Source organism: Thermobia domestica, chromosome 1 (genome assembly GCF_964235325.1).
Source record: "Thermobia domestica chromosome 1, izTheDome1.hap1.1, whole genome shotgun sequence".
Lineage (NCBI taxonomy): Eukaryota > Metazoa > Arthropoda > Insecta > Zygentoma > Lepismatidae > Thermobia > Thermobia domestica.
Genome location: NC_137454.1, coordinates 320,887,238 through 321,031,416, shown reverse-complemented (window position 1 = coordinate 321,031,416; position 144,179 = coordinate 320,887,238). Strand labels below are relative to the sequence as shown.

General features: G+C 36.2%; 1 protein-coding gene across 1 annotated transcript; it reads right to left on the bottom strand.

Moving 5' to 3' along the window:
- Positions 1–39,801: 39,801 nt before the first annotated feature.
- On the bottom strand, positions 39,802–141,121 carry LOC145662815 (uncharacterized). The gene is made up of 9 exons (XM_081728711.1): positions 140,994–141,121; positions 128,818–129,031; positions 126,999–127,236; positions 90,859–91,347; positions 77,912–78,186; positions 68,286–68,423; positions 61,697–62,118; positions 50,207–50,385; positions 39,802–40,623 (listed from the first exon to the last, which is right to left on the bottom strand). Exons 2-9 carry the CDS (start codon positions 129,010–129,012, stop codon positions 40,421–40,423), a joined length of 2,139 nt encoding a protein of 712 aa, XP_081584837.1. The 5' UTR covers positions 129,013–129,031; positions 140,994–141,121; the 3' UTR covers positions 39,802–40,420.
- Between the last annotated feature and the right edge of the window lie 3,058 nt (positions 141,122–144,179).

Below are 144,179 nucleotides of genomic sequence, written 5' to 3'. Positions count from 1 at the left end.
ACGTGTAGTATTACACATTTTTCCCACCTATGGTTTCGGTCAATTCATGACGTAATGACCATTTATTTTCAGGAATGTTTGGATGAATGAGTCAACTTCCTTGATTCAGACCTTTGAAAAACTTGGATCAATATTGAATAGTTTTCAACGCTTTATTAACAAGTTGTTTTGCAGATAGTAGCCACCTATTCTGGTAACCCTACAATGTTTACGTTTTTGGAAATGAACAACAACCATTATTCTAGGCCGAAGCTAATAATAACTTTGTTTCAGAATGTACCATTTGTTACACTGAACATTATCGAACTAAAGTCTCGATTTTTTCATGACGAGCAGTCATTTTGACCTTATGGCGTGCCAAATTTTGTTCATACATGTCAGCGAAATCACGATCTTTTCTTTGATAGGCAGAATCATGCTTATTTCTTGGAATCACTATGAACGTCATCTTTGACACTTAAGTTTATTTTTTTTATTTTGGAAAAACGATTTTTCGTTCTTTTCTGCCAAACAACACGAGGCACAGTTAAAAAAAAAGGACATACAGGCGAAAATCTTATTTTGTTTGTATATTGTTAGTTTATCATGTGTTTACATTTCCATTCATTTTACTTTTTCAATGATTTTCATATTATTTCGAATATATCACCGTAATATTGAAACTTTGACAATACTTATAATATTTTTAGTACATTTACATGTTTGCTATTTGCTTATTTATTCATATTTTGATATTTTAAATACAGATATCAGTACATTTACTAATTTTTATTGAGATATTTGATAATTCTTTAAGTCGATGTTTTCTTGAATAGTTATTGAGTGTGCAGATTTACTTCATATTACACAAAATAAAGTGATCGAAACGGAACACTTAAACATTTTACGAAAAGTATTTATGTGTAAAAAAAAATTAAATAGCCCTATAATATATTTACTCCATATTACACAAAATATAGTGATCGAAACGGAACACTTAAAACATTTTACGAAAAGTATTTACAAGTGTTTAAAAAAATACTGTTTTTTTTTTTTTAAAAGGTAAGAATTTTAGTAGCCCTACAAACGCTTTTTGCGCATTTTTAGTAAAGTTATCATACAGGTGTTTAAACCATATCTTGATTCACACACCAGTGTTAAAAAAAATCTCCCCTTCTCCCCTCATCAACTCATCGTTGGAGAACCATGGAGGATACTCACACAGGAAGACAGCATGGTTTCAATATGTGAAGAAACGGAAGATAAGGAAACCCAACTGCACCAATTGTTCAAGAGGATCTTATTACCTTATGAAACACTTGGATTGGACATTGCTCATTCAGGAACCTCATCATGTTGTAGTGAGTGGACAAGTTATTTCACTATTTTAAATACCCGTTTTTCAGGTGAAAAACCATTCATCGTTTATGCACGTAAGTCTCACACCATATGACAGTGTTGCCAACTAACTAATTTTAAATTTTTGGTGAAAAACCTAATTTTATTCATACTTCATCATACGGCCAAGGATTCTCAACCTGTCTACGTGTGCACTTGACAGGTCGTTGCACGTTTCAGACGCCATATATAACCGCTACCAGGTTATAGAAGGATTTTTTGTGGAGACACTGTATATTTTGTAAAGACAGTAATCATTATTTTCGATTTGTACTTTATTCTGCAACGCATATAAGTTCTTTCTTCGGTGGAATTGCTTCTTTCCCACACAATTGGACAAAGAAGTCTTTAATCGTTTTCTCATATATATATATTTAAAACATTGCTTTTAGTGAGAACGTTTCAGTTGGTGACGAACCATTTCAGTGTTTCTCCCTGACTCATTATATACACAGTATATATTCTATAGTTATTGGGAACTGAATTAAGTGCTTTCTTTAATCGTTTATGGAAACATTACAATAGATTAGAGAAATACGGGCTGACCAGATGTTCCAGTGACCAAAGTGGCACCAACTGCGTTGTTTCGTAGCTCGTTATCTGTACTTTCTCACGCCAAAGTTATCGTCGTGTCTAGTGCATTATGGGCAGTTGACTAAAATTAACATACATTGTTTTCCATATTCTGTTTGTATGTGCATACAGGTGAGTTAATTGAGTGATTTTTGAAATGAACTGCCAACCCTTTTTAGTTGACCATTGCAACCCGTACCTTGAGCTTCGGTGCTCAGGGAGTTTGACTCCAGGTCTGGAAGCCGTAACCACGCATCTCGCGTCGAGCTTCAAGTCTGACTTTTTGTTAAGGGGCACAAGCTATTTAGCAGGTGAAGGACGTTTTCTTACGGCTAGCCCCAACTAGTGAAGTCCCAGGTCCGCAGACCTTGTGCGTACACGTAAGTTATACACGCGCCCTCCAACATCAGCATTCTACTTTTTTCTAATTTGCTGAAGACTCATCTTTACGCTGCAGGATCGTTAGCGCAGCAACTGGATTCATCGTGGGACGATCCAGACAACTTTTCCCCAGTGCTAATTCCCCAAGTGCGTCAATGGTGTGAGAGAAGCATTTACTGTGAAATCCGAATTATAATCTTATATATTTAAAGCGCTATCGCGCACTGAAAAGGCAAAGTGTGATTTCAGTGACGAAAATTATTTTACATATTCAGTGTTATGTTCATTCCTCTTCGCTATTTTATATATATATATATATATATATATATATATATATGATAGTGTTCTAATAAATAAGTATAGTGTCATTTAATCCAGTGTGTTTTCGTTGTTTGTATGAGTGATGTTTGTGTGCGTTATGGTCTGGATGACCGTCTGATCGTCCGTGAGGTTTTCGAGACGAGACACCCGAACCTCTCGGCGCCTAATGCTCACCTCATTGAGACCGACGAGCGATTTGGGAACAGTTTGTAACTCTTCTTGGAGAGGTCCTTCATTGTCCTGTCCAGATAAGTTCCAGTCTCAGGAGAATACTTATTGGTAGGATCACGAACAGCGACCAGATTACACGGAGTGGTTACAAATAAATGGCTGCCCGAACAGTGACTCGAACTCCAGACGGTTACAAATAAATGGCCGCCCGAACAACGACCAAAACTCCTGGTGATTACAAATAAATGACGCCCGAACTACCGACCCGAATCGAGACCGTTGGTGCTCAAATATTTATAAGATGAATATTTTAATATATCACTTCTTTTCCAGCTTAGAACCAGTAATCTGAAGGAAAAAAAAACTTCTCTTTTAGGTGATTTTAATCATATCGTTTTTTGATAGTATATTTTATTCTAATCATATGTTTTAAGTTTTATCTTTGTCGAAGATGACATACAAGAAGCAGATTTGTTTACTAAGATAGCTTCAGTTTTCCAAAAGCATTTTGATAGATTAGAAAAGTTATATGATGAGGGCGTTGCTAAATTATTAAAGCAAAGTAAGGAGTCCCGTGCTGAAAATAAAGAAAACCTAGCTAGATTAGAGCAAAAATTGGATAAAAATAAAGAAAATTTTGTCGAATTAGGTCAGAAGATAGACGGTTTACGGGATGTGTTTTGTGAAAATGACCAAGGAACAGAGAGCGCTGAAAACAAAACATCGGAATGTGAACCCCAGTTACAGTCAGATGTTCCCACTGGATACGAAACACCGGAATTTGAACCTCAGTTAGTAACTGAAATTCTTAGTGTAAACAAAACATTGGACTTGAAACCTGAGCTAGAGACTAATATTCCTAATGAAAAGGAAACGCAGACACCTGAATTCCAACCAGAGACAGGTATTCTAAACCAACCTCGTCACAAATCTGACAATGATTTTATTCATTCAGAATCTAATAACATCCCTAATAGTAGTAGTAGTGACAATTGCGAACATATGATTGTATACGACAGAGGTCGTAAGCGCACAAGAATAACTACCACTAACCACAGAGTGAAAAAGCAATTTGAAATCTTGGCGAGATTTCCGTATTCCTAGCCAGTGGGAAGATGTTTTGGCTTTATAATATATTTTTATTAAATGTTTTAAATTTTAAATTCCTTTTTAGGATCCCTTCTCACTTTCGAAATTCTTAAACATGTTATCATACGTATGACTCACAATTAAGGTTTGATTTTCTTTTAGAAAAAAAAAAGAATGTACCCAGATGCACAGGATCAGAAAAATTTTAGTTGTCTTATATATATAGTTGTATGTTTATAATTAAAATTTAGTATGTAATCACATACGTAGGGAAATTGCATTTATCCAAAAGCAATTTTGAACTAGTGGCGCAGTTCCGTATTCCTAGCTAGTGGGAAGATGTTTGGCGTTATAATATATATTTTTATTGTGTTTTAACATTTTAAAAATTCTTTTAAAATCCCTTCCCACTTTCGAAATTCTTAAATGTGTTATTACATGTTATTTACAATTAATGTTTGATTTTCTTTTTAGAATTAAAAAAAAAGTATCAAGATGCTCAGGAAGAGAAAATTTTTAGTTATTCATTATATGTACACTTGTATATTTGTCATTGAAATTTAGTAGGTAATCTCATGCGTAGAATATGAAACTTTACATTTATAATCAATCTCAAATTTCTTTTCAGTGTTAATCTTAGATTTTCGTTTTCATTTTGAAGTGTTTACTGTAATTTTGTTGAACCTCATTTCCGTCATTTGCCCGATTTTGACTTTATTTGAATTTCCAGGATGTGACATGATATATTTTGTTCGAAGAGAAAAGTTTAGAACGGAAAGTAGGCTAAGCCTTAAACGGGTCAAAACAGGCATTTCCTTGTTGGTTACTAGTGTGTGTAGGAATGTCATGTGAATAGTATATTCTCCGAACGAAAGCAGTAATCTTTTTATTCAAGAAGGAACTATATGAACAGATAATGTGATGGTAAACGGTCGTTTTTCTCCCATATTAATATGTATGCGGAAATATGTTTAACTTCTATATTTTCTTGTAACTTCTAATTAACATTTTTTTCGTCTTCTCTAGACCACTGAACGACCGTAGGGAAACTTCTTCGGGTAGGATACTTTATGGGGATAAATATTTTTTTTAAGGGAGGCAATATTTCCTGGAATTGCAGATCTCTTGCAAAAATTGATGTGGCTAATCCATTGGATATTCCATAGCTAACTGTATTTTCGCCATCAATCGCAAAATATAGTTTTTCATTTCTCTTCTTCCTTTATGGTACCCGTAACTAAGCATGTGTATTCTTAGGTTAGATATTTTGAGTATATTTTATTGTCTAGTAATATTCTAGTGAATATTTTAGTGTTTATGAATCGTAACTATATTGTGTACTTGTATGTTAAGGTTTTGTAATTTCTTTTGTTAATTTTGAGAAAAGTATATTTTAGTTCTAGTATGTCCTAGAAACTATTCGAATTCGATATAGATTCCGAATAATAAACTTATTTTCTTTCCAACAGCATGAAGCCATAACGATTTTTGAAAATTATTTTGTTAATTATTTCATATGCTCGATGACTTTGAATTTTAATGTGTTAATAAGATCATTTTGAATATTTTGTAGCGAAGATGCCTAAGAAAGTTTAACTGTTGTGGAGTGACATAACTGTTTTGTAGGGAATTTAATTGGATGTTTCAGACCGACCAGAAAGTTGTAATGTCGTTGACTGTTTGTATCTCATGTTTTTCTTTTAATAGGTCTCATGTATTTTGTCTTATAAAGACATATCTTTACGGTGCTACGAGAGCATTTGTATTTTGTGTGTTTACACATTTTTTCTAGGTGGAAGACACGTTATATTCCAGGGAACATACACGTAGTTTACTGAATATTAATGTTTATATTTCAGTTTTGTGCAAGTGCCTATGGTTGCAGGCCTTTTCACGTTTCTAGTTTTGCCTCGCAGGTGTCGATGGCATATTTCGTTTGTAAGTACGTGTAGTATTACACATTTTTCCCACCTATGGTTTCGGTCAATTCATGACGTAATGACCATTTATTTTCAGGAATGTTTGGATGAATGAGTCAACTTCCTTGATTCAGACCTTTGAAAAACTTGGATCAATATTGAATAGTTTTCAACGCTTTATTAACAAGTTGTTTTGCAGATAGTAGCCACCTATTCTGGTAACCCTACAATGTTTACGTTTTTGGAAATGAACAACAACCATTATTCTAGGCCGAAGCTAATAATAACTTTATTTCAGAATGTACCATTTGTTACACTGAACATTATCGAACTAAAGTCTCGATTTTTTCATGACGAGCAGTCATTTTGACCTTATGGCGTGCCAAATTTTGTTCATACATGTCAGCGAAATCACGATCTTTTCTTTGATAGGCAGAATCATGCTTATTTCTTGGAATCACTATGAACGTCATCTTTGACACTTAAGTTTATTTTTTTTTATTTTGGAAAAACGATTTTTCATTCTTTTCTGCCAAACAACACGAGGCACAGTTAAAAAAAAAGGACATACAGGCGAAAATCTTATTTTGTTTGTATATTGTTAGTTTATCATGTGTTTACATTTCCATTCATTTTACTTTTTCAATGATTTTCATATTATTTCGAATATATCACCGTAATATTGAAACTTTGACAATACTTATAATATTTTTAGTACATTTACATGTTTGCTATTTGCTTATTTATTCATATTTTGATATTTTAAATACAGATATCAGTACATTTACTAATTTTTATTGAGATATTTGATAATTCTTTAAGTCGATGTTTTCTTGAATAGTTATTGAGTGTGCAGATTTACTTCATATTACACAAAATAAAGTGATCGAAACGGAACACTTAAACATTTTACGAAAAGTATTTATGTGTAAAAAAAAATTAAATAGCCCTATAATATATTTACTCCATATTACACAAAATATAGTGATCGAAACGGAACACTTAAAACATTTTACGAAAAGTATTTACAAGTGTTTAAAAAAATACTGTTTTTTTTAAAAAAAGGTAAGAATTTTAGTAGCCCTACAAACGCTTTTTGCGCATTTTTAGTGAAGTTATCATACAGGTGTTTAAACCATACCTCGATTCACACATCAGTGTTAAAAAAAAATCTCCCCTTCTCCCCTCATCAACTCATCGTTGGAGAACCATGGAGGATACACAGGAAGACAGCATGGTTTCAATATGTGAAGAAACGGAAGATAAGGAAACCCAACTGCACCAATTGTTCAAGAGGATCTTATTACCTTATGAAACACTTGGATTGGACATTGCTCATTCAGGAACCTCATCATGTTGTAGTGAGTGGACAAGTTATTTCACTATTTTAAATACCCGTTTTTCAGGTGAAAAACCATTCATCGTTTATGCACGTAAGTCTCACACCATATGACAGTGTTGCCAACTAACTAATTTTAAATTTTTGGTGAAAAACCTAATTTTATTCATACTTCATCATACGGCCAAGGGTTCTTAACCTGTCTACGTGTGCACTTGACAGGTCGTTCCACGTTTCAGACGCCATATATAACCGCTACCAGGTTATAGAAGGATTTTTTGTGGACACTGTATATTTCGTAAAGACAGTAATCATTATTTTCGATTTGTACTTTATTCTGCAACGCATATAAGTTCTTTCTTCGGTGGAATTGCTTCTTTCCCACACAATTGGACAAAGAAGTCTTTAATCGTTTTCTCATATATATATATATATTTAAAACATTGCTTTTAGTGAGAACGTTTCAGTTGGTGACGAACCATTTCAGTGTTTCTCCCTGACTCATTATATACACAGTATATATTCTATAGTTATTGGGAACTGAATTAAGTGCTTTCTTTAATCGTTTATGGAAACATTACAATAGATTAGAGAAATACGGGCTGACCAGATGTTCCAGTGACCAAAGTGGCACCAACTGCGTTGTTTCGTAGCTCGTTATCTGTACTTTCTCACGCCAAAATTATCGCCGTGTCTAGTGCATTATGGGTAGTTGACTAAAATTAACATACATTGTTTTCCATATTCTGTTTGTATGTGCATACAGGTGAGTTAATTGAGTGATTTTTGAAATGAACTGCCAACCCTTTTTAGTTGACCATTGCAACCCGTACCTTGAGCTTCGGTGCTCAGGGAGTTTGACTCCAGGTCTGGAAGCCGTAACCACGCATCTCGCGTCGAGCTTCAAGTCTGACTTTTTGTTAAGGGGCACAAGCTATTTAGCCGGTGAAGGACGTTTTCTTACGGCTAGCCCCAACTAGTGAAGTCCCAGGTCCGCAGACCTTGTGCGTACACGTAAGTTATACACGCGCCCTCCAACATCAGCATTCTACTTTTTTCTAATTTGCTGAAGACTCATCTTTACGCTGCAGGATCGTTAGCGCAGCAACTGGATTCATCGTGGGACGATCCAGACAACTTTTCCCCAGTGCTAATTCCCCAAGTGCGTCAATGGTGTGAGAGAAGCATTTACTGTGAAATCCGAATTATAATCTTATATATTTAAAGCGCTATCGCGCACTGAAAAGGCAAAGTGTGATTTCAGTGACGAAAATTATTTTACATATTCAATGTTCAGTGTTGTGTTCATTCCTCTTCGCTATTATATATATATGTGTGTGTGTTCTAATAAATAAGTATAGTGTCATTTAATCCAGTGTGTTTTCGTTGTTTGTATGAGTGATGTTTGTGTGCGTTATGGTCTGGATGACCGTCTGATCGTCCGTGAGGTTTTCGAGACGAGACACCCGAACCTCTCGGCGCCTAATGCTCACCTCATTGAGACCGACGAGCGATTTGGGAACAGTTTGTAACTCTTCTTGGAGAGGTCCTTCATTGTCCTGTCCGGGTAAGTTCCAGTCTCAGGAGAATACTTATTGGTAGGATCACGAACAGCGACCAGATTACACGGAGTGGTTACAAATAAATGGCTGCCCGAACAGTGACTCGAACTCCAGACGGTTACAAATAAATGGCCGCCCGAACAACGACCAGAACTCCTGGCGATTACATAATGATTTTCTGTTATTGCTTGGGAGAAAAGGCGGTGGGTATGTGCTAATCATTGGCACTCCATTTAATAATAATAATAATAATACCATCTTTCTGTTTTTACTGTTATAGACTTTTGAAAATAACATGTTTTTATTTTTCTGTCTTGCATATGAGTTGCTCATGAAGTTCACGGATTTTTTTTACAGTTTGAAACTCCAGGAAATTTGTGACCTGAACATCGATGATACTGATGACGTAACGCTCATTCCACCTGATGATGGTGATGTCACAGAGGAAGAATGCAATGACGAGAGTGAAACAGACATCAATCATTTGCCTGGTCGTTTATTATGAAGTGATGTGGAAGTTAATTTCAGTGCTGCCAACAATGATACACATGCAGAAGACAGACTGACACAAGGCGAAGGATGCCCTTTTAAAACCAAACGGCGAAAACTTGTATCCTGCTTTCAATGGTCATCAGACGAAAATACATTTATAAACGAAAGTGGAAAGGGAGATACTGAAGAAGTAGTTCTTACAGGTTCACTTGCTGATCTGCAAACCAGTAAAATACTTTGAAATGTTTATCACCGATGAAGTTATCAAACTTATCGCCGAAATGTCAAACTTGTACGCTCTTCAAAGGAATCACGTTTTGAATGTCACTCCTGAGGAAGCAAGGGTGTATTTAGCTATACTTTTGCTTACTGGTTATTTGTGCCCAAAATACATTAGAATGTTTTGGGAGGTGAAAAGTGATACTCATAATGAATTAGTAGCTAGCAGTATGAGAAGAAATCGCTTCTTAGAAATTCAGCAATACTTCCATCTTTCTGATAACTCGAATCTACCTCAGAATGATAGACTTGCCACAGTAAGAACTTATCTTGATCTTATTAGTAAAAGTTGCCTCAGTAACTTCCCACATATTGCTTCTAGCCACATATCTATCATGAAACGATGAATAAACACTGACTTCCACTTTGGTTAGCTTGTAACCGCCACTTTGAAACTAGAGTTGGGAATGAAATCGCTAAGAAACTAGCTATCCTATTCTACCTGTAAATTTTATATTTGGTAGAACCATGTTTCAGAGTTAATCCAGTGTATCCATTCAAGGATAAGAGACATACATTACTTTCTGTTGAAAGTTGGCGACCTTACCTACTCGAATTTATCCTGATCTAACATAAAACAATGTAAAGAAGCATAAATTAAGAAGCAAACAAAAAAAACTAATGATCTGTGTTTTTGCTTACTAAACAACCGGGGCATCTTCTGCACTTTGGCCTATTTTGCATAATGGGGACAGTAAGTTTCTGTGCGTTTGTTTACGTCTGTTTACGCGTATGCGCTAAATAACCTACATGAGAAAGGAAATTAAATAAGATATACACAAAATACATGGTAGGGTACTGCAAATATATTGCCCCCTACCATATTGTTACAATTACTGAGACAAAATTGTGTGCTAATTTTCAGGTCTGTAGGCCACGTTTTGACCCCCTCCCACTTCAAAAATAGTTTTCAGTTGAAAGCGCATATACATAACACGAAGGACGCGGTTTCTCCAATTTTATCCACACCAGACCGACCAGTGCTTCGAAAGGATGACAAACAAATGTCTGAAGCATGGCTCTTAGCTAATTTATTGCAAGATTTGACCCCGAGAAAAGGATCTCAACTGCCCACCAATGGAGATGTGCTTTGCTACTTTCTTTTTCTCAATCGTGAACTCATGCAGAAAGATAAAAGAGATGATGTTATAAAACAAGTTATTCTGAAGGCTGAGCAATTTTGGGAACTTTCTGGCATTCCTGTCACTGCTATCAAATCGGGACATTCCAAAGCAAAACTCAATAAATTAATTGTGCAATACGAGAATCTGCGGAAACATAAAACAAGAAAGAACTTCCCAGCTGAGTGTGAAAGCTTTCTCAACTCTCTTCGTCTACTCTTTGACATAGCACACGACAATGCTATTTCTATTATCGAACATGACAGATGTAGAACTAGGAAAATGGTTCTGGAAGATGTGGACTTCTTAGAAGATCAACGAACATGTCGGAAAATGGAGTTAGGTGATCTTGGTAAGACCACATTTTGCGAAAGATATGAGGAAATTATCTCATCATGAAAAGGAAATTGAGCGTGCTGCGAGAGAGAAGCGTCGCCAAGAAGCAGCTTCAACAAAGATAAGCACAAGTACTATCCTGGAACTTGATGATATCGATAGCCTTGATTCAAGTGATTCGGATAGCTTGGAAGTTGAACCTGAACCAACTGACGATCCTCTGTTTGTATTTTCATCAACAAGCAATGACGCAGCTGGTACAGGTATTGTTCGTAGAAAAAGTGCATTGATTGATTTGAAACTACCCAGAAATCCATTTACAAGCCACATCATATCAACTACGGGGGACATGCTTATTCTGTCAAGTGGTCAACGAACAGCATTCATGGGAGCAATTCTTACAGGAGGAGGAGTTCCATTAGAAAAAGCTACTCTTTCAATTAAAAGCACATGGACAGCAGGTAAAGAAGTTAGGAAATCATTAGCGCAAACAATTAAGACTACGTTCATAGCACCGAAGCACTCAACACTACATTGGGATGGTAAATTGGTTCCAGACATCAAAAAGGAAAACAAAGAAAGATGAGCGATTTTGGTATCTGGCACCCAGGCTGTGAAGAAGGCAAAATTCTTGGTATCCCAATAATTACAAACCCAACAGGTGAAGAACAAGCAAGAGCTACGTTTTCCCTTGCGAATGAATGGAATGTTTGAAATAATGTAAGATCCCTTGTTTTTGACACTACAGCTTCGAACTCAGGATGGAAAAGTGAAGCTTGTGTTCGGTTGGAAAACCTCTTTGACAAGAAATTGTTTATGTTAGTTTGTCGGCATTATATATTTGAAACAATCCTAAGTTCTGTTCACAAAGAATTGTTTGATGCAACATCAGGTCCTGAAAACTCCGAGTTTATTCAATTTAGATACTCTATTTGGTCAACTATTAACACAGAAGCTGGTTTTAGGACCCTGGAAATCAAAGACAGGAGTTTGAAACTCACTATGACAAATTCTAAACAAGCACTAAAGAGAATACTTTCTACTTCAAATGAAAATAACTTGCTACCTCGTAATGACTATTGGGAGTGTGCTGAATTGATGTTGATACTTCTTGGTGAGACACCTGAAAAAGGAATACACTGGCTGAGACTGAAAGGAATACAGCGCATCATGTTCGATGGATGTCATCCATTTTGTATCCTGCAAAGATGTTTGCTTTCAGTGCTCAAGCAGGATATGACAAGGACATGATTAGTAAACTGGAAGCACTATGTAAATTTAATGTCCTATTCTAAGTTGTAAACTGGCTCTCTTCATCCATTGGGGCCGATCCAGCGTATAATGATCTCAAGCTATGGCAAGACTTGAACAAGTATTGCAAGTATGATTCACAAGTTGCAAATGCAACCATGAAAACCATGGAAAGGCACTTCTGGTATTTAACCGAAGAATGTGCTGTGTTCACTCTATTTTCGAACAGACTTTCCTCTTCAGAACGACAACAGATTTTTCGAACATTGCTCCGAATTTCTCGGCCAAAAAAGTTTGAAGGGGGCCATCCAATTTTTCCTATTCTTAGCCAAAGTACAAAACTATCATCCCTTACTGGACCTAATTCCTGGTTTTTGTTCCACAGCATGGGAATTGATGCCGACTGGCTAAAAAAATCTGTTAGTGAGTGGCACAATGATCCCGATTACCAAGAAGCCGAGATATATGTGCGGCATGTCAAAGTGGTGAATGATCTGTCGGAACGGGCTGTGAAACTAATCCAAGATTCCTCAACAAGTGTTACCAATGATGAAACACAAAAACAGTTTTTATTGCACGTGGTCGAATATCACCGCAAATAAATCCCTAACTTTCGAAATGAGACATTAAAGAAATTGACATTCTCCTCCACAAAACCTTAAACCAAGTCATTTGATGTGGTTCTATGTATTATGTAGTACTCTATTACTAAACTTGTTTCTGTATGTAGTTGGCCTTCTCTGTATAAAAACAAGTTTTATACAATACAAGTAAAATGCTGTATTTTTAATTTATGTAGAAAAATAATATTTTATTTGAATTCAAAATACATTACAAAATGTGTTATTATTAGTATATAAATTGTGCAGTTTCTTCTTTGCATAACAAATAGTCTTATACATTACTGTACTTCTAATTAATGTAGAAACATTTTCTTTGCACTCAAGGTACAGATACAGTGTTACCAAACTTGTTATTCTTAGTATACGCTATGTAATTTTTTTTTCTCTATATAGCAAACAATCTTATACATTACTGTATTTCTAATTAATGTAGAAACATAATATTTTCCTTTAATTCAAGATTGTTCGGGCCGATCGCCCTTCCTTGAAGATTTGGTCCTTAAATAGTAATTTTTCCCTCCTGCAGAGGGCTCCGGGGTTCACTTTTGTCAACCCTCGGAATTTCTTCCTTTTGGGCGGACAAGTGTGTTTTAAAAAAAGAGCCGTTAGACCAGTTGCTTTTGTGTGTGCGCGTCCCTATGATGTGAACTTGTGGTCGTCGTTGTGCCTACAGTGTTTAGTGGACAATACCGCTTCCATAGTTTGAATTTAATGTGTTCCTACAGTTATAATTATTGTTTGATCCAGTTATTAATAAATAATATATATTCAGTTATAGAACCTTCTAATTTTAATATATGTGCATAGCAAAGTACCTTTGCTTGGTTCGTACGAAGATACATCTACTATATATTACCAAAATCGTTACTATATATGTAGTTTGTCTTCTCTGTCTAACGAACATTTCCATATTGCTGGGTTTCAAATTAATGTAGAAACTTAGATATTTTCTTTGAATTCAGGGTACAATAATCTTTAATGTTGTCAACTAAAATTATATAACTAAGATGGATATTTTTTAAAATATTTTCATTATTGACAATGTTTTTACATAAAATTTTTAGCCAAATAAAAGCAATTAAATTTAAGTCCATATGCTAGTATTTTGTAGATAAGACTACCTGTTACAATCATATTGTATAAATGAAAAAATATTGCATAGTTTTTTACGTTATCGTGTTCCAAGTGGGAGGAATTACGCCCGAAAATACGTTTCTTTTTTAGAAATATGTTTTTAAAGTTTCTGATGCTATTACAAAACCAATACATTTCACTAAAAGTGTCATTGCAAAAACCTTCTATCGTAAAAATCTTTTCCCTTGAAAATGGAATCTAAAGTAAAAAATGAAAATCTATAATAATAAGATATTTAATGTTCATAAGGATATATGTATAAGTTAAGTAAATAGTTAATTATTGTTGGACGGGGGTCAAAATATCACCAAATGACCTAAAATTTGGTATGCATTCAGATTTTGCCAGTTGAAACAACATAGGAGGGGGGCACCATACAATTTTTAAACTTTCAATTTTCCCATACTTACATGCAATGCCCTAATACATGGGCAAATTATGTGGTAGGGAGTATTCTTGCTTGAAAATAAAATGAGTGACAACTTTTTTTTTTTTTTTTTTCAATGAATATTACTAACAAACCATTAATAGATTCATAACTTGTCGAAATTCATGCAGGTGACTATACTTAAGAATGGCCGTGAATTGCAATTAGCGAATCTACGTTAATCTAATCTACAACGATATACCGAAGTACGAGAACCATATTATTACAATAGTCCATCCATGACATTTATTTTGTATTAGTAGGAATAAATATATTAGTATATATGTGATCGGCTTGGAGGAAATCAGTTTTATACCTAAAATGACATAGCCTACGCGAGAAAACGCTAACATCACACTTTCAAGGCTGTTCCCACATAAAGCGTTAGCAAAAGTAGCCGTCTAGTCGGATCAGCTGCAGATCTTAGAATGCAACAAACGACATATAAGATGATGAATTGAAGGCATAGAAAACGTCAAAACCGATAAATCGATATTTTGGGCAAAAGTTTGGTTTCTTTTAGCTGGTTCGTGTATTCGTAAAGTGAATTTGGTACAAGTTTAGTATCATCATCCCAGTTCTGAAGAGAACCGAATCTAACCTAACCAAATCTAAATTAAACTAACCTAACCTAACATCACCTAACCTTAAGATAGAGTAAAAATTTTCCCGCATTTTTTGTTTTCTTCAACGTCCTAAAAAGCTGCGGTGATGATACTAAATATTTGCCGTGACTTTCATATTTGCGAATAAGGTTTCGTGCAACATTTCTGATTTTTTAAATTTATTTTTTCAGAGGCATGGTTCGTTCAAGACTGCAATGACTGAGACCGGTTGGGACATTATGCATTCCTGAGGGTACTCTATAATTTATTCAAAGATAGTCCTGCAAGAAGGGCTCTGTGTACAAGCATTACCAAGTCTATTTTTCCGAAGAAGTTTTGTGCTATTCGTTGGGTGGAGAATGTGGAATTTGCTTACCGTGCATTGGATACGTTGTTATGTTCGTCAATGAAGTGAAACAAAGTAAAAGCATTGACACACCCAGTTTTCAAGCGGTAGCTTCCCACATAAGTGATCCCCTACTTGCTGCGAAGTTAGAGTTTTTTTAAAGGAGTAGCCTGTGATGTTAAACCTTTCTTATGTCAGTTTTAGAGTGATGTACCGTTAGCCCCATTGCTCTATGATGATCTTCGCACCATCATAAGAACACAAATAGAGAAAATTATTCAGCCACAAGTATTGACAAAAAGTGAACAATCTCTCACGGCTATAGAGGTGGCGGGTAAAAATCTTCTGCCACCAACAGAAATAAAGATAGGAATTGCCACTAAGAATGCAATTAGGAAAGTGCATGATACTGTCAAAGACGTAGATGTAATAAGGTTTAGAGAAAATTGCAGATAGGCCCTGATAAAGTTTATTTCAAAAATGCTGGAAAGGTCCACATTGAAGTATAAATAAACAAGAGCGATTTCCTCTTTCGACCCCACAGTTGCACTAAACATGAACATTTCTAAGAAAAGGATGGAGCTGTTACTAACTATTCTGTTGGAGTGCAACTGGATATCAAGTTCCACAGCAGACAGAAGTTTAAGGGAATATGAGAAACTTTGTCGTTGAAGAAACTGAGAGAATATTCCAGGAATGAACGTTTGGATCAATTTTGGAGTAGATTTGCGACTACAAATGAAAACGCTAGTCTACTTAAGGTATTGAATGACAATGCTGCTTATTACCCAGAACATGTCCCATTCCCAGTTTACACCGACGAAATACCATTGAATGGCGATGATATCCATCGTGTGGAAGTGCACCAGGACAAAAATTCAAGTTACATGGCCAAAACATTGCTCACAACGTGGCAGCTGGAACTGGTATTCACGTTGTTCCACATAAGGATATTCCTTTTAAGGGTACAGATGCTAGCTCCATGGATTATTTTGTTTTTAAACTTCTCAAATGGTGCCTTTCATCACGTCAGGTTTACATGATAAATGAATCTGGAAAGTCTCCAAGCACGAGAGGCGGAACATTTAATCAGTTCAGCGAAAACATCTGGAAAGTGTAATGAAAAATTGGAGATCTAAAAAGCTTGTGCTATGCAGAATCATAAAACGGATAAGAGAGTTGGCAAAAGCAATTGAATTTCCCCCATTAATGCCCGTCGTAGAGTGTAGGCGTGTCTGCAGTGAGATCAAACGTGACATGAATTACTGTGTTTTTAAACTTCTCAAACGGTGCCTTTCACCCCGTCAGGGTCACATGGTAAATGGATCTGGAAAGTAGTGAAAAATTGGAGATCTAAAAAGCTTGTGCTATGCAGAATCATAAAACGGATGAGAGAGTTGGCAAAAGCAACTGAATTTCCCCCATTAATGGCCATCGTAGAGTGAAGACGTGTCTGCAGTGAGATCAAGCGTGACATGAATTACTGTGTTTTTAAACTTCTCAAACGGTGCCTTTCATCCCGTCAGGGTCACATGGTAAATGGATCTGGAAAGTCTTCCAGCAGGAGTGGGCAAATATATCGCTGGTGTAACTGCAACTAAGCGTGTTGCAGTAGAAATGCGATGTTGTTCAGTGGTTCTCGTCAGTGGCCATCACATAGAGAATGATCAGTGGTGGCTATGTGGATATTTTAGGTAAGTCAGAATTTCAATTATTTCAGATGGAGACGGATGAATCTCTGTATCTATCATTGTAGTCAATTCCGCGAAGACATCTGGAAACGTGTAGTGCAAAATGGGAGATCAAAAAAGCTTGTGTTATGCAGAATCATAAAATCGATTAGAGAATTAGCAGAAGGAACTAAATTTCTCCCAGTAGTGCTCGTCATAGAGTGAAGACTTATCTGCACTGAGCTCTAGAGTGCGACATGAGAGATAAATTAAGTGCGTAGAGTACCAGAATTAGCCTTTATACCGGGTTAGTGGAAAACAGATCTGATGTGCAGTTGGAAAAGTGTACCAAATACCAAAATGCGTATTTTATGTACGGATTGGTTCTTATTACAATACTCATAATTGGTTGTGGAAAGCAGCCCAGGGCCCCCTAAGTCACACACATCTGAATTCGCAAATATTCGGAAATCCTGAATAATGTTCGTAGTTTCCAATGAGCAAATTGTCGCGAAAATAAAACTATTGAGAACCAGTGTGTCTGAACAAGTAGATTCAAGAACATTAAATTACAGTTAAAAATATGTCTAGTGAAACAAGTGATTTACAAGAATACGCGAAATAGAAGAGAAAATTTGCTATTTTGAAAATTATTCTCGAAGACAGAATCTAGTGCTATACGGTATAGAAGTAAGTGCAAAGAAAACTTGGGAGGAAACAAACCAAAATGAGGACAGTGATAGAGAACAGCTTCGTATAGAACTACGAGACGAAGACCTACAGCGAACGCATAGTGAGAAAGAAAGCACAAGGAAGGAACCGCGCTATTGTGTGCAAGTTTACTAGCGATAAAAAGACAAACTTGTGTTCAAAGAATAGGAACAAATTTCAGGTGCTAAAATATACATTGACCAAGATTACTTAAATAAGGTGCGTAAGGAACGGAAGCAACCTCAATTCTATCTAGATGAGGCTAGGAGGAAGGAAGCTTCGCGTAATATGCAACTTCAGTATTTATTCATAGATGGAGAGAGAGATTCATCGTTTGCGATTTGAGAGCGAGACCAACAGCAAACAACAATGATTGCATACCCAAGTGCTAGTGTGATACCTAAACAGCCGGAACTTAGAAAATCCAGCAGCTGAGTTCTGAAGACGCCACAGGGAGCGGGAAGAGCTTATCTTCCCCCTCTTAGTCCAACAACAAACCTATTGCGACAAACCTAGCCAAGTGAAAAATGTGTCTCAACGACACTCCATCTGTAAATAAGATGATAAGATGCATGTACCGTATTGCCATGATTTACCGTATTGCTGTCGTTATTTAGTAACTGACATGATAGGATTTCATAGAGCTGATTGCGAAGAGGGCAAATTTATCAAACTTTTCCAGCTGCTATCAAAGTAGAATGCTGATGCTCGAGTGTATGTTAAGGAAGTAGAAGAGACTCACGATGCAAAAAGAAAACAAGCAATTAATTTTCTTAGCAACTCTAATATTCAACGGGTTGTAACTACCATGAAGAATCTTGTCATTAGTAACATTTCTTCGCAGTGTAACGGAAGTGGAAAAGTGTCTCTTATTCTTGACTCAGCACAGGACGTTACCAAATTAGAAGCCACTGTTGTTATTGTGCGCTACATTAAAAAAAATCTGGGAAAGGTCCTGAATTACCTAGGTCTGTAGAGCGAGTGATTGGTGCTTTTACATCTGGATCTTGTGCAGGAAAATGTCTTTTTCCTGTTGTGTGCAAAACATTACATGCCGCTGGAGTCCAGTTGGAATCAATTGTTGGAGAAAGCTATGATGGTGCAGGAAACATGCGAGGGAAGTTTAATAGTATGAACACTTTTGTACAAAATATTTGTCCAAGTACTTTATATCTATGGTGCAGCTCGCAAGGTTTTCCTTGGCGGTAGAAAAGAGTGTAGTATGCTGCTCCACTGTGAAGAACATTTTTGGCATTCTAGACGAACTTCATACATTTCTGGGTGGACATTGTCGACACTCAGTGCTTTTAGATGCACTACAGCCTGCAATGACGATATACGGAAAATGACATTGAAGAGAGTGGCTACCACTAGATGGGGAAGTAAGCATGGTGCAGCAAGCACTCTCTACATACTGTATGTTACAGTGAAACAATACCTTGCGTTTAATTAGTGAAGATAAGTCGATCGACAGAGAGTCTGCTATTGGAGCATGTGGATTAATGAAACACCTGAGTTCATTTAAATTTGCTGCAACTCTTGTGATCTGTTTTAATGTTCCTATGGATTTCGGTGCTGTCTAAAGTTACAGACAATCTGAACTCTCTTCGCTCTGACATTGGGTGGGCTGCAACAGCACAAAAAATTGAGGATTTCTGCTATAAGCACACCATCATAATTGAAGAAAGACGTCCAAAGTGGAAGCGCTTTTTCGATGAAATGGGAGTGGATGATCAGGGCCCAGTAATGTTCTACTGACATTTCGTGTGGAGTGTACAACACTTTGATGATGTTGTAGTTGACAGATCGCTTCAGTAATAGAAAATAGAAAATCAAAATAGAGAATCATAATAGAAAAACAAAAGGTACATGTATTGTGTACTACAATTTCCTAAGGACTCTCTTCTTGTTAAACAGTGGGTCCACGCATGTAAAAGAAAAGAAGAAAAACTTTAAAAATGCAACTGTTTGTAGTGTGTATTTCTCAGAAGAACATTATTTGCAAGATCTGAAATCTCAAACCAAATGCTCGCCGCCAAAGAAAATTCTGAAACCAAGTGGGGTTCCCTCAGTTCAACTAGGCATTCAAAGTCCAATTCCTGCACAAAATTAAACAAATTATGTTGAAGGCTGTCTTTCATCTCCAAGTGTTCCACATGATAGAACAATAAGATATGAAGTCAGAAAACGGTCAGTAAAAAACTTGTCTACACTTTCTCCGAAAAAGAGAAAATTAAATAAGGAAACAAACAAAATTTAGAGATTTTAATATTGAAATGGAACAACAAAAAACAAAATTAATAACTATGGAACAGTCGAACAAAAATCTCAAAATGCAAACTATTAATCTCAAAACGAAAAATGCTGTTTCGCGTTGTACCATAAATAAGAAGAGTAAAGCAAGCAAATCTCTGAAAAAATGTCTTAGTGATAAAGTGAAACATAGTGTCAACTAAATTACAGGAAGTATTTTCACTCCTACGCAAATAGAATATCTTGTAAAAAGAAAAGTGCGCGTTGGAATAAGATGGCGCAAGTAAAGCTCTGACGATACGCCCTTTATATATATATATATATATAGGGTCATTCCACGTTGAATCGTACAGGGGTGTCACCCGACCATCTCCGATTGCAATGAAATTTGATATACAGTATCTTTAGACAAATATAAGAACCCGTATTTTTTTTTTATTTTGCCCATATTAGCTCTGGTTTGGTTTTGACAGCCTTCAAAAGAGAACTCTGCCCGACGATTTGGTGTATGCTGCGATAAATGAACGGCACGTCACTCGGAACTTCAACTGAGCACCATAAGGCTACGTTTGACCCAAATGTATTCAAATTCTTCAGACTAAATGAAAATTGCATGAGGATTTTACAAATCAGGTCCAAAACGGCATAATGATATTTCCAAACCATGAAATTTAGTTTCAAAATGGCGGAATAGAATTTTTCGAAGGTACTTACTAAATTACGCATAACTTTTTTCTCTAAACGGGGAATTCAATGAGTAAATGCCGGTTAAGGGAGTATATAATGCTCTATTAGGAGAATAAAATATATCTGTGGGTTTTGGCTTGTACTAGCCTACAGAGCGCCTAAGTCAATTTATGACCTTAGGTTTGAGAGTACGGGCAATACACCATAGATGTTACAAAATATTGCATTTCGAAAAAGAAACATGGCACTTGGTAAGTGGGGTAGTAGTTCCCAACAGAAACTATTTTAGTACGAGGCCCCATGAAAATATATATTAAAACCAAGATGGCGGCATTGCGGCACATGGTAGCGTTTTGCGTCACACAAATACAAATTGACGTAGGGCCATGTAACAATATAAACAACGTAAATATTCATACGAAAGCTATGAATACAAAATCACCAGACCACAAAGACATTGAGAATTCAAGATGGCGACCTTGTTGTGGGATCGTATGCACTGTATATTGCAATACAAGCGCTATTGGTATTCGATTTGAGAGTGTCAGCTGACAGTAACGCTATCACATTGCAACTTATTTCAGCATAAGTTTTCCATTAATACCCTATTGACCACGGTAAACTACAAATTGTCATTGTTAGCTCTACCAGATCAGTCACGAGCCGCCACTGCTGCCTAACCACGTACAAAACATTCAATTATCAAAAAAAAAAAAAAAAAAAAAAAAAAAGTTAGTTTCATATCCATGCATTTTCAAATGTTTATATTATATACAATGGCAAGTGTAATCCATGAGTCATATAAACAGATTTCAACCTGCATATCTGCAGGTCTGACCTTGCACGTTCTGGCTGCATGCAGTCAGTTGTCGCGCAGTCACCCTTCAGGCAAGTTGTGTGAGCAGCAAGTGTGTCTAGTTGTGTGTTTAAATATTAGATTTTGCTTGTTAGTTGTGTTGACCAAAAGGGAAGAACTTATTTTTTTTAGGCTCTTGTGTAAGTATCGGACAGTGATGAAAGAACTGGTTCATCGATAGTGAAAAGATGCGCAGTGGAACGTAAACCATACGACATGACGAATGAACCAGAAGGGGGTCCTAGTTCTCTTTCTGTTGACGGACAATATAGTGTAAGTTTATTGCTTGGTGCTAAGTGTCATTTGGACGTGTATACAAACAAAAAAAGACGTCGTTAGTTTTTCTGAATTATGTGAAGAAGAGAAAGAGCTACTTGTGTGGAGAATACAAGGATTTGTCCCAGAAACGGATCCTTTACTTTGTTTACACCATTATTGTGAATATTTAAAGTATTTTGAGAAAAAGTGTCAAAAGTGTTGTGATCCTTTAAAATGCCACAAGAAGGTAAGAAAAACTGATCTACGTTCCATAACGCTCCATTATGCAAAGGATGTTCAGAAGAGAAAAGGAATCACGCTGATACTTCGTAAAAAAATTTTCGGCAATTGCAGAAAATCCTTGAAACTTGACATTAGTGACGACGACAACGCTTATCCCAGTGGTTCTATAGCTGTGGCGCCTACAAAAGAAATGCTTTCTTCCCCATCCCCAGAAGACTCAACTGCAGATAAAGAAGATGTGAACTTAATAATGATGAATGTAGGTGCATCCTCCATAAAAGTGAAGTCTGTCATCCCGTACGAAAATAAAGTATGCTAAACGAAAAGTAAACAAAGTGAAAGCAAAAATAAAACCGAAAGCGGCACGTGTGTTGAAACTTCCGTGTGATGTTTTAGAAACTAATTCTTCCGATTCTTCAGAAGAATCCGTGAGTAGCCTGCAGAAAAAAGCCCAAGATCTTGATTATCTTGAGAGAATGAAGGAAAAACTGAACTTATGTACTTCTAGAAGAGAAAAAGTACTGATCTTCACGATAGCACCCCACTCGTGGTCACGTAGGAGAAAAGCTTCTGAAATTCAAGTTTCAGAGTACACAGTCAATAAAGCATGATGGTTGTCTAGCAATAAAGGAATCTTGGTTTTACCCTGTGACAATTACGCTCACACACTCAATTAATTGTTCTTATATTCAAATTAAAACATATTTATATGTAAATTCAATTTATTTTAAAAAGTCAAGGAAAATTTTATTTTGTTTCATTTAGCAGCCAAGCGAACCTCTTTCATTTGTCCCAGGTAAAGAAGTTTCTCTGCTTTTCAGAAAAAAAAAAAAAAAACATAAGACGGTAACCGCACTAATAGACCACCCATTTTTCTACCTCGCCAGTAAACGGTAATGGAATTTGCTATTGTTACTCCAGCCATACTGTCGCACTACCTAAGTACCTCCATATCGCAAATATCACGTCACAGACACACAGGAACCAAAATTTTTTATCTACAATCTTTGCAAGTGCTTATGAAACTCTTTAACATCACGTACTAGCCCAAAAGAGACGCTAGGAACCAAAGCCAAGCCATCAACCGATTTTTGGGGAAATGGTGTCACGAACTTCAAGTGGCGAATCAGAATCCGAAATTCAAAATTCACAAAGAAAAGAATGAAGCGTCTATTTTTTTTTAAAAAAAAAAAAAGAAAGAAAGAAAGAAAGAAAGCTGGGAGAACGCCTACACGGAAGAGAGGTTACTCTAAATCGAATCTTCATCGTAAAAACATCACCAATACGCGACTCATAAGCATACGTCAACTCATATATACACATATATATATATATATACTTAAGTGATTAATTTAATAAGAATGGCTAGCTAAAGACCCCTTAGCGGCCAGCTACTCAAACCACGCGTTATCCACAGCAACATAGTCATTACAAAATTACTTATGTAAATATTTAAAACATTAGCCACAGATATTATTTTTATCATCTTACGGTGACGCTACGTAATTTGTGATTTTGAACTGAGTCTGTGATTGATCTATATACGTGGACTTCCTGTATTCAGAGAGGAAAAGTAGTGCGATGGATGGCGGATATATATAAACTGTGCGAGTGAAATTTAAGTGCAGATGGATGTGATAAGTGACGCATCGTTGCATTTCAACAACATGGAGATGAAGGACGGAGACACGGGTTCGATCCCCGATACTTGGAACAGATGCCTTGCCACACGAAGACCCAGACGCTTCAGACAAACGTGGACCTCTTCTCCGGGAGTTGAATCCAGAGGACAGCGGGGTCTGAGAAGGGACATTAGGAAGCATTGTGACGGTCAGTTAAGTACAGTGCAGTTTTCTTCTGAAGTGTGGAAATATAAGCGGAAGGACTTATTAAGGTAGGACAAAGTATTCTGTTATTTTCGTTATTGAAGAAGGACTATGGCCAATATTTCCGTGATTCGTGATCTCCATACTCACCTTTTTCTAGAAACTTCGGGACATTGTTTATTCATACGGAACTGTCCGCAAACATTTAGAGCATTTTTTTTCTTTCTTTGTAAAAGAAGTAAACAAATAGCCTAATGCCTTGGTTGCATTTCTAAAATTAATTCACGGATATAGGAACTATTAATTTCATTCTTGAATAAGTACCATAAAATTTTTGATTATTTTACTAGTGAAATTTGTATACTTTGATTTGATCTTCAATCATGCATTTATTTGTAATCGTCATGTGTCAATATTTAGATCCTTGAAGCCGTCATTATAATCATTTATATGCAATCCAGTATTTATTTATATCAAGTATGGATTATTTCTCTTTTAAACATAAATCGCGTTTAAGATGTGTGAATGTAATGTAATTTCTGTGTTGAGTAAACTATGATTTAGCGTCAAAGTCTAGTTGTTCAAATTTTAACATTTGTATAGGTTGTGTTAGGGAAATATGTGTCAGAACGGTAAACAGGCTTAATACCATTTTTATTGTAACTTGTCAATTTTTATTATACTCATTTTTAAAAGAAACAATCAATATAAAGCTTCCAAAGACGTGCTATGTTGAGTAAGTTTCAGACAAATAAGTGTAAATATTCTTATCCCGTAATATCGTTAGAGTCTCATAAATAAGATAAACAGCTTAAGATACTCGAGTAAATCCCTTCGGAGGTACCTATCTGAGCAACGAACGCAGATAGGGTCCATAGCTATGGAGAAACGTTTATTCGCAAAAGAAGGAATCAGTGAGAAAATCAAAAAGTGTCGACAATATAATTATTTTGATCAATTGGCCAAACTATAATAATGGTAGTACTATATATATATTTCTGTGTAGTGTATTTGAATATGAAATATTTGTGTAGTTAGTGTTGTGTAACGATTTTTATTGTGAATTGTATTATTTTCCAACTGATATAGTATGTGTACAAAGTTATGTCTTGTTTATGCAAATCTTTTAAAATTGAGAATTCACTAGAGTTCATTAGAAACAGTGCACTAAATTTTCTCAAAAGCATACTATCGCTTCTAAACTATTTCTCCAGTAAGTCTTGCAAGCAACCTAAACCATTAATTCTTTCATTCCGCAATCCGATTCTTAAACTTATTTCCATTTCTTTTATTAATAAAAAGAGGTAGTAACTGTGGGCGAATTACTTAATAGTCGGTTATGTCTGGGAGGAAAACAATAAATCATTTTGCTAATTAATATTCAGTTTAATAGAAATTTTTGTTTGTATAACTACGTCATGGTAATTATAAAGAATCGAATATTGTCAGTTTAGTTGAGTAGAAATAGATTGTTGCTAAATTTTACAGTCAAGATTAAATAACTTGAATATTAAGTTGTACAGTGAAGAATGTGTTAAAAGAAATCATATTTTTTGGTCAAAAACAGTTAAAAGTCTGATTCACTTTTAGTAAAGTCAATTAATTCTTTTTTTTGTAAATCCAAATTAACTTTCTTGTTGATTTTTGTAGATATCACCTTATTTCTCGTTAAATTTATTAAAAGTCTATTTGACGTTAGAACCAAAGCATTTATGTGGTTATCATTTCAAAGATATGCCTATTTCTTTAACTGATATTAGTATACCTAGAAGTTATTTCAAATTACCCTGAACAGGAAAAGTTGAAGCACGGTTACATTGACCATCAGAAATTTTTTATCTAAATTAACTCATTTTTTAAACTTTAAATTAAACTTTCCTTGTTTGTTGCTTTTAAACTATTTTTGCTATCTCTACACACTTCGGTGACAAGGTGATAGTCAGTGTAGCCAACTGAACAAGCCATTAGCGAAAAATCTTTCTTTCAGCTTTGCAGCTTGTGAGATTTTTGCTCCGCATGTTTAAATCACTTAACTATTAACTACGCACCTGTTTTCCTAGCGCCTTGGAGACACCGTTATGGGGAAAACAGGATCGATTAGACATTAGGTCATCTTTCGTTGTATATATCAATTTTTCTTTTATTCCAAGCCATCTTAGCAAAACTGTATTTTTACCTTGGAGAACTGAAGTTCGAGCCCCGTGGAGTCAACTTCAATTCTCCAAACTCTCATTCATTTTTTTTATTTCATTTGTGTAATAGGCAGATGAGTTGTCGCTCATCAGTACCATTCACTTTTCAAGTACAAGGTCCGGTATTCATTTTTCTGATGCATATTAGGCTCGTCCGTGAGTGCCTTAATTATTCATTCTCGTTCAGATTATATATGCAAATCAGAGATAAGGAATCGAATTCCGAAAACAACACGTTTCATATTCCTCGTCGCCCGAATACGTAAGATCTGCTTATTCATAATATCACGCGGTAATTCTATTTGGTAGCCCGAGCAGAAATTTTCCTTTAATTATTAGTAATTTTCAATCGTTGCAAAACTTAGCGCCCGAGACAATAACATTATCATTACAAAACTTGGCTTCCAATACCGGAACCCCACCAGTGTTACAAGAAATGGCGCCCGAGTGTTATCAAAAGCAGAAGTGGTTTGTTGATAGTGGCGGTGATCGAATTTGTTGATAGTGGCGGTGATCGAATTTGTTGATAGTGGCGGTGATCGAACTTGTTGATAGTGGCGGTGATCAAACTTGTTTATAGTGGCAGTGATCGAACTAGTTGATAGTGTCAGCCAACTCCATAGTAGAACAGAATCAAACATTTACATCCCATGGAAGCCCCAGCATATGGTCTGTGAAGAGGCAAATGAGCGACCAGCCGAGTATCCAGCCCAGGAGATGCACGCGTCGGGATCCGAAGTAAGGACTTCAACCAAAGAACTGTGACCGAAGCATGGCCCACATGGAAAGGAGCAGGAGACGCTAAGTGCAAGCGAACACTTTAACAAGTTTAACGTAAAGAAGAAAGTACGTGCCTGGTAAGAAGCAGTCATAAAAAGAAATGGCGACCAGTTGCGGTGAGAAGGTAGGAAATATAGTTAATTTATTTCTTCCCCATTATGACTCAAGGCCGGACTATTTTGGCAGATGTCATCCGTCGATTTCTTTACTTCGTTCCCCAATCGGGTCGAGACTGTTGGTGTTGTTTGATTCTCCGTTCCCATACGGAATGAACAATTAACGTGCCTTAATTTTCATCCAATAACCACAAATCCAGTTGCATGTCAGTGATCCATTTTATTTTATCGATTTATTTTATTTTATTTTATTTTATTGAAGAAATATTACATCTTATTGCATAACCTTTTGAGTTCTTAACTCCTCATCATAAACTAAGACTTTCTGTTACATAATTAATGAAGAAAGGGTCAAAATAAGAACCATATTTGTATCGAGTCCTAATATTTAGAGTAATATTCATGTCTGTGGAACTGCAAATTTGAGAGTTGCACTTTGAATAAAACATAAATTCAATGTTATTAGTTATTTGATTATAATTGTTTGGATAGGCACTTTGTAAACGGAAACGAATTGTAGTTGCACATCTATAAAGGTTTTTGTAAAAGCAAGAGTTTCGGCCTATCGGTAGATTAAATAATATACACAAAAGTTAGGATAATTCATAGATAATTATCTAATTAAGCGACCCATTGAACAGACGGACTCTGATTACTGAAGACAAAAAGTCAACTGATTCAAAGTAATGTCCAATTGATATCCCAACTACTTTGTATCAATATTATATGTGTATTTTATTGCTTGTTTATATGGTAATTAACGTTGATTTTTCTTTAGTAATTTGTTTAGATAAAATTGAATAATGATTTGAATGTTTATATGTATGAATATTTAGTTATATGATATATGTATATATATGAATATTAAGATCCACAAGTGCACTTCTATTCTATTTTATCTTTTCTATAATTTCACGTTTCCATTCCCATTCGCTAGCAAGTCATGACTTTTAAAGTAAATCAAAATTGTCCAATCATAACTTCTCTACAGTCTTTTCATTTTTTTGTATTCTATTTTTTTAAATTCTTCTTTAATAATAATATCTGGAAGTGATAAATAAACTTCAATTTAAGTAATAACATTCTGTTTGCCACTGTTTAGTTATAAGCAGAGAAATTAAAATATCATTTACTGTTAGAAATTATTCAAAAACATATATGATAGCAATTCAGATTAATTGTATTTTTTGAGCCTTAATTGGAAATTAATAAAAAAGGAACTGTTAATCAGAAGTATGAAATGATTCAGGAAATCACATAATTGTATGCTGAGATAAGAAACTAAATTCTCTATTTAACGTTCTCAGGTGGAATCCTTCTGATTCCATAAAAATAATTCAGGTATTGTCATTAACATTTTCAAAAAGCAAACAATGGTATTGATTCCTGTTGAAAAGATTTGTTTTTCTTCTGTTATTTAACTTTTTATTTTATTTTATTGTTGACTACTATAAATTGGTATTCCTTCACTAGTAACTACCTTTATTTTTAATTAAAATTTTATTGCTGTTACCAAATTTCTGTGTAACTTTTGTTATTTAAGCAAAGTAGATTTAAATTCCTCACCCCTACTAGACATAGTAAAAGCATTTTTTTTTGTTTGTTTGTCTTGACATTACCAGTAATTTGGGAGATGCCTGAACTGACCACCACAGTCATAATTAATTTGAGTTATTTTGAATTATTTCGATTTGATTTATTTCTATTATATCTTTTCAATAAATCTAAAATCTATTGCAGCATTCAGCAATTGAATTTTTATTCAAAAATTCACTTGCCTCTCCAAGTGGTAGTCAGCACAGTCTGTCCCATAAATACTGCATTAGCGAGAAAATTTTCTTTCAGCTTTGCAGCGTGTGACCGTTCTGTGGAGGTTGCGTAAAACATATGTTTATTTTGTTTTATTTAAATTCTAATTAGCTGTGCAACTACTTTTTCCTAGCGCCCTGGTAATACCGTTTTGGGGGAAAAGTAGGACTTCGAGATCTGTATATCATTAGAAATATTACCTTTAAATTTCTCTACGCTTTGTTAATCGCTAATTAAACATTAGTCTTGGAGACCTGAGATTCAAGCCCCGCGGCGTTAACTTCAGCTTTCCATGATTTAGCTTACTATCGCACCGGTGCAATCTTCGGAAACAAACCATCAAGAGCCCAGCCTTGGTAGGCAAATATAAATTTACATATTAATTTATTCAGATCTGGCGAACCCGAGCATAATGCATGTCATTATGATAATTATCACATGTTCATATTCAGGAATCGAGGTCAAATTTACATATCTAACAAATTTGACCAAAACCAACCTTTACAAAACTTGGCGCAACCGAACTAGGACCAAAGTACACGTTACAACCCGAACCGCGGGAAGGACGCAAACTTGCTGCAGAAGTTGAAGAAAAGGCCAAAGAGTTATACGAAGATGATGGGTACAGTCACCTTATGCCTAGCGAAAAGACAACATTAGTGTTGCTAGAAACGTTTGTAAACAGAAACGCTTATTATGATCAATCTTGAGGAACTTTACTGAGCCTTCAAGGAAAAATATCCTGATCTCAAAATCGGTATTTCTAAGTTTCATCAACTACGACCCAAATGGTGTGTAACAGCGGGTCAGCCAGGGAAGCATTCAGTTTGTGTATGCTGTATCCATCAAAACCCTCTTCTTCTTCTAGAGGTTTAGGTTAGGAAGTGCAATAGGTTTAGAGAAATCTAAACTAAGTGAACTGACTGATATGTTAGTTTGTGACAGGAATAATCGGCAATGTATGCTCAGAACGTGTGACAAGTATCCCTCATCGCAAACAGTAGAAACGTTTCTTAGAAGTGTTCTCGAGGATTATGATGATACAGATGAGATACGATATTCGTAATGGGTAGCTACGGACAGGACTCAACTTCAGACATTGGTGCTTCCTGTGTCTAACTTCATCAACCTAGTCATACAACAATTTCAGATTTTGATACCTCATTCATACATTTCTAAACACCAAATGCAGTATGTCAAAGACAGGAAACAAAATCTGACTTCGGAGGAAATGCTTGTTCAATGGATTTCGCAGAAAACTATGGATTTATTTTGTAGGACGAGGTGCAGTCTTATCATTGGACACACTGCTCCAGTACTGTACACCCAGTGGTATTGTACTTCCGTGAAGATGACGAACTGCGTGTAAAATCGATGTGTTTCATATTTGAGTATATGGAACACGATGTTAACCTTGTTTATGGAGTACAGAGCAGAGTGATACAATACATAAAAGATCAGCATCCTGGTGTTAGCAAGACTGAGTATGTTACAGATGGAAGTGCTGCCCAATATAAAAACTACAAGAATTTAGTGAAATTGTGTTATCATGAGCAGGATTTCTCAATTGAAGCATCATGAACGTTTCACGCTACAAGCCACGGCAAGTCTGCTTGTGATGGTATAGGTGGAACTGTCAAAAGAAGTGTAACGCGTGCAAACTAGCAGAGACCTTACAAAGAACAAATATGTACAGCGCAGCAAATGTCACAATTTTGCAGTGAACACTTTGTACCTAAAGTGACATCCAGTTTATCAAGGAACAGGATGTTACTGCCGTGGCAGCTAATCTAAACGATCTAAACTTGCGTTTTTCAGAACATAAAACTGTACCAGGAACCCGTTCCTACAATTATTTCAAGCCAGTCTCCACAACGGAAATTGCTGCAAAGAGGATGAGCAACGATGAAAGCTTTCTCTGAGGTACAGCTTTTCACAGGTGACCAGATTCAGAGAACTTCAACTTAGTTCCTACGCTAGTTGTGTATACGAAGGACAGTGTTATATTGGGAAGATATTAGAACTTGACGACGAGAGCAACGATGTATGGATCAAATTTATGCATCCTCATCGGCCTTCAAGGAGGTTGTACTGGCCAGAGGATAAAAACCGCGGCAGAGAGGACAAGTGCTGGGTTTCACTTGCGAATATTCTATGAGCGATAGAAGTTCCTGACGTTATCACGCAGTTCGGAAGGCTGCAATACAAACTCACTCCAAAGAGTGTTAAGGACATTCAGGCAACAAGGGCTAAACGAAATTAAATGTACTCTCAACATAACTCTAAGTTAAGTATTTCAAGTTAGGTACTTCATGTATGATTGTTTGACGTTCTATTCACAACTTACGTACACATAGGATGTGACAAATTACTAAACATACAGTTTCGAAACAGTCGCCATCTTGAAACCTAAAGTGTATCTTCTGAAGGTGTTATATTTAAATATTAATGTGAATACATATTTTCCTCTGCAGAAGTTGTATGCCTCTTCTTGGATTTGTAGTGCAGATATAAGAATACCATTACTTATATGCCAACATTTGCAGAGGCCGCCATCTTGGATCCTACGGGAGTTTTCTTGTCGGATTTCGTTCTAAAATAACTTATATAGGTAAGTATGCTTTCTCAAGCGGTATGCATTTTTGCTAAATACAGTGAACATTTCTTCTGGAATTTGCAGTACATAGATCCCAAAGCAATAATTTAGGAAAGGTCGCCATCTTGAATTCTTAATGTCTTTGTGGTCTGGTGATTTTGTATTCATAGCGTTCGTATGAATATTTACATTGTCTATATTGTTACATGGCCCTACGTTAATTTGTATTTGTGTGACGCAAAACTAGCTACCATGTGCCACAATGCCGCCATCTTGGTTTTTAAGATATATTTTCATGGGGCCTCGTAGTAAAATAGTTTCTGTTGGAAACTACTACCCAGTTACCAAGTGCCGTGCTTCTTTTTCGAAATGCAATATTTTGTAACATCTATGGTGTATTGCCCGTACTCTCAAACCTAAGGTCATAAATTGATTTAGGCGCTCTGTAGGCTGGTACAAGCCAAAACCCACGGATATTTTTTATTCTCCTAATAGAGCATTATGTACTCCCTTAACTGGCATTTACTCATTGAATTTCCCGTTTAGAAAAAAAAAAGTTATGCGTAATTTAGTAAGTACCTTCGAAAAATTCTATTCCGCCATTTTGATGGTTTTCCAAATTTCATGGTTTGGAAATATAATTATGCCGTTTTGGACCTGATTTGTAAAATCCTCATGCAATTTCCATTTAGTCTGAAGAATTTGAATACACTTGGGTCAAACGTAGCCTTATGGTGCTCAGTTGAAGTTCCGAGTGACGTGCCGTTCATTTATCACAGCGTACAACAAATCGTCGGGCAGAGTTCTCCTTCGAAGGCTGTCAAAACCAAACCAGAGCTAATATGGGCAAAATAAAAAAATACGGGTTCTTATATTTGTCTAAAGATACTATATACCAAATTTCATTGCAATCGGAGATGGTCGGGTGTAAAATTGCATTTTCGCTGTACGATTTGGCGTGGATTAGCCCTATATATATATAAAAATTGCCATCTATACATCTGAAACACCATGAATTTTCCACATCCAGGACTATCCACTTTGAGAAAGTGGGTCTCCCATCCATTTAATTGTAGCCTTGGAATTTTCAATGATGTACTAGAGTTAATGCGCCATCATGTGCTGCAGTTCAATGATAAAGATTTATTGTGAGTGTTAAGTTTGATGACGTAGATTCACGGATTTACTATTATCAAAAAATAACAGTGTGTTGGGTCCTTTAGTTTTTATGTTACGTAGACTATGTAAAAACTTTAAACAGCCTATGTACTACGATTTTGATGTTCAAATGACAGGGACATTACTAATGAAAATAATTTAAGCGATTCATGAGGCTGGCTTCAGAATAATTACCGTTGTTTCGGACATTGGGGGAGGGGGAAGCGAGAGTGGAGAGATCTCAAAGTTGATCAGAATAATTCGTGTTTTCCTAATCCTTGAGAGTCCGGTAGTAGAGTTTGGGTTTTTCGCTGATATTCCTCGTTTGCTGAATCTACTACGCAATCTTTTTTTTTTTTTTTTTTTTTGGACAATGGTTTTACATTATCAAGTGGAAAAAAAAATAGATAGGAATGTTGTAGACCGTCTGTTGGCGTTAGATGATGGAGAAATAAAAATATGCCCTAAATTGAATTCTCATCTTTTGACCGTATCAGGAAGAGAACTACAACGTGTTCATCTTGCTTATGAGCTATTTTCGAATCACGTTCGAAGCACAGGCCATCGTATACCTAATCCCCGAAAATAACGAAACAGCTGCCCTTTTTTTTAAATTGGTCAATGACAGATTTGGCATTTTACATTCAAGGGTGCCAAATAAAGAAATGCACCTTACAGCAAGTGCATTTAGATTGCATGCCCTAACACAAGAAATTGTGCTACTCAAGTTTCATTCTGACTGTGAAGAAATGAAAGTAGGCAATGCAAAACATCTTTTTCCCTTCCAACGTGGGTTTCTAATGAGCATTCGATCTATTCTGGGATGTTTCTCTGACATAAAAATGAAATATGACAAAATATTTATTAACTGCAAAGTTCAACCACGATGTCTCGAAAATCTTTTTTCTCAGCCAATAGCACTCGAACATATGGCAATCCGCTGCCCGTGGAGTTCATAAGCCGCCCGAGACTTTTAATTATGAGCAGGAATATATGCGAACATCTTTTAAGCTCTTTAACACCTGTTGTAACGGAGAACAAAGAGGAAGATTACTTCACTTCCTGTCTTTTTACAGGGCTCACTCCAGATATACAGCAAGCTTTATCCGCAATTGAAAGTGATACTGTAGCACACGAAATAATTCCTCAAGATATGTTCATAGAGAATAGTTCCGCCTCATTACAATCAGAGTGTTCTGGAGACGGTCTCCGTTACCTAGTAGGATATATTGCTTATCGCTGTCAGTCACTGGACTCATCACTTGGACAACGCACAAGAGAGACCTTGGTTGAACCACCAAATGCTGAAGGTTGGATTGAAAAATTATCAAGAGGTGGATTACTTGTCCCTTCAGAAAATTGGCTATTTACTGCTCGGGAGTTTGAAGTACTTTTCGCCGGTTTTCATGGGAATAAAATTAATCAGGAAACAGGATTGATTAAGACGTTATGTAAGGTTTTATGTGAAAAGTACTCCCATTTGCATCCGACCATAATAAAAACATATGTTCGCACAAGACACTTAAATGTACAAGCCAAAGCCAAGAAAGCAATGAAGTATCACCAGAACAAGACGCGGATGTGGGCAGCGTCCTCGATTTCTAAGTAAAATAAAGTAATTGTATTTTTCTTATTTATTTTCATAAATTTCTATGTATGCATGAAGTTCATGATTTAAAATGTTATTTTTCGATACTTTTTCTGCTTACAGGGCCTCTGTAGATATTTATTTGAGTTGGAAAGCAGAGTAAACACTCTGGGACATCTTGTGGGTAGAACATGTGGGGCTGTTGCTGTTAGACCGTTTAGGAAAAGTAGCAAGTTTACTATTTCTAATTCATTGTTGAGATTAGTGTTGTCCACGAGACGAGACCGAAGCGAGAAGTAGGGCTGTGCGATATCGAAATTTCGATATTTTTCTGATATCGAATATCGATAATATCAAATATCGATATCGCCAACATTCAATATTGATATCGACAACATCAAATATGGATATTCAACATATTGATTGGTCTTGAATATTCATGTTGATATAGACAATCTGGCCTCAAAACGTTTCAATGGGAGATATCTCAGAATACTTGTTAGTTACAGAAAACATTGTGTTCCTTCTAATCCACCACACTTTCCTCCGAAAAAGTTAATAAAAATACTCATTTAGGTCTAATTGTCTTTCCCAGCTATCATATTGGTCATCATTGCGGAAATATATATCTTCGAAAGGGACAGAATTTCTGTCCCATACAATTTTTGCACAAAGTTTGATTTGATTCGTTGTAGAAGTGCAGTCGATAATACAAGTTAAATATACAATATTTAGGTGGATTAGGTAGACGTCCTTATCCCACCACTGATTTGACATATCTTCAAATGGAACCGATTTTTAATCCTGAGTAAATTTGGTTTCATGCGGTTAAGAAATGCAGTCAACAGCGAAAATTAAATATTAATATAGAATGTTGGGGGGCATAGTCCCCAAGCCCTATATTAATTTAACTCATGGAACGGGGCATTTTTCTGCCTCATACGAGTATCGTGCAGTCTGGTTTTATTCGGTTAAGAAATCCAAATGCAGCTACTATCGCTAGCCAAAAAGCGTTATATATATATAGCAAAACCCGCCGAAATTTTTTCGAGACAGTGTCAAACACCAATATCGAAAAATGTCAATATCGATATCGAAAACATTGATATCTATATTAAATATCGATATCGAGGATATCGATATATTGACATATCGCACAGCCCTAGCGAGAAGCATCTTTTAAATTTGAGACTAAGAACATGGCAGTTCTCGTCTCGTTTTCGAGGCAAGACGAGAAATTTCACGAGTCTCATTGGGAACACTACAGGGTTTCTACTGATGAGTAGAAATCTATTTTCCTTACTTCTCCCTGACTTTTCCTGACCTTTGATAGGAAATTCCCTCTTTCATGATAGGTGTTGGATGATGTTGACAGATAAACAAGGAATAAATAACAGTGAATATTTATATATGAAAACATTTATGCTATAGTAATAGTATTCTATAGAGACAAATAGTAATCAATTGTTCATACATACATTCCACTTAGCTCCCATAGAAATCTGAACAACGTCCCATACTGTCATCATTAATACCTACCCACAAACGTCTGACAATCAATTACCCTGAAAATACGAAACTTCTTATACATTCATTTAGCTGATAATGGTTGGCTACGCTGAATTTGGTGTACAATTAATGTTAGAAAAAATACATTTTATAAAATTTCCCTGATTTCCAGTCTTTCTCCCTGAGGATCCCTGATCTGCACCATTTCCCTGATTTCCCTGACAAGTAGGAACCCTGCACTAGTTCATCCTAGTATTAGACCTTAAACACTGATTTAATGTTACACAGTTCATTTTTTTTTAAATCTATAAATTGATAAAGTGATTATAAGAACACACTGAAGAGCATTCATTTATCAACATTTAAAGATACGCAAGTTATTATACAATATACTCCAATAATAAATAAGGTTTCAATGTTGTTACATCTCACCTTTCGTGGATCTCTCGTGAATTGGAAGGATTCTCATAACTTCTACTTGAAATTAGGAAGTGAAGACATACATTTTGTACACAAATTTATACAAGAGGCTAGAAAAACTTTGAGGCGTGACGAGAAAAGCTTCTTCCGAAAATCAGGTCGCTACGAGACGAGAAAACCTTATTTCTCATCTCGTCTCAACTCGTGAGTAACACTAGTTAGCATACAAAGTATTTAGATATAAACCAAATACATTTTTCAGTACTATATATTATTAATGTCATGAAGTGCTATTATAACGTCAATAATGGGTACATTAAACATAACCTGTGGTAGATAGTCGACGTGACGTTTAACATGGATGAGTTACGTTTTAACATTCACGTGGAGCAGAATTTGCAATTTTAAACTTTAAGCCTGAGTGCCGTATATTGAACAAAATAAAACGCTAAACATCAAAGGGCTTCCGCAAGTGAATGCATCGATAATTTATTATTATTACCCATTCTTTTAAATATTTATTGAGATTTTGGTATCAGTGACCACAAACTAATCTATTCATGCCGGGTGTGGAACTCATCTTCTCATTGGTTCCGTAATTACTTTAGCTCCAGGTCCCGTAAATTTCAGAGATTGCCCTGGTAACACACACACTTATCTGCAACTGTGCATAAATACATTCACAGTAACATTTCAGATACCTGGTATAAATTTAAAATGTAATTAAAATTCAAGAATTATCTATCTCCTCAAAAAATAAATAAATGATCGTGCAATTTAGGTACATTGTTAAATAATGTATGTTTTATTTATTGCTGGCTTATTTATTTATTTATTTATTCATTTATTTATTTATTTATTTATTCGTAGTTTATGTGCAGGAGAGTGTTGCCACACCTAAAATGTTATGTATAAAGAAAGAAAAAAGACATATTCTGCCTGCTTCCCACGCTTCTATACCTACTTGCTTCTCGCTCGTGACGTCACGAAAAACAAGGAGCGACGCGTCTGTGCTTATAGCCGAACCTTTCCTTCTAGTAACCTTGGATTAATCGAGATTCTCTCTTTTGCGAGATTTTTTTCTTCTTTGAGAATAATGTATGTTCCGATTTTCTAGCATAATGATCAGTTTAAACTGATAAATAAACATTTTTCTTTTAGCTTGAAATACTGGAATGTCCACAGAAATTCTTCTAGATATGTTACTACCTGCCATCTGTTGGCAAGCACAAAAGAACCTTCATAAATAAGGTACATTTTTCATAAAGCATGCCCGACTTGATGTATACGCGAAGTCATAGAACTTGAAGTTTGGGTTCAAAAGTTTTTTAAACCTGTCTCGTTTGTCTTTGTACGGCGTGAATTGACATATATGATGGTTTTATAGTGTGCTACTGGGTCGCAACCGAAGTATTTTTTTTGAATGTGAAGTAGTTGCTATTTTGGAAGCGATATTATTTTGTTTGTTTTGATGAGAATTTTTACAAGTTATCTGTCCAAAATGGACGGTGACCCTTGTCTCCCGGACGGACAAGGTAAATATATAAAGGAGTTTTGTAAACCCAATTCCTTAAAAATTTGTAAGTTTGATTTAATTTGTAATTTGTAATTTATAAACATGCGTATGTAGTCTAAAAGCACATATCAAAACTTGAATACCACTCATTCTAACTTTGGAACTTCTTGTGTAGAGTAAAACACAAATTCTGACCAAAGCATATACTATTTAATAAATAATATCGTTACAGTTTCGGCAAAGTATCTGCATTCCCTGCATCACATAATGTATCTGATGAAAGTAAAGATATTTTACCGAAACTGTAACAATATTATTAAATAGTATATGCTTTGGTCAGAATTTGTCTTTTACTCTATATCAAAACTTGTCAGAGAAGTAGCTCTTCCCGCTGGTCTAGTGGCTAGCGTGTAGTTTATGGTGCATGTGGTCCTAGGTTAAATTCCTAGGGAGAGGGCATTGTCAAACTATCGTATCAGAAAATTAGATATAACAAAATATAGAAAAATATGATTATGTCTAATCGGTATGTTCCAACATAAATAAGCACCTTTGGCATTAGACTTTCTTTTAATTTGTCGAATACTGACCTCCAGATTGTTTAACTGTACCATTCAATATTAACGCCTACTGTCACGAAACAAACTTTCAAGATAGATCTGCAAGCAGTATTGTATTAAGAAGTACAATCAGAAACTTTAGAATTTAATACCATATCTTAAATTTAACTGGAACGACAACTCTTGCGCATAATTTAGAACAGCGATTTGGAATGACTCAGTAATATACAACATTCTAATTTCTGACAACTCGTATGTGAAGATTTACATATACAAATTAAGTTAGGTTATCGAAAACAACCAGACTTACATTTTAGACCAGTAGCTGATATATGCTGGCAACTTGTAATATTGTGGAAATGAAATGAAATGTAATCTTTGAGTTTACGTCCACGGTTATGCCGGCTAGGCTGAAGGAGACGGTGATGATGAGAAATGAATGGAATGGTGGAATGAATAAAATGGGAGGAAACGGAAGAACCCCAAGGGAATCCATGCACACAGTGTCTGTCCACCACAAAGTTCACTTGGCGCGAGCTGGGATCAAAGCAGAGACCCCATGCACCAGAAGTGAACGCTTTACCACTGAGCCACCGCACCCGACCAATATTGTGGATTATATAGATATAGTCGATGTGATAAATAAAGCAGTATTTTATAATATACTAGCTTTCGGCTAGCTGGAGACCGCCCCCCAAATCCTCGCATTTGCTCAGCCTACGGCTTCGCACTTTTTCTTCTCTTCTACAGGAAATATCAAAAGGCGCTGAAACACGTGTCTAATTATTTTAAATAAGATGTCTATATATCATATTTCATGTCTCTAACCTTCAGAGATTCTGAGATATGGACATTTTAATATAATAATTGCCACCTCTGTTTCTGTCGATTTTCCAAAAGTCCGTCCTTAGTGGGATTTTACATCACAAATCCTATGTCCTGCCCAAGATTCAACACAAATCCTATGCCCTGTCCAAGTTTCAAGTTTCTAGCTTAAGCGGTTTGGCCTGGGCGTTGATCAATCTGTCAGCCAGTCATGACTTCTTCTTTTACAAGTAAGGATGAATCTTGAAATCTATGGACTTCCTTAAGAGCTGGTAGTGCTTCCTCTACAGTTAATGTATACTGTATACTGAATTCCTGTATTCCCTTTAAATATGGTTAGTAAGGATTCAAGACTTGACCGTACGAAAACGAATTTTTACGTAAATGTTGGTGGTGGCTCCTCTATTCGATCTAATCTTACTCGCTGGCCTACTGGCTAACGGGTAGCCTTTCTTGCATGGGGTTTCGGGTTTGGTTCCCGTTGGGAGTGCGTTGATAGAATTATGACAATCTGACTTTACAGAATATAAAAGTAAAAGTATTGATTAAAGTATAAGATGTATAACATGCAAAAAATCATTAACCTGATTAGTACATATAATATTAACGGTTCATATAGTTAATTGATTCATTATTTTTCATTAAGAAATTCATTGACAGAATAAAAGGTACCATTTAGTAGAGTTTTTTTTTCTGTTGTCTTGCACCTATTAACCTTAAACTGTAGGTTCACATCTCATGTAGTCTACGTGCTGAAAAGGGATGGTAAATTTCAATTAACCAATCTAAACTCAATCAATATCCGGCAAATGACGTCCAGTGAAAAAGGTTAGTAACTCCTATAAAGTTACACTAAACCAACTCTTACTACGATTTCATTCGGTTCGGCTATTCTTAACCAGCCGAAGGTTATTCTGCTGCACAAAGGAGCCACACAATAGCTTCTACATCTTTGGTTTGAATTCCATCACAAATTCGTAAAATTTTTAATATAGCTGAAACAAGCCACAGCAAGCTTACGCGCTGGCGAAAGAAATCAGCCAGCCGTATGGCGCCACTATAGTCGATAATAAGCGCCAATGACTCCGAGTTTCAGTTCTCGTTTATTCCGTAATGTCATTTCAGTTACTACTGTAGCTTAATTTATCGTGATGATAAGATTTTGGGTTTAGGGTTTCTTTCAACAGCAAAGCTATATGAGACGTGGACCTACAGCTTAACGTGGGATCCAAACCACATGAGCTCTCACACCGTGCAATTAAATGTAACAACCTCGCAATCAGTGTATCTAACTCCTGTACCTGCATGGCCAGCGGAATTCATTCATGAAAAGTATAACAGTACTTATACTAATAGTATAATAATACTATGTAGTATATTAAATGCAGCCTTGTATTATAACGTAACCCTTACGAAAGAACATACTTCCAATCTCAGTATAAAAATTATCTCTGGTAGAGTTCATGTTGTGTGTTTCAAACATTAAATTGACCATCATATGTTACTCAATTAGTGTGTCTAAACAACTATGATCTTCTCTGGAAATTCTAGGATTAATAAGATACTGAAGAATGATACTCTCCTCATAAGATGCTACGTATTTTCTAGTCCTCTTTTTATAATTACTCCAGTTATTTACAGCGTTTTCTTTATTTCCCGCAGAAAGTAAAAACTGAGTATAATGATAGGCTGCATCTTCGTCATCTGGAATAAAACGACACAGTATTACTTAATGAGAATAAAAGTGTGATATTGTGATGTATATAGTGTGTGAACAAAACTAAGTTTTCTTTCATGTTGATAATAAAACGTTGAAAATTGTTTGAAATCAGTTTAAAAAAAAAAAGTACGTGTGCTCCTGAAAACCATGGACATGTACTGAAAACTTTCAAATTTAAATGTCATAAAATATTATGAAATAGAAATACTAGAATAATATAGTAGTGAAAATTATTCTAAATACTACCTAAAATGTCTGTTCACGGGGAGAATATGTTTATGAAAAAATATTTGCACCCCCTTAGGATACGCATTTCAATGAAAGTGCTATTGTAAAAACCCACAAGATACTCTATTTTTGAGAAATTTTGAACTCCCCTTCCCCTTAGGACACACACCCATTAAGCAGTTTGACATCCCTTAATGTTCCATTAAAACATTTTTTAGGTTTTTTTTTGTTTACATATGTTCCAAAATTAATTTCAAATGGATAAGCTGTTTTCGGTAATACGAGAATATGCAATAGACAACGACGATTCTAATGTGACAAAAAAAATATGGAAAATGCCTCTCTCCTCTTAAAACTTGAATTTTGAAATATACTGGGCCACGTGTCCACTTACTTGTAATACAGAGTTTCATCTTCCTAAGTTAAGGAGTTCGTGATATACCCAATTTCTTGCATTAATTCTAAACCCCGTATCCTCCTTAATCAAAGTGATAATCGAAGTCTAGCTCGAGGTAGGCACTAAGTGTGTACCAAAATTCATTTCAAAGTTTTCAGCCGTCTTCCCGTGATGCGGTCACAAACAGACAACGCCGCTTTTAATGCGGCGGGAAAGAAAAGTAAAAAAAAAACACCTTTCCCCCTTAAAACGGGAATTTTCAAAAACGCTGCGATACATGGCCGCTTATTTTTAATGAAGATTTTATATACCGAGTTCCATGCCTCTAGCATCAGAGATTCATGAGGTACTCCACTCTGGGCGAAACATTTTAATCTCTTTCACCTCCCTTAGCACAAGTATTTTAAAAAAATCTTTTTTAGTTCATTATTCTCGTTACAAAAGGAGTTTTCTGTCGAAATATCACATTTCTAAATAATAATAATAATAATAATAATAATAATAATAATAATAATAATAATAATAATAATAATAATAATAATAAAATATCTTCTCTCCTTTACCCTTCAGAAAAAGTATTACCGAGAAAGCTAAAATATCTGTTCCCTTATTTTTAATTAAGAGTTTATATAACGAATTTCACATTCCAACTTACTGAACCCTTATGAAAGGTGTTTTCTGAATAAATAGTGCTACATCGTAATATTATAGAAATCGTCTCCCTTTAGAAATGGAATCTTCGCAGATGCAGAAATATGCAGTCCCTTACTTTCATTTAAGAATTCATATACCGATTTTCACATCTCCAACTTAAATGAATCCTCAAATTGAGTACTTTCTCAATAAAGAAAGGCAAATTTAGATATTTTACAAATTATTCCCTTTTCCTCGTTAGGAGCGGAATTTTCGAAAAGGTTGAAGCACATGTTTCATTATTTTTGTTATAGTGGTTATACACCAAATTTCTCATATCCATTCATAGACCAAGTGATGTTACCTTAAATAGATAAAATTTCAGCATTCTTACATTTAAAAATCGCGAATCCCTAACACTCGACATTTTGTGAATAAACAAAGGAAAATTAAAATATTATTGAAATTGGACCCGCTTCCCTCCGGAGCCGAATTTTCGAAAATGCTGAAACATGCATTCCCTTATTTTTATTTTAGTGTTTATAAACCGAATTTTACACTCTCAACTTCAGCGAATACCCACATTCGGTACCTTGTGAATGCATAAAGGAAAATTTCAATATTAAAGAAATTATCCCCTTTTCCCCCTCTTAGGAGCGACATTTTCGAAAACAGTGATACACGTATTCTCTTATTTTTATTTAAGAGTTTATGTACTGAATTTCACATCTTCAACTTGAGGTGGATCACCACCCGGAAGTCCGTACAGATTTTAATTCATTCCCTTAACTACTGGGTAATAAAACGATACATATTATGAATAATGCACTATAGAATAGAGTTATGTTTTCAGCTACAACACAAGACACTGATTCATTTGGTTATGTATTCTGATATCGAAAGGGGTAACAAATAAAAGAAAAACTTGATTCGTTTTACAATGAGCTTACCAGATGGCACTTGCTGTTAGATCTTACAAGATCTGTGCTCATGTATATTCTGTAAAATATTTATTTGTATGTGTAAAGTATTTTAAAGTAACGATCTCATTATGAAATTGATATATTGTTTGACTGTTTTACGTGTTATGTTTCATATTTTATTTAAATATTAATTTGTATTTAAGAAAATATATCTTGAAAAGAAATTTGCTCAGAATGCCACAATGCGCTGCTGCCAAATTTGAACGTTTACTGTGGCAGACACAGTAAGGAAGTCTCTTGTTTGTAGCGTTGGAGTTCAAGAAGCAGAAATTAGCTGTGAAAAGGTAGAAAACTAATTTTACGTAGTGAAAGGTTACCCTGTTGATATGTACTTATCATATCGCAGACATACATAATTTCATTGAAGAACAGACAGAATGCTACTGTGTACCTTGAACTCAGTTTACCAAACGTTTGTTGTACTACATATATGTTTTTAAGGAGTTTGGTTTACCGAAACTCACTTATACGAGGCGCGTTCGGAAAGTAACCACCGTTTGGTCCTGTGCGCGAAGTAGTGGGGCCAGCACTACCATCTTTGCACAGACCAGTCTGCATCCAGCCATGGTAAAGTGAAGGTTGTCTGATCACTAGTTTCACTTTTGTAGCGTCTCAAAATGTGTGCTGCAATAGAAAACCCCGCCAAGTGCGAGGTGCGAGCTGTTACATGTTTTCTTAGGGAGTGAAAGGGCATCAGTGGTCACTGATGAACTCGTTCAGAAAACTGATGGAAAAGTTCGTGAAAATCGACGTTTCACAATCTCATTGCTTTCTGATGAATTTCCACAAATTTCCAGGACTCAGTTATATGATGTAGTGACAGAGATTCGGCTACACGAAGTACTGTGCGCAATAGATGAGAAGCTGAAAGATGCGGTTACAGGCTGGCTCAAGGCATAGGCGGGAGATTTTTATACTGGTGGAATTTCTAAGCTAGTTCAAAGATATGGTAACTGCTTGAATGTTTATGGAAACTATGTTGAAAATTAGAGCAAAGATGTGGTTTTTCAGATGTATATAATAAGTTCTTCTTACTTACTTTGATGTTTCTTTTTTAATCAATGAGAGGTTACTTTCCGAACGGCCCTCGTATATTTGCAACTTCTATGTGTCCGGGAGACAAAAGTCTCAAGCATTACTTGATCAATCATCACCAAATTAGGTCAAACTGTAAAGTGTCAAAAGCTAATTGAATTCATTTTTGGAGTCGATATTCAGACCGGATGTGATAGAAATTAACATTTCCGGTCTTAATTAGTAAAAATAGTAATAGATAAAAACATATGGTTTTCTTCAAATAATTAAGCGTCCCAACAATACATTACCCATCCATCGTTAACACTACTTAAAACCGGAAGTGGTAGAAATCCATTAGAATTTCCGGTTTAAATATTGATTTACATAGAGCAAAAACAATACCAAATAGCGAGAAACAGTTTTTTAATCGATTTAGCACTCTTAGAATAGGTAACAGCTTCTCTTGTAACATCACCCCCCCGAAAAAAAAGACAAAATCAACCACTTCCGTTTTCAATGTGGGTTGCAATTTAATAAGAACCGTAATAGAAAGCGAGAAGTGGTTTTCTGTAATAAGTTAACGTTGATCGTGAAAACGATAATAACGAGAGGTGGTTTTCTGCAATCAATGAAGCATCCAAAGAATAGATTCCATATTTATTCTAATTTATCTATTAAAACTGGAAGTGGCACAGATCAACTACTTCTAGTTTTAACATTCATACCATAGAATTAAAACTGTGGTTTGTGTCATGTATCTGTGCTGAATCAAGGAAGTTCTCAGAAAGGCAGACGTTTCTAAAACATCTAGAAACTAACCATGTAACAGGAATACTGTGGATGATCCTTTGCATGACAAAACTTACATAGAAAGTTTTCAGAAAATAGTGAATAACAAAATTTGAACACGTTACAATTAACTGAAGCTAGGTTCAGCCAACGACGAAATACAAACTAGACTATGGTCATAGCGGGATGAAACAGGCTTTTAGCAGTTCTAACAGAATAATTTAAAAGGTAAAATGTAATTAATTTGTTGGATATTTATATATATATATACAGTTCGCGCGGAAAGTATTGACGCCTAAAGCTTAGCGTCAATATTTTTCGCGCTTTTACACATCACCCTTGTATTTCCTTAATGACGGCGTGTAAACTGTTGTCACTCGCTGGCAAAAAACACTCATTTGTTATGTTGCTTACTGTGGAGTAACAAGTTTCAACTTGCTTTGGTTGGTAGACAGGATTACTTGGCATGTACACGTACTCTTGGTATTCCGTGTAATTTTGTTGCTACTCTTTTATATATATATATATATATTATTATTATTTATTTAATTTCTTTGTGACAAAATGCCTTACTACGTGCTGAAGCCTGGTGAAACTGAGGCGGTGATTATCCTGTTTAAAGCTGGTAAAAATTCCAAAGATATCTCTAGGCAAACGGGTCTGAAGCTGAGAACAGTACAACGTTTGGTGAAACGCTTTAAGGACGAAGGAGAAGTCAAAATGCCCTGTCCAAGCCCAAAGTCGGGTAGGCCTAGGAAAGTGTCTCAAAGGACGCTAAAGATCATGAAAAGGCAGCTCCAGAACCAACCTTCTTTATCAGCTAGGGAATTAAAAGGAAACAATCCTGCATTGCTTGGTAATGTGTCCCTTCGGACGGTGCAGGAGAAAATTCATGACAACTTAGGGTTACGAAGTTACAGAGCTCGCCGGAATCTCCTTCTTACAGAGAATCATCGTAAAAAAAAAAAAAAGACTGGCAATTGTAAAAAATATGGTACCTGGACTGTTAATGACTGGAAAAAAGTGTTGTGGACTGACGAAGCCACGTTTTTTGTCAGTGACAATGGTTGTCAGCGTATGTACCGTCCTCCTGGTGCTGATTCCACCCTTCCTACGTACACCTGTCCATTTGTAAAACACCATGCCAGCATCATGGTCTGGGGTTCCTTTAGTTATGGTGGTGTAGGGGAGTTAGTTATTCTCCCTAGAAACCAGACCATGAATCAGTTTACCTATTTTGAGCTATAAACGATGTATTGGAATCGTCATTTGCAAAAGGTGGAGCGTTTTTTTTTTTTTTTTTTTTTTTTTTTTTTAATGCAAGATAGAGCTCCCTGTCATACAGCTAAAAGTGTGGTATCTCTTGGCTTAAAGATGCTTCTGTCCCATTTTTTGAAGATTGGCCAGGGCAAAGTCCAGACTTAAACCCCATAGAAAACCTATGGTCTATCATGAAAAGACGTTTACAGGGTAGGAACATCTCTACATTGCCTCTGCTGAAAGCTGCCATCAGGCAGGTTTGGGACAATTTGCCACTCGTAACCCTCCAAAATCTCGCCTTGAGTGTTCCACAACGACTGAAAGTATGAGAAGAGGAAGAAGAGGAAAGGAGGTTCAACAAAATACTGACTATTCGGTATTTTATTTTGTAGTATGTTCGGTGTCTTTTTATTTGTGGTTGTAGCTTTCACTTGTTTCGAGTCAATACTTTCCGCGCGAACTGTAGCATGAACAGTTAATATTGTAAATTTTACTGGAATATCATTCTTTATATTATGGATAATGCTATCAAATCATTTGCAATAACGTTAGGCGGAGAAACAGCGAGAAGGAAAATGGGAGTATGCAATCTGGGAACGCTGTGGTAAATACAGCGTACCATTGACTACTGCTTACGCTGCTTTCCATCTGATAAGAGCTGTAGTATTATTATGTGTAATGTCATAAATTTATGACACAAACAATTGTAAAAATATTGATTAGTTCTATTTTAGTATTAGTTGAGTGGTACTGCCGTGAAAAAAACTCCAGCTAATTAATCTCTACACTTTTTTTTTAATCTCCCAAAGTAAATGGCACTCCAATACCTTGTTAATTTCATGTCAATCGCGTACGACTTTCAATAATAAAAAAAAAGATGAAATAAATATTGATTGTAGATTCTCTTTCTTGCAAAGAGCGAAGCAAAGGATAAAAATGGGAAGGCATTAATATAAGTGAATATTTCAACGAATAAAATACGCGATAATGATAGAGAAACGAGATCTTTGTTTTTCAATACAGATGCAAAATCTTGAGCATCCATCTAACAATTTTCTTCATTTCAAAATTCGAAACAAACGCTGGGCTAAATTCAACATGTGATTATACGAGGCGTATCCGGAAAATAAGTACCGTTAAAAAAAAAAAAAGCAGGTTTGTTCAAATCAAATTTATTTTTACATGAAAGAGCGCACCTTAAACTGTTTGTCGACAACAATGTTCCAACAGTTGTCATAGCAGTTAACTAACTTGTCCAAACCATTCTCAAAGGAATATCCCGCTAGTGAAGACAACCATAACTCCACAACGTTTTTATGCATCGTCATTTTCAAATCGCTTACTGCCGAGTTCTTGCTTCAAGTGCAGGAACAAGTCGTAGTCAGACTTTCACCGTAAGTCTCTACAATTTGAGAATGAATTTCGGCCGGTGAACGTTCCTTGCATTCAAAAACAGGTTAACAACGAATCTCATAGTCGGCGGGTTCAGCAAATGTTTTAAACTTTGTAAACCATCTGAGGACAGAGTACACTCGCAAAAACTCAACCGTACTGGCGTAAGTGGAGAGGTAATGAATCAGTGAAACTAGAGCACATGCGCGAAGCACTGACACTAGGGCTACGGTGGCATTCAAACGAAACGATGCGTATTTGCCGACCACAGGCGAGATGTTTCATTGAGGAAAGTTTGGACAAATTGATCACCTGCTCTGACAAGTGTTTGAACATTGGTGGGAACTATGTGAAAAAATAGTTTAAGGTTTGGTCTTTCATGTAAAAATTGATTTGCCTTAAACAAACCTGTTTTAGTATTTCTTTATCAAAATGGTACTTACTTTCCGGACACCTCGTAAATGCATAAACATAATATTTTTGACAGAATAAATCGTATTACTGTTTTAACTAGTTTCTAAAAATGTTATCATTTTTGAGAAATCAATCTCTCAATTTTGCTCACTAAACGTAAGTCTCAACTTCAATTTCAGCTAATCTTTTTGACGGGGAGATCGACGGACAATATTACGGTTTCTATATTTTCGACTTGATTGTAACTTATTGCTGCTCGTTATATCTCTATTCTTTTCCATTATCAGTAGACATTAGTTTTCGCTGACACCTAAATGACAGACAAAAAGTTTGGTGAATTGCCAATCTTATGTTCTCTACAAATAACTTATAATGAAGTTTAAATACAAAAGTTAAGAAAGCTCGCAAGGAAGTGGTTATACAGTTGCACTGGATTATATTACACGTTAAGTGCTATATAGTAAAGTGAGTCAATTTCTTGGAAACTCAATGGGAGTATACGGAACGTATAATTATAAGGATTCTTACAGAAGTTCTAAACCTTACTAAGGACTATTGTAGCTACACACGTAAAACTTTAAGTCATATTTATTGAACCTTCGTAGGATGTTATACCAAATTTGGTGTTAATATATTCTTTTTCTGTGTTTTTGCAAGTAAAGAAAGACACCTGGAGAGTGAGCGACTTTTCACCAAATGGAAAAACAAGGCAAGAGCTGTTATGGAATATCACCATAAGAAGAGTTTAAAGTTGCAGGATATTCACGCTGCCATGGTTATTATACATTAAGTGACGATGTCCCTAACGCCAAAATGAAGAAATGGGCAGCTGAATTAGGATGGGGAGAACAACATTAGAGATGACTCTAAATTTGGAAGGCCAACTGAAGCACAAACCAGAAATCTTGGCTAAGTCTATGAAAGTTGCATATATGATCGCTGATTGACCATCCGGAATGTTGCTGAGACTGTGATCTTTGTGTAAGAGTTGACAGAATTACCGGGAATGAGAAAAACTTGAGTGAGATGGGTGCTCAAGTTTTTACTCCTGACGAAAAGATGATCTGGCGCAATTTTCAAGGGGGTAATATTCAGCTTTTCCGGCAAATTAAGACTCCTTTTTGACTCGATTTGTAGCCAAGACAAAGTTCCACGCAACGGAAACAGCCCTCATTCCAATCTCCAGAGAGCTTTTAGCAGGAAAGGAATGGTTACTGTTGTTTTGGGAATCCGAGGAGTAGCTAATGGTAGACTATCTTGCGAAAAGGCAAGCGGTAACTAGGGATTATTACGTAGGCCTCCTACGAAAGCTGCCTGATCATATTCGGCAAAACCTCATGGGAAACTAATATAAGGAGTCTATTTCCATCAAGACAAAGCCTTCAGCCACAAGTTGGTCGTCCTCATGACAGCAATTCACAATTTCGGCTTCGAATTGGTCCCTACCCACCTTATCCACCTGATTTAGCATGTTGTAATTTCATGCGTTTCCAAACTTCAAAATAAAGTTACAGGGTGTTTCTTTTGATACAGCTTACACTATAGGTGCCGCAGATGATATTATACAGCTTCGACAAAATCTTTTCTATTAGCAGCATAAACGCACTTGAGCATCGATGAGCAAAGTGCTTTGAACTGTCAGGGAATTATGTTGAAAAGGAATACTATACTTAAACTCTCAGCTGCTTCTTTCATAGTTAGGTTTAGAACTCTTGTAAGACTTCTCGTATATATATATATCTTTCTGACATACTAGTGCATAATACATCCACGTGGATGTACTATAGCTTTGTTATAAGAGATATTACTTCTATTGAGCTGAATCAAAAATTCGACCCGCACGTTGTATTTTTACTCCTCTTACACCTTTGACATGATCGTTATTCGCTTGTATTCATAATTGCCTGATGTTGAAGAAACGTTAAATATTATTTTAAAGTACTTTAAAGGAGGGACCAGCAGTTCAGTACTAGATTGTTCAACTTTGAACGATATGGTCGTCAGGTCTGGTTTTCTATTCACACCATATTCTCTGTAGATGCGAATTTAAACTTATCTCCATTAAAATAGTACCAACAGTTGTGTCTAATCGTACATTTCTGATTAGGATCAATGCTGTTAAAATATTCAATGAATAACGATAAATATTTGAATAATTTTAACAACACCAATTAGGATAATCGACTGATCTGTAATTAGTTAATATTCCAAATTAACTGGAACTTCGCACTTAACAGCAATTTATATAGATTTACTTACAAGGAATCGCATTCAATTGCCTTCAACTAATTAAATTACATTTATACATACAATACTTGATTTGACATAGATATACCTAATAATATTTTATCTGTTAACATAACATGTTAATGCTGACTCAACATTCCCCAGGCTAGTGTCCGCACTCACCTCAATGGAAAATCTTACTGTTTGCATACGTAAAATAATTCATACCTGCATTATGTAAAATGGATTTTTTGAAAAAGTGAAAGGCATCGTTCTTAAATTCCTGCTTAACGCATATTCTTGCCTTTTCAAGAAATATTCTTCCTAGAAGTATATTTCCAAAGACTTGCATTCTGTCACTAGTATCTTTTGCATCCACTTGGAATTTTTTAACCACATTCACACACCTGAAAGATTAAAAGAAAAAGTCAAAATTAAAACTAACTTATTGTTCTTACTAGTACGTATTGCTTCATATATTCACCCTACTAATCTGAAATATAGTTTTGTTTATACTAGGCAGAATTTACATTTTCTATCTGAAATGACCCATTTCAAATACAACACAGTATTGTCTCACATTTCTGACATCTACAGGGTGGTTCGGAAGTGGGCGTGCCCCCTCTTTAGTTTCAACAGTGTAGCGTTAGTTATGGTAGAATGTCTGCACACAATTACCTTGAAGTCTTAAGAGTCATAAACATCGGTATGATCACCATTCATGTCATAACACAGCTGAATTTTGCGCCAAGTTCTCGCAGATGTTCTGCGGAGATACTCCGGATTCACGAGGGTGAAGGCATATTCCACAGCTGCTCGTAATTCCTGCGTTGTGTGATATCGAGTGTTTCTTACTTGTTGCTTTATGAAACCCCAGAGAGCATTGTCTGGTGTCGCCAGATCGGGACTTCTCGGAGGCCAGGCAAAGGGAGCTGGTGAAGATGCACAACCTCTTTCAATCCAGCGGCCAGGAAAGTCTAATTCAGGTAATTGGGCACGTGAATCGCGAAGTGAATTGGTGCTCCATCCTGCTGTATCACAACAGTGTCTTGCCAGACAATGCTAAGCAATGTTACCAAACAAATGTGGATAAAACCTAAAACCGTCAGAAAACACTAACTAGGGGTACGTCCACTTCTAGACCACGCTGTATAATGGATCTTTTCTAACTAAAGAGTTTTAAAAGGTTAAGAATTAGCAGATTCCTGATCAAAAACAACATTTATTTGTCAATTCGAATGTCGTTGTTTGTGATTTTGGTTTATTTTATGAAGGCAAAATGATATGGATAAGCATAGTTCAGAGAAATTAGTTTGTGTTAATTCGGTAGCATCAGTTTCAATATTTTCTTAAGACTGAACACAGGATATATTCTATATCAGCAGAAACATCCCATACAATAAAACACTATTATCTATTCGGAAAAAGGCATTACTTATGTGTTCGATTTCGACTTTTAATGATCAAATAATAAATAAACACTAACATTTTCATCTACTCTCTTATACATACGAACACATATATTTTAATTTTAATATGCATCGCCAGAGCTACACTAAACCAAATGCAGACGACGTTCGAAATAATGAAAAAATACATAGTTTGCAATACGTAAAATAAAATACATGTGGTGATAGGAATAAATGCATAATGACTGGCGTTCTTTAGTATGCTAGGTGATTCTTTTAGTACGTCTGGCGGGGTAGCGACCACATGAGCTGTTAGTCGAGAATTCGAATCCCGCTCACGAGATGGGTGTTAGCTACTGACATTTCACTGTTTATTTCATTATCCTAATTGATTCTCTTCATCTCTTCAGCCTCAAAGGTATAAACGCAAGACGTAAAACTCAAAAATAAATAAATAAATAAATAAGATGTGTCTATGTGCATTTCCTGTCTTCGTCAGAAGTTGAGAGGCGATGAATTGATTTTACTCTTGCAAAGCAACCTATTTCTGTAAACTTATGTATCCCGCACGGACTGACTTGTTACTAGATGGGTTCTTATTGAAATTGCACTCAATGCACACCACACAGACTTGAAAGGAACGTGATATTCAAACTACAAAATGATTTTTCCACCCTTGTAACAGTCACAGCACACTCTCTAATATAACACTGCATAGTAAAAAGAATGCAAACTACAGTTAAACGATGACGTGAAAAGAAATTGAGTTGTACTTTTATTCAACAGTGATTTCAATGTAAGCTCACCAGTTTAATTGTAACGAACTTTTAAAACCCGAAGGTTGTTTTCAAACGGGCTGTGTGTGTGTATCTGTATACATAATAGCCTGCGGAAAAACATCACCGATCACTAAACGAATTATATGCATATTCAAAAATGGCGCCTATAAACTATTGGAAGTCCTTAACTTTAAGCCTGAGACCCAATTCAAGAAAACAGAAAAAATTTACAACATCTTAAGTTGAGACGAAGAGGCTTAAGTAATGATTCTCCTCATGGAGTTTCCTTGATACCCTCTCCAACATTCTCCTTCTGCTGCTTTCTGGTAAAAGCACATTGCTTTCGAAGAAATTACACTGTAAAAATACTATATTTCGAATAGAAGCAAACTCTACTTTGCAATTTTGAATTTTACCATCTAACAAAGGAACATTCCGTTCTGGTTAATTCAATTGCTGAAAATGATTGCCAGCAATGGATTCAGCACCAAAAGAAACATAGAAAAAGAGGGTGTTTAGTGCACACCGTATACAGGGTGGGAGATAAGTGAGGGCAAAGTGCGAAAATATAACGTAGAAAATGTCTCGAAATGCCATGTTAATTTTGAAACGAGTAGAAGGATTGAGGTAAAATGTTGGACATGAGAAATACATGTAGACCTCCACTGAATACACGCAATGTGAATTATGGGAGACACCTGAAAGGGCGCTATGTTGGAATTAGCGCAAGAATAATATATGGGGAAGGAGTCATGTGACATATGGCTCTTGACGCACACCGTCTATTGAAATCAATAGTGCGAGTACAGTTTGAGATCTCTGTTTAATTACAACTGTTACGGAACTTAAGAATAATTGTGTGGTTGACACAAAAATGGAGACAACAGCGGACACATTTGGAAAACGATAAAAATGGACAATCGGGCTCGTCACAGCTGTCGCCGGTATTGAAACTGAAGCAGTAGTCGACATATGTCATGAATGTGCCAGGTACTGTTTACAAATATCCAGTATGAGAGAAAGCATATATAATCTTAGTTTGGAACCTTGGTGCTGTAAACTGGAAGTAGGTGAGTGATTGCAAATTAATGTAGTTGTCCCGTTGTCATATTTTGAAGTCAGATGAAAGTCTATATTTTACGAAATTTTATACGGAGGGAAGAAGAACACATCCAACGGTTGTATGAATGACGTGCAATTATCAGGGATAAGAAGTCGGGTAAGTTCAACATTGTCCAGTTTCTCCAGCAACTCTTCATCTTTATTGGTTCTCCATGAATCAACGAGGAGCAGCAAATTTATCTGCTCTATAGAAAGTTAGAAAACGTCAGTCATGAACTCTTTCAGTTGTTCTTTGTTATATTTGCATTTTTACCAGCAAATGAACCAATATTGGGTGGATCGGGACGTTTGTTGAATGGAAAGTGGCCTCATTCACGTTTGTGGTTGTTCCTCATTCACGTCACCTCTACGATACTATTGCTATATTGCCATAACGTAGAACGCCTCCTGTTACAGAGGTCTCAATCTGTACTGGCCACAATCTGTACTGTATTGTTTTCAATAGACAGTGAGCGTCAAAAACTATATGCCACATGATCCCTTTCCCGTATATTATTCTTGCGCTAATTCCAACTTAGCAGCTTTTCATATATCCTCCATGATTCACATTACGCCTATTCAGTGCAGCTCTACATGCATTACTAATATTCAACATTTGAACTCAATCCCTCTACTCGTTTCAAAATTAACATGGCATTTCTACCTAGGTAGACATCTTCCACGTTCTATCTTCGCACTTTGCCCTCACTTATCTCCCACCACGTATACGGTCTGCCACTAAATACCCTCTTTTTCTCTGTTCCTTTTGGTGCTGAATCCATTGCTAGCAATCATTTTCAGCTATTGAATTCACCAAATCGGAATGTTCCGTTGTAAGTGTTTTGTGGTATTGATTCATTTACTATTAAATTAAGTTTTTCAAAACTTTAAAGTGTGTAATTTTCTGCTACTTTCTTGGTTTCTTTGAGTAATTAATTATGTAGTGATACTTTTACGCTTTAAACATAAATTAACACGGCGTGCTTCCAGGGATTTCGAAAATGAAATGTTGGATACATAGATACAAACATGGAGATTTGTTCGCTTTCAAAGAAAACAAGTTTTGAATGTGACAGCTACGTCATAGCCCGATTGACGATATTGAATGGAATCTGAGTAATGTAAGATTTATGTAGCTTATGTGCTGTTGTCATCATACTTATTACAAGTAACATAGTGCTAAGAATACAATTATTCTAGGAGGGATAAATTACTACTCTCTCGGTGCAAAATATTCATACACATGGATCATGCAGCAATCCACTTTTCCAGAAAGGAATTTCGAGTGAGTTTAACGAGGCAGATAAAGTCAAAATGGAACTAGTTTTTAAGGGAAAGTAACAGTTAATCAAACACCAGCTACCAATCGCAACCCGGACACAGTGCAACAAGTTAAGTTACCTGTCCCTGATCCAAATCTAGGAACAAAAGTAACCATTACATTGAACTTGGGGCTCCAGGTGATTAACGTAAACATCGTTATTTGAACTTAGTGAAGGAAAGCACGGTGGTTCAGTAGTAGGGTGCTTACCTCTGGTGCGTAGGCTCCCTGGTTTGATTCCCGGCTAAGCAAGTTTGTGGTGGACAACATCTGTGGCTTGCTTTGGTGACCACAAGAAGCGGAAATAACTTTGGACAAGGTTAACAAAGGAAAAAGGTTGTTCTAGAAACCCTGCCGACGCCGATGAATAAGGGTGAAGTTTTGAAGAGACAGTAAGAAGAAAGAAATATAGTTCTTCAATAATGATGTGCTTTTAAACGAAATATTTAATCATTATGTGTGATTTGTTTCTTTTTTTTTTTTTTCTTCTTAAAAAAAAAAAACTGGGAAAAGAACGAATATGTATTTGTATAAAAGGAATAACTTTGAATGTTCAACTTGTAAGCTTCGTTTTAGAGCGAGCAAGCGAAGAGAAAGAAAAAAACAGCTGTGTATATGTGTTACGTCAGCACTCAATGAAGTATCCTTGCACTTCTGCCTTGTGACTGAAGCACGTTGTGTGGAGCTTCAGTTGCAAGCCAGAATTTCAAGTAATAGTATGGCTTAAAAAAAGAGCCTGTTAGCGTGACGCGAAAATTACAGACTTCGTTAGTACTTGTTGGACGTGTGTTTCCGTTACATTGGCTTTTAGAGAATTGAAAAAAAAAAGAGAAAAAACAAACTTAACTTTGGTTCATTATATTATCGTCTTTAAGTGGTGGTCGAAGAGGACTGGTTTTCTTCGTTACTGAGGATGTGTTGTTTTTCTTCATTTTTTGTCGTTTATCCATTAAAAGTTCCGATTTGTTGAATGTTGCAATAGAAGTCGGAGAAAAGGAACCTTTGTGAGCAGTGCTACGGTAAGGTGAGTTAAATTAAGTACAACCTGCAGTTAAATCCATTGTATTTTGTCTTATCTGTTGCTGTGCGGTTGACTGTTGTAATCCTAATTTTGTGGGTTGATTAAGGTCAGGTTTTAATCAACTTTTCTGCTGGTTTCGGTTTGTTCTTGGGAAATTTAACGTCCCTCATTTTTGCATAGACATTGTATTGAAGCATTCGCTTACACAACTTGTAGATAATAATAGATAAGTAAAAATTAGTTAAATTTGTCTCAGTGAGAATAATTTTGAAAACTTTGAAGCCAATTTTTGACGTATGAATTGAATGAGGCAATTGAAGCTTTTAAATATTACTTCCATTTGATTAAATATGAAATTCTGCTTCGTTTGGCTAATTTAAAGATTTGTGATGTTCGGTTTATTCATTGAATGCTGACTTTTGTTGAAAATATTTGTGAAATTATAACCTTGTTATATTACTATATATAGGATGAGCATAAATAATTGAATAATTTTTCAAAGTATAATTGTCTGACTAGTGGAAGATAAATTTGAGCTCTTTCCGTCAAAAGGAAATTCTAGTTGGTTATAGATTTATATTTTAACATGTAAATAGAAATTCACAATTATTGTTATAGTCGACTTTCACTTAAAGCGATTGTTGTAAATAAAAATTATGGAATTGTTTGAATGCGTTTAGTATTTAAAATCTTGATCATATATTCCGTGCATTTGATTTACATTTGGTATTTTCATGTTAAAGAGGTTTAGATTACGAGATCGTCAGATGGGAAAGAAAATAGGTAAGGCAAAATAATTGGTTTTTCTAGGTCTGTTTTCAATCCCTCATAAGCCACCTGTTGTGTTGGGTCTGCAATTGTTCTCGTCAGGGTTTTACCATTATAGATTGGTTTGTAGTCGGCTAATTGTGGTTTTCAAAGAAGCGTGGTAGCGTTGCATCACATCGTGTCCGTGGGTTTTCTCAGGGTACTTCCGTTTCCTTCCACATTCTCATCCACCAATTTCACCGTCATTCATTTGCCTTAATCGTCCGTCTCCCTTAGCCTATCAAGCATAATCGTGGGACGTCAAGCTGAAAGATTTTTGAATCTACTAAAACAGCATAAAAGCAGACTATAAGCTGCTACCCCCGCCATAGTCATTAATGTTCCCACAAACAGCAGAAAACTGTTTGAACGCTACCTAGTTGGTGAAAAGTGGATATGCGCTACTTGAAAATAAATAAATAACAGAAACGAACACCTCCAACAATTATTTTACCAATGAACGAAAAAAAAAAAAATAAATAAATAAATAAATAAATAAAAAATGGAACAACGAAAGGATTTCACGGTAATCGTGTCGTATTATTACAATGACAGGTTAACATTACGTCGGGTTGACAAACCTGTAAAGTCGAATTCGACCTGCCATCACACAAATGCCATAAGTCTAATTTACCAAACATAAATTCTATTGTATTGTTGAAAATCAGGCCTGGATGCATTATGATAAAACTTGAAGCCATATGCCTGTTCAACACACTATTTATATTTCTTTATTTACCGATTATTATTTTTTTTCTGAAAACGGAGAGAGAAGCCGAAATATGCACCATTCTACACCATGATATTCCCATAAAATCACCTGACACATCGTCAATGCATTTCTGTGCATTTGGCCTGATGAAAACAACTGTTAAAAGCAGACGATCTCAAACGGTGAACATCCGGAGAGCTTGCCAACAAGACTGGGATACAATCGATGTAACTATCATTCGGTTTAGTCTGTTACCGTGGAAGCTGTAATGCAGAGCGATAGCTGATTTTACAGCCACAACAATACCCTCATTGCTAGTATCATGGATTTTCATACGTTAAGTATTGTTTGAATTTATATTTGTTTTCATAGATCGCAAATAATGTTTCATATTGTTAATCATAGTCGAGGACAAGATGAATTGTGGAGCATTTAAAGTAAATATGATAACTACTACTTACTCTTTCAAGCATTTAACAATTTTACTAGTCTATTTAATAACAAAGACGCCATTTTAATTCACTTCGTTAATTTACATGTGTAAGCAAAATCCCTGCTTCAGACTTTCCAAGCCTGTAATGCGATAATGCTCAGCGTATACTTCTCTGGAAAAATACTATATTGAGACCTACTCAAGTGCCATCTGTACTTTCTTGTAGTAACCAAAAAAATCTTTCCAGATGGGCTACATGAGTAGATCCCATTACTGAAGATAGAGAACACAGCATTATTCAATAACATGTTTAGATAAAAGAGTTAAAATCTACGAACAATCTTTCTTACCTTGGATCACTAATTTTTGTACTTCAATCGGACGGTTTCAGTGTTGACTGATACGGTTTCTATAAATATCTTAGTTTTAATTTTCTGGCTTCAATATAGATTCTCCCTGACTCTTTTTTAGTCAGTCTCTTTTTCCTCTTATAGCCGATAATACCTAGTCTTTATGTTCTATCTTCTTAGGATATTTTAATATTACAATTTAACAATGCTTAGTTACAAAGTATGAAACATGAAACTTTCCTATAAATGTTTGTATCATATTTTAATATTCTTGTTTCAATTTCTATTGTTTTAATTCCACCTGCTTCGTTAACTTTCATGTAAGTAGTGTAAATAGTCTAATTTCATGGAATGCGCTCGTTTCTATATGAAACTGATAACACCCACACAAAGAAATTATACTTTTGCTTAATTTTGCAGTTCTTGTACTCTATTTGAATGTGAGTATATTTGAGTGAGTGTATTTGTCTTAGCGCTCGGACATTCTATTGACTGAGCTACAGGATAGCTCATTTCAATTCATCTAGTAATTTTAAAATATTATTTTCTAAATATGCATTTTCTGTAGCCAATTTTCAGTTTCTTTATTCGTAAGATATATATTTGGTAAATTTTCCTGACTACTTATATGCTTCCCTGACCAAATGTCGTTTCCCTGACTTCCAAGTTTGTAGAAACCCTTGTGATACTTTTGTCAATGACATGTAAAAGTTTCTAAACTGGGCATATATGTTAAAGTTTCTCCCCTCAAGAAACTTCTAAGAGAAAAGTAGACAATCTATTTTTGAAAACTGTTACAAAATCTGTTTCTTGAAAACGTGTGTTGCACAGTTTAATGGAGTATCACTAATTTTAATTCTTTATCCTTCTTGTGAGTAAAAATAGTGTATAACTGTTAATCGCTTTCCACAACTGAAACGAAATCGGCTACAGGGTATAACAAAAAGGTACGGCAAAATTTCAAGGGTGGATTTCTTATGGGTAGACAGTAAAAAAGTTTATATGATCATATGTCAGGAAATGCATCGTTATAGAGTTACGGCCATTGAGCCGTCTGATGCTGTGAAATAGTAACATTCTGGTCGCCCCTTAATGTGACTAAATTTAAACCTCAATAGCTAAGCTCCTAATTGAGCTAGGAAGGAAATTTTGGTATTAATGTGTTTCTGAAGGATGAAGCTTTTGACTGATATGTATTTCATGTATGTAGAGGGTATCACGGTGGATGGGGGAGAGTACTACGTGATGCAAGAAACAAAACAGCAGGTAGTTTCCCTCCCCCCTCCGCTGTGGTACCCCCCACATCCATGAAATACATATCGGCGGAAAGTTCCATCCTTCAGGAACGCATTGATACCAAAATTACCTTCCTACCTTAATCAGGGTCTCAGTTATTGAGGTTTAAATTGAGTCACATTAAGGGGAGACCAGGATGTGACTATTTCACAGCATCAGACGGCTCAATGGTCGTAACTCTGTAACGATGCATTTCCTGACATATGGTCATATAAACTTTTTTTTACTTGTCTACCCATAAGGAATCCACCCTTGAAATTTTTCCATATCTTTTTGTTATACCCTGTGTATACTCGTATTTCTAGGACTGAGAGTGATCGAAAAGGAAGGCTGGAAAAGAATGAAGAAAATTAGATGGGTAAAACAAAAATCCAATTAGGACAAATCAGTGAAAGTTGCGACATAAAAAGCAATAATACAACTACTTAAAACGTAAAAGAATATATACTTATGGGATTTAAAGAGTTTTGTCTTCCTACGGATGTGACAATGATCGAGTGTCAAGAGAGGAAAGGGAAGAAGACGACATTTGATAGACAAATATTGAAGACAATTCTTGTATCGACACGTTGAACAGTAGATGCAGTTGCAAACACATTTAAGAGGACTGCACGGCGCCCAATAGACTGAAATAGTGTGACGTCGCATCCTTCTCGTTGCCATGGTGATCTCCATTTTATTTTCTAAACAACAAGTAGCCTAAATACCTAAAGAACCTATGTGCAAAACGAAAATAGTGATGAAATATTTCGGAACTGCAAACATTAGAGTGGAACAAATACTTATGTTTCTTTTTTAAATATTTCTAATGATTGAAACTGAAAAAAGGGGGTAGAAAAGTTAATTAGAAAAGAAATATGTTAAATAATGTTACGTATATGACAAGCATTGACACTGACATTAGCAAGTTCACATGTCTTATGAAATTTTCCCTCTGATGTATATTTTGAGAACTTCTGTATTTTCAGGTTAAATTAAACCTTAAAGTGTACTCACCCTGTTCATAATCAGATATTAACTTTAAATAATTCCGGAAAATTTTTGATTCAGTAATATGAGTATGATATACTATTGCAAATTTGAAGAGGATTATTGTTTAACAGTTGTTTAAAATATATACTGAACCATTCATAATTGGATGTGTAATTATTGTACGTTTTCTATTTTTCATTTATTTATTTTTTTAAGAAAATTGATAGAGAATATAAGAAAAGATGTTACCTATAGCCACTGATGGTTTGGATTGAATATTTCTAAAGGCTAGCATTTTCTTTCTTTTGTAATGTATACTTAGAAATAATATTGTGAACTCCCATTATAAACAGTAGACATTAGAGGTGTAAATGCCCCAATATAATTAACATTATTCTAAAAGACTTTTTTGTTTTTTAAAAATCATATATTTTTACAGCTTTCTCTGTGCCGACAGTTTGTCAATCTACACGTTAGGGAGTTTGTATTGCGTATAATTGCTTCTTATGGTGGATTACATGATAATATTGCTTACATTAACTATTCGATTTCTACCTTATTACTTAGGGATGTGGAACTTTCAGAAATAAGCTTCTTTAGTTCCATTAGCATTACCCGTTTGTATAGAAAAAAACATGGCGATCGCCATGGTAACGGGAAGGAAATGACGACATCACTATTCCAGTCTATACAGTAACACGTCAACTGCATGGAAGATATATCTCTGTCCGACGACCACTACGTTGTGTTCTGTTGATAATTCATGAAGTTGGCTCAACTTGGAGCAAAAAGGCATTCACAATAAAAGACAAAAACCGACACAATTCTCTACCTATATCATACATACTACTACTTCTTACTTATATATACGTTGTATAGAGTATTTTATCGCGCTTCCTGCCCTGTCTATTTTCCAATTTCCTACAGCTAGGATCAATGCTCCCCTGCTTGGAATATAACCCGGTTGTTAACTTTCATTACAACCTCCATCCATCTAATTTACGAAATGTTCCATCTACACATCTGGCAGCATTTATGGGATGCACAGCGTATCTTCTATATCCCGTCTTTTCTCTGCACACACAAGGCTCCATGTTCCACTCGGTGAAACGAGGGTAGCAACGCTGCTATCGTTCTCTCTGCTCAACGGCAATGCCACAATTCATAAATGGTACATCAAAAAACAGCGGCTTTTTATCATCAAATACATAATGGCAAAATCTAGTGCAAGGTTCGATTCTCGATCCAGTCGCACATTTTTCCATTCTTTGAATTTCGTATCTATCATCATACTTGTAGATTGAGTGGAACTGAAACTGATCAACAGCGTAAAACGTAGAGCAAAGTACGTAACCATGCTCCCTCTCCCCAACCTTCAAAAAGTATGCCAGCCACTGTTATTGGGTTAAATTTTCAGCAATTTTTGAAAATTATACCTGAAAAAACAACACAATGAATTCTGCTGTTCATTTTATTTATATATTTGTGTGGCTTCATTCAGAAATATTCTTACGTACCTGTTTAAACTATTCTGAGCATCTTGAAATTTTTCCTGAGCAAATTCAATTTCTGCAAGTAACATCAACGAAGCAACATCTTCCTCAAAATGAAACAGATCATTGTCTGAAAATTCATAGTAATCGGGTTCTGTCGTTTGTTCTTCTAAAAATTTATAGTAATCGGGTCTTGCACTGTGTTCAGCTTTAGTATTATCGTCATCATCTTGTTTTAAGGTCGTTCCACATTTATATTTTACTATTGCTGCTTGGGCTACAGTCTCTGCTTTATCAAGTTGATTGGATTTCAGACAAGCAATAATTGTTATATTTAATATGGTATTAAAGGGAGGCAGATCTTTCAAACTTCGTTTCTCATTGCCTTCTTCTTTGTTTAGAATTGAAAGAAGTGTCAACAAAGTGCTAGCAGCTTCGTTATGTTCCTGTAACAGAAGACGATCGTATTGCAAACAATATGGATGAGGTGATATTAAACTTAAAACACTATCTATACAGGCTCCCAACACACTAAAACTACAAACGTAACTCAAAAATTATCCGCAATTTTGATATAACTCTTCTTACATTCTTCATACACCTCTGTCCTCATTTATTTTATTGTTGTGCCGTTGTATTCATGTTATGAAAGTTTGATCCTAATTCTTCCATTTGTCTTCCTTTTGTTGCAGATAGATCATGGCCGCTTCATTAGAAGCTTGCACCAAAGAGGAACAACGACAGTGATCCGGTTTTTATGCTCGGAAGGTGTATTAGGAACCATGACTTATTTCCAAACGATGTACCACTTCATCAATATTCACTCGTCTGTCTAAAAATAACCATGTCACGTGCAAGCTCAATGTTGTCATCATTTGTGGCTGTAGATAGTCGTCCGGGTCCTTCCTTGTGTGACAATTTTAAAATTTTTCAATCCATTCCTAGGCACTCCGTTGCGGCAAGACACTGTTCCCGTATTGTGCCGAAAGTCTTTGATAGATTGCACCCCTGATACACCTTCCGACCACAAGAACCGGATCACGGCTCGTTGGTTCCTCTTTAGTGCAAACGTCTAATGGAGCGGCCATAATCTATCTTCAACAAAAGGAAGACAAATAAAGGAATTAGGATCAAACTTTCATAGCATGACCACAACAGCATAACAATAAAATAAACAAGGGCAGAGGTCAGTATGAACAATGTAAGAAAAGTGATGTCAAAATGGCGGATAATTTTTTGATTCTCGTAGTATCACATTTATTATATATTAATAGATGGAGAAAATAACTGATTTTATATTACACCAATTCCTCTTTAGGTGAGAATTCAATAATGAACAAAGAATGAAAAATACACGACTAAACTGTAATTGCACGACTGTCCGGCTTACGTACCGATGGGTTAACCACTGCGCTACGCAGTCTGCTGCCTGAACAGTTAAATACGAGGGGCATACTGAAAGTTGTGACCATTTTTTTCACAACCGTAATCTTTATTTGTAAGTGAAACCAAATATATCATGTCAATCTGCAGACCTTTCTTTCATTTTTCCACATAGTCTCCGTTTTTTTTTTTCACACATTTTTCCCATCGTTCTGTAAGTTTGAAATTACCCTTGAGATAGAATTTCGTTGACACTGATGCACTGCTTGCGGAATATTCTCCAGTGTCTCGTAGCGATGGTCTCGCATCTGTTCCTTCACAAAACCGAAAAGATGCCATGTCGGGGATGTGGAAGTGTTTCCCACCCAAATCTCCTGATTTGCTCCATAGTGGTACATGCAGTATGCGAACGCGCATTATCCTGTTGAAGGATGATCTTTCGAGGACGTTTATCACGACGGAGCTTCAAAAGTGTCTAGATGTAGCGAGAAGTATTTATGGTTTGTCCAGGCTCAAGAAAGTCAACCAGAATGCAACCCTGTGTATCCCAGGAGACGCTCCCCATAACTTTCCCTACCGATTGCACTGTCTTCGTTTTCTTCTTCGGTGGCGAATTCAAGTGGTGCTATTCCATACTCTGTCGTTTTGTTTTAGGTACATAATGATTGAACCAGCTTTCATCTCCAGTCATAATACTCGTCAAAAAGTCATTACCTTCATGTCAAAATGTCTGAAGAAGGGTTTGGGCAATGGTTAGTCTCTGACATTTGTGGTCCTGGGTTAATAAACGTGGAACCCAATGGGCAGAAACCTTCCGATAGCGATGTGAATCATTTCTTGCATCGCACTATGTCCAACACCAAGTTTTGCAGCGATTTCATTCACATCAGCCTTCTTCCCTAATCAGCTCATCAACCCTTACCTTGTTGCGTTCCGTGGAGGCAGTTCGAGGACGCCGACTGCGAAGCTCACCTTCAATTCTCGTGTTTCCATCCTTAAAATGTTTCACCCACCTCCTAACACTGCTGGCACCCATGCATACATCTCCATAGGCACGCTGCAGTCTGCGGTGAATTTCAGAAGCAGATTGGTCCTCTTTAACAAGGAATTCAATCACAGTACGCTGTCGAAACCAAACATCGCTGCCCACCATTTTGAAAATCCTGCCTGTGGTCACGTGCTAGCAACAAACATCGTCAACGTTTGAAAAGAAAGAAAGGTCTGTAGACTGAGATGATATACTTGGTTTCACTTACAACTAAAGATTACGGTTGTGAAACCATGTCGCTCACGACTTTCAGTATGCTTCTCGTATTCTATCATTCTTGAAGTTGATGCACAGCCACTCAGACCACATGGACTGTAGCACAACTCCTTTCGTGTTTGGACAATCTAGTGTTTAATAGCGTCCACCGAAAAGTTAAAATCGAAATAAAGTCTACTCATCGAACAAAATATCAATTCACGCGCGTACGTGTCGCACAGCAACCTGACGACTTTTATGGCGTAAAGACAAAATTATAAAACATAGGAAAGAAAACAGATATTGAACATAGAGAGAAAGTCAAGTAAAGTTCTTAGAATGTCAATTTCACAATATCAGCAATTGCCAGTTCACTACACTTTTGTGATTATGTATTGATATAAAATCTTCCTTTCTTATGTTTAAAAACACGAAGTGGAAACTCTGTCACGAGATGAATACTTTATCAAGGTTGTCAACTTAACATAATATTTCCTCAAATTTAGAAGATTTAACACTTCTTTAAGCTAGAAGACTCCATATCCTAGAATGAGAAATACTGGGGAGATGGGGGGAAATCAGTCTCACTCAATATTTTTGAAATAAGAGTTCCCTATTAGTAAGTTCCTGAAGGTACATAAAGTGACGCTATTGTCAAAAGTTCGCAAACTACTTAAAATCATTTATGTGAAATTAACATGCATTTCATATCATAGGTACTCTCCACATCTTTCTGTAATATGCACCACCTCTATATGTTGTTAGTTTTAGTTTGATTTAGCTTAACGTCCCGCGGTTATGCTGCTGGGCTAAAGGAGACGTGGGCCTACTGATTATAATGGAATCCGAACCACTTTGTCGTTCAACTGTAACGCCACCGGGAATCGAATCCGGAACCACACGAACCGAAGTTAAGCGTGCTATTTATATGTTGTTAGTCGTATCCCTAATTTCTCGTAGTATAATAACTATGGATGTTCAATTGTATCAACATTCTATATCAAAACATCCAAGTGAGAAGAGAGTTTATTTATTTATTTATTTATTTATTTATTTATTTATTTACACTGGTTTTAGCCGACAGACGAATGAGAGTGTGTGAATTAGACGAAGTCACAACCATCTAAATTAAGCGCGGGTTCACTTCATTTTTCATAGCGAATGGCACATGAGAAAACTTTCCACAAGATAGATGCCACGTTTACTCACACCAGAATAGAGAAAAAGCCGTGTAGCTGAGCAAAAATTGGCCGAGCTGCGATTTGAACTACTTCCGCATTCTGCCTATTTATCAGATCTAGCTCCCTTGGATTACTGTCTATTCCCAAAACTCGAAACTTTCCTGGCAGGAAAAAACTTTGAGTTAAAATGAAGGGGCCATACGGGAAGTAAACGGGTATTTTAAAAGCCTTTAAAAAAAAACGAAGCTGGAGAAATGTACGAGCAAGTGCGTTTAACTTCGAGGGGGACTCTGATGAAAACTAAAGTATGTTAAAAGAACAAAACAAACTTGAATTGTTTTATTTAATATCACACTAAGCTACCTACTTCTCAAACCACTCTCGTATATTTTCATCATTGCTGCGCATGCACCATATACACCATTAAGCTTATTTAGGTTTCTCTTCAAAAGTAAATGTATTATATTAAATGGCAGTGACTTTACTTGCACAGGTACATTACACGTTTCTAGAGCGCTTATTACTTTTGGCACTTTCATATTTTATTCGAATTGTTTGTAGAGGACTTAACAGAAATTGCATAACATAACGCATCAAGGAGCCAATAGTATAATGTTCACTCACAGCCAGGGTTGAAAAAAAATCACGATTCAAATTATAACAATTTTTGTTTATTTTTATTTAAAACTATTTATTTTTATTTAAGTCACTCATACTTGATTTTTAAAAAGAAAACTGAGTAAAATGTAAACGATGTTTCTTTTCCCAACTGGTAAACTACGGGACTTCATCTTTAAGTGATTTTACAATAAAAGTGAAATCAAGAATTTCCCAACATTTATGCTGTGTTTTCTGTAGTGTTTCTCGCACGTGATAGTTACTCAGTAGCAGTTACCGTGATCTGACGAAGTATATAATAATCTTAATTTTTCTGTTTAAGTATTTTAATCAGAAAACAACCAAAGTACAATAAGTAATGTAGAATGTTATCCATTTTCAATTTTGCACACTGCGAAAAAACTGTATTGCACTACACAGCGTGTATATAAGCTTTTAAAAGTATTTTGTTTATAAATTGAATATAATTTTTTTTATAACCTTTTCATCATAAATTTCTCTTCATGAATATCAGGATCTTTTTGCTTTAAAATTGAGCACTTTGAAGTGCATATCAGTTGATAAACTTGCATATCAGTATGAATCGTACATGAATATAAATATTTGTGTTCAAATTATCTGCACTCAGTATGACAAAAGTAATAGCACAATATGTAAGATTCATTTTTAATAGTAAGGTATTTCTAATATATATATATATATTTTTCAGTTTGGTTTCTATTTACTAACAATTAATTGAAATGCCCGTTGTTAACACAGGAAGATTTGGTATATGGCAAATATTCGAAAGGTATATTTGAACCTCCTTTCCCACCCCCTTGGAATGCATATTTGAATCGAAACGAAATAATAAAAACCCAGCTCACCCCAAGTGTTAACTATCTTCAAAAATTCATTTCAAATAGTGCAACCGTTATTGTTTGTGGAAAACGCTGCCGCACCCCTTCTACCCTGAAAAAACGGACTTCAATTATTAGTATAGCAACAATGATTAACAGCCAGACCAACAAATGCTAACTATGTTTAAAAATTCATTTTAAACGGCTCAGCGATTTGGTGCACGTCAACTTATTTTCAATGACTAGTCTATATACCGAGTCCTATTTCCCTAACATATTCTTACGCTTTTGCATTCGGTTGGAATGCTTTCGTCGTCGTTTTGAAGAAAGAAAAGAAACAATAATCGTTAATTTGGGAAATATAGCTCATTGGTAGAACTGAGACTGAGAAGACGACAAGCGTTTTAGTTTGAGAGCACACAACTTGTAATAAATAAGAACAAATATTTAAAAAAGAAAGTCGAGGGTTTTGGTTTGGGAAAAAAGAAAAAGGAAGATTGTTAGGGCGTTTAGGACTTTGGATGTGTGTTCCGTACCTCAGCTCCTGGACGTCGACTGGTCGTCTCCATGTCTTAGCCTCTGTACCAAATTGGTGTGGAAGTTGGAATAGATTTCTCCTGCTGTTGCTCACACTCGCTCCTCGTGTACTTCTCCGCTTCTCGTGTGTTTCTTTCATCTCCCGGGTCCTGGGGCATTTTTATACCATCCAAAGAAGGAAGATGGCCGTCGAAAATACGGAAAACATTCAAAGTACGAACGTGTAAGGATTAAGGAAAATGCAAGGTAAATGGAATTCTCGACTTATTTAATTATTTGTCATCAGTTACAGAACAATTCGGTTACATAAGTTACATAAAATTACAGAAAAAAAAAAAATAAAATCGTTATTAAATCTTGAACTGTCTTTATACTGAATACTAATAATATGAGGGAAATCCAATATCTCTACAATATAGTAATTGTTTCCCCCTTCCCTACTCTTCATTTTAAGAAAAGCGGAATATAACAAAACAAACTATTTCTATAAACAAACTATAAAGAGATTTTGTAAATTTCAATTTCCAAAGTTTGAAATGCGAAAATCTTTAAAATTTCTGAAGTGACAATTTTCAATGTAGTGTCAAACTACTAAAATACAATGTAACTTGTTAAATAACCAGCCTTTTTATTCTATACTTTGCTTTCCACGACAATATTACCCGGGTATACACGACCTGCAGAACATGAAGCTTAAATTTACACTTAAAAGTTTTCTAATATTACGAATTGATCACCTAGCTTTAAAGTCAAACGCATGAAGCAATGTATTACACAAAAATAAACTGAAAAAGTAAATAAAACTATCATACCTGCTGCTCCAAATACTTGATTCCTAAAGTATAAAGTGCCCTAAGAAGGAAATAATCTCTTTCGAAGTCTAATGCATCCAGCAATTTTCTCTGGAAAGAGTAGTACAGTGTATCGTTTTCGTTTTCTCCTGCCAGTTCCTGCAAAAGAATATTCGAAGTAACTAAATGTAACCAGAGGTCACACGGAAAAACAAACATATTATCAATTTTAAAAGTAACGAATGCAAGGAAAACTTTTTAGAAATAGTTTGACGACAAAATTTACGAGAAAGAATTCCCTGACTTTCCCCGGTTTTCCAGAACATTTTTTTTTTGAAATTTTCCCTGATATGAAATTAGTCTCATACATTTTTCTATGTTTATGGAAAAACAAGACCGAGAAAACATAGCAATGATGATAACATAAGTAATATATTTTCCCCTATTCAACTAGAACAATGAATAATATAAAAGAAATATAATGTATTTTATTATGAAATTACAGAACACTTACATAATAGAAATTTCTGCACAAAGCAGGAAATCAAACATCTTCCCTTAAACTTTAATCTTTAACGTTAGTCAAATAAAAGGAAAATGTCACAGTGAGAACTCACTTAAAAAGGATGGATGGATGTACATAAAATTGGGTGTCCTATGTTAACGACGTATCTTTAGGGGAAAAAAAAAATGTAATTCATTTCACTTCACCAAACGCTTTATTTCCACTTCAATACTGAGCATATTTTCCATTATTTTACTCTTCTTAGCTTCAAGCTTGTTCACAATGATCTTTATTTTCCTGTCTTCAGTTTCATTTTGTTTCTTTTGCTCTCACTCTCGTCGCAGAGTTGCTGCTTCAGAAAAACGAGTACGAGCATTTCGTGCATAATGAATCATGAATTTCCTTATGGATAGTTTTTCGAGGTGAACCAGAAGCTACTGTATTGTACACAAGTTTGCGTACTACTAAAATTTATTCGTTTATTAATTTGTTACACATTGAATTGATTGAAAACCCTTTTTCTAGATTTGAATTTTCATTAGAGAATTCAAGATCAATTTAACATCTCTTAAATCATTGTACTCTGATATATCCAAAAGTCATCAAATCGTTGATCGGTTCAACGAGTAGAATACTGGCTCATAATTGTTTAACATTTGGATTTGAACAAAACTCTTTGAACTGTCTCAGAACTCCTCTCTGTCCTATTACCATCTAACCAATTATTTTCAACTACTTCAGTTAAAAGAAGACTTCATGCGATTCATTCCAACATCGGATCCTACACAAATATTAAGATTCAGACAGGTAGGAGCTCTAGTCAATTTAGAATTTTAAAAGTAACTTTCCAAAAGTTTAAGAACAAATTTCTGCAAATTTGGCGAAAATCCAGTGCCCAAATCCGTTATTGGTTGGCATTTCTTAAAAGCAGTAAGTGTAACAAAAACCACTGGTATTTTTAAAGGCAGTATAAGTAGCAAAAACAAATGTCAAAGTTTTTAACGGGAAAAAAATTACTATTAGATGGTATTAGGTGGGCCGTCAACGACCAATTTCCACTTCCTCCGCTATCATTCGCACTCTCTACAACAATCCTAGGCCAAAAATTCTTTCTCTTTCTGTACATGGTCCGGGGTGCGAGCAGTTACAGGTGGCCAGCTCGGGGGCCTCTTACGGTGTTCCACCCTTCTCGGAAACGTTGAAACCATTCATAAACACAACTCAAGGTGACAGTACATTCTTCGTAAACTGCTATCGCCATTTCATGAGTCTCTTCCGCTGATTTTCCATGTTTGAAACACAACATATTTGTTCGCTGCTCCATTTTGGTATCCAATTTTGTTTCGACCGCGCGCACTGCAACTTAACTTTACAATGTGCTGTTTAGATACAATTAGCACACTTACAACGCCACCACTCAGGAACTTATTCAGACATGTCTTGACCTGTCCGGCACGGGATGCGCCGGTGGCGCACTTTTACGACCGTGAGTAGTATGCCGTCATTCACCGAACTTTCTAGACAGAGGTTGTATAAAGTTTACATTGGGTTATCTATTGAAATTTAATCATCCTTTGGTTCAAGTTCAACGGTGAACGCATCTCTTTAAAAGCAATTGTAAGGTTAGAAGCTTTAGAATTCCCTACAAACGCCAATGTTAAATAACGCGTGCATACTTGCCTTTTACGGTACTCCGCGACCACACATTTATGTATTCTTCAACAACTGAATTAGTTCACATCTAATGTTTGGTGATAATAACAAATAAACGAAAGTATATGCTATGTTGTCACGTTGAAGCTGCTCTTCCTGGCAATCTCACTGTCTGGAATAAGTTCGAACACTACAACATAGTAATTCTGCTTTTGTAATGCTATTTTTTAATAAGGACCTTTATAAACTATTTTGTTTCGTCCTCCAATTCATACTTACTTACACCGTAGAATTTATATTTGAGCACGCGACATCACTAGAAGCAGCTGGCCCTTAAGTTCTATATGAAGAGATACAAATAGGATGACACTCCAGGCCAGAAGGTACTGGCTTGCTTTCTTGGCGCTGGACCAGTAGAAAGCTGTTATTATCCCTGCTCCCTTCCCTTCCACCTTGCTCTCAATCGCTTGTTATATTCTTTCTGAGTAATTCTGGCTGACACGGTATGCCGCCCGATGCACAATTGTTTAGATCTTTGCGGGGTGTATTTCTGTCTGGCGCCGCGGTGTGGTGTCGACGTGCCGTCCAGTGTGGAGTTGTTTAGCTGAAATTCCCTGCCTATTTATTTCTGGCAAATAAGTTGCATTGAGAAGACGATATTTTCCTTGTAACAGCGAGCTGTGATGGTGGAAGAATATGTGTGGACAGGGTCAATTAAGAACACACAAGAGGCCTTCATTGCCAAGTACTCAGTGAAGCTGATGCAAAAATGGCGTCAAGCTGGGTCTGTGAGTAGGTGGAAACCAAATGTTGTCCACATCGGAAGTCATCCGTGGATAACGCGAACTCCGCAAGCAGATCGGTGTGCTACGAACGATATGTCAGCGTGTGCAGAAGTCTCTGAAACTGAATTCTTAGCAGGTAACATGTGTCCAGGAACTGAAGAAGCCGGACCCAGGTTAACGAGTTGCGTGCTGTAATTGGTTACTGACGATGATTGCGGACGAACGTTTGCATCCTCTGCTGTACTTTATGTCCGACAAAACTTGTTTCCATTTATCGGGTTACGTAAATAATAGGAATAAGTGTCACTGGTCTGCTGGGAATCCACATATCCTTCACGACCCTCTATGATCAAAACATTGGTGTTTGGTGCGGGGTTTCGGAGACAAGTATAGTGGGTCCTGGTTCTTTGACTCAATAAGAGAACATTGAAGTTTATCGTGGCTTCTTGCAACAGTTTTACGACGAACTGACACTACCTGAAAGACTATACTACTTACAACAAAATGGAGTCACATCACACATTCGAATGAATCTATGACTTCAGAGAAGAGCGCACAGTAAGCAAGGAGCTGTGGCCCCTAGTTCTCCCGATTTATCCTCCTGTAATTTTTTATCTGTGGGGATGATTAAAACAGAAGGTGTATGCAAATAATGATCATACCCTGCATCCAACTGCAGCAAAACATTGCCACTAATGAAGAGCTACACACGGTGTAAGACAATACGCTGCGACGTTCACAGGAGTGTCTCAATTTTAACGGGACCACTTTCAGCATGTTGCAGGTAAGTCAATGTTTACATTTTCCTACTCTTTCCGCCGTATCCGGTATTACCACGCCGGGCTACTTTTATGTGTTCCTGTATTTGCACTTTAAGTCCCTAGTCAGAATCTCGAAGTTAGCAAAAGAGCTGTGATGTCATTTAAATGTATGTTTAGTTAAAGAGTTTCCGTTGACAATGCAATTTTGAATCGTATTGCTGATAAAAGTTTACACGTGTTCTTTTCTTACTCTACATTTCTGGATACAACACTATCGTCATTCGGTACCAATGTCATTTGCAAGAGTGTTTAATTGTGAGGAAAACGACCTGCGTTTCTTGTGTAGTATAAAACACAAATACACCCATTCAATCCCTGAAAAACCTTAAATACTAGCTCAATTCCTTACAATTATATATACATGCGCTAATTTGTGTTTTTATAGGTCCTGTTGAATTGTGTATGGTAAGGATTATCCATTATGATCGGGTGAAAAAAAAATAAAACTTTCGATTTTCCATTATGACTAGTGCGGAAAAGTGACCATTGACAGCACTAAGTTCACACAAAAAATTGAAAATTTTTAGGACAACTTTGCCGAAAATGCCTTCAAGTTTCGATAACGCTTAATTTTGAAAATTTTTAACTTTTTTTCTGTAAGTACGTATATATTCATGTTAAGTGTTCCAAATACATAAATACACTCTTATTAAGTATTATTTGGGCGCAATGTGCCTATTGAATAGCTATTTTCTTTTTTTAAATCATTCCATATAGAAATCAGGATATTCTTAAGGGTTCTTTTTTCAGATTCCTTAGTACAGCCACGAAATTTATGGGAAGTTCAGAAATTTCAGTGATTTTTTTCTGTTATTCGCGATAGATACGTGTTACCGATAAACAAATACCAACCCTGCTCAGTTACAAATAAAGTGAGGTATTATTTGTTTCCTCAATTCGTGTTATTATTCAATTAAAATCTCTTGTCGTCGCGAATTCTGTCGAGGAATCTGAAGCTTAAAATATATAAACGATAATCATGTCTGTTGTTCTGTATGGTTGCGAAACATGCTTACTCTGAGGGAAGAACGTAGACTGAAAGTATTTGAGAACAAGATCCTGAGATGAATATTCGGACCCAAGAGGAACGGGAATGGGGAATGGCGGAAACTTCATAACGAGGAACTACATAATTTATATTGTTTACCCAACATTGTTAGGGTCATCAAGTCTAGGAGGCTCAGGTGGGCAGATCATGCCGCCAGGATGGAAAGTAGGAACGCTTTTCAAGTCTTAACTGGAAGACCAATCGGTAAACGACCATAAGGAAGACCTAGGCGCAGATGGGAGGACAATATTAAGATGGATCTCGCAGAAATAGGAATACAAAGTAGAAACTGGATTCAGTTGGCTAAGGATACAAGTCAGTGGAGAGCTTTCGTGAACGCGGCATTGAACGTTAGGATTCCATAGGCCAAACAGTTAGTTTCTTAGTTATTATTTGTTTCCCTGGTGCAATAACATTACTTACGGAAACATGAAAAACCAAGCAGAATTTTCACGTGACAAGGGAGAATTCATTGGTAAGTAGCCAATTTTTTGTTAATTACCTGAAGTAGTTTGATTTAATTGGCGGGGTATTTTCTTAATTGATGTTAAAAATCAGAATAGTGGTAGATTTATATCACTTCTGGTTTTAGTAGAAAGACTAGAGTGGAGACGAAATATATTCTTGGGACGCTTAATTGATTACAGAAAAGCACTTATTGCTATCTGCTACAGTTTCTACTCTATATACTCAACGTTCGAACCAGAAGTGGTTGATTTCTGCTACTTTCGGCTTGAAATAGACGGTTAAGAGAGAAAACGATACCTATTCTTAAAACAATAATTCGATTCTAAGAAAACGCTTCTTATTATCTCTTGATCTATGAAGAATAATATTGAAACCGGAAGTTGTAGTGGATTTCTATCACTTCTGGTTTTAGTAGAGAGTTAGGATCGAAATTAATTTTACTCTTGGGATAATTAATTGTTTGGAGGAAACTGATTGTCGCTATCTGTTACCGTTTTCATTTTTATAGTGATCAACGTTAAAACTGGAAATAGTTATAAATTATTCATTGCAGCTTTGGAAAATTCAAGATTGCTAATAAAACTCCAACTGACCAAAGCAGTATATAAATATATATATTTGTGTTACAGTTTCGGCTACGTAATATAGCCTTCCTCAGACACATTATGAGAGAAATATCTAATTTTGACAGCTTTTATACAATCTGAATGCAAGATAGTCCCCTTTCTCTTTACAAAACGTAAACTTTTAATTGACTGAAAAAGTAAATTTTTAATTAGTGTAATCACTTTCTCTCTTTGCGCACCTGTTATGAAACTCTTAATTAGGTGTTTGTCACTTACACTTTCTATTCGTTATGCCCATCTGCTGTTCTCCATAGTATACCTCCTCCAACTGCTAGTGTTATCCTTTTAATTCTTTCTTTCTATTTCCTCTATTATCTTTTACCATAATTGATGTATTACAAGTCCACTAGACCAAATCATCAATTTCTCTTTCCCATATTTCTTAATCCACTGGGCTTCTTTCCACTTTCTTATCACACTCCTTTTCTCCCTTTCTAATCCTTTTATTCCTTCCCAATCTATCTCATGTCCCATTTTTTAAATGTGTTTATATATTGCATTGTTCTCTATTTTTAGTCTGGCATCGTCCTTATGTTGTTTTATCCTTTGTTCTAATCTCTTTCCTGTTTCCCCTATGTACTTCATATCGCACTCGTTACAATTAACCTGGTACACTACTCCTTCCTCTTCTGATTTCCATTTTTCTTCTTTCTTTTCTCTCTCACTAAGTCTATTAACCTCTTTCCTCCTTTGCTGTAAGTTTTAATCCCTTCCTTTCTTAACAGGTTCTTCAGGATCTCCGTTTTCTCTCCTAAACTTTCAATACCAAACCATCCTTTTACTTCTTTCTCTGCTTCTTCCTCTTTTTCTTTCTTCTAAATCTTCTCTTCTGTATCTGTTTCCCTTTAATAACTGCCACAGTATTTCTACATCTTCTTTCTTCGTTGCTCTCTATCATTTCTATTCTCTGTTTCATGTTCTGTATAAAATTCTTCTTAGTTCCCCTGTCTACGTCGCTCCTCTTGTGGCAATATATCCCGGCGTCGCATTCTTTCCTGTACCATCTCGTTTCGAATTTTCCTCCTATTTTCTCTAATAATGTCCATGAAGTTGATTTTCCTCTCTTCTTCTACCTCCATTTCTAGCCTAATCACTTTTTCTTCGTCCTCAATTATTTTAACAAACTTCTCCAACTGTCTCTTAGTTCCTTTCCATATTCCAAGGCAATTATCTACGTATCTACAAAACATTATAAGATTTTGTCCTCCTTCTCCTTTTACTTTCTGTTCCCACCTGTTCATTACAATCTCTGCTAGTACCGGACAGTTCCGAACCTATGCTTAGCCCCTCTTTTATTTTCACTAATCTTTCACCAATCATGCATTAACTATTCTCCCATATCAGCTTTACGGCCTTCAATACCTTCTCCTTTTTTCATTTTCTTATAATCTTATTTTCCATTTCTTCTTCTATTGTTTTTAGCACATACTTCCTCTTGATGCTCGGAAACATTGCCTTTACATCAACGCTGAACAATATGGTTCTCTCTCTCCTGTCTCCCATTCGTTCCAGGGCCCGTTTTCCTTCCTCTGTGTTTTTAAATCTGCTAATCTCCTGTCCTTGTCTTATCTCTTCTGCAATCTTTTTTATTTCTTCTTCTAATAGTTCGAAAATGTTGTTCCTACAATCCATCACCGGTCTTAATTTAATCTCTTTTTTGTGTATTTTTGGGAAACTTTTCATATTTGGTATTCTTCCTGTTTTATAGATTAATTTCTTGAAACCTTGTTTTTCTCCCTCCTCAATTATTTTGATTCTTATATCATATCATCTTTTACATCTTTATCTCCCAATACTTCATACGTATCATCGCATAGTTCTTCCCGTTTCTTCTGTACCATTCCTTCTCCATTACCACTGTCGCCCCTCCTTTATCTGCCTGTTCTACCACGATGTCCTTTCTCTTCCTTAACTTTGTTAATCCTTTTTTTCTTCTTTCTTAAGGTTTCCTGCTTTTCTATTTATATTTTGTTTTACTATAGCTTTCTGCTTTCCTCCTAATTCTTTCCCTCTGCTCTGGTTCTTTTATTTCCATAAATGCCTGTTCTACTGTGAATACTACCTCTTTTATTTCTGTCTTCTCTTCTTTCACTTTAAACTTCCAAACATTTCTTGCATTCAGAGGCCTAATTCCTAACATTTCTTTTCCTGGTCTGTTAGTTCTACATTTCCTATTACTACTACCCTATTTGCACATAACATTTTGTTGCTCAGTCCATCCAACCTTCTTTCCTTTTTCTTTCAATCTTTCTCTCTCTTTCTCTTCAAATTGGATATGAGATAAATTGGAAAGGAATAAAAGGATTAGAAAGGGAGAAAAGAAAGGAATAAAAGGATTAGGAAGGGACAAAAGGTGTGTGATAAGAAAGTGGAAAGAAGCCCAATGGATTAAGAAATATGGAAAGGAGAAGTTGATGAATTGGTCTAGTGGACTTGTAATACATGAATTATGGGAAAAGATTATAGACAAAATAGAAAGAAAGAATTAAAAGGATCAACACGAGCTGTTGGAGCAGGTATACTATGTAGAACAGCAGATGGGCATAGCGAATAGAAAGTGTAAGTGACAAACACCTAATTAAGAGTTTCATAACAGGTGCGCAAAGAGAGACAATGACTACACTAATTAAAAATTTACTTTTTATAGCCAATTAAAAGTTAACGTTTTGCAAAGAGAAAGTGGGCGTATCTTGCATTCAGATTGTATATAAGCTGTCAAAATTGGATATTTCCCTCATAATGTGTCTGAGGAAGGCTATTTTACATAGCTAATACTCTAACATAAATATATAATCTTAATATATATATATATATATATATATATATATATATATATATATATATATATATATATATATATATTGCTTTGGTCAGTTGGAGTTTTATTAGCAATTTTGGAAATAGTTTCTACCACTTCCGGTTTAAATATTACCTCTATGAACAAGCCCCTTTTCCAACACCGTGGCCAAAATAGATGATGTTCTATCACATAGTTCTTGAAAGCTTTTTGTCTTCCGAACGTACGGACACACGAACAGAAAGGAGAAATATAATATAAATGAGTGTTTGTGAACTGATTTGATTTTGGATTTACTACTCAATAATCTCAACTGCACCCTCTGTGATGTTCATCTAGAGATTGGTGACATTTAAAGAGAAAAATCTACTTTTTACAATACCACGATTACAAAGGATATGTTTGTATATACACTATCCTGACGTAAGTAAATATACACTCGAAAATTAGCATGTGACTACTGCTATTTACAAAAGAAAACTATTCCTCATATTGAGGTTAGTACTAGATAGAGCCATCCCTTTCCCGTAGGTAGGAGCATCAACCCTTGGTAGCATGGTATCCAGTAAGTCATGGATGGCATCTTGTGTCAGGTGGTACCATCCGTTAAAAAAGAATTTGAGTAAAATGTAGCCTCATCTAAGGGTTAAATTATCTTACTAGATATCGTCTAGATATTGCGTGGACAATGTAATATTAAATTTGAACTATTCAGTACAATTTACTTTTGCAAATATATTTAGTAAAGCTTAGCTACTACCTCTGCACAGAACTGAAGGCCTGAGTTTACAAAATAAAGTTGGAACAAATGAGCATAAAAAAATATGAAAATACCAGATTGAAGCAATATAAAACGTACATTAAATATCATTATTCTACACTTAAATTAACGATGTTCATAGACAACAGACAGGAAACTAAAACTAGATTGTAAAAATAGTTACCTTTTGAGTGACAAATTCTAAAGCCTCTATTTGAGCATCTGCCATATTTGCTGCTGCATATACATCTGAAGCAAAATAAACTCCTAACAACGGACGAAAGTTGTCAGCAAGCTTTAATGTATGTAAAGCCAATTCGTGGTTACCATACTTTGCGAAAGCTAAACCTACTAACAGTTGAGTTCGTTCATCTACATACGGTTCTTCCAAAGGCTCCTCCATTATGGAAAGATACATGCTGCAACTTCCATAATCTTTTTGGCAAAACATCAAGAAAGCTGAAGAAAAAATATTTATGGATTATGCTTAACAGAAATGAACTAAATATGAGAAAGTAAACTATAAATGATACAGGAATTAGAAAAGAACTTATCTGATTATATTCCCGGAAACAGCAAAAGACTGTCCAATATGTATCGACTAAAGTCTATCTCAGACAAGTTGATAGGAACTTCTATCCCCACCACCCACCTGCTAGCTGCCTACAGTTTGAGAGAGGAGTTGTGTTGCTGTTCTCTTTAGTAATACAAACCCCCATTCGCTGCCATGTAGATATTTAAAAAAAACAGTGTGTAAATAACGGATTGAAACTCTCAGGTAAACGTGTACGTACTTCTTGGTTCTTAACACATTAAACAGAGTAACCAAAACGGGTTAACAAGTAACTGTCAACTCAATTTAAATATGCTCATTAATTCAAAAAGCGGGGGGTGTGCAGAAGCGTTGGAATAGCGGACTATGTCTGCTACTCGAGTGCGCATTACAACTGATGGCAGGGTTGGACCTTGTACACAATTTATTGTATCAGCACGATGATTTTATCAGGTTTCTTTTTTGTTAATACACCAACATATGCATGAAAAAAATGAAAGGACATATTTAGTTAACGTCTCGCATGTATGCTATATAGATTAAAGGAGACTATGATAATTGAAAATGAATGATAAGGAAGTATTGATGGAAGAGGAAACTGGCAGCAAAGGGAGAACCCCGAGAAAACTCACTGACACGATGTCATTAGCCACGAATTTACATGACCAAGGACCGGACCGGAAGTAAATAATTTACCACTGAGCCCCCATTCCTCCGTAACATATGGAACAAAAATACAACAACATATGACAAGAAAACTAAAAAGTGTGTCGACTCCTTTTCAGTTCCGTATCAAAGGGGATCTAGGGGGCCGTCCCCCTTAAATTTTTACTGGCTTCCCTAAAATTTTCACTGTAGACTTGAAAATGAACAATAATATGTTGATGAACTATAATGTGATTGGACCGCCCCCCCTAAATTCTACCGGACCCCCTTTACATTTTTGGACTGGCTAGTGGCCTGCAGTTTTCCATGAAGATAGCGGAGATACTTTCTCCTCCAGATCACAATATCATCCCTATCAACTATGAAACCTTTCCTGTTGCGGAACACGTATTTAAATTTCATAACTTTTAATAGTCTGTGCAAAGTTGCACGAGAGAAAAATGGAAGGTCATCATCGGTGTTTATTGCTGACAGAATTTTATCTAACGTTGGCAACTCACTTCGGAAAAAGAACTGATGTACAGTACCTTCGATCGAATAGCCGACTTCGTAAAATCGTCGTATTTTTCAAGTAGGGAAGTACTTTTGCGCGTCTTCTTTGGACTTTTCAGTTTCTTTTCATTAAATTTGGCCTCCCGTCGGATTCTGTACACAGTTGCTTGTCCCACCCCTGTCTGTTTTGCAGTCATGTCGGCCAATTGTTCTACATTTAAATGAGGATGATGTTCTCTCAAAGAATTAAACACATTCAAAACGCAGCGCCTCTCACCACTTCTCAAAGCTTTTCCGCGTTTATGTTTTATCACAGAACTGGAAGACATTCTAGAATCTTGCTTAACACGCACACTAAAAACACGTTACAAATAAATAAATAAATTTTTGTATGTATTACACATACATTCACTAATACACTTTCTACTATACACAAGCACTACAGTATTTTCACACACTATAGAGTTCACACACGCTAAATGAAATGAAATGAAATTTTTGAGTTTTACGTCCCACGGTTATGCCGGTTAGGCTAAAGGAGATGGTGATGATGAGTAATGAATGAAAATGGTGAAAGGAAGAAAGTGGGAGGAAACGGGAGAACCCCGAGAAAACCCACGCACACGGTGTTTGTCCACCACAAAGTTCACTTGGCTGGGGCTGGGATCGAACCCGGGACCCCAAGCACCAGAGGTGAACGCTCTACCACTGAGCCCACACACGCTAAACTCATACAATTAGGGATGGCCAGACGGATCCGGATCTCGGATATCCGGATCCTACAAGATCCGGATCTCGGATCCGGATCCGAAATTTCGGATCTTGGATCCGGATATCCGGTTCCTGGATCCGGATCCGAAATTTCGGATCTTGGATCCGGATCCGAAGTTTCGGATCTTGGATCCGGATCCGGAATTTCGGATCTTGGATCCGGATCCGAAGTTTCGGATCTTGGATCCGGATCCGGATCCGAAGTTTTGTATCTTGGATCCGGATCCGAAGTTTTGAATATTGGATCCGGATCCGGATATCCGGTTCCTGGATCCACACCCGAAATTTCGAAGTTCAGATTCATACTCCTGTTTTGAATATTTTAGGCGTTAGATTGAGACCCAGAACTAAAATATCCATATGTATAAAATTGACTAGGTGAATTTTATCTAACTCAGTGGGAAGACAATTCAATTTAAATGACAAAAGATTACATCAAAATCTCATTTTCACATTTTTCGGGTTAGACCATTGTTCCGCACACCCCATCATTTAGTCTTTAGTATATCTTTAAACGTACTACAAGTATGCCACTTTCATCTCAAGTCAGTAGTTGTATAGATCTGCCTTTTGTTATATATTAATCGAGTTAGGATTAAAATTCGATTGTTTGTGAGACCTATGATAATATTTTCAGAATGAGTTATAACGTTGAAAAACTGCATAGTAATGCTGCATATTTTCTTTGTGCCACATTGGAATTTAATGTAGTCTATCTTATACAATCGGCTCTTATGATTAATTCAATGATCTGAACTCCTGCAGCATTACGCTAAAATCATGGATGTCTTTGAATTTTCATTATTTCTATTTTTTATTACGAGCAAAATAAATATCATAAGCGGCATTTTACATAATACATATAGACGCAGTTCAGTCAGTTGATTGCTTAAAGTTTATAGCAAAGCTATTACATTTCTAAGACACTGGCAGCTTTAGGACAAAATCCATGGCTTTTCCATAAAATTTTAAATCTTTCTATATAAAAAGGGCAAAGTCCTGAGTGAGTGAGTGACAGATCACCGTACAGGCCAAATCGCTTAAGCTACAAATGTGAAATTTGGACAGTTTATAGGCTTTGTGACGTAGGATACCACTAAGGAAGGACTTTGGGAAATTCGACGAGGAAGGGGGGAAATGGGGTGGAAAATATTGATGATTCTTGACGTTAGATACTTCAAATTTGGTATTTGGGTTTCTCATTGAAAATAATTTGATACTTGTTTAAGTGCTTTTTGATATTTAAATTAGAAGGGGCAGGGAATATGTAGAAAGTAAAAGAACGGGTGGTAATTGCAATTATTGCAATTAGTATAATAATATGCCTATATCTCGGAAAATTAAAGGGTTAGAAACATGGAATTTGGTATTTGGACTTCTCACTTAAAATAATTAGATACGTATTTCAACGTTTTTTTTTATGTGTGGCCCAGAAGGGAAGAAAAGGGGCGAGAAAAAAATTAAGTGGGGATTACAATTATTGTATTAATATGTTATATCCTTTAAGGTTAGAGACTTGAAATTTGGTATTTGCACTTCTCATTGAAAATAATTTGACATGTGTTTCAGTGTTTTTTGACGTTTTAGTAAAAAGGAAAAGAAAAGAGATGGAAAGGAAAGAGGGTGGGGATTGTAGTTATTATAATAACATGTCGAAATCTGGGAAACTCTGAAGGTTAGGAGCATAGAATTTGGTATTTGGACTTTACATTTGAAATAATTAGGTATGTACTTAAGCGTTTTTTTTATGTATGTCTTAGAGGGGAAGTAAAGGGGCGGGGAGAAAAGACTTTTATATCTCGGAATCCTGGAATGTTAGAGAAATGAAACTTGTTATTTGAACAAAAATTCGTTATCTTGTGAAATGAAATGCTTGTGTTTTACATCCCACGTTTATGCCGGTTAGGTTAAAGGAGACGGTGATTATGAGAAATAAATGAAATGAAGAAAGTAGGAGGAAACGGGAAAACCCCGAGAAAACCCACGAGCACGGTGTTTGTCCACCACAAAGTCCACACGGTGCAAGCTGGGATCGAAACAGGGACCCCAAGCACCGGAGGTGAACGCTCTACCACTGAGCCACCGCGGCCCCTTAAAAATTCGTTATGTTTGCAGGCGTATGATGTGCGAGGCCGTAGACCGAGCAAATGTGTGGGCTGGGGGGAAAGCCCCCATGTACTCGCACTGAAATTCGGTATGTCTCGGGATACCGGAATGTTATTACATACAATTTGATATTTGAACTGAGATTCGGTATGGTTGTAGGTTTACGAGGTACGAGGTCATAGGCCGATCAAATGAGATATCAGAGGGTCTAAGGGCAAATCCCCAGACATTTCTTTTTAAATTGATTATTATTAGAGGCTTTTGTGGTGCGAGGCCCTAGTAACGGGGGTCTAGTGGCGAAGCCCCCAACTAGCCGAGGTCTATTAAGTATATAAATGTATTTGCGTAATGACTGGAAATTGCATGTATGCCTGTGGACAAAATTGCATAAGTAACCACGAGAAATGACAATCCTTTAAGATAAAAATTTTAAAAAGCTACCAAAATGTACTCTTGAATGAGTTGTATAAAATTATGTTTGCGCAGGGGCGAATCCAGAACGGACTCTTGGAGGGGGCGGATGGATTCTTAGGGGGCGGTTGGGGATGCTAGCAGTGAAAAATTACTTAGATGATCTGAAATTGCCACAAATTACTACTAAAGTACACTGTTAATGGTGGCGCTGGGTAGGGGCAAACGACTTTTTGCCCTCCCCCTGCATCCGCCTATGTGTTTACATGAATGATATAGCTCCTTATACAACCTATGCAGAGTTAATAGTAGTGGATTACTAATTACAAAGATACGTGTTACTGCTCGAGGCTCCATATGGTATTTTGTATACACATACAGTACATTAATACATTGATTTTGAAACATTAATTGCCATTTAGAACTTCATCTCTACTACAATTCTTAATTCTAACTGGAGTGGTACGGTCACAGAGAAACGTATTTTTAAAGAAAGAAAAAAAATGCTCATCAAGAGCAAGAAAAGGAAGTTGCTTCTTAATTTGATTTGATCTATATTTTATGGGCTGTTCTATTAGCAATGGCCTAGCCCATCACGACTAGGAAATGGCCTCATTCAGTGACCACAATAACTCAGAAAGAATTAGAAAAGTAAGCAGCCAGAGTCTAATGAAGAAGCTTGGGCTTGAGACTAAGGTTTCATCCCAGCATTTGACTAGTGTTACAGAAAACAAAGGACAAATTTCCACCAGGACGACAGGTTTAAAAAAGATTTACTACCTTTTCGGTCAAGTATTTCTACTAGAATCTAATCTGACAATGAGATTGCTCTCACCTAACTCGACAGTTTTACTCAATCAAATTTGGAGTAATTGTGACATATTAAGGCACGAAAACCAAATATCAACAGAATGAAGGGAACGCAAGGCTGTCACACGATCAGATACCAAAAGTGTCTTAAAATCTTATTTTAAGCATAGGAATGAAAATCACTTTGTCAATAATTTCGAAAATTTTGCTGATTCGGAACACCCGAATTTTCTGACACGGAGTTTCGAATCCGGATCCAAGATCCGGTTTTTCGGATCCGGATCCAAGATCCGGTTTTTCGGATCCGGATCCAAGATCCGGTTTTTCGGATCCGGATCCAAGATCCGGTTTTTCGGATCCGGATCTAAGATCCGAAATTTCGGATCCGGATCCAAGATCCGGATTTTCGGATCCGGATCCAAGATCCGAAATTTCGGATCCGGATCCAAGATCCGTTTTTTCGGATCCGGATCCAAGATCCGAAATCTCGGATCCGGATCCAGTGTCCGGATATTCGGATACCGGATATCCGGACCCAAGTGGATCCGGATATCCGGATCCAAAAATATCCGGATCTGGCCATCCCTACATACAATCTTCACAGCGATATTCTACGTATTCGATGTCCAATCGAATATACAACTATTTTTGTTTCTTTCTTTACAATGGGAACATATGTCAACTATTCCTCATAACTCTCTCCCACCTTCTAACATCAAATAAAAGAATCAGCATAAATTTGGTTTATAAATAACTGTTGTTATATTTTTTTTAAGTGGTCAAATCAATATTTTTTAGTCCTATAAAATACATAAACAATGCTATATCCTTTTCTTAAAATAACCATATTAATTGAAGTTGTGAATGATGGATGGGTTAAGAGTAGCTAAAAGGAACAGCAAACTCCCTCACATTAACAGAAAGCGCGCGCGTAGTGGAGTGGAAAATTTAATTTTAAACAATACTGATATGAATGTCTCAAACGTTTCCTTCCCTGTCAGGGGTGGTATTCCTGCTTTCCCCTCTTGCGGCGAGAAAGAGGAGGAGAGTAGGGGAGTTTTTTTGTTTTCCTATCAACTAGTCTGAGATAGCGTATAATTCACTATCCATTATGTCCAATATGTATCAACTATCCATTCGACACAAAAAAGGATATTTTCGATTCTTTTTCCCTGTCATCCTCCAATTGTCAACTCCATGCCAACCAAGGCTTAATTTGGACTTACACAGGATCCACAGTGTCACTATTCAATCTTTGCATATGAATTCTACACTAATATCGTTTGTATTTGACTACTTTTACAGGTCACCTTCACCTCTTGGCAGGAATTGTTTCAGTGTCTCGCCCCAACAACTATGAAGGAATTTCAACCAACGTAAATATACTTGTAAATTACCATCTAAAAAACAACTGTACGGGTGATCTTTTTCGGAGAGGAATTCGTTAACTACTTTTTCAGTATCAATGTATTGCCTTTTTTGCTTTCCATGCTGAATATTGCCAAAGGGCTAAACTTCATCTGCACTATTGTGCTATGAATATAGGTTTTAGTGATTTAATTCACTGAATACTCGCTTAGATGTTGCTTTCGTCACAGGAAAAGTGAGATACAGTTATAAAAGAAAAATGAAATGAAGTATTAAAGTTTTACATCCAACGTTTATGCCGACTATGCTAATGGAGAGAGAGATGGTGAAAAATGAATGAAATTGTGGAATGAAGAAAGTGGAAGGAAACTGGAGAAACCCGAGAAAACTCATGCACATGGTATTTGTTTATAATAAAGTTCATTTGGCGCGAGCTGTGATCGAACCAGGGAACTTATGCACCATAGGTAAAGTTATAAAAGAATAGGCGTCTAAACAAATACGGAACACTACTATCAATGAGAGTTTTATATAGGATTAGATTTTTAGTTATTTCATTCTAAGTTAAAAAATTCAATCAATCTTGTTCTTCCTTACTGTTCGAAAACTTATAGTTGTTGCTGCAAGGACGTGATAAATCTTTTCAGTAGACTTCACAGTCTATAGCTCGTTCACAACTTCTTTTTCATCTAAGCTAAAGTAGTTGCATTTTAGACATTGAGGAAAAAGTATGAAATTATATAAAAACCTCCAAAGTGGAATTACGGAACTTCAATGGCCCCTTTTTGCTGTGGGCCTCCCTCACCGCACTCCCGTTAGTTACGCCAACCGTTCAGGGTGCATGATGCAGTTTCCCCCTTTTAGGAATATTTTCTAAGGCAGTACGATTTTTTTTTTTTTTTTTTTTTAATACTGCAGTGTGAATTGAGTTGTATTTGCTAGAACTGTCGATTAAAGGAGACAAAAAATCCTATACTCAAACACAAATCACCTCTTTCGAAGCTCTAATGGAAAACGAAACGAATCGTCGTAAACATGTTACGTTTTTGGAGAGAAAAAGAGCAAAACATTGATTGCACAAACGTATAATGGTATCATTTGCATGCAAATTTGTAACTTATGAAAGGTGATGGCTTGTTAGATGAGGGGTTAGTGAACGGGATTCTTCTGCTGGTGGTCCATTCTTTTTTTTCTTTCTTTCTTTCTTTTAGCTACACTGAGTTTGTGCATTCCAGATCTTCAAGCTTGAATCAAATCTAATACCAGTTAGTGAATTTAAAGTAGCTGACATTACTTTCAAATACGAGACGTTACTACATGCTTGTCATTAGCTCACAATACTCAACATGGGGAGAGGAAAGGGATACATAAAAATCTCCGAAAATGACCAATATCAAAGAGCACTTTAGTAATAGTAAAAATGGAACATAGTACTATTTTTCTTTAATTTAACCCAGCTAAATCGGGGTGCGTCTTAGATTCGAGAACGTCTTAAATTCGAGTAAGTATCGAGAAATTCTTAATTACAGCTATTAACGTGTTATTAAAACTATTGTGCTATTATTATTATTATTATTATTATTGAAGATTTGATCATTCAAATATTGAAAGATCCAAATATTTAAATATCTTAAGACAATCAAACGTGTGTTATCGCCGAGCAATCGGCACCAAAAATTCTAAATTAAAAAAAAAAAAAGTTCACATCAAGATTCCGACCTGAGAACCTCCAGATTACTGGCGAGCGCCTTGACCACAGATCCACGATTTCTATGCGCTAAATTGTTCGTCTTTAGTGTGTTTGAATTAGATTTCCTCGCCTCTACTTACAAATTTCTAAGTTAGTATTTTTATTTCTCTCAACATTTCTTTTGTATTTGTTTTATGATGATGCAAATCATTAATCTTTGGCATAGTTTATATTAATAATGTGGGTTGTTCTTAAACCTTTAGTTCGCAATTTTGTTTCATCTCCACACCAAACTAAGATATGATAAATTTATTTCTCATACTTTGCATTTGGTTTAAAAGCAGTCAGCATTAACTGGTAAAGCAATTTTGTCCGCCATGATTCATGAATTTTGTAACAAAACACGTCAAGAAATGAGTTAAATGAAGGCTGCAAGATATGATATCAAAGTTGAGTATTGCGAGCTAACGACAATCATGTAATAACGTCTCGTATTTGAAAATAATGTCAGCTACTTTTAATTCATTAACTGGTATTAGATTTGATTCAAGCTTGAAGATCTGGAATGCACAAACTCAGTGTAGCTAAAAGAAAGAAAGAAAGAAAAAAAAGAATGGACCACCAGCAGAAGAATCCCGTTCACTAACCCCTCATCTAACAAGCCATCACCTTTCATAAGTTACAAATTTGCATGCAAATGATACCATTATACGTTTGTGCAATCAATGTGTTAATCTTCTTCTCTTCAAAACATAACATGTTTACGATGATTCGTTTCGTTTTCCATTAGAGCTTCGAAAGAAATGATTTGTTTGAGTATAGGATCTTTTGTCTCCTTTAACGGACAGTTCTAGAAAATACAACTCAATTCACACAGCATTATATCTATATCTATATCTATATCTATCTATCTATCTATCTATCTATATATATATATATATATATATATATATATATATATATAATATATATTTTAAATTATATATAAACCTCGTACTACCCGTACTAAAATATTCCTAAAAGGGGGAAACTACATCATGCACCCTGAACGGTGGCGTAACTAACGGGAATGCGGTGAGGGAGGCCCACAGCGAAACGGGGCCCATTGAAGTTTCGTAATTCCACTTTGGAGGTTTTTATATAATTTCACACTTTTTCCTCAATGTCTAAAATGCAACTACTTTAGCTTAGATGAAAAAGAAGTTGTGAACGAGCTATAGACTATGAAGTCTACTGAAAAGATTTATCACGTCCTTGCAGCAACAACTTTAAGTTTTCGATCAGTAAGGAAGAACAAGATTGATTGAAATTTTTAACTTAGAATGAAATAACTAAAAATCTAATCCTATATAACTTTCATTGATAGTAGTGTTCCGTATTTGTTTAGATGCCTATTCTTTTATAACTTTACCTATGGTGCATAAGTTCCCTGGTTCGATCACAGCTCGCGCCGAATGAACTTTATTATAAACAAACACCATGTGCATGAGTTTTCTCGGGTTTTTCTAGTTTCCTTCCACTTTCTTCATTCCACGATTTCATTCATTTTTCACCATCACTGTCTCCATTAGAATAGTGGGCATAAACGTTGGATGTAAAACTTAAATATTTCATTTCATTTTTCTTTTATAACTGTATCTCACTTTTCCTGTGACGAAAGCAACATCTAAGCGAGTATTCAGTGAATTAAATCACTAAAACCTATATTCATAGCACAATAGTGCAGATGAAGTTTAGCCCTTTGGCAATATTCAGCATGGAAAGCAAAAAAGGCAATACATTGATATTGAAAAAGTAGTTAACGAATTCCTCTCCGAAAAAGATTACCCGTACAGTTGTTTTTTAGATGGTAATTTACAAGTATACTTACGTTGGTTGAAATTCCTCCATAGTTGTGAGGGCGAGACACTGAAACCATTCCTATCAAGAGATGGGGGTGACATATAAAAGTAGTCAAATACGAACGATATTAGTGTCGAATTCATGTGCAAAGATGAATAGTGACACTGTGGATCCTGTGTAAGTCCAAATTAAGCCTTGGTTGGCATGGAGTTGACAATTGGAGGGTGACAGAGAAAAAGAATCGAAAATATCCTTTTTTTGTGTCGAATGGGTAGTTTTCGGGATCACTGACATAAAAGATGATATTTCAGATGTGGATATGTCCAAGATTGGCCCTATTGGCATAAGGTCATAGGGAGAACCAATGAAGACTTTAGAACAGTTCCTTTTTGGTGCCTTTGAATACATTGAGAGTTAAAAGTAATAATGGTCAAATACTGATTCGGAATTATCGGAGATATGACTTCTGGGGAAGTGTCGTTGCTCCAGGGAGGCACTACTAACTGATCACTCCCTAAAATCGTCACTGCTTTGCAGGGGCGTAGACAGGAATTTATTTCAGCGATCGTAAGTTTGACAGGAATTTATGTCAGCGATTGAGGACATATTTTACTAAAATGTCTATCATCGTCTCTAAAATTAGATATAATTTACAGTAAAGTAGTGATTTCGTGGGGGCAAGAGCTCTGAATTGCCAAGGCCTGCATCCTGTGTATGTCCCTGCTGCTCTAAATTGTCATAAGCTCCTCTTCAAATGTAAGACATAAAATGGAAATAATAAACGTATAACATAGAAAACAATATAATTAGAAAATATGTTATTATAACTAAGTAATAGAAAATAATTATAAATTAAAGTTGAAGGACAAGTTTTTTTAACAATCATACTTGAAAGTAAAATATACTTTTAAAACAATTTTGCATTTATGCAGGGCTACAAACAAGTAAGGAGTGCCATGTAATAACAAATATCATATTTGAAAATAATTTCGAACTAACTAGCTGTGACTACATTACTTTAAAATTGAACTTGTGGAATGCACAGTATGAGCGTAGCTCAAAGAAAACAATCAATAAAATAACTGTTTTGATTCGAAGCTCAGACCATACACGTAGGAGTAACTTACATTAACCATTCACCTAACACAATGACGCACAGGGTTTAGCACTACTTTATCAGATGGTTATGTCAAATGTAACTTAATTAACACAATAATAACAAATTTTACTGCTTTAAAAAGTGTCCGAACAAGGGGAAGTTCATTATGCACATTGTAACTAAGTTACATTCTCTCTCTCTCTCTGTCAATGTCGCCCAGGAACTCATATGGCTTGAGATCAAACCTTCGACTCTTGAAACCAAATGTAAGCTCTCTAGCAATGTGCTATCGTAACTCTATAGGTTTGTTGCTAAAAGCAGCGTCTTTGAGATTTAATTCGGGGGGGGGGGGGGGATGATTCTCCGCCGACATAAGATTTTCACTTTTTATTAGTGTATTACTATACATTTGATCAAACAATACATATTTATGAAGCTCAAGGGAGGGGGAATTACACCTTCTGTCCTGCCCAAATTACGCCCCTGGAACATTTGCTTGCAATTACTGAAAAGATATTAAATGAATCATTGAATAACACTCATTTCTGTCAGTACATATTTTAGAGCTCTGTGCGTGCATTACAGACTTTAGGAAGCACAAAACCTACTGCCGTTATTGGCAATTTCCATAGATTTCTTAGGGAGCGTCATATTAGCTTGCAGTCTTTAAAGAATGAAACTAAAGGTATTTATGAAGCTCTGGGAACATTGTGTGCCTTTTTTTTTTTTTTTTAAAAAAAAATTAATTTCTTAAAAATATTTCAGAACAAACGAATGGAAAAGACTGTTTTAAAGCTATAACGTCGTATAGTTGATTCCTGTTTCGTTTTCAGCTGAATGGAAACAGTCTACTACGTTACACACACTGTTTTAGACAAGGAGAGGTGGAGAAGGGGAGGAGTTGGATTGAATACTAGAATTAACTAATCAATTGAGACAAGTATTTCTGGATGCATAAGAAAATAGGGCAAGAGTTTGTTATTAATTTGGACTTAGAATTTGTGTAACGATTTCTATGCCGCGAACTGTACCAATTTCATTTTGAGCAAGATTGCAGCTCGGAGGTGAAATTCAAGCACTATTACATTAACACCCCATTCATCATCCCACTCCAAATGCTCTACAGCGGTTTATTCATATCCATACCTACCCGGATTATCTCTCTATAACCTTTACATGATGAGAATAAATTCATTGTCATTATTTACTGACTGTTTTTGAACTCATTTGTATTAAAGAAAATATCTACAGACATTACGAGAATCAAGATACCAAAATTGTAAATTATTAAGGAAAGAAAAATCTATCAAATTTTCACCTTACCTTTCACGTAAATCCATCTGCACTTCAATTCTTTTGATTTGCTTTCAACTCTGTTTAAAACATAATCAACTTCACTTAGTTTCTGTACCTTAAAGCACAGAATACAGTAAAGAAAGGACGCAGAATCAATCGCTGAAGCTACTAATGAGTTGTGACAATCATTCTTCGTTGCTGTATTAAGATGACATAAACCAAACGTAAAACAGGAGAAAAAGTCTTTACTGTCAGTAGTACTTTTTGAATGTCGTTTCTCAATAAATATACAATTCTGTAACAATGAGTTTGCCGTTATACATATTCTTTCAGTGAGGTCCTCGCAATTTTCAAACACTATTGCAATTATTAAACATAGTAATTGTATAAGTATCAAGCTGAGAGTGATATTTGGCCTACGTATAATTGCAGAAATTTCTTGCATAAGGAATATAATTTCATCTTTCCAAGTCAGCATACTACTGCACGGGAAAGCAACCTCATGAAGTTCCAACACTAGAAAGAAAAGCAGAAGTAGAAATTCATTTCTGTTAAATAATAATATTGCTGGGGATGCATTAATATATTATTATACTGCAAAAGGTAGTGCGTGTATGGTAATTTTCTTAAGTACATGTTATCACCCTGTAAAAAAATCCATTAATTCACTTGTTATCTTTGAAATTGTCGAAAAGATGCAAGACCCAGAGAAAAAAGGAATAAATTTGTTAAGGCAAGGAAATATAGACTTTCTTTCGCATAGAATTCTTGGCCATACGACTGACCCTGCATGAGTATTATTGCTTATTGAATATTTTCTAGGATTTCCAGCAGGAAGCAGTTTATTGCGGGCAGAAAAAAAAAAAAAGAATTTCAAGTTTAGCTTATAGCTGTTTGATGGTTTACAAGGTCTAGACTCATGATAGTTACGTTTGTGGGGAAAAGACTTTTCTGTCTACTGTCCGCATAACCAAGAATAGTATATCGCATAATCAAGAATAATTCATGTCCGTTATGAAGAGGTTACTGAAACGTTTGGGAGGAAAAAAGACTGTCCGCGTCCGTATCTGAGAGTGTCCGTAAAAGGGAGGGTTTTGTTCCGTAAGAGAACATATATTTATGCCGGGCCAAAAAAATCTGTTTGTATTGTAGAGGTGTCCGTTAAGGGAGGTTTCACTGTATTTAGACCTAACATAACGTAACCAAATCTAATCTAACCTAACCTAACCTAACCTGAACTAACCGAAACCTAATATTATTAGAAATACGTGAAATTTTATAATTTTTTGGAAAATTATGTTGGACCCCTTCTGCTAAACATTAGCCAAAAATAAAATAAAAAATAAACAAATTACGAACATGGTTATAACAAAAATCGAGAAATCACCCAAGCGTCCAAATAACAAACTGTACTCAAACTTTTCTGCGACAGGGAACTTACCTTGCATCTGGTACGTTGGTACCCTTGTTAAAACTTAATATTCGATATTTCAGCCCGTACTGGAGCCATGATCGTAAACACTCCTAGCACAAATTGGAAGAAATCGCTTAGACACTATGAAGTTTTTATACTTGTGCTAATAAAACACTCCAAATGTCCACCAGTGCTTTGCAGATATTCGGAGTGTTTCATTAGTGCAGGAAGAAAAACTTAATAATGTTTCAGCGATATCTTCCAGTTTGTGGTAGGAGTGGATGAGATCATGGCTCCAGCGCGGCTGAGATATCAAATATTACGTTTTAACAGGGATACAAAAGCACCGGATACAAGATGAGTCCCTTTTCTATGTTACATATTAGAGATGGGTCGTTCCGCAATGATTCGATCCAAAAGATCGAATCTTTTAGGTGAATGAAATGAATGAATCTCAAAAAGCAACGGATTGATTTGGATTGAATCGATTTGGAGGGGAATGTATTGCGTTGAGTTGAGTTGAGTTGATTTTAGTTTAGCGTCCCTTTCAGCAGCGAGGCTATTTGAGACGTGGACCTACTGATTAACGTGGAATCCGAACCATCTGAGCTCTGTATTGCGTTCAGTAAGGAATGAAAAGACTGAGTTGTCAGAAGCAATAGAATGGAATGAGAGCAACATAAATTTTCACGCATGCATATAAAGCAGAAGAAAACATAGCAAATGATACTCCCTTCCCTTGTTTTCTCCGGTAAACCTTTGTCCATTGTTCTCTTACAAACTCCGTTTGGATATTTTTCCAGCTCATGGGGGCGTCCAGGCTCCAGGGGTGCACTCGGGTGGCGGATGGCGCAAAATATCACTGGCACTGATACATCATGGCCGGTGAATGAAACATTCCGCATTGTTCTGTTTTTTTTAACATCTTTTGTTTCATTTACATTTTTGAAAAAATACTTAAATACGAGTAACATGATAGATCGTGTCGTAATGACCAGTATTGTCTTGTCGCTTTTATATAAAAATAAACAGTACGTTTAATTCTCCTTTTAATTATATATACACAAATGGGGCAATTGTTTAAAGTAAATTATATATATATATAAACGAAGTGCAAGCAATGATGTTTTACTACTAATTTGAATTGAATTTAGAAACAGAATCTGTCTAACTTTCTTCGAATCTTCCTCTGTAGTCCATTTTTGACTGCATGGCCCCCTTCAGTCTGTGATTATTAATTTCTCATCACTCAAACGTTAAGAACATATTTGTTTCCTATCGTTTCTCAGTTTCGCACGAAGCGAGAAGAAATAAAGAATAGAGGGAGGGGAGGATGTTAGGGGTTTGCGGACGAGAAATATACTTATTTTTTTCTCTCTCTCACATACGCATAAATACATACAAAAATTACAGAAAATTATGTGTGTGAGGCCTGTGTGTATTTATGGTTGAACAGCCCGAGGAAGTACGACTATTTCCGAGACGAAACGATGCGCGGAATGGAACTGCAATGACAATGAGGTTGAGATGGGTGAAAGAAGAAAGCAAACTACAGAAGTTGATCGGGAATAAAATGATCGAAAGGATTCGTTTTTTTTAACCAGTCTTTCAGATGAATGGAATGAAAAGAATCGAATCCGAGAAAAGAACGAAATTTCCCATCACTATTACATATGTATCCCAGAGCATCTACAAATTATTATATTTTCAGCGACAAATTTTCACCATCTTTTGTGCCTATGCTTAGGTGAGTGCTCAATTTTTGTTATGATTAGTGACATGCATTTTATTCTCTCTCTAAGCAAACTTCGAGGATCTTCATCTATCATGTCTATGAAACTTTTCACGTCTTTTAAAATATTGTTATTAAGTAATAGTTATTTAAGAAAATGAATGCGTTCTCTTCGCTCTTATTAACAAAGCATACTTAAGAAGAAAAATCAAAATGCAGAATTTACAAATATATCTTATTATATACCGCTTGCATCAATTTGGGAAGTAATTAATAGCAATGGCTTGTTCGTAACTTTTGGAAATTTATCACTTCTGTCCTACTTGAAGTTATATAGAGATGCAGATCCGACGTGTTTGGAGAGAATACTCGAAGTGGAACAACAATGATTGGTTAAACACAATACGGACCGATGAGTTCCCTTTTATCTTATTTGTGTAGTGGACGCTCAAAGAAGCTCACTCCAAACTGTGAAACATAGACGGCCCTGTGATGTTGTGGACCACATTTTCCTTCTATTCCGGAGGTCTCTGATTACGCTCAGAGAACGCATTACTGCTAGTGATTATGTGGATATTTTAGGTGACCATGTGCATCTATGATCCGCATGTTTTGTCCGGCCATTGATGAATAGTTTCCTTCTATTCCGTAGGGTCTCTGATTACGCTTACACAACGCTTACTGCCAGTATTATGTGGACATTTTAGGTGACCACGTGCATCCTATGGTTCGCATGATGTATAAGCCATTGATATAGTTTCCCTCTATTCCGTGGGTCCTTTGATTACGCTCACAGAAAGTATTACTGTCAGTGATTATATGGACATTCTAGGCGACAACGTACATCCTGTGATCCGAATGTTATTTCCGGCCATTGATGTAATTTTCTAAGATGACACTGCTGTTGAGCCATGGTTTCATGAACATCGGGGTGAACTACACTTACTCAGCTGTGAAGGGATACAGCTACAGGACCTCTGATCATTGAAATATATATAAGAAAAAATGAAATGAAATCTTTGAGTTTTACGTCACATGGTTACGCCGGTTAGGCTAAAGGAGACGGTGATGATGAGTAATGAATGAAATGGTGGAATGAAGAAAGTGGGAGGAAATGGGAGAACCCCGAGAAAACCCACGCGCACGGTGTTTGTCCATCATAAAGTTCACTTGGCGGGGGCTGGGATCGAACCCGGGACCCCAAGCACCAGAGGTGAACACTCTACCACTGAGCTACCGCGGCCCCTTGAAATATATAAGAATACCAAATCTAGTAAATATATCTTACCCTGAATGACTCGTAGAAATGTATTATTGAGTTGGTAGACCTGGCTACGCATTTCTGACTCTTATCAAAGAAAACTTTAATTTGTACTCACATAATCCGTAGTATTAGCCTATACTATTTAGAGCACACTTGTTTGTTCTTTAAAATCTTCACCTACCTCTACTCATTAACCTGTAGATGTAAATTGCGATCCTTTAAAGCTTCTGCCTATCTGTGAGGTTTTACCTATGAAGGAATGCTTACGCCCTCCCCTAATCAGTCTCTGAAGAAGAGTGTGCCACAATACAAAATAGTTGGAAGCAAAGGAATCTCGAAGAGGAAATTTAAAAAAAAATGAAAATGAATGATCAGAAAATAATAAAAACATAATCATGAATACTAGAAAAGTACAATATTTGGGCTTTCGCTATTGCACCAAAAGGGAAGACAAAAAGTAACGAGAAAAGAACAGAAAAATTAAAACAACACAGAAAAAGTTGTGAAGTGTCCACGCGGAAGCCATGCTGAAATGTATGGTCACGAAGTCATGTGAAAATGTTACCAGCCTATATGTAGATAGAGTTTAGAGAAGGTATAAATTCCATTTACATACAGACATGTAACACTATCACGTGATTACGTAATTCTGCATTCCAATATGGCTTGCATCTGAACACTTCTCAGCATTTTCTTTCCCTTCCTACCTGCTGGTTTCCCTTTCTATTTAATGATGCGTTTTAGCGACTATGAAAGTAATATACATGTTTTTTAAGTACGTAAAAAAAGAAATCTTTAAGTTTCATGTTCCACGGTTATGCCGGCTAGGCTAAAGGAGATGGTGATGATGAGAAATAAAGAAAATGCTGCAGTGAAGAAAGTGTGAGAAAACGAGAGAACCTCGAGAAACTTACAAACACGGCGTTTGTCCACCACAAAATTCACAGCGCGAGCTGGGATCGAACAAAGAACCCCATGCACCAGAGGTAAACGCTCTACCACTGAGCTACCGCGGCCCTTTTTAAGTATGTAGTATGAATCGTTTTCACTATTTTCTTGTAATTCATTATATATAAGGTGATTGAGGGGGAGAGGATTCCAATACTCTGGTAAATTATAGTATGAACGATTTTATAGGTGTGTGTGTATATGTGTGTGTGTGAGTTCATGAACAGGGGTCTCCGTAAGTTAGAAAGACGATACGGACTCATCCAGGAGAATGGACAGCAATTTTATAAATACATAACATTACAAATAACACGCTTTGCAAAATGAGAAAGATAGGTCAGTATCTTCATCCTACTTGACTCTGAAACTATCACTTAAATAAGGCTCATTCCATGTCAAATGAACCAATATCAGATTTTATGGTTGCCCTTACATCATGGATTTTCTTCATATTTTATCTGTGGGTAGATACCTATGAGAAATGACCACAGGAATATTTGAAGATTTTTATCTCCTAAACGGACCTCAGGAAAAATAAATGAAAATCTGGCATTTTCCGAGACTTCTGCCGCGGAAAAATCGACATGCAATGTTAAAAATTCTGTAACTCCCTTATTTTTCGGCCAACTGAAGTGTTTCTGGTGTCAAATTAAAGCTAATAGTCTCTACTGTTCAGAATTTACTGTTGAATCAGAAAAAGTTTTTCATAGAAAACAGATACAAACTCTGAAACACAATTTGTATGATTTATATGTGATTTTTGTAAAAAATCCTGCTAAATCACTGAAAACACAACCGCCACATTTTTGCCTCAGATTCACCTAAATATGTATGTTCAATAGTGCAAAAATGAAAAGGGTGTTTTTTGTGGTTTGTCAGTAAGAAATTATAATGCAGGGACACGACTTATGGCACGTTATTAACTATAGAAATGTTGCATTTTGTTGAAATGTTTACTACATTGGTTACATTTGGCTTGGTTGAGATGAACCCCTAAAGTTCAAAACTTTATATATTGAAACATTATTTTATGAATACGGAAGGATATCATAAATATTGAATGAAGTCAATTGCAATGACATTCTCGCTCACTCACTCCCCATCACACATACCCACATTACTATTACTAGTGGGTCTAATGACCAGGTGCCTCACGTGAATTTCGAAAATTGCGCCGTATAGAGTGGATGGCCGCCATTTTGAAAAAGTTTGCCGCCATTTTGAAACTGTACATTGGATCACTTGATTGTTAGATACACTAAATTTTATATGTCTTTTGCTTCTATTCTCAAAATTTCAAGTCAAAATACTGAAAATCACGCCCTGAAGTGTAGATGGCCGCCATTTTAAAAATCGACCGCCACTTTGAAAATTGACATTGCTCCACTTCAATGTTAAGCACAGTAAATTGTAAATGTCTCATGCTTCTATTCACAAAATTTCAAGTCAAAAACCCGAAAACTGCGCCCTATAGCGTGGATGGCCACCATTTTGAAATTTTACTTTTGTTCATTACCAAAATCTATAAAGCAAATTTCGAGCGTCTCACGGTCCTTATCTCAAAATTTCGTGTTAAAAGACTGGAAATTGCGCCGTATAGAGTGGATGGCAGCCATTTTGAACAAGCGGCCGCCAATTTGAAATTTTACTTTTGATCACCGCCAAAATCTATACAGCAAGTTTAGGGTATCTCGTAGTCCTATCCTAAAAATTTCGTATTAAAATACCGAAAATTGCGCCCTGTAGCGTGGTACAGACAGACGGACAGACAGGAAAATCCAAATGCAGATCGAGTCCAAGTAGGAGCCTCACTGATGTTCGGCAATTAGTTATTATATATTATTATTATTATTATTATTATTATTTTACATTATTAAATAATAGGTTACCGGTATGCTTTTTAAATGACTTGTCCAGTATGAAACTTAAAAAAGCTATGTCTGGTGAAGAATGAGTCACCTAAGAAGCACATGTTCTGTGCTGGATCTAACAGGTTTGGACGTGTTTGAGCATGTTCAAACAGCCACTTGCTTGTGTCAAAGTGGCAGCTCCTACTCAGTTGGCCTTCAGAGCTTGTGGTATACACATGTTGTACTGTTGAAAAGGTGTTACTGAGTGACTGTTATTTGGTATTTTGAAGTTACTCTAACAATGTTACAAATGGAACCAGGTGACCAGTGTTCGGTTTGCAGGGAGTATGAGGAATGTGAGGAAGTTCCAGACAGAAAAGTAACTTCCGCGTGTGATTTGAAAGCAAGTGATGTGGAATTTATCAGACTTAGAGCCAAATGTTCTGACTTGAAATTTATTTATGATTTCCATTTAAAGCAGTATTTATCTCTTTATGAAGACAGGCAGAAAACATGCATTGATCCTTTTCAAAAGCATAAGAAAAGGGTAGTGAAAAGTTTAAAATCTGTTTCGCTGGCATTTTCCAGAAGATTTGCAGATATTGAAGTAATTCCTGGCACAAAATTGTGTATATCTTGCAGGAAAGCAGTGATAGGAAGCAGCAGCAAATCGGACAGTGAAATCAACTTTGATTCTGATGACGCTTACGAACCAGATGAATCTGTCTTAGAAAAACTTAATAAAGCGTGTGAATTACTTAACTGTTCACCACTGAAACCTACCAAAAGAAAAGTGGACACAAGAGGCACATACTTAACACATAAGGCTAGTCGTCTTGCTGCCAGTTTCAGAGGGTTAGCAGCAAACGCTTTTGGTACTGAAGGGCCCCAGTCCTGTAAGAATGAGGTGGATGAAGACAAAAAATGCAAGGATTGTGAAAGTCTGATGGAGAGACTTCGCGCGAAGTTTTCTGCCAGCAGTGTTGATGAAAAAGTCTAAATATTAACCCTTGTCCCTGAATCATGGAGTATCCAAGAGACAGTGTCTATTTCAATACCACTGTGTATTTAGCAAAAAAAGCAAGGAAAATATTACAAAATGAGGGGATTCTAGACAAACCTAGTCAAAAGAAAGGACATACTCTCCCACATAATGTAATAAAGAACATTGAACTTCACTACTATGATGATGATACTAGTCGGATATCATCAAACACTAGAGATGTCATATCTGTACCAACGAAGAGTGGGAACAGGGTATTGAAAGTTAAACGATTGATCCTCCACAACCTCAAAGATGTGTTTTTTGCCTTCAAAGAAAAACATCCCCATGATAAGGTTGGATTTTCTAAATTCTGCGAACTCCGACCTACAGAATGGGTCACAGTCACCAGTCGGGGAATACATTCCATTTGTGTCTGCACCTACCATCAAAATGTGAAATTAATGCTGCAGAGTATTCACATTCCTGTGCCCTACCAGGAATTATTCAGGAAAATAGTGTGTGATATAGAATCAGAAGAGTGCATGCTTCACCGGTGCCCCAACTGTCCAGGTACAACTCTCCTTCATGACTATTTAATGCAACTGGAGGTATTAGAAACAAGAGATGATGTTACTTTCAAGCAGTGGCTCCAAACAGATCGTTCTATGCTTGAAACATTAGTTAAATCTGTTGATGAATTCATCGATACTCTAGTTAATAAACTGGACACTTTGACAAAACATCATTTTATTGCCAAGTCCCAGGGTGCTTACCTGAAAGAAGTGAAAACCAAATTAGCAATTAATGAATGTCTTATATTGGCAGATTTCAGTGAAAATTACACCTGCATTGTGCAGGATGCTACTCAGGGCTTCCATTGGCACAATATCCAAGTTACAATACACCCTGTTGTTGTTCACACGAAGAAAGATACGGAACTTACATCAATGTCAATGTGTTTCATTAGTAACTGTCTAAAACATGATATCTGCACGTTTTTTACATTTCAGAAGAAATTTATACAGTACATATTAACTGAAAATTCGAACCTCACATATGCAATTTACTTTGGTGACGGAGCAGGGACACAGCACAAAAACTATAAAAACTTTATTAACCTTTGTCACTATCATCAAGACCATGGCTTAATGGCTGAGTGGAATTTTTTTGCCACAAGCCATGGGAAAAATGCATGTGATGGAATAGGTGGTACCATTAAGAGACTTGTTACTAGAGCAAGTCTCCAAAGAACTACAGATGGCCACATTTTAAGTGCAGAAGATGTGTACAAATTTGCTGCCGAAAATGTAAAAGGAATAACATCATTCTAAGTTGATGAAAAAGAAATAGAAGAAAGCACACAGTTTTTGGAAAAACGGTTTGAAACTGCCAACACAGTACCAGGAACAAGAGAAAACCATTTCTTCCAGCCTCTGCATGGATCAACCCTCCTTGTGGAGAAAACATCATCATCAAAGACATCATTTCAAGCTGTGCTTGGATGTAAGGAAAGGGATACTTTCATCAAAGTGTCACAAGCAGAGATGTTCACCCTCGCGAGGGTGGCCCTCTCGAGGGCATCCTCACCTTCAAGTTCCCCCGCCCACAGTGACGCGAGGGCGAGGACAAGTTTTGGCCGCGAAGGCGAAGACAAGCTTCAATGGCGAGGGTGAGGGTGCGCGAGGGCGAGGAAAAGCTTCGACGAAGAGGGTGAGGGTGCGCGAGGGCAAGGACAAGTTTCGGCAGCGAAGACGAGGACAAGCTTCGATGGCGAGGGTGAGGGTGCGCGAGGGCGAGGACAAGTTTCGGCAGCGAGGGCGATGACAAGCTTTGATGTCGAGGGTGAGGGTGCGCGAGGGCGAGGAAAAGCTTCGACGAAGAGGGCGAGGGTGCGCGAGGGCGAGGACAAGTTTCAGCAGCGAGGGTGAGGATGCGCGAGGGTGAGGACAAGTTTCAGCAGCGAGGGTGAGGATGCGCGAGGGTGAGGACAAGCTTCGATGGCGGGGGTGAGGGTGCGCGAGGGTGAGGAAGTAGTAGGCCCCCCGTTATGTCCAGTGGAGTCAGCAAAAATTTTTGTGACGTCATAGGTCAAAGGTCAATGACCTTGGCCCGGGGTCAATGACCTAGGGGTACATAGGACCACCCCCTCTAAATTTTGGCAGGGGAACCATGGTCCACCCCCTAAATTTTGGCAGGGGTACATAAGACCACCCCCCTTAAATTTTGGAAATTGCCAAATCTAAAAATTTGGTGTGGTAGCCTAGGACCATAGTATGTACCTCTATCAGTATTGGGTGTCTATGCCGTTCCCTTTCATGGGTAAAAAATTGCCAAAAATTTAAATTTCGGGGGTTTTTGACCTAATTTATCCCCTTTGATGAGGTATTATTACCCTATATAGTTATATGGGCGTATACAGGGGTTCATTACCTTTCATAACATATGGGTATATTAATGAACCCCTTGAAAAATTTGGGAGGGGTACCTTGGCCCACCCCTTAAATTTTGGAAATTGACCAATTTAAACATTGGGTATTATAGTACAGGACCCTAATATGTATTATGATAAATTTGGGTGGTCCACCTCGTTTCCTTCTAGGGGTACAAAATTGCCAAAATATAAACGTAAGCAATACGTTATACCACGTGTTTGGTTTTTGGTCGATTTTATCCCCTTTGATGAGGTGTTATTATCCTATATAGTTATATGGTCATGTATAGGGGTTCATTACCTTTCATAACATATGGGTATATTAATGCACCCCTTGAAAAATTTGGGAGGGGTACCTTGGCCCACCCCTTAAATTTTGGAAATTGACCAAATTAAACATTGGGTATTATAGTACAGGACCCTAATATGTATCATGATAAATTTGGGCGGTCCACCTCGTTTCCTTCTAGGGGTACAAAATTGCCAAAATATAAACGTAAGCAAAACGTTATACCACGTGTTTGGTTTTTGGTCGATTTTATCCCCTTTGATGAGGTGTTATTATCCTATATAGTTATATGGGCGTATACAGGGGTTCATTACCTTTCATAACATATGGGTATATTAATGCGCCCCTTGAAAAATTTGGGAGGGGTACCTTGGCCCACCCCTTAAATTTTGGAAATTGACCAATTTAAACATTGGGTATTATAGTACAGGACCCTAATATGTACCATGATAAATTTGGGCGGTCCACCTCGTTTCCTTCTAGGGGTACAAAATTGCCAAAATATAAACGTAAGCAAAACGTTATACCACGTGTTTGGGTTTTGGTCGATTTTATCCCCTTTGATGAGGTGTTATTATCCTATATAGTTATATGGTCATGTATAGGGGTCCATTACCTTTCATAAGATATGGGTACATGTGTGCACTCCTTTAAAAATTTGTGAGGAGTACCTTGGCCCACCCCTTAAATTTTAGAAATTGCTCATTGTATATTTGGTATTATAGTACTGGACCCTAACATGTATTATGATAAATTTGGGTGGTCCACCTCGTTCCCTTTTAGGGGTACAAAATTGTCAAAATATAAACGTAAGCAATACGTTGTACCACGTGTTTGTTTTGGCTCAATTTATCCCCTTGGATGAGGTCCTATTACCTTATATGATTATATGGTCATGTATAGGGGTCCATTTTCTATCATAAGACATAGGTACATTGATGCACCAAGGGATGGGTACCATAGCCAATCCCTTAAATTTTGGAAATTTTTCAATTTAAGCATTCGCTATCATAGTACATGACCTCAATATGTATCATGATAAATTTGGGTGGTCCACCTTGTTCCCTTTCATGAGTAAAAAAAAAAAATGCCAAAATATAAACATAAGCAATATGTTGTATCACGTGTTTGGTTTTTGGCCCAATTTATCCCGTTTGATGCGGTCTTATTACCGTATATGGTCATATGGTCATGTATATAGGTTCATTCCCTATCATAAGACATGAGTACATTGATGCACCCTTTAAAAATTTGGGAGGGGTATCTTGACTCATCCACTTAGTTTTAGAAATTGTTTAATATAAGCAATTGGTATCTTCGTTACAGGTCTTCAATATGTACCACTATAAATTTGGATGGTCCACATCGTTCCCTTTCATGGGTAAAGAACTACCAAAAATCAAATTTCGGAGGTTATTGACCCTTTGATAAGTATTTAGCACGTTATATGGTTTATTACCTTTATATGTTTATGTTCTCTTTTAAATTTGGGAATTATAAAATAACATAATTTGGTAAACGTTTTCTAGGACCTACTGGTGTTCCTCTTATGGCCAAATATTCAAAATTTAAAGGTTATTGACCGGCTTTATTATTGAATAACTACAGGATTTATTACTTTTTCATAAGACACAGGTGTATTTGTGTACCAATCTTAAATTTTGGGAGGGGTACATTTCTTATTGTCATATCAATAATTGGTAATTGTTCTTAAAATTGGATAGTATCTCATTCATTGGGTAAATCATTATGATCACGTGATCAGTTATTGACCTATGATGGGATTAGGAGTCCAGGACATTGGTACATTTAAACTTTGTAGGATAATTTGAGAATGCATCATTGGTATTGATTATTACAGCCAAATATAAACGTAAGCAATACGATGTACCACGTGATTGACCTTGATGAGGTAGTATACAGGGATACATAGCTAACCTTATTGAATCTTATGACTAATAGTCTTAAGGGAATACATGCTACAACACTGGCAAAGTTATTGTTGATGTAATTTGATTGGTTGATCACTATCTTTCGTGCAATCTGATTGGCTGATCACTATCTTTCGTGCAATCTGATTGGTTGCTGATTTTCAAATCTTTGCTGCATTCAGTTTTAAGATTTGTTTAACATTTAAAAATCTTGGTTTCGTTCAACATTTTGCACTCACTGATAAATATGATCAAAACCGTTTATTTGTTAATCGAATAGTTAAAAACCGGATAAAGTTTGACGGTTAACTGTGAAACGTAAAATTTTTTGTTTGAAACTTTTTGTTTCGAAATTTTGTTTGAAATTTTTTTGACAACTTTGTTTCAAAATTTTGTTTGAAACTTTTCGTTTGAAATTTTTGTTTGAAAAATTTTTGTTTGAAATTTTTGTTTCCAAATTTTGTTTTGTTTCGAATTTTGTTTTTTCAAAATTTTGTTTGAAAATTTTTTTGTTTAAAATTTTTTCGTTTGAAATTTTTCGTTTCCAAAATTTTTTCGTTTCAAAAATTTTGTTTCAAATTATTTTTTTTGAAAATTTTTGTTTGAAAATTTTTTGTTTGAAATTTTTGTTTGACATTTTTAAAAGTTTGTGCACTCATTAGTAAAGAACCGGAACTGTTTAGAACTAAAACCTCTGGCAACATTGTGGTGCAATAGTACACGTCAGAACATAATAATGCAACGTCATCAGTTTTGCATCATATATAAGTATCGTTCGAGTTAGTATTCATGATAACATCATCATGGCTACTTGTCTGCAGTTTCTAAACACACGTGATGTGATGAAATCATTTACCAAGATTACTGATTTACAACAGAATGTACCTTATAGAATCTTAGCTAGCCAAACGATCCCTACAAAGTTTGGATTAAGAATCGTAGTGAAGCTTGAAAATGATAAGAATATAATTTTACCAGCAAGATATTTTCCCATGGAAGCATCAAAACAAGAAGAACTGCTGCGTTTCTTAAATACTGGATCTGTATCTTTATGTTACAAAGGATTCTTGGGTCGAAGTCATCAATTTGAATTTAGTACACAGCCAGATTCGTCAGCAATTGTGATGAAATCATGAATTCAAACGTCAGCACATTAGACATAGTTGTATGAATTTGGTTGGTCAGCATGACGTCAGCAACTGTGATGAAACCATGAATTCAAACGTCAGCACATTCCTTTCCAATGACGTCAGCCGTAGTTCTATAAATCAACCAATACACTGTCATCCCACGAAATCATTTGAGCAAGTGCTTTTCAGGAGGAAAGATGTGTACTTCTAACGATAAAGAGTTCATCTTCGCAAGCTATTATCCAATAAATATATTTCAAACAAAACATGTGATGATTGGTATCAGTGCTAGAACATTTGAACCTGTGATTCGATTGGGCAAAACAGAACAATTTGGTGTACAACTGACCTGTGAAGAATGGCAAATATTATGTTCACGAATCGACCAAATGAACGATTATTTTCATGATGAGCTAAATGTGACCATAGTCAAATCATTAGGCTCAAATCATGAAGTGGTGCTGCGTACAGTCCTCGAAGAGAAGATGGTGCTGTTACGTAAAAAGAATACATTCCATGTCCCTAGCAACATGGTGTATCTAACACAAACGGAATGGAACAAATTCATCAGCGTATTTCAGTGTGTGAAACATGCAGTGGAAGTGTGCAACAAAACAAGTATATTCCTGAAAAAGTACTATTTTGAAAAATGTGTTATGCATATTGTACAACATGTATCTAGATATTGTGATGGTTGTCAACATCGTTCGTGGGTGCATACCTGTATTGATAAACAGTTTATTTGTGATCAAATGGACATTGAGTTTCCACCAATTGATATCGCAATAGACCTTAAAAGACTTCAATTGGAATTAAAATTATACGCTAAAGACAAACTAGTGCAAGAAGTTCAAAATACATTGTATCGACAATATACAGAACCACTATCTGGTATGGATGTATGTGGAGTGTAATAAAATGATCCATTTCAATGAATTGTGTTTTTTCATTTCAAGTACAACCCCATATTCTGATGTGTACTATTGCACCACAATGTTGCCAGAGGTTTTAGTTCTAAACAGTTCCGGTTCTTTACTAATGAGTGCACAAACTTTTAAAAATGTCAAACCAAACTTTGAAACAAAATTTTTGAAACGAAAAAATTTGGAAACGAAAAATTCAAACAAAATTTTAAAACGAAAAAAATTTTCAAACAAAATTTTGAAAAAACAAAATTCGAAACAAAAAAATTTTAAACAAAAAAAATTTGGAAACGAAAAATTTCAAACGAAAAAATTTTAAACAAAAAATTTTCAAACAAAAAAATTTTCAAACAAAAAATTTTGAAACATAAATTTCAAACAAAATTCTGAAACAAACATTTTAAAACTAAAAATATCAAACGAAAAAATGTCAAACCAAAGTTTCAAACTTTTTAAATGTTAAACAAAACTTAAAACTGAATGCAGCAAAGATTTGAAAATCAGCAACCAATCAAATTGCACGAAAGATAGTGATCAGCCAATCAGATTGCACGAAAGATAGTGATCAACCAATCAAATTACATCAACAATAACTTTGCCAGTGTAGTAGCATGTATTCCTTAAGACTATGAGTCATAAGATTCAATAAGGTTAGCTATGTATCCCTGTACACTACCTCATCAAGGTCAATCACGTGGTACATCGTATTGCTTACGTTTATATTTGGCTGTAATAATCAATACCAATGACGCATTCTCAAATTATCCTACAAAGTTTAAATGTACCAATGTCCTGGACTCCTAATCCCATCATAGGTCAATAACTGATCACGTGATCATAATGATTTACCCAATGAATGAGATACTATCCAATTTTAAGAACAATTACCAATTATTGATATGACAATAAGAAATGTACCCCTCCCAAAATTTAAGATTGGTACACAAATACACCTGTGTCTTATGAAAAAGTAATAAATCCTGTAGTTATTCAATAATAAAGCCGGTCAATAACCTTTAAATTTTGAATATTTGGCCATAAGAGGAACACCAATGGGTCCTAGAAAACGTTTACCAAATTATGTTATTTTATAATTCCCAAATTTAAAAGAGAACATAAACATATAAAGGTAATAAACCATATAACGTGCTAAATACTTATCAAAGGGTCAATAACCTCCGAAATTTGATTTTTGGTAGTTCTTTACCCATGAAAGGGAACGATGTGGACCATCCAAATTTATAGTGGTACATATTGAAGACCTGTAACGAAGATACCAAATGCTTATATTAAACAATTTCTAAAACTGAGTGGATGAGTCAAGATACCCCTCCCAAATTTTTAAAGGGTGCATCAATGTACTCATGTCTTATGATAGGGAATGAACCTATATACATGACCATATGACCATATACGGTAATAAGACCGCATCAAACGGGATAAATTGGGCCAAAAACCAAACACGTGATACAACATATTGCTTATGTTTATATTTTGGCATTTTTTTTTTTACTCATGAAAGGGAACAAGGTGGACCACCCAAATTTATCATGATACATATTGAGGTCATGTACTATGATAGCGAATGCTTAAATTGAAAAATTTCCAAAATTTAAGGGATTGGCTATGGTACCCATCCCTTGGTGCATCAATGTACCTATGTCTTATGATAGAAAATGGACCCCTATACATGACCATATAATCATATTAGGTAATAGGACCTCATCCAAGTGAATAAATTAGGTGAAAAACGAAACACGTGGTTGTACTAAAATTTGGCAATTTCGTACCCATGAAAGGGAACGAGATGGAAAACCCAAATTTATAGTAATATATATTAGGGTCTTATACTATTATACCAAATGTTTAAATTGGGCAATTTCCAAAATAAAGAGGTGGCCCAAGGTACCCCTCCCAAATTTTTAAAGGGTGCATCAATATACCCATGTCTTATAATAGGGAATGGACCAATATACATAACCATATAATCATATAAGGTAATAGGACCTCATCCAAGGGGATAAATTGAGCCAAAACAAACACGTGGTACAACGTATTGCCTACGTTTATATTTTGACAATTTTGTACCCCTAAAAGGGAACGAGGTGGACCACCCAAATTTATAGTAATATATATTAGGGTCTTATACTATTATACCAAATGTTTAAATTGGGCAATTTCCAAAATAAAGAGGTGGGCCAAGGTACCCCTCCCAAATTTTTAAACGGTGCATCAATATACCCATGTCTTATAATAGGGAATGGACCAATATACATAACCATATAATCATATAAGGTAATAGGACCTCATCCAAGGGGATAAATTGAGCCAAAACAAACACGTGGTACAACGTATTGCCTACGTTTATATTTTGACAATTTTGTACCCCTAAAAGGGAACGAGGTGGACCACCCAAATTTATCATAATACATGTTAGGGTCCAGTACTATAATACCAAATATATAAAATGAGCAATTTCTAAAATTTAAGGGGTGGGCCAAGGTACTCCTCACAAATTTTTAAAGGAGTGCACACATGTACCCATATCTTATGAAAGGTAATGGACCCCTATACATGACCATATAACTATATAGGATAATAACACCTCATCAAAGGGGATAAAATCGACCAAAACCCAAACACGTGGTATAACGTTTTGCTTACGTTTATATTTTGGCAATTTTGTACCCCTAGAAGGAAACGAGGTGGACCGCCCAAATTTATCATGATACATATTAGGGTCCTATACTATAATACCCAATGTTTAAATTGGTCAATTTCCAAAATTTAAGGGGTGGGCCAAGGTACCCCTCCCAAATTTTTCAAGGGGCGCATTAATATACCCATATGTTATGAAAGGTAATGAACCCCTGTATACGCCCATATAACTATATAGGATAATAACACCTCATCAAAGGGGATAAAATCGACCAAAAACCAAACACATGGTATAACGTTTTGCTTACGTTTATATTTTGGCAATTTTGTACCCCTAGAAGGAAACGAGGTGGACCGCCCAAATTTATCATGATACATATTAGGGTCCTGTACTATAATACCCAATGTTTAAATTGGTCAATTTCCAAAATTTAAGGGGTGGGCCAAGGTACCCCTCCCAAATTTTTCAAGGGGTGCATTAATATACCCATATGTTATGAAAGGTAATGAACCCCTATACATGACCATATAACTATATAGGATAATAACACCTCATCAAAGGGGATAAAATCGACCAAAAACCAAACACGTGGTATAACGTATTGCTTACGTTTATATTTTGGCAATTTTGTACCCCTAGAAGGAAACGAGGTGGACCACCCAAATTTATCATAATACATATTAGGGTCCTGTACTATAATACCCAATGTTTAAATTGGTCAATTTCCAAAATTTAAGGGGTGGGCCAAGGTACCCCTCCCAAATTTTTCAAGGGGTTCATTAATATACCCATATGTTATGAAAGGTAATGAACCCCTGTATACGCCCATATAACTATATAGGGTAATAATACCTCATCAAAGGGGATAAATTAGGTCAAAAACCCCCGAAATTTAAATTTTTGGCAATTTTTTACCCATGAAAGGGAACGACATAGACACCCAATACTGATAGAGGTACATACTATGGTCCTAGGCTACCACACCAAATTTTTAGATTTGGCAATTTCCAAAATTTAAGGGGGGGTGGTCTTATGTACCCCTGCCAAAATTTAGGGGGTGGACCATGGTTCCCCTGCCAAAATTTAGAGGGGGTGGTCCTATGTACCCCTAGGTCATTGACCCCGGGCCAAGGTCATTGACCTTTGACCTATGACGTCACAAAAATTTTTGCTGACTCGGCTGGACATAACGGGGGGCCTACTACTGAGGACAAGCTTCGATGGCGGGGGTGAGGGTGCGCGAGGGCGAGGAAAAGCTTCGACGAAGAGGGCGAGGGCGAACGAGGGTGAGGACCAAGTGTTACTGCAGGAGCGAGGGTGCACGATGGCTAGAGACAACTTCCTTCAGGAGAACGAGGGCACGTGAGGGAGGAGGACAAGCTTCCTTAAAAGCAACTGTTTTGGAGTTTGCTGTTTGACCTCTTTTGGAGAGAGGCAAAATTTAAAATATTATCTGCCATGTCCCCTAGATGAAAAGTTAGTGTCATAGCAAGGTTATACATTAATCGTATTTTTCCTTTCAATTAAATGCAGTAGACAATTTCTCGTGTGTACGTACATAATTATTAAAAATAATAATGCAAATAAGAATAATATTTGATTTTTCCCATGAAAGTTTCCGGGTAGAAATAGCGCTACATTAAGAAGTAAGTGTGCCTCATTTTTGCCCTCCCTGTGCTGGAGACGTTTTAGATAAGAAGTGTCTACTACACTGTCATGTTTAACGAGTGTTGGTAGACAGACAGACAGTCGCTCACTTCATTCAGCAGTAAATGACAAGAGCGCTGATATCTGAACAAACACAATCAATGAGAGAACCATCAGAATGCAGTAGATCAGATGGAAAAAGACTTGATGGAATGACTTTGATTCATAGATGGCCATTTTGCTCTGTACTCTCTCGGACTCGGGCTCATTTTTTTTCAACTGGGCTCTCGCTCATTTATTCCTTTGGGAATCGTGCTCGGGCTCACTTCCCTCAGTTGGACTCGCGCTGACTTATTTCATTGGCGCTCGGGGTAGCGCTTAATTATTGAACCCGAGAACGGTTGAGCGCGAATGCCGAGCTAGCTACCGAGCGTTGGGCTCGTGAGTTTGGATGCATATGAAATGGGCTGATTAATAGCATACATCCTCCTCCAATGTCCACCACTGATGAAGTTGTTACAATTAATCGGAATTTTTAACTTTTCATAGTTTTGTGACAGCCCAAACTATTATCTGAATCGATATTTGTTAAAATAATGTCAGTCACTATTGTATCGATTTTCACTGTTTCTGCTTTTATAATCTACGTGGGTAGAGCTATCATTTAGTTACAAAATAAATAATATGTTTTTTCTTGTCCTTAAATAGAAATACCTGACACGTTAATACTGAAATTTTGTTAAAAGAGCTGCTTTAACAAAATAAATTTAATAAGTTCTACAAGACATAAGTTGTTTATGCAGCCGAAATTTGCAACTGTTGACTGATTGCCGTTTAGCGTCCTCTTTCGTCGGCGAGGCTATATGAGAAGTGGACCTATAGGTTTAACGCAGAATTCGATCCACTGTCGTTCAATGTTCTCCCACTCGGAATTGTCCCCAGGACCCCATGCACCAAAGGTTCGCGTGCAAGCCAGTGAGATAGGGTTTGTATGTTGTGTTGTTCAATGATTTTTATTAGGAGTAAAATACGTTACAGGATGATATACTGATTGTAAATATTATAGTGCAAGTATTGAACGATTGTGTGGTAAAAGGAAAAATATAAATTTGGACAAATTAAAAAAAAGGGCCTGAAAAAAAACTGTAGGATATATGAAACATATAAAACTTAGGAAAAGCCACTTCAGCAAAACGAGCAGGATTTTGTTGTGGGTAAACAGTTTAATCATATTATTATTAATTTCGCACAAATGTGCCACACATCATAGCATGGGCGGCGATTAGGGGGGCAAAGGGGGGCAGTTACCCCCCCCCCCCACTCTTTTGAAATGACCCATTAATGTCGCTATATAGTTTCATTTGGAAATATAAAGTTTTTGTATGTATTAAGGTTCATAGAATGAAAATGGTGCCATAAAATATTTGCCGTTCCATGAGTACGTATTAGTTGTCTTCCCGTGCAGTTAAGAAAGCTACAAGAGTTGCGTTTTAATTGCCACGAAAAATGGCTCAAAAATTAACCTATCCGAGTGTACTTTCATATTCATTTCTTACTCGATATGTTAGTCAGCCTCTCTGGAACTAATTGAGATAACATTTCGCAGAAAAAGAAGTCCTTCATAAGCAGTGTTTCTTTCAGAAACAATGTTCTGGGGGAGGGGGGCACACTTAATATCCCGGGGCGGCACTGCAGGTACTATTCTATTCATTACTATATTATAGACGTATTATTTTGGTCTCCTTCGGGGGGAGGCTCTCAGAGCTTCGGGGGGCAGTACCCCCCAAAAAAAACATGTCTGGAAGAAACACTCTTCACAACTTATTCTGTAATTGCACAAAAATCGACAGTTCCTGAAATGTCTTTTCTTCTTTCTAATAGTAAGGAATATTTGATTTGATTTTTTTAAATATCCCTTCAGCAGTGAGACTATATGAGACGTGAACCTACCGGTTAACGTAGAATACGAACCACATGAGCTCCCGCCAGGAATCGAACCCGGGTATCCCACGTCAAAGTTGCGACATTGTTTTGCAGTGTAATATACGAGTTCAGGGGTGTACATATACAATTTTGTATATACCGGTACAATTAAATTTAGTGAATTCAACATAATTCTAGGTTTTAGGATTATTTGGGATAACTGGAGTGTGGAGTGATTCTAAGTATTGTTGAAATGAAATGAAATGAAATGAAATCTTTAAGTTTAACGTCCCATGGTTATGCCGGTTAGGCTAAAGGAGACGGTGATAATAAGAAATGAGTGAAATGGTAGAATGAATAAAGTGGGAGGAAACGGGAGAGCCCCGAGAAAAGCCACGAGCACGGCGTTTGTCCACCACAAAGTCCACACGGCGCGAGCTGGGATCGAACCAGGGACCCCAAGCACCGGAGGTGAATTACTGAGCCACCGCGCCCCCTTCAATATTGTTGAGTTTTGATATATTCCAAGAAAGTGAAAACTGCACCTAATGGCAATAAACATGTTTCGGGAAGCTGCAAAAGTATTTCTTTAAATGTCCAACTGAGAGAAACAAGAGAGAGGGAAAAATATTGCAAAACTAGAAATGACAATTTTTACGTCAGCAAATTTGCAGTGCAACGTAATCTACGTACTTTTTTTAGTAGAGGCAAATAATGGACAGTACTAACGATGACAGAACATTTATGATAATGAGGTAAGTATTAAGATGGTATCTTAGATGCTGACAAATTATATTTCTTTTCAAATGTTTCCTTTATAGTATTAACCATTGGTAAATGTCCTCTGTGTTGTATTGTTATTGTTTGGTTTCTCACACCCTTCATCAGCCAATTCACATGAAACGAGACTTACAAGTTAACGTGGTATCTAAGCTACATGACCAAGCGGGGGATCAAACTCCGGTCTCCCGCACCACTTAGCCACGAGGGAGGGAGTTAGGCTGTATTTTGTGTAATTTAATATATCCATATTTAAAAACGTTCTGTGTTTACAAGGAAAAGAATGTAACTAACAAGTGAACAGAATAATTTTTTTTTCAAAGTGTAAAAAAATAAAACTGTTGGGTGTCACACTATTCTTTGTTCGTGGAATTTTCCAATGACTCGTTTGAGTTCAGAGGTACTTGTTTGTGTCGCTTCCCATCTCAGGTAGAAATATCTTAATAGTAGCTAGCAGGGATTTGCAGAGGTTTATGCCTTTGTCGGAAATATTTTTAGCGATCTGATTCCATCTCTGCAATTCATTCTTCAATAGTGAGACTGAGACTACCAAATGTGTCACTTTGAGGATAATTCAATTCCTAGAATTTGCCAAGACCAAAGAATTCTGTGAATACAAGTGCTTCGTTTAAAAGTGCGTCCAAGCGTAAAATCATGTGATGCTTGTTTGAATACAGAAATTTCAACAATTAGATATTCATTTGATAAGAAAGCTCGTTCTTATTTTGTTGGATGGAAACAGATACGTTGATCATAAACCACAAAGCAATGAAGGAAAAGAAGGGTTATATTTAACTATGTGAAGCTGTCATACATAACAGAGTAAACCTTCGAAGAGGTCTCGCGTTCAATTCTGACTATGATTTTTTTCCTAGTCCTACCAGTTTACCATTGTTTTAGGTACATCCGTCTTTTCAATTTCCATCTCATCCCGTTCTATTCTGAGAAGTGCAGCCAATGAGTTATTAATTGGATGGCACCAACACGGCATACAACGGCAAATTTTACAAACAGGCTGGCAGATTGGGTTTATCTATTTAGAAATAGATCTTGATATTAAACCAGTTGTGAATGCTCGAATAGCATTGCCAGAACAAACTTGAATTATTTTTTTTCGAAATTTATATGAAATTGTATATTAAATGTACTTGATTAAATTCAATAGATAATACAATATATATAATTATATTAATATAAATTATAATCGTAATAAAGTAATTAGAAAAATATCATACAAATTGTAGGCAATTAATTAAATGAAAAATATGTAGTTATTTAAATTATTTAAAAGTTTAAATTGAAATAACTAATGACGCAATAATTTTTCGATTAATAACTAGTCTTGGTATTAAAGTGACGCTAAAAATGCCTCACTTCTTTTAGGTATTTTTTGATGCTCCATCGAATGGGGGACTCAAAATTGAAAAATTCGCAAATAACACACACACACCAGGGGCGATCGGTGCAGTCCCCCCGCAGAAGAGGAATCTTTCTTATTTTACATATATGAATAAAACCCATCCCAGAGTTTAGAGCCCTTAAAACTAGCAGTATGACACCCCTCCCCCCCAGAAGTCGGTCCTGGATCCGCCCCTGACACAAACACACACAGACAGAGAGAAAGAGATAGAATTCAATAACGAACTTTTTAAATGAATTAAATGTAGACACCGTAAATTGATAACACTTAGTGTAATCCACTTCATCAAAGTCAGTTATTAGTTGATCAATAATTTTAATTGATCTTAAATTAGGATTATCTTATAAATCACTACTGTTAATGGTTTAATTGAATTGTCAATTTTGTAAATAAAATCTCATTCTAAGATAATTACGTTAAGTGTAGATCGCAACTATCTAGGCCAGCCCACAAACTGTTTTTAATTGAAATCCTATCCGTATTCCAAGTACCCAGTTACAAAACTATTAAGTCAATACTGAAAACTAAAAACGAAAATATTTATTGCAATTAAACGATTAACACGATTGGTATTATTGGACGGGAGCACGTTGGCTCAGTGCTACAGCCAATCTCTGGTTTCAGGGGTCACTCGTTCGATCCCAGGCCAAGTGAGTTCGTGGAGGACGATAGCGTATACTTGGGTTTTCTCGGGATTTTCCCGTTTCCTCCCGTTTTCTCATTCCACCTATTCTTTCATCATCATTCACTTGCAATTCCATCAGTCTCCTTTAGCCATCGATGGCATAACCGTTGGATGTTAAACTAAAGATTTTTTTTATTTTATTTTATTTATTTATTTATTTATTTTTAAAATTGGTATCTTTGAAAGCGTTTTAAACCCTTATCCGGGCAAGACATTTTTGTAACGTAAACGGGCAACCGGGGCCTGTGAGGCCTAGTATATATTTTAAGTGCAGAATACACAAAATCAATGCCTATTGTCACTTACTGTTCAGACTAGTCTAGAATGTACCGGTATATATTTTTGTCAAGTAGCGAAACTTCGTGTCACGCTTTTGTAAGCCGACCGAGCAGAATAGCAAATCCGGTCCAGACATTTTTGTAACGTAAACGGGCAACCGGGGCCTGTCAGGTCCAGTATATATTTTAAGTGCAGAACACTCAAAATTCAATGTCTGTTGCCGCATACTGTTCCGACTAAAGGTTACAATAGTCACGTGTTCAATATATAATTATGTGACAATTTGATCTAATATTTGACAGGAATTTCACTAAAGTTTTACGGGGCCTCCTAGGCCCCGGTTGCCCGGTTACGTCAGGAAAAGATTTTCAAATAATAATAATAATAATAAAAACTTTACCAACTCGATATGTTCATGATTTTAACTTCGACGAAAGATAGAAGAATTCAGTATTTTATGTCTTCGAAATATGTATGGTTATTGAGAAATTTTAGAAAAATGAAGCTACTGGGCCTGGGAGGCCCCGGTTGCCGGGATATAGTGTAAGAATATGCAGCGCCCAGTCTTGAAAAGGGAGACTATTTTGGGCGTCCAGTAGGCTTCTTTCTGTGATCTGTTACCCTTCATTATCGACGTTTTTATTATTATTATTATTATTATTATTATTATTATTATTATTATTATTATTTTCGCTAAATAGGATATTAAAATAGAATGATTTGGTTCTATATCGCAAGTTTTAAAGCTCCCTGACAACTGATATTTAGTCAGCAAAGCATAGGAAAACTTAGAAATAAAGAAGCAAAACTACCTGAAGTATTCGGCTATGGTTCATCTAATCATGGGCGTCGTAACGAGGGGCTTGGGTGGTCGCGTTCCTCCCAAATTTTCGTCACACGTATGTAAGCAAACTAAGAAAATAAAAGCATATATTCAGGGGTGTAGTCGAGAGTATACGAAGGTGTATTGCTTAATCTTAGTCATTTGCGCATACTTTCTGCTTCAAGGCGTGTAGTACTATATTCAAAACTAGCATATATAACCTGTGAAATTTTTAAGACTAGCGTATACTCTGTGAAAATTTTAAGACTATGGTGTACGCCGTGTGAAATTTTAGGACTTGAGCAGGAAGTTTTTGATAGTCTATTATTGCAACACAGCCCCTGCCCGCTGCAGCCCCTAGTTATTCACCTCTACTTTCTAAACATTTTCTATATATTTTACATCCCTGGAGTTGGTGGCCCCGCATCGTGGAGGTTGTGGGGACATTATCTAAGCCTGTGGTCAAGTGACCTTACATTTGGACCTGTCAAGTGACCTTACATTTACATAGATTACTATTGAGATAAGTGGGTAAAACTGCATTCAGGTTTACACCCATAATTTCATGATTCTTAGTGTTCATCCTCCCGAAGGGGAACTTTCGAAGATGTCCTCAATTCTAACTATAGAGAAACGTTCTCACACAACAGAATAAACATAATTTCAAACCGTTCATGATCTATATTTAGAAAAAAAAAATAGAACTCTACTAACGTAATTTCCTATTTTGGAAAATATAAGTTTTACTTATGAATATCTGGGAATCAGTCGATCTGTCTGTATTCTGACGTATTAGAGTTAATGTCCCTTTATAATTCATCACCGATGCCGACGCTTAATGGTACGTGAATCTATAGTTTATGGTAGGATCCGAACCACCATAATGCGTTCAAACTTCACTCAAGGGAATCGAACCTGAGACTTGGTGCAAAGCAGACATGCTTGCTAGACACTATACTAACTTCCTTTGTATATTACAATATCATTAACTTTCAGTAATCACCGGTAATCGACCTATAACCAGAGTCGAAGTCTAAGAGGGAGTTATTGAAAATGTTTAATTATCCTAATTTTTATGTAAATATTTCACTTTAGAATATTAGCGTTTAAATACTCCTCTCCCCCATACAACCATTACACACGCTAATACTATGTAACAAGCAGTAACGACTACATATTATCAGGTGCAACATTTAATCAATCAACATATAACATATCAAGCTTATAAAATTTTAATTAGTCAGCTGAATTACATCTTATGAAAAAAGTTGAATAATTTCCACCTTATATGTTAGTTGTTTGACGTAATGTAAGCATGAAGGTAAACTTAGTTCTTTGTTCGAAATTCACATTGAAATGATATTCGCAAAGAATCTTCAGTGGGCTGAATCTCTTTCGTTCCAGGTTGGCTACAAGACTGCGATAATCGTAGGACGTAAAAATGAAGATTTTATTCCCCAGTCAGAATTTTTGAACTATCCTATCTCTTCAAGTCAATAATTGTCTGTTTTGCATTATTACTTTTCTACCACAGAGCAAAATAATTCAGTCACTCTACTCCTGTTTTAATGATGTATGGCAGCGTGTAACAAATTGTTGCGAGGTCCTGGGCAAGAAAAGTTTGTGATCGCCCTTTCAGTTTTTAATTGCTAATTATAATATTTGGTCTAGGAATTAATTCGTGCGGGTGGACAAGAGGTGGCGCAACGAACGGAGCGTCCCACAGTTCCGTGTATCCACATATGTGTTGCAAACCCCTGTCATCGCGTATCGTTCGTAGTATAGGGCAGTGGATTAAAGCGTCAACAACACCAGTTTGTAGTTAAGTGAACATGGCGCAATTTGTGCCTGATAAAGTGTTTTTGCGGGGTGTCCTGCTGCATTACTTTAACATGCAGAAAAGTGCGACTGAAAGTCATCGTATTTTGGTGGAAGTGTATGGTGACCATGCTCTAGCTGAGCGAACGTGTCAGAAGTGGTTTGCACGGTTTAGAAGTGGTGATTTCGGCTTGGCAGACCAAGAGCGAGCTGGACAGCCAAAAAAATTTCAAGACGAAGAATTGACAGCATTGCTCGAGCAGGATTCGTGTCAAACGCAGGAACAACTTGCAGCAGCATTAGGCGTTGATCAAACAACAGTCTCCAAACGCTTGAAAGCCATGGGAATGATTCAAAAGATGTCACATTGGGTTCCACATGAATTGAAAGACAGAGACGTTGAAAGACGAAAAACCATTTGCGAATTGCTGCTTCAACGACAGAGCAGAAAGGGGTTTCTGCATCGAATTATTACGGGTGATGAGAAGTGGATCCATTACGAGAACCCTAAACGAAAAAAGGCCTGGGTGAAACCAGGTGAACCAGGTCCATCACAACCAAAACGAGATATTCACTGTGCAAAGGTTATGCTGTGCATATGGTGGGATATGAAAGGTGTGGTGTACTATGAGCTGCTGCAACCGGGTGAAACTATGAATGGAGAACGTTATCGACGACAATTAATGCGTTTGAAGCAAGCTCTGGCCAGAACACGACCAGAATGGGAGAACAGACATGATAAACTTATTGTTCAACATGATAACGCTCGCCCACATGTCGCAAAACCGGTCAAAACCTATTTAGAAAATGTCGGATGGGAAGTTTTACCCCACCCGCCGTATTCACCAGACGTTGCTCCTTCGGACTACTACTTGTTCGATTGCATGAACAACGATTTGATTGGACAGCAGTTTACTTCTTCAGAAGATATCGAAACATGGGTCTCTGACTGGATCGCTTCCAAGGATGAGGACTTCTTTCGCCACGGAATCCGTACATTGCCTGACAGATGGGCGAAAGTGGTGGCTAGCGATGGACAATATTTTTCTTAAGGTATTTATGTATTGTGTGTTTGTACTACAGCTTCAATGTGTGCGTACCAACCGCACGAATTAATTCCTAGACCAAATAAAATTTCTGGAAATCAATTAATCTACACATTTAATTATTTGTGCTAAAGAAAATAAAGGTTTGTTCTCTTACTTTCCCGTTCCACCATTTCTTTCATCATCATTCACTTGCAATTTTATCCATTTCCTTTAGCAGTTACATAACTCTGGGGCGCTAAACTAAAGATTTCATCTTTTCTTTCATTACTACAATCTTAAAGTTTGCACGACATTATTAATTGTTGAATTGGTGGATTTATAAAAGTCAGTGCTAAATCATTTTAGGCTCGATAATCTTTCCAAGGCCCCTGGAGGCGCTAAGCTCTGAGAGTGCCATTTAGGGAGGAACGGTGGCTCAGCGATAGAGAAATTACCTTTGTTCGAAGGGTCGCATGTTCGATTCCCGTCCAAGTAAGTTCGTGGTGGAGGACATCGTGTTCGTGGGTTTTCTGGGGATTCCCCAGTTTCCTACCACATTCTCATTCAACTGTTTCTTTCATCATTCACTTCTGTCTCCTTTAGCATTTAGCTTGCATAATCGTGGGATCTTAAACTTAAGATTTCATTTTTCATTTGCCTTTACGTATTTGTCCTTGAGACAACGTTTGAAAGATATCATTTCATAATTGTGGGAATTACTGAAAATAAACTTTCCAACAATGATAGCTGCCAAAACTGAACCAAGACCAAAGTAATAAAGTGCACAAATTGGCCCCTAGGGTAGTTTCTTAAGACAAAGTTTCATATTTATGGCAATTATTGAAAAAAATTAAAAATTTTAACATTGTTAAGGTAGGACAAATGTATCTCTATTAGTGGTGAATATTAACAATATTTGAGCATCGAAATTAACCTTACAAGCACATTGACACATTTCAGTTTATATTTTAAAATACCAATTAACTCAGATTCACATTCAAATCAATGAAGTCATTCATGTTATAGGTTAGAGTGGGTATATATTTCCGAGTGATAATTCAACAATAGTGTTCTGAAGTATTTTATTTGTTTGCTGACGGAGTTTCAAAATTAAGCTCTTTAGATCTTTCCCTTTGAATTTGTTCAAATTCCTCAGTTACGCTACATACATCAGGGATGGCCAACGTGTTGACTGTCAAATTCTGACAGATAGTCCGCGGCAGTCACTCTACCGCCACTCATCAAACCTTGATTTCACCCTCACCCTCATGAGAACCGCCCTTGTGTGGCTGAATACTTATGCTTGCATCGTAGTTCAAGGAACATTTTGAAGTAAAGGCATTGGATACTGTTGATAAATGATGTAAACGTCAGTATCGACCGAGATCTCCATTGTAACAGTTGTTCCATTTTAGGTGTTCCACAGTAAGTTATACGATGATATGTTTAGTTTCCTTTCTTTAGGACGTATGTTAAGCAAGGGCGGATCCAGGACGGACTTCTGGTGGGGGTGGTGGATTGTAATACTGCTACTTAGAGCTACTTTTAAGAGCTCCAAACTCTGGGATGCGTTTTATTTGTATATATAAAATAAAGAAGTTTCCTCTTTTGGGGGGGAGCGATCGCCCCCCCTGGATCCGCCACTGACGATAAGGAAATAATTCAACAAATAGGTTGAATAATTGATGCTCTGATCCTCACGAAGGAGGCCCTCTCGAGGCCTCCTCACCCTCAATTGAGGGCGAGGGTGCGCGAGGGCGAGGAAAAGTTTTGAGCACGAAGGCGAGGGCGAGCGAGGATAATGGACAACTCCTATCGCGAGGGCGAGGACGAGCTTCGATGGCGAGAGGGAGGGTGCGCGAGGGCGAGGAAAAGCTTCGACGAAAAGGGCGAGGAGAAGCTTCGACAGCGAGGGTGAGGGTGCGCGAGGGCGAGGAAAAGCTTCGACGAAAAGGGCGAGGATGTGCGAGGGCGAGGAGAAGCTTCGACAGCGAGGGTGAGGGTGCGCGAGGACGAGGACAAGCTTCGATGGCGAGGGTGAGGGTGCGCGAGGGCGAGGACAAGCTTCGATGGCGAGGGTGAGGGTGCGCGAGGGCGAGGACAAGCTGCGAGGGTGAGGGTGCGCGAGGGCGAGGACAAGTTTTGGCCGCGAGGGCGAGGACAAGCTTCGACGGCGAGGACAAGTTTCGACAGCGAGGGTGAGGGCGCGCGAGGGCGATGGACAATTCCATTCGCGAGGGCGAGGGTGAACGAGGGCGAGGGCCAACTGCTACTGCGAGGGCGATGGTGAGTGAGGTCGAAGTAAAATGAACATCTATGGTCACAAGAGAAGTTTTACACTGTTCAGTATGACAGGAAGTGGTGGATAGGAAGTCATTGAAATTGCCTACTCTGAGAGGGATGGAAAAGTTCAATTTATGCACCCGTCTGGACCTTCGAATACTTTTTTTTTGGGGGGGGGGGGGCGAGAAACAGAAGACTATTGTTGGGTGCCATTTGAAAATATTATCAAACAGGTTCCAGTGCCAAGCTTGAAAACACTTTCAGGAAGAAACTACTTCATTGCAGACAGTGTTCAAACATCAGTTGCTGAGGCCATTCATGCTACGTTTTAAACTTTTATTTATTCAGGTATTTATTTGTAGTAGTATCTGCCTGTATATGTGTAGCTAATATGTTGTTGTAACTCCTACATTTTACCCAGATATTATTTGTATATCTCTGTGAACATAAAAAAACAACAGTGTGCCAGTGAATTGTTGTACAATATTCAACGCATGTTAATAACGTGCCATAAGTCGTGTCCCTGCATTATAATTTCTTACTGACAAACCACAAAAAACACCCTTTTCATTTTTGCACTATTGAACATACATATTTAGGTGAATCTGAGGTAAAAATGTGGCGGTTGTGTTTTCAGTGATTTAGCAGGTTTTTTTTCTTTTTCTTTTTTTTTTTTTTTTTCAAAAATCATATATAAATCATACAAATTGTGTTTCAGAGTTTGTATCTGTTTTCTATGAAAAACTTTTTCTGATTCAACAGTAATTCTGAACAGTAGAGACTATTACCTTTAATTTGACACCAGAAACGCTTCAGTTGGCCGAAAAATAAGGGAGTTACAGAATTTTTAACATTATATGTCGATTTTTCCGCGGCAGAAGTCTCGGAAAATGCCAGATTTTCATTTATTTTTCCTGAGGTCCGTTTAGGAGATAAAAATCTGCAAATATTCCTGTGGTCATTTCTCATAGGTATCTACCCACAGATAAAATATGAAGAAAATCCATGATGTAAGGGCAATCATAAAATCTGATATTGGTTCATTTGACATGGAATGAGCCATAATTAATATTTTTCTGACCAGACTATATACTTATTTATTGAAATTAAAATAAGTCATAACAGTTTCAATAACTTAAAGCTATCTTCATCAGACGTTAACTAGCAGAAATATCTTCATAATATTAAATTAATATTGTTGTATAATTTTAATTGTTTCATTTTATAATTTTAAATTTTTTGTATAACTGTTTTCATAATCATTATTTTCCTTTTCTCTTTTTATTATTATTATTATTATTATTATTATTTTAATAAGTTATTTCAAATATCATTTAATGTTGAAGTTTCCTCTCAATTCAGTGTTCCATCGTATAGTTTTACTTTTATTGCTTCTCTTAATTTTTCTTATCCCTGATTTTTATTCTTCCATTCTTTCTAACAATCTATCCCATAATTCATGTATTTGAAGTCCATTTGTCAATTCATTAATATTTCACTTGTTTTTCTTTTAATCCTTTGCGCTTTTTCCATTTTCTTATTATTGTTCTATTCTCTTTTTCTATACCTTGGAGCCCTTCCCAATCTATATCATGTCTTTTTTTTTTTACGTGTTTGTATATGGCGTTATTCTCTTTTTTAAGTCTCACACCCTTCCTTTGTTGTTTTACTCATTCTTTAAACTTTTTTCCTGTTTCTCCAATATATATAATATTACAATTTTTATACTTCACTTCATACACTACCCCTTCATCTTCTTCATTTGTTTTTCTTCCTATTTCGGGGCTGCGGTGGCTCAGTGGTAGAGCGTTCACCTCTGGTGGATGGGGTCCCGGGTTCAAACCCTGCTCCTGCCAAGTGAACTTTGTGGTGGACAAACACCGTGTGCGTGGGTTTCCTCGGGGTTCTCTCGTTTCCTCCCACATTCTCCATTCTACCATTTCATTCATTTCTCATAATCACCGTCTCCTTTAGCCTGTGAGACGTAAAACTCAAAAATTTCATTTAATTTCATTTCTTCCTATTTCTCATTTTTCTAACCACTTCCAGAATTCTACGTTCTCTTTTCCTGTATGTGTTCACACCTCCTTTTCTTAATAAGGTCTTCTATCCCGTGCCATTTTCTCTCCTCCTCTTACTTTTTCTCTTTTCTTCTTCCATTCCTTCTTTCCTATTCTATTTGCTTTTCTTTAACTTCTTTTTGTTGTACCCATTCTTTCCTAGCAGATTGTGAAACTTCTCTATGTCTTCTTTCTTTCTCTCTTCTTTACTATGTATTTCTTCTATTCTCCTCTTCATATCTCTTATGAAGTTTCTTTTTGTGCTATTATCTACATCACTTCTTTTAAGACAATATATCCCTGTCACACATTCTTTGATATACCTTCTTGTAGCCAATCTTCCTTATTTTCTTTCTATTGTCATGTCCAGGTAATTTATCATATTGTTCTTTTCTACTTCTGTTTCTAAGTTTATCCCTTTCTCTTCATCTTTAATTTCTTTACAAATTTTCTCATTGTTTCCTTGTACTACCACCAACTACTTAAGCCTCCTCTGATTACGCTAATGCTGAAAATATTTACATTAGGAGTAATCATTATTTTACTGAGATATGGCATCATTCCCGATTTGTAACAACCATGTAATAATATTTTTCTAAATACCCTACTTTCAATCCCACTATATACCGTTGGGGGTATACAACACGCACAGTTCATAAAATAATCCTTTACCATCTTCCGTGTGTGGAACAATTCACAAAACTTACACAAGAATTTTTTTCCCGGTGACCAATTTTTCTATATATGATCATTTGAACCTAACTTTCCTGGACAGAATTTAAGGAAATCCATGCGGAATGAGGTATTTTCGAAGACTATATGTATGACCTACAGTAAATTATAAGTCCGCCTCCCCTATTGTTATTACTTTTTCCGCCACACATATTATATAAACGTTTGTAAAAAACACTGGCTAAACAGAATCGAATTGGTCTTTTGTTAGTTTTCCACTGCAAATCTCAATTAAGAAAATAAGAGAATAGTAATATAATTCAATTACTATAGTTATCTTATCAATACTATACAATCAAGTGAACACAACCCACTTAAATAACACATTTAGTTAAATTGTAAGGATTAATTCAGTAAGACGAAAGTAACTAACAGTTTCAAGTTGCAGCTCCTTTCATCTGTCCCCAGATTAAAGAACAAGAAAATAACTGTGGCAAAAGGTTTTTTTTTAAAAAAGTTCAGATATTGAAGTCAATGGATTGAATTACAATACTCTTAAACAATTCCTTGACCATAAGATACGCGGGGAAAGGATTTTCAGATGGGAGCGGAAATTACACCATCACTTCAGTACTTTTTTCTAATCATCATATTGAAAACTATATAACAAGACTACTGAAGTTTCCACTCACATAATCTTGAAGAAGTACAGGAAAAATTAAGAAATATGTTTTATAATTAAAAACGGAGTGGGAACAGATTACACCTAGATTTCGTTAAAATTTGAGCATGATTCAATATACTGTAGAGGGATTAAGTTGATGTTCCTTAGAATAAAAATCTGGGAAAGAAATATTGTGAGACGGGTTCGCAAGAAGACATGAATAGAAGAGGATCAATTCGAATTCATGCCCAACCGGGAAACAACAAATTCGATTTTTCCAATTAGACAAATGACGAAAAAAGAAATGAAAGAAGAACTACACGTAATGTTTATGACAGCTTATGACAGAGTACCGTGTCAAGAGATCTGGAGATGCAAGAGAAGCAGAGGTGTGCCATAAAAGTACGTTCGCCTCGCCTAAGATATGCATAAAGAAGGTAGGACAAGGGTCAATAGCAGCATAGGCTTCAAGAACTGGGTACCTGTCAGTCAAGTCACACCACAGATTTCCCTTGAGCTTATATGCATTCAACCTAGTTATTTATGTCCTATCTGAAGGTATTAAAAGACGCACCACCTTGCGGATGGCATTGCCCTATGTATTATCAACAAAGAAGAAAAATGAAATGAAATCGTTCAGTTTTACGTCCCACGAATATGCCGGCAAGGCTAAAGGAGACAGTAATGATGAGAAATTAATGAAATGATGGAATGAATAAAGTGGAAGGAAACGGAAAAACTCCGAAAAAAACCACGCACACGTGTTTGTCCACCACAAAGTTCACTTGGAGCGAGCCGGTATCGAACCAAGAACCCCACGCACCAGAGGTGAACGCTCTACCACTGAGCCATCGCGGCCCATCAACAGAGAAGTGTTACAGGAAAAATTAGAAGAGTGAAGAAGAGCTTTGGAGGACAGAGGATTAAAATCGATATGAAGAAAACAGAATAGATATGAACTTTGGAGGAGATGGAAGACAAATCGTAAGATATAATCTAGATAAGATCTACAGAAAGTACTATCCGACCTATTACCAATAAAGAAAAAGAAGAAGACAGAAAGGAAAAGAATCCCGTAATAAAATAAGGAATAATATTTTTGAACGTTCTACTTCACTTATAACGCCTTTATAAAACGCTCCTTTGGCAAAGGAATGCAGTCATCCAGCAATTTTTTTTTTTTCAAAAACTAAAAACTTTTGAGTCTTTTTAGATCTATCTTTTCACATTTGTGTTATCACTTACCAATGAACAGTGAAACAACTTTAAATCATTTATTTAAGAATCTTGCCTACGTTTTACTCTGATGTTTTGTTTAATTTAAAATTCTATGTATGCACAATGCACATAATTTTATGTTTCGTTCAGTAAGTTAGATGTTATAAAATTTATCTCGAAACCTGCGATATTTTTATACTTTGACTTCGTTTTCCTGGAACAAAGTTTTAAACGTCAAGTCCAGGTTAAAACAAACATTTATAAAGCACTGGCCTGTACTAAGAGGTCAGAAAATATGAATAGGACCGAGTTTTGATATAAAAAGTGTATTTGTAATGATATAGGTGGAGGCACGAAGTGAGTAAATATAGAACTCCGACCTAACCAGCTTTTTTGTTATCCAATCTGCCCTTTAATCACATTAGATCGGGTAGTACAGAGTCTACTGTAAATACATTTTAATACCCAGGTTTCACTTCGAAATAAGGATAGGAGTCGAAATGTGAAAATAAAGCACAGAATTAGGGGGGAGGAATAAACTGGAAGACATCAGGTATTCTTTGTGATAAAAGAATAAGGTAGGCGAAAGGAAGAGCAAAACCGTAGTGAGACCCTTAATGTTGTACGAAGCAGAAACACGGGAAATCAAGAAGGCACAAAAGAAGAAAATAGACGTGGGCGAAATTGAACTGCTGAGATGGATGTGTAATGTTATCGGGTTAAGTAAGATCGGAAACGAAAGAATAAGAGGCCTCGTTAAAGAGATTGAGATAGAAGAAAATAGAAAAGATTACAGTGGTATGTCATGTTATAAGAAGAAATGATGATTATGTCGGCAAGAGAGTGAAGAAAATGAAAGTAGAAGGCAAAGAGAAAGAACAAAATGAAATCTTTCAGTTTTACGTCCTACGGTTATGCCGGCTAGACTAAAGGAGACAGTGATTATGAAAAAATAATGCAATGGTGGAATGAATAAAGTAGAAGGAAACAGGAGATCCCCCGAGAAAACTAACGGACACGGTGTTTGTCTACCACAAATTCCAATTGCGCAAGCTAGGATCGAACAGGAGCTATCAGAGGTGAACGCTCTACTACTGAGCCACCGCACCCCCGCAAAGAGGAACACCAGAAAGAGGATGGGTAAATTGTGTGACTACGAATTTAGAAGAAAGGGGGTTAATAGAGGATGATATTTGGGACCGAGCTAGATCGAAACAAATCATCAAAAATGTCGACCCCATCGGGAAAAGATAGTAAAAGAAGGAGAAGAAAACTAATTTATATTTCTACTTTAAAATATTATTTTCTTACCATGTTTGAAACATGTTGTTGCTACCTGGATACACGTATTCAAAGCAGGAAACTTATGTTGTGTAGTGTTCTCAGACATCCAATGCAGCCAAATTATATTGTACGTGACACTTGCTTCAATCTCAATACTTTCTTTATTGGGAGGTAATGTTCTTATTCGTCTGAGGAGGAATAAAAATCTCTCTTTCAGGTCATCCAATTCCTTCTTACGCATAGCAGAATATTGCTGAGAAATTTCCTGAAATTAAATACATGAGTATTTTGTACTGTTTTGTCAAATATTCAATAAAGTCAGAATATATCGTATTTTTCGCACAGAGTAGAATGTAACAAGTCAAAGATATATTTTTAAAGGAAAACCAATACTCAATTATATTCGGGAAGCTCTATCACCTTTCTTGGTCTTCAATTTGAGAGTTGCGAGTAGTTTTTTCTTAGACATTACAGTATCATGAATGAATAAAAGGACAAATCTCCAAGGGTATTTATTGTAGTGAAATTACGCATACCTAGAACGGATCCACGTAGGTTTTAATCTTAAACTGGAAATGATTGATTTGACACTAATATCGACCTTTTTCCATTATTTAACATGCCACCTCCCTTCTATCCCCAACTCGCGTGCTGATGGAGGCTGAATGTGAACTTAAACGGCATCGGAAGTGTCACGATTTACTTCAGTGTAATCAAAAATTACAGATTATTCACTAATATCAATCATTTTTTAAAATTGTTTTTACACATTCCCTTTTCATACAATCCTAGGAACGTTAGGGGGGTTACCCCCACAGGGAGGTGAAGTTAAAGGGCACCGAGGTTGTCACCAATCAGTTCAGGGATTCCAAAAACAACGGATTCGACAGTAATATCGGTTGTTTCCGAACATTTTTACCTCATTATTTCATCCCTTCCCTCCAGGTGCTAATGGGGGCTGAACTTCGACTCAAATGGCATCTAGAGTGACATTATTTATCTAAGCGATTCCGGAAACTATGGATTCGACACTAATATTGGTCGTTTTTGATCATTTTTCTACTGGAGGCTGAATTTAGACTTAAACGGCATCGAGACTACAATCAATTAACTTAGCGACGCTGAAAAACTATTGACTTTGTCACTAATATAGGTCATTTTCAATTATCTTTACGCGTCACCATCTCACCCCCGAATGTTAATGGGGCCTGAAATTATACTTAAATGGAATCTGGAATGTCATGATTTACCTCAGCGACCCGAAAACTATGCATTCGATACTAATATCGGTCGTTTTCGATCATTTTTATATGTCACCCATCCCACTCTTCATAGGTGTGCCAGGGGGAAGGTCTTACAACCACAGTACTGTTTTCCAGACTGTAAGTAATACATGTACCGATCTTAGTCAAAATTGCTCCACGCATCCTAGAGTTATACTGGAACATGCGCACATATTTTTATATATAGAAATAAATAAAGCAGGAAACGGAAATCTGTGTTATTCCCTTGCATAACATTTTTGTCAAAAGCCCTGGCGCCAGCCCAATATATTCATGCACATTTAGATTGTTAAAACGAAGCATAAAACATTGCTCTTACTGCCTATGGAAAACAGATAGGCAGGAATGGAATAGGATGCCTATGCGTGTGCTTCAACGTAATTTGTGGTAGTGAAATCATGATGTTAGGCGGTAATTCATAACACTAGCGTACGACAGAACATAATCGGTAGTGGCGGCACTTTCTGTAGAATAAGTACAGACCCAAATCAGTTCGACATAAACCGAACAACCCTTGTAATACTTTCCTTTTTTATACACATATGACATTCATATCAACCTACCGAAGTTGCTTCACACACAAGTTTATTATTAAGTAAAATCCACTTCACTGGACCTTCTGTCCGTGCATCCTCTGCAGGAAATTTAGAACGACTTGTATCAGCTGAAGTTCCATTCATTAAGTCACCAATGAGCAACTTGCATTTTTCGTACTTTTCATTTGCATAACATGCCTTTATTTCATTCACCGACATCATGAAACTGAAGAATCAATATCTGAAAAATATAGGAAATAATTATACTAAATTTTAATACATGGATTGAAATAGTTTTTGACATCTACAGTTACTTACGAAACACTCCTTCAAATTAAGCTCCATCTTTCCTAAAGACAAAAATAATAAGACGACTGAGTATAAATAAATTGAATGATTTTGTTCTTAATAAATTTTTAAACAGACAAATAGTATGCGAGGAATCATTTAGATGCAAATAGAGAAAACAATCTGTTTAAATGTAAGTAAATCAATACTATAGAATATCAGTAAGCAGGAGAAGTTGCTCATTCCAGGGACACTTTTTATAATTTGCTTTACAGAAGTGGATATATTTGTCAAGGCTAAAGGTAAAATATATTCCTGATAACTTAATATTTCACAAGCATACTGTAAAAGTTACAGAGGAATTGCACCAATGAGAAAAGCATAAGAGTAATTTTTATTCGGAAGTTATTTCGTCCCTTGGCACTACGGGGTATGTATCAAGGGACAGTGATTGCTGTATGTAGAGAAAATATTAAATCTAACGATAATCTGTTGTTTTGAAACTAATAATTTATTTGTTACAAACTAAACGATATAAATACTACTCAGAAATGTTTTTCTTGCTTCCTTCTCATTAAAATTGGAATTTATGCTCCATGAAGAAACTTTAATAACAAGGGACACAATATACGTTTACAAATACATATATATATCACAGTTTGATTAGATCATTCATTGAAAGAATATGCAATGAATATGGAGTTCAGATCTTTGTTTTAAAACTATATATATATCATGGCATAATAATGCTCATTATATCCAAAGTATTGTTTTTTGGTACATCAAGACGCCTGAATCTTGGTATGACCATCGCCCAAATAAATGAGCACTTTGTCGAAAGTATTATTTAATATTTTAACACAGTCATAATTTGCAGTCTTACTGTCCCGACGAACTTCCACGTATTTAGTTTGCTCCGCATTCACTTCTGAACCCATGTCCCTGCATGCGTTTAATATGGCCTCTGCATTTCTTTCTATTGTTCACCTATCAGATTTGTATCATTAGCATTCGCCATAATCTGGTGAATTTTAGTCGGTTCTAGCTCCTGGTTGCTATCTTTTATTTTCCTTGATGGCATACTCCAGAACAAAGTTGAATAATAATGGCGACAACGCATCTTCTTGTTTCACGTCATTTTCGACGTGGAAGCTCGTGGACAAGAATTTTCCTGCTCGGTCTTTACTTTGGGATTCATTTCATTTAAACACATCTTAATTAATGTGACTAGCTTCTTCGGTATTCCAAATTCTGTAAGAATGTTGTACAATATTTCCCTCCTAACCGAATCGTAGACCTTTCTAAAAATCAATAAATAATTGACGTACCAGAGTTGTATTCTCATTTCTTTTCGAGCATTTGTCGAATGGTAAATATCTGATCGATAGTTGAGACATAAACTATATATCATTAGCGGTCAGAGAGTTGGATAATACAGCACACTATCTAAGAGTTAACGTTCTACAAGTATGCACCTAGACTAAGGGAGACGGTGATGAGATGGATGTTAATGGTGGAATGACAAAGATGAGAGGAAACGGAAGAAATCCCGCGCATACGGTGTTTGTCCATCACAAAAGGGCACACATTCGTAAGAAATGTTGCTCGCCTTGTCTCTCCATGTTTATTACTTTAATTGCATATTTCCTTCCTTTCTAGCAACCTCATCAGCACATTTTTTATTACTATATCACCGGATCTTTACTTTTACATCTATTGTACGTTTTGTTTCCTTTAAAGAACGATTAGTGAAAAGTATTCAGTGACTTATTATCGATATTTGATTGTCCTTAATAATTTTCCCTGTATTGACCGACAATTCACTGTTTTTACAAGAACACTATTCATATTAATAATTTATGCCGAATTCCACAATATGTCTTTAATTTATGCTCTATCTGGTTGTCCCTTAATTTACTTTTGGCTGGTGTAAACATTAATTCCACTGGTGGATTTAACACAGCAAATTTTGTGAATATTAGGACTAAGATAGTAAAACAAGCCACCAAGATTTATTAAGAACAATCAAAAATTGAAATTAAGTCACTGAATACATTGTATTAATTGTTCATTAAAGGAGTTGAGTTGGTTTTGTGTTTAACGTCCCTTTCAGCAGCGAGGCTATATGAGACGGGACCTACTGATTAACGTGGAATCCGAACCACATGAGTTCCTGCCGGGAATCGAACCCGGGTCTCCCACACCAAAGGCGCGGACGCTAACCGCTTAGCCATGAAGGAACACTGTTCTTTAAAGGAAACAAAACATACAATAAAAGACGTAAAAGCGAGGATCCGGTGATACAGAACAAAAATGGTGCTGATGACGTTCCCAAAGAGAAAAAAAAATATTCAATTAATGTAATAAACACGACGGCACAAGGTAAGCCACTTTTCTTAGTTTCAACTTTATCTAATTTACCGTTTATATTCCATCACATTCAGCACATTGGTCCAAGATTGGATTTTTTAAAATAAAATCATTATGAAAAAATCCAGAACCAAAGTGGCCTGTTCCTGTATAAAGGATATGTAGTTTAAATACCCTTAGAGATAAAATTTCCGTAAAATTCTCGGAATGTTTGGGATTGGTGTTTGTATGAGAAAAAAAAATGCAATCAACACATTATTCATACAAGTTAAAACATGAACATCGTTTATAAAACCTGTTAAAGTTAAGTGGAAGTTTTTTCACGTCATTTTGTACTGTGTGATACTGATCAACAGTCACAAAATCAAAATTTTTGAGATCGGCATTTCCGAAGAAAACAAGAAAAAAAAAAAAATATTTTTCACAAAAAATTTCAGTTCACCACGAGAACTTGGACACCTATATTAAACGGAGGATATAATTTGAATCAGTCCGTTCCAGAGATAGGCGTGTCAACATTTTCCCGAAATTTCCACATGAGAAATGACGCCCGAGGTGACGTTACAGATCTTCGTATCACGCGGATACCCATCATACTATGTATGTGCCCTATCAGCTTTGAGCCCCGCTGGACTGGAATGATTTGTTATAGTGACTACGTATCACAGACCGATGCGTTTTTTTTTATACATATACATAAGTGTTTTATATGACATATGAATCTCTGTCCTACGCAATACAGTGCAGATTAAGAATAGTCTGTCAAATTGAAAAAGCAGTTTTCTTTCGCTTTTCTTGCTTCAAAAGATTCCCTAAGACGTTCTAGATCATTTTTACCCTACCACATGCCCAAATAATTGTATACAGATTGGTAATATGCGTGCAAACTCATGCGTCCTGGAAATGATTACGTGCAGTCACATTACCTGCTGCCATATTATATGCAATTATTTCTTCGTGAAATTCGCCTGCAATGTCTTATAAATTAACGTAGGAGCTATATTCATTGGTGCAAATTCACTTTACGAGGTCTTCCTTTTAAGTGTATAAATGTGTCTCCAGACGTATGCCATACAAACGACTGGACAAAACACACAAACCAACTTGTGCTAGGTGTCCACTAAAAGCGAGAATGTGATTTAACCGATTCAGGACAGGTGTGAAGCAGGTAGCAAGCGCGTCAACGATGGACAATATGTGCATAAACGAGGATAGTGAAAAATATACTTGCTTCGTATAAAATCATATAGATTAGAGCACTTGTAATGGTTTCACACTTGTATTATAGGGAAGAATTCTTGAGAACCGACACAGCAGACAGCTTGCCATCCCACCTCGAGTGCTAGTAATGTTGCCAACTCATATGTTAAGAAAGTTACAACTCTAGTTGCATGATAGGCCTATTATAACATTTACATTTAGTACCACGATTACATCAACTGCTATCATGCACCATCGTTCACATTTTGTATTTGTTACTATTACAAAATAAGTCTTTTGTATAAGGGTAAGCTTTTTGGTTCCCATATACCTTTTCGTAAAGGAGGCATCACACCTCACATATGCTTCTCAGCTGGAGGGAGGAAATAATACTTTTAGGTAAATTCCACTGACCTTGTCTGTTTCATCTTTCTTTGTGCTTCTGATCCAGCGCAGTTTCAGCATTCGACGAAGAATTAACGAAAAATTAGCTGAATCAATTTGCTCCTTACCAATGACAACGGCCCCACGAAGGCCTGCAACTGGAAGTATCCTTTCAGAACGTTATTCCAAACGAAATGCTTGTCACTACAAAGAGTATATTGAATAGTAATCAGCAAGCATGCGTTCCTGTTAGCCTAGAATTACCAAATAAACATTATCGAATGCAGGACATTCTTTCAGAAAGAGTCTAACTTTTCACAGAGCAGCAGAACTTTTTTTCTAAATTTTGAAACTGCTTTTTTGTACCTTCTAATTGTTTCGATGACGTTGCCGTTTTGTACAGAAAAAAAAAACTTTTTTTGAATCGTTGTTCAGGCTTTCTTCAGTTCTAAAACAAGTTGATGCCGAATGTCAGGTTAGTTTTAACTAGTGCTGCTCACGAGACGATAAATTTCTCGTATTGTCTTATCTTCGAGATGAGAAGTATTATACATTTAAAAATTCGAGACGGGTTAAGTGCCGTATCGCCGGACCAATTTTAGGAAATTTACCGGGTCAATTGAAGAATTTATTTAAGTTTGTGAGAAAGAATGAGTACAAGGGAGGTAAGAGGAATAGTAAAAGTTAAGACAGTGGCTGTATTTGTTGATTGTTTTTGATGTTGTTAGCGGCACTGTATGTGGAGGCGGATGGACTATTTCGCGGAAAGGTACACTTGTTTTACTATACGGATCCAGAAATTGTAAAATGTACAGAAAAAAAATTGGAAAATCTTTAATTTGCCCATTTCATGTCGAGAACAGAGCCCAACCAACCCCTGCCGGGCTTCTAACCCGTTCCTATTACTGCTATTACTACTCTTACTTCTGCTTCTACTACTACTAATACTATGGATCCGTATTAAAGTAATACTGCACGCCTAACGTTACGTAATTTAGCGTAACTTAATGTAATCCAACAAAATATAACCGAATGCAATACACTTTTGTGCTTTTTTTTCATTTTGCAAAGTGATCCGGCGATACGGCACAAATGTCTTCGAGACGGTGACAAACATGACACAATTCACGTCTCATTTTTAAGAAGAAACAAGAAGCTTCTCCGGATTTATAGGCAAAACAAGTGCACTAGTCTTAGATAGCAAAAACCATGGTTCATATTATAAAAATGTAAATAGGTAAAATGATTTACGAACATAATGAAGAACATTTGTTAATGTTTAAAGACATGCAGGTCATTATACAAAATACTCCAATAATAAATATGGTTTAAATGTATTATAACACACTCTTCGTGGACCTCTCGTGACGCGGAAGGCTTCTTTTAACTTCTAGATAAAATTAAAATAAAAAATTGAAGGTATAAGTTTTATACATAAATTTACAGGGTGTCTACTAAAATTCCAAAATGAAATTTCGTGACTTTTTCGTGACCTTTTCTTTACCAAACCATAGAATTTCCTAACATTCTCAAGAGCGAATTCGGGTGCAAATAAGGCCGAATTTTCAAGCATGCGATAGAATACTTTGCTTGCGATTCAGTAGCGTCTAAAGCCCATCATAAAGACATTTTTGGTGGTGAATTTTGAAATTTGATAGAACAAAATTTTCCAGTCTCTGCATATATTTGTACAGATAAAAAAAATTCGTGACCCAAAAGCTAAATTTCGTGACTTTTTCTTGATTTTCATGACCGCTTTCTGATTTCGTGACTTTTTCATGACTTTCGTGACCGATAGACACCCTGATTTACGAAACGAGGCAAGCAAATTTCCGAGGCGAGATTAGAAAAGCTTTCTGAGAATCGAGACAACCTTTTTTCTCGTCTCGTGGGAAACATGAGTGATCGCCACGTGGGCATGCTATTCATATCACACTGGTTTGTGTCTTCAGTCGTGTCTCGTTTTGTACATAAAAATGAAAGCGATCACACTCTTCATTTTTCAAAGATTAGGATATCCTCACCGACTGAGCGCACTATTAAATGAAAACGGAAAGAACCCATTGATAACAAAAAATGGACTATGATTGTGCCATAAAAAAAATCGATGTTGAAATTAGAGATGCAAGGGCTCGGAAAAAAACGGCTTTTTTGAAAGAAAAAAAAACTCGGTTTTTTCTGCTTCGCTTTTTTGCTTGGGAAATTTTAGGTTTTTTCAAAATTTTGCTTTAAATTGATAAAGCAGACTTTGTTTCGCTTCTCTACAACACAAAAAGTCATTTAATTAGTGGTTGATGTAGATAATAATATAAAATTAAAATAAACCATGAATTTCGAAAAGATTTTTGTAAAAATTCTTAACATATTTACATTATGAATTCCTAAGGATTAACCAATAATGTAATAATTTTTTAACCTCTTATATACAGAAAGTAAGTAATTTTATTTAAAAAATGATACACAAATAACTAGCAAAATTGTATGTAGTATTTTTACTTCAAAATATCACACACCCTCTTTTTGAGAGAAAATAAAATAAAACATGAGAGAAATACATTTATATAATAATCTTAAAGGCTGCACATCAAGAGCTTGGTTTCGGGTGGTTATGCACATTCTTGAAACTTTTAAGTTTTAACTTCCATATACATTGTATGGATATTTCGAACAAATTTGTCATTCATTGATCACATACGTAATAATTTGTTACCACCTATTAGGTGTTTCGGATCTGCAAAATCGGTAAAATTCCGAATTCTGTAATCCACTGACTGTTTCTTAAGCTTGTTTAGAATCGGGCAACTACCGAATTTTCTCTTCATGGATCGTATGCGTAATAGACCGTTCATCTGATAGTGTGGTTTCCTAGGCTTATACCCACCATCAGGATATACCCAGTCCTGAAGGTTTCTGAATTTTTAACGACAGGAATTCAACTTAAAAAAAAAATTAAAAAAAAGAATACATTTAAGAAGAGTGGAAAGAATCAATCACTGTTTCAATTCACAAGAAAGGCTACAAAACTTATTGTAATAATTAGCGAGGCATTTCTCTTAACATTATATTAACAAGATTGATTCCATACGCAGATTAAATTATTGGAGATTATCAGGGTGGATTTAGGGAAATCGCTCAACTATCGACCAGATATTTACTATTCGATAAATACTCGAAAAGAAATGGGAATATATTACCCAGTATATCACCTGTTTATTGATTTTAATAAGGTTTACGACTCGGATAGGAGGGAAGTATTGTACAATTCTTACAGAATTTGGAATATCGAAAAAGCCAGTTAGATTAATTAAAATGTGTTTAAATGAATCCCAGAGTAAAGTCCGAGTAGAAAAACTCTTGCCCATGAGATTCAACGTCGAGAATGGTCTGAAACAAGGAGATACGTTATCGCCATTATAATTTAGCATTGTTCCGGAGTACGCTATAAGGAAAATTAAAGATAGCAATCAGGCCCTAGAGCTGCATGGTATTCACCAGGTTATGGCGTATGCTGATGATGTAAATTTAATTGGGGATGATAGGAGAACAATAGAAAGAAATGCATACGCCTTACTAAACGCTTGCAGCGACATTGGTTTAGAAGTAAATGCAGAGAAAAATAAATACATGGAAGTTCACCGAGATCGTAATACGGCAAATTGTGGATCCGTTAAAATATCAAATAATACTTTCAACAAAGTGGATACTTTCAAATATTTAGGATCAATATTACCAGACCAAAATCATATAAACAAAGAAATATTTTGTCATCGCGAACTCTGTCGAGGAATTTACAGCTTAAAATATGTAAAACGATAATCATGCCTGTTGTTCTGTATGGTTGTGAAACATGGTCGTTTGCGATGGGAGAAGAACACAGACTGAAATTGTTTGAAAATAAAATCCTGAGACGAATATTCGGACACAAGAGAAACGGGAATGGGGGAACTTCATAACGAAGAACTGCATAATTTATACGTTTTACTAAACATCGTTACGGTCATCAAGTCTAGGAGGCTCAGGTGGGCAGGTCATGCAGCCAGAATGGAAGAAGGTAGGAACGCTTTCAAAGTTTTAACTGGAAATCCAATCGGAAAACGTCCATTAGGAAAACCTAGGGGCAGATGGGAGGACAATATTAAGATGAATCTCGCAGAAATAGGAATACAAAGTACATAAAAACTGGATAGTTGGCTAAGGATAGAAGCAAGGGCGCCGATCCTGGGGGGACCGAGAGGGCCCGGGCCCCCCAAAAGATCATGTGGGTCCCTATTGTATTTATGAATATACAATATTTGGCATAATTTGAGTGCATTTTGTCTTAAAAATCCTTATATATATACCGTCTGCATCTGAATGGGCCCCCCCAAATTTACAGAGAAATCGGCGCCCTTGGATAAAAGACAGTGGAGAGCTTTTGTGAACGCGGCATTGAACCTTCGGATTCCGTAAGTCATAGAGAGAGAGAATATATTTAAGTTAAGAACATCTGCATAACAACCATGAGTGAGTGGTTAGTTTTTGCACTTCTATCGGGAAGTTCGGGATTCAACCCCGAATTCGAGCATTTTGACAGAAGTTTTTCTTAATTCCATCTGTGAATGTAGAGATAGTGCGTGTACTGTGAATCCTGGCCGACTTCCTTTATCGTTTTTAAATCGTTATTATTACTAATTACCAGCAGTGACGGATTTGCGAAGGGGGTTAGGGCGGGGATGTCTTACAGATTGAAGCCTACACCCCGAAATTACGAAATTTCTAAAACAATCGAAATATTTGTTATGCCTTTACTCATAAACTTCAAGCTCTCCTCAAATAAAAATTAGGTATTTTTAGAAAAACTAAACATTAATATGGAAAAACCCTCCCAAAATACTCTTCTAAATCCGCCACTGATTATCAGTATAAAATGGTCTTCAAGGTTGTATCCGAAAGATTATTGCTGAATACAAACAAATAAAGTAGTTACGGTATGCTTATACTCATAAACTTCAAGCTCATCCCAAATAAAAATTAGGAAATTTTAGAAAACCAAACATTAAGCAGAGAAACATCTCCCAAAATACTTTTCTCAATCTGCTACTGATTATTTCTATAAAACTATATTCAAGGTTATATTCGGAAGATTATTGCTAAATCACTGCACAGCTACAGTATAACAAAAATGTGGAAGTACGCTCTGACGGATATACTGAAAAACATAAGTTTAACTTATGTCCTAGAGTAGGCCTACTAATCTCTAAGAAATGAAACACGGATGACTAAAAAAGAAATAACGTAAAGAAGAAAAAAATGTCGGTAACTGAGAAGTTAAATATCCTCTACAATTGCCCTCAAATACTACGTAAACTTACTGTATGTTTACTTTAATTCATAAAACATGTGCTCCATCCATTATGATGGTGAATTCCAGAGCGAAATATGGTATTTAGGTCATGAAATCTTATTTAACTTTACTATACTATACGAAAGTATACTATACAAAAGCTATTCAAATAGAAAAATTATGAAAATGAAAAAAGCCAAAATTTCCAAAATTCTCGTTTTTTTTTTCAAAAAAGCCGGGTTTTATGTGCAAAAAACCATCGATTCAAAAAAGCCGGCTTTTCTGCATCTCTAGTTGAAATATGCAATAGATTCTTTTCTTATACATGGCAAACACAATTTAGAATCTGCTACAGCTTTATTTGAACAATCAAGCTCTCTTTTTATAACAGAATGCTGAACATAATTCCAGTGTGATATACACACCTCTGGAAAGAAGTGAGCAATGGTTCAGGTAGCATTGTGATATTAGATTCTCTACTTAATATTTTCGGAGTTGATTGAACTAGTGAAGATTTCAAGGGTCGGGTAGGAAATTCCTATCCCTCACGAAACTAAGAAATTTTTTTCCTCGGTGAATATCTCCGACCGTGCTTAACGACTGTTATCAGTATTATTTTCATCCCTTCCCGATGGAACGTGGTGTTATAATCCCTGAGTTAGTACTACTGCTGACAAGAGTGCCTATGTACTCTCGCAAGCGTAATGCGCCCGTCACGTGTTGGGCAAGCTGGTAAGAGGATCTCAAGAACCATTCTTATCAATAACCAAGGATGTTATAAAATAGCCTAACCTCTCTTATAACAGTCTTGGTTGTAAATATAAAATGCAGGATTCCTACATGGTGAAAAAATACTCCGCGGTGGAAATTGTTACACAATCGTATTTCGTATGCACTCTTCATTTGAACATAGTCTAGCCCTTGTAATGGTTTCACACTTTTAACATTACATTTATAAAAATGAAATAATGGTTTCCAACACTGTGATAAATTCCTCCGACAGCGGAATCCTTTTTAACAATTCTCTTCCTCCTACCAATCCTCTTTCATGTCCACTTTTCATTTCAACCGTAAAATTACAATTTTTATGACCCAGTACGGGCAATACATATAAAGTATGCATCCGCCAACAAAATGACTCAAAGATCCATTGAACGATTATTTTTGTTTCCATATTGTTAATTTACACCAGACCATGTAGGCCTATATCCATGTTAATGATGAATCTCCTCAACTGCATCCATAAGCAGTACAAATGGTATATCCTTGAACGGATGCGATTGTGTAAACTACAGGGACGATATGTGACAATTTAAGAAAGAAAGAAAAAAATCAAATGGTTTGCTTTTGACACACCATATTTCGGAAGTTTTACAGAAATACTTTGCATGAAAGACGTTTTTATAAAGAACAAATTTCTGCAAGCGATGATATTAAATACAAGGCAATACACCTGTATTTTAAATTTACAAGTGTAGGGTTACTAGTGTAAACTCATTAGAAGTGCTTTACGATGGATGAAATAAGTGAATGCACATCAAAGATGGCTCTATTAAATATTATTTTCCACCAGCGGTGTATTTGTGCACGCCGTACAGAAGCTATATTTCATGTTTTCAAGTGGAGCGCTACTAGTATGAAATCATGACAAGTGTTACCGTACGGAAACTCTTATTAAAAAAATAAATAATAAAAAAAAAAAACTTTCATTATCTTCGCTTACGCGTATACTCATGGCTGACGCGCCTGTTACCTTGGGAAACACTACTCGCTTCCCAGTTTCGCCCTGCCGTGACTGTTATACAGCATTCGTGCTTTTCAAGGCACCTAGCAGAGATTATTTTATACTATAGTTCTTACGCCATATATTCGAACCCCGCATTTATACGCAAATCGAAAAAGAATTTTAATTTTTATACATCTGACGAGCCCCTTGAATTTTATCTATGCCAGATATTTTTATGTTGCCCACCGTAAATCATTTAGGAGTCAATAAGAGGGAAATTAGTTAAAGAATTATTAGCCTATGTTTAGCAGAAAGGGTCCAGTTCTTTTCCCTAAAAAAATGTTATAATTTTGGTAATTTCTGTTCACATTCGGTTAGTTCAGGGTAGGGTTGGTTAGTTTCAGTTAGGTTAGGCTAGTTTAGGTTACGTTAGGTTAGTTTAGTTTATGTTATATTAGTGTAGGAGTCCCGCATAGTTTTCTTAAAAAGCGATAGAATTTTGCTTATTTCTACTAATATTAGGTTAGTTCAGGTTAGCTTACGTTAGGTTAGGTTAGATTTGGTTACGTTATGTTACGTCTAAGTACTTGCATCACTCATTTCTCCTGTAAATTTTGTGTTTTTTACGTGCTTCTGGACCCCTTGTACTAAACATACCCCGAATTATTATTTTTTTTAACAATTATTTCGAGTGGTGTGCCAAAAATTAACACGCAGCGCATGGAAAGAAAAATATTGTAAGTTTATGGTGAATCCTTGAACTACATCTGCACTGAAAACATGTCATATCACCCGACGCTTTAGTGCAAAGATACAGGTAACAGTTAAAATATATCTTAATAATTCTAGCGGAGTCTTTATATTTAACCACCACAAATTAACCTGTAAAACATCATATTTTACAGAACAAACCTTTATGATCTATTTTAAATTTTATTATTTCTTTTACACAGTTAAAAATTGCGCTGCATTCAAGAATACTACTTTCGACTTCTCTTCTTCTTCGCTGCACCTTCTTCTTCTTCTTTTTCTTCTTTTTCTTCTTGCCTCAACCACTAATCGGTAAAGAACGCGGAAGTTTCAAAAGACAAAGATGGATAGAGATGGTTATAAGATGCGAAATAAAGCATATGGTTGTAAATATAGATAATAGGCGTGAAGAAAAGGTGGAGATAAGGTGAAACTAAACGAATCTACCTTTAAAGGGGCCAGAACCGAGAAATTTATGGAGGATGGAGAGAGAAAGGGGGCGATGATGCTGGTAAAGAGGACAGGAGAAAATAAGATGATTGATAGTGCCAGAACATTTTTCATAATTTGAATGAAATTTATCTTAAAATTCTCTGCATTTGAAGCCCCCCACCCCCATTTACAAAGAAATTTGCGCCCTTGCCTAATGATATTCCATTTCGGCTTCCATCAGCGTCAATTTCATAGGCTCAAACGCTAGATTCTATTGCCTTCTTTTTATTTCAGTAATAAAATTTGATGATGGAATGAACTAAATTAAGTAATCACTTTTCAGTTATACTTGTAAAATGGAATCACAGAGTTCCAACGGAACGAAGAGTGCCAGCTACCCAGGGTGTAATATATTGGTAAACAGTAAAAATACATGAATTTGAAATCAGTAGAATAAAATTTATTGTGGATGAGTATAAGTGTTGGATTTGTTATGGCAACATTTGTACCGAGTTTGTTCTTCTTTTGTTTTTCTTTTGGTCCTTTTTTCGTTTTCTATCAGCTGTAGTGCAAGTGCTAATGTTAGAATAAAAATAGTATTTTTTGCCTTCTATAATATAACATTAACGTTTTATTGTAACATCTGGCGACCGTGACAGGACTCAAAAACAACTTAAATAATGGAGAAGGCAAAAAGAATTAGAACAGTGGCGAGAGCTGTATTTACAAAAATCGCAAAAAATGTGAAACAGTGTTGTAATGCCGCGAATGTGAACATTGACGATATTAAAGTGAACTTTGAATTATTGGAGGCTAAATACAGGGCGGTTAATGAAGCACACAATGAATACATTGAATTGTTATTAAAAGAAGAATTCGAAGAAGATGATTTGGTTCAGGAAACAGAAGCACAAGATAAGTATGTTATGGCATTTTATGGTCTCCGCACGAAAGTTCAAGAGTTGATCGATAAGCATGCATCAAATTCAACTCGTGATACAGCCAGTCTAATGAGTGAAGTGTATTTTCAGTTTGTATTCCAACTCAACTTGTTCACATTTTTTCTTGGAAAGTTGAAAAGATTGTCAGATTATCTACAAAATAAGGAGAGCACACTGGCTGATGCTGTTTCAGTTTCCCAAGCCGTAAGCGTCGGTGGACCACCGATGGGCAACTAGAGTAATCTCGCCAAAAATTGGCGGCCCCACAGCGACGATCCGCGGTGGCCTCACTTCCGTTTTGAAAATTATACCACCAGCGGCAGAACGCGACGAAACGCCAATGAACAACAAAATTACTCCCCCAAAATGTGTTAAACCTCCTATATGCGTAATTTGTTACATTAAGGAGTGTCTAAAACACTTTTAAAAAAGTAAAAAAGAAAGTACATGCCCCGGGGTGGTCGCGAACCACTAACCTTTGGATTATTAAGTGCGTGCGCCTCCGCCTTGGCCACAGAGGCGATGGAGAAAAGGTCGCTTGTAGAGGCATAAATAGTTAAGGTATTTTTAATTTAGCTAATCAGAATGCTCCTGTAACCGTGTATATTCGACGATAACCGTTTGGGATTAGATAAAATCCGTTTGCCATGTAATTTTATAACAAAATGACACGTGTCTATTTACTTTATTGCATGGTTCTCCCATATTCACTTTCAACTGATCGGCTACAGTTGTCATCTAAATTCATACAATTATACGCACTCATATCAAGATTTTTCACTTCATGGCAGGGGTTACTCTTGACCCCTGTAGTTCACTTTAGGAACAATTGGTCAGGAAAAGTAATATATAATAATAACCACATGCACATGACTGACGATTGTTCGTATTGGTCCCTTCGCGATTCTCCACGATGAATCGAAGAAACTCGGACCAAAATGAAGTCCTCGCTGTTATGCGGGGGTAACTTCAATACCCCGACCCTAGTTATCACTTTCGACTCGAAGAAACCCTACCGCCAATCGCACATTAGCGGCAGTTCTTCGACGCGTCGCTATAACGACGATCGACATTTACCGGCAAGTGGGCCACTAGGTGTTGGAGACGTTTACGGCATGGGGTTACGAAGGGTGTAGTGGATTATTTTACTGATATTAGAAACACAGTCGAGGAGTTCGAAAATTAGAAAGATTAAAAAAATTTGTAAAAGCAAGAAGAAAAAGTTATCATGCAACCCTAGAACCGAGGCTCAAAAATACTAGGCTCCAAAATTATAGAAAGGTAAAGGACGAATATGAACAGGCGGTATTACTGGAGAAAAAACGAAGTTGGGAATTGTTTCTGGCGAAAAACATAGAAATGGATCCTTGGGTTTTTCCATATAAATTAATTATGCAAAAGATTAATCCTACAACATTATGCACAATTAAAATTGCAGTTGGAACGTATACAAAAACAAGAGAAGAAACATTAGATAAATTAATGCAGAATTTTTTTCCTAAGGATACGATGGAAGATGATACAATGGGACAGATGCAGCTAAGAAGAAATCATGCAAGAAAAGCAACAGTAGTAGATGTGGACGACTCCGAATTGGTGTCAAATGATGAAGTAGAAAAAATCATAAAGAAACTAAAAACAGGTAAGGCCCCCAGGTCTGGATGAAATAACAAATGAAATATATAAAAGGAATAAAGATATATGGGTCCCTTACTTAACAAGACTTTACAACATATTGTTAAACAAGCAAACATTCCCAAATGTATGGAAAATTTCGAAGTTAATTATACTACTTAAGAGCCTGGACAGAGACCCCTTAGAAACTGGTGCCTACAGACCAATATGTTTACTAAAGAACATAAGCAAAATTTATGAGAGAGTTATAGCTAATAGGATAAACAAGTACAGAAATACACAGAATGACACCCTACAATATGGTTTTAGAGCGGGAAGATCGACCGAGGATGCACTGAAT

Bases quoted from the DNA above. Each gene is read 5' to 3' on its own strand.
- LOC145662815 (XM_081728711.1), bottom strand. From the start codon at position 129,012: ATGATGTCGGTGAATGAAATAAAGGCATGTTATGCAAATGAAAAGTAC. The intron at 78,187-90,858 runs GTAAGGTGAAAA...TTTTTTCTTCAG, and splicing joins CAGATGGATTTACGTGAAAG to CTTTCTTGATGTTTTGCCAA. The intron at 62,119-68,285 runs GTATGATAGTTT...CTTCTGTTACAG, and splicing joins TCAAGTATTTGGAGCAGCAG to GAACATAACGAAGCTGCTAG.